The sequence below is a fragment of the Equus quagga genome, chromosome 8 (genome assembly GCF_021613505.1).
Source record: "Equus quagga isolate Etosha38 chromosome 8, UCLA_HA_Equagga_1.0, whole genome shotgun sequence".
Taxonomy (NCBI): domain Eukaryota; kingdom Metazoa; phylum Chordata; class Mammalia; order Perissodactyla; family Equidae; genus Equus; species Equus quagga.
The window spans coordinates 82,097,702-82,236,385 of NC_060274.1; the positions used below are offsets into that span (position 1 = coordinate 82,097,702).

The window sequence follows — 138,684 nt, forward strand, 5'->3', positions numbered from 1 at the left end:
CAGTGTCACCCCAGGGTCCCTGCTCTCACCCTCTGCCCTGTACCACCTCCTACAAGGACAAATGCTCCATCTTCTTTCCCCCTCTCCAACGCACAGGTCCGTCCAAGATTACCTGGTTTGTACACTCTTCAGAAAGAATGCTCTGGGACAACCACATTAGACACTTTTTTAAGTACAATTGGTATCCAAGACTGTATCTCAGCATTGAGGTTCTAAGGAACAGTACTTTTAACATTGTGGGCATTTAAAACAAAACACAACAGAACAGAACTGTAATTGAGGGTAGTGGTTTTTGTCTGTTTTGTTCACAGCTAAACCCCAAGAACCTAGAATAGTGCCTGACACATGGTGGGCATTCAAAACCATGTGTTGATCTTGTGGTTGAACCAATATGAGATCTACAGAGTCCCCTACACAGATACCATATAAACCTGTGGCAAATTAAGAGGCAACCTGTGGGCCATGGTTTCTTGGAAGAACCCAAATCCCTAAGCCTCACTTCTTATTTCCGTTATATTTTATTTTTTTATTTTTTAATTAATTTATTTTTTTGGTGAGGAAAATTAGCCCTGAGCTAACATCTGTGCCAATCTTCCTCTGTTTTGTATGTGGGATGCCACCACAGCATGGCTTGACGAGCGGCCCGTAGATCCACGCCCAGGATCCGAATCTGCAAGCTGCCAAAGCACAGCATGCAAACCTAACCACTAGGCCACCGAGCCAGCCCCTCCCTTGTATTTCATCTGAGAATCATTCTGTGAGATAATGAAGGCAGTTTTATAATGGTTAAGGCATGTCCCCAAAGTCACACAAGTTGCTCAAGGAAGAAATAAGTAGGACTAGAACAGAGGTCTTCTCAACTGGCATAGCAATGATGCAGGTGTGGTAGATGGTTTCTTAGCCCCATGAGCCCAAGTTCAAGAGTTGCTTTGTTAATCACTCGATGACTTTTTATTGGTATATTGAGGCAGGATTATCTCATGGTTAAAAAGCATAGGCTGAATGACCAGACTTAGGTATGTTTCTTAACGCCTCTGAGCCTTACTTTCCTCATGTGAAGAATGTGGGTGCTATAGCATTTACATCTATCAGTCAGGTTCCAGGCAGGAGAGAAGAACCGCTCTAAACATTTCAAAGTGAGTTCATTTAATATGGAGAATTAGTTACTTGGGCGATGGAAGGGCTGAGAAGCCAAATCGTATGGCAAGGCAACCCAGAGCTTAGCCGCCTCAGGAAGCCACTACCATCCCTAGTTGATGTCAGAGCAGGTAATGATACCAGCCCAGAAGCCAAGACCAGTGGGAGCTGGATCCATGGAGGACACCCAGCTGCTCCTGGAGCCACCACTTGCATCAGAGCAAGAAAGGAGAAGTACCCTCGCTTCTTCCCCCTTTCTGCCCACCAGCCTCTACCATTGCCTCTTATTGGCTGAACCTAACTCAAAAGCAGGGAGCCTGGGAAATGTGATACAGAGCAGAGCAGGAAAAGGGCAGAGAATGGATCTGGGAGCAAATAGGTAAGCAACCAGCTCAGGACCTCATGGAGCTGCTGTGAGAGCTAAATGAGATATATGTAAAGTGCTTAGCCCCATGCCTGGTATGTAATAGCGCTTAATGAAAGTTATCATTGTTATTAGATACAGCAGGCCCTGGGCCAGGCATGAGTAATAAAAGAGACAGACTCTGCCACCAAAAGCAAGCAGTCTAGTCACCATAGCCCATTTTTTAGCTGTGACACATTCTGTGAGCCTCTGGAGCGAAATCTCCTAGTGGGCATTATCCCGCCATATTGGTTCAGGTGACCAACTTCAGAGCATGAATATCATCCCATCAGACATCAGTGATTACAGAGAAAAACAGGCCAATATTGGCCTATAAATGTTTTACTCTCTTAGAACAGAAAGGGTCATTAGCAACGCAAAATACCCTTATGTGAGACATAAAATCATCTGTCAATGAAATAGGCATCAGCTCAATCATCTTCTCTGATAAAAGAGTGACTCAGTGACAGTATTGTTTATACAACTGACTGCACATCTGATTTAAAAGTATTTGATGCTTTCCTAAAAAGGCAATGGCTTCACCATTGGAAGTTTATTTTAAGAAAGAGTATCCTCAAATAAAACATGGTCCCCGCACTGCTGACATGAAACTTTGGATGAGGGAGTTCATGACCCTGGTAATGAGCAGAGCCTAAGGATGCTGCTAACCAGAGGCCAAGAAATTTTGTCTCTCCATCTCTTCCTCTTTATCTCAGGCCTTAGAGTCACAGAATAGTAGTGCTGGAACTCAGAAAACACACTGGCGTGTTTCACTAAGATGTAGAAACCACTCCCAAAACACCAATGCTGAGTACTGCTAACATTCACCATTAGCAGAAAGATAGATAGAGATTCAGACAGTGACTCAACCATGGCAGTGGAGCCCAAATACACCAGGGAAGCATCTAATGCTCCCCTCTCCACCTTCTCGTCCTGTCTCCATCTACTCAGGGACATGTAGAAAATTGGCCATGGGGGAGATTTATGCCCTCTGCTTTTGAAATAATAATGCCATCCTAAATATCAGGCATCCTGGAGCATTTTAATTAGGGATAAGGCACCAGAAGGTATAATATGTATCTTCCACAGTATGACTAAATGAAATCGCTGAGAGCTTTAAACTCATCTTTAAAGAACACGAATGAAACTAATATTTTATACTGAGAAATAAAGGGGAAAGATAGAATGAGGTTTCAAAAATTACTGGTAAAATTGAGCTGGGTTAATAATCTCTTTCCTATACAAAGTGAATCAGTTTGACAACTCAATGACTCAGAGTCGCCATAGCTTTAAGACAATGGAATGGCTTGGCCATTCTCAATGCTGATCAACAACCTTTCGAAAAGAAAAGTCCCTGGATGCAACAAATTTCATTCTGATATTGTTTCCCAGTTCTGTCTTTTTGGTCCCCAGTACAAATGATATCACCATTCCCATTAGTTAGGCATGAGATACTGCCAACCTATAAATACAAATGTCCCCTGACCCAGCATTCTGTTACATGGAGCTGTCAGTGAGTTTGATCTTCAGATTATAATGGCAGTATTTGCTTTATTTAGGCTTAGGTGATACAGGATGGATGCCCTTCTAGAAAAGCAGGTGCATTTAAGATGGCAGAGCAAGAGTGATTTATATGGGGAATAACTCCTTAGTCTGTCAAAGACCTGGCAGAATCTTTCTGGGAAAACTAATTGCAGCCAGTTCCTTCCACAGCTCGGAGATGAACTATCGGCATCTCTGCCAGCTCTCATAAGATGCAATCTGCCAACCACAAGAAGAGAGGAAACCAGATTCCTCATTCCCAACATTTGTACATGCCTGATAATGCTAAGTTGCTCATAAGCCAATTAGTGAGATTTGAGCATCCCCTTTACAAACGTTCACCATTTTCTTTTGATTGCTCTAAAATCACATGACCTTTCTGAACCATTTAAGATGCATAAAAAATAATTTTTATCCTACAGCCATGCTGACATAGCTGCTGTGAATGTCAAGGCTGTGTTACCCTCATGTCCTCATAAAGGGTAGAGATGCAGGCTGCTAAGTCGATGGGAAAAGGCAAGGAAAGGGCCAGTCCCCAACATGAACATCATTTTGCCTGAGTTCAGAGAGTTGTCCTAGTCACTGAGTGTTCTCCCTACTCTCATCAGGGTTCTTCCTCCCCTGCCTCCTCCCCCTGGCCACCATTCAATTAGTCTGAGAACCACATTGGACTCGCTTCTCATCCACTAAAGTTGGCAGCACCGATGTTACAAAAAAGGGCACAGTGTGGAGCACATCTCCCTGCAAGACCCAGAGCCATCAGGACATCCCTGGTCCTCCCTGGGAGAGATCCAGATTCAATCTTGTCTGATCATGCAGACCAGTAGTTATCAACGGAGGTGATTTTTCCCCCAGTGGACATCTGGCTGGAGACATTTTTGATTGTCACAACTTGGGGCAGGGGGTACTACTGGCATCTAGTGCATAGAAACCAGGGATGCTGCTAAACATCCTACTACGCATAGGACAGGACCTCACAACAAAGACTCGACTGACCCAAAATGTCAATAGTGCCAAGGATGATTGGCACGAACTCCACATGGAAGCTGCGCCTCCTGCAAGAGCTCTGTTTGGGCCCTGCATTTGCCTGATTCAGCAGATCACACTTTCATAATGTAATTCAATTCTTCCTCATTTTTTTAATGTTATTTGGGCCCTTTAATATAATTTGGCAGGCTATTATAGTTGTTACAGCTGCTAGTTTTGCCCTCAATACTGATTTCACTTATGACCTCAGCCGGAATAAGATTTAAAGTTTGAGATGATGTAAGTGAATAAGGATTATTAGATTTATTCGTATGGCAATTTAAATAAGAAACTGCCTGGCTTAGAATAAGTGGTAAATGAAAAATGCTAGTGATTTATAGACCTGTCCATTTTAAAGATTTATATGATGTGTGGGATGATTAAGTAAGAGACAGGCCTGATTATATGAAATATGTAATTTTTGTAAATGCAATATTGGAAGCAGGCTGCTAAACAGTGCTGCACGGCAACTCTTGCCTAAGCAATTTTTATTTCACGATTGCTGTAAACGGGTGTGCAGAGTCATGTGTGAATTACACATGGAGTCCTTGCTCAAACTCTTTATAGCTGGATGGGAGTGTGTTCAGAGGAAAGGCATCTAACTTCAGCCTTGAAACATCCGTCACAGGGATACCCCAAAAGGCAGGGCAGGCTGGTGACTGCAGATCTGACTCAGGGCCTGCTGGGCCTGAGCAATTCTCTCTTTTGTAAAGGACTCGGCTGCTCTTTTTGGGTCGCAGCACTCCAACTTATGAAATGGAGATTATCTACTTGTCATATTTTAGTAACACACTTTGGGGAAAATACTCATGACTCCAAAGTACTGCAATCAGAAAGAGAAATGCAAGAAACTGCAATATAGTTTCCTTTCCCCCTTATGAATCCTACTCTTATCAAGACAGCACCCAGAGCCTGAAAACGTGGAGGGCTCACAGGTGATTTGCAAGTATCTCAGGCTGCATCCCCTTTCGGGAGCCTCTGGATCCCACAGAGAGAGTTGAGACTCAGTGCCTCCCTGAGGTTTTGTACACAGATCCAAAGTCAGCCACAGGATTGCTGGGGAGGAATGAGCGATGGTTCCATTCTTATCTCTCAGGAATGAAGAATATGTAAGAAATATTATTAACATGTAAATTATTTTGACAGCTGCTTGGTACAAACAAAAAACAAAACAAAACAAAACACCTATCCTAGAAGAATAGAGAGACCTGAGTAGCAGTCATATTTCTTCCACACATTGAGTGTAAGACCTCGGGTAAATTGTCCATCTCTGTAAACTCGGGGTTCGTATGAGATGCTAAAGGGATAATTGAAAGGAAAGCCCTGTATAAAGCAAAGGGCAACCTACAAACGCAAATAGAGAAAGAGGCTCAGAAGATGAAATGGAAGCCAAAGTGGAAACAGGAAACATCTTGGTTCAATAAACATCCATGAAGGCCCTTAGGGTAACCAAGAGGAGCGACACAGGAGACCTTGGGGGAGCTCAGGGCTGGGTTTGGGGATTTTCTAAACTCTGCAGTGTATATACAACAGATTAAGTGCTGAGGATGAGCATAATTCAGTTGGGGAGGTGAGGAGTATGTGGTAGCGAGATAGGAAACTTCACAGAAGAAATAACATTTAAACTGGCTCTTGCAGAATGTAGAGGAATTATACAAACAGAGAGGGGAACTCCCGGTCCATCCAGAGGTATGAACGAGCTGGCCCTGAGACCACTGTGAGGAGACGAAGGAAATTACCAACATGTATTCCGTTTGATATCAGGAACCAGGAACACACATACAGTCAAGCTTTGTGGAGGAGAGTGATACAATGTTCTTCGGATCTAGAAACTTTCAAAGTTGGCAAGGATCAGAAACTCTTAAATTCGAACCTCGTATTGAAATTTAAAATCCTCCATAAAATACGTGGAATTTTTAATGAATTATAACAATTATACTCATACCATTCTTTCTCTGACATAATGTTTATACCTTTTTCTGATCAAATATAATTCTTTTCAACTTTTAATGTGGCCATGGATTTTTAATAACTAATCAGAATTCCCCAATATATTGATTTTAATAACATAAGTATTTTTTTTTCACTTAAACAGTAAACATCTTGGTGCAGAGTCTTGATAAACTGATTATTATACTTCTGAAAGATTCATGTTGCTCATCTTGATTAAATGTGATGGCATAAAGACAGAATCTTATTTATGCCAAATGAATTGATTTTTAAAAATTTCAAAAAATATATCTAATCTTTTAGCTCTGGATTTCCTTTAATAACCTCAAAATCTTATGCCCAGTTTCTCCAAGGTGAAGAAGATAATGACAAAAGCAACCCAGGTGTCAAATTAAGGATAGCCTCGCTCAGAAAAGAGAAATACTTTTAGTCATTAACTGGAAACATTGCCATGGAGCAAGACGTATACGCCAAGAGAGAAAAGAACAAATTAAATAATAGGATGCACTTATTTGTAGGAATTTCATCACCACTCCTTTTTAAAAGCCTACTTATCCAACAAAGGTAGGTTTTAGATTTATTCCCTAATTACTATGTTAACAGATCCCCTAACATTTTCCTGATCAGTTTTATGAATTGATTAATAAGGCAATCATGGTTTGGGAAAGCTTTTATATGCCACTTGATATTGATGTCACCTATAAAAAGACAGCAACTGAGCACCTGATATCCAGTAAAAGCAGGTTCAAAAATTGCAGTCTTAGAAAGATAATGGAATGACCATGACCTCAAGTACTTTGAGCCAAATAGCAACTGTCAACTCCTGATAGCAGTATTTGACCTCAGAGGCAGGTGACAGAAACCAACCTGAAACAGCCATTTTCTCAAATTCTGTTAAAGATAATAAACCATGTTGGTGGAAATCACCCACCTGAGTGAGGAAGCCTCTTGTAATCAATGGCCTAGCCCCAGGCATCATGATTTGGCTGGACAGTATCAGGTGCTGAGGGATTCTGGGAGTTTGTTGGTTTAGATCGAGTGCCCACTGGATTTTGGCAGAGGTTTTGGTCTGGGTGGTTGTTTTGCTTTCTTTTGATTCATTTTTAGTTCTTCTCAAGGAAAATATCAACGGACATAAAAGTACAGTATAATATATGCCCATCTACCCATCACGGGGCTTCAATAATTACAACTCAGGGCCACTCTTGTTTCATCTGTACTCGAACATCAAATCACTTCACCCATAAAGTTCAAATAAATATTTAAGTGCATATTTCTAAAATATTTGAAGTACACATTTCTAAAAATAAACCTCAAAAAAATCACAAATCCAAAACATCATCACCACTAAACAATTAACAATGATTCCTTAATTACAAATGTCCATTCAGTGTTCACTTTTCCCAATTGTCTTCTAAACGCTTTTTACAGTTTGTTCAAATCACCCAAATAAGGTCTACATGTTACAACTGGCTGCCATGAGTCTTTTTTAGTCTATACGTCCCCTTTCCCCCACTTTAATTTTCCTGCCCATCCACTTATTGAAGACATAGAGTCGTTTGTCCTAGAGTTTCTCACATTCTGGGTTTTGCCCTCTGTGCCCTATTATTTTCCGAGACATGGTGGTTAGATTGAGGCCTGATTCGATTCAGGTTTGCTTTTGTTGACAAGACCACTTTATTAGAGGTGTCATGTACTTCCATGAGAAGTCTCACAGTGTCTGCTTCTCTCTGTGATGTTAGTGGCTACTGATGATTGATGGTCTCTGTTAACACAGCCTGTTTAGTGAAAAGCATTGAACCAAAACGTTCAGATTTTGTTTAAAAAAAAAGAATAAAAATAATTTTCCTCTGTGCCAGGCACTGTATTTTGCAGCCCACAGTGCCTCATTTACACGCTAGAACACCCCTGGGAAGTGGTGCGGCGGGAGGATTTGAACCCAGTCAGTCTTGCTCCAAAGCCCATTCTCTTAGCTACCATAGAAACAAACCTCCTTGAGAGTTGCAGGGGCTACTAAAGGAGAAGTCTTTGCAACTTCAGTAGTGTGAATAATTGAAAGAGGAGGAGGTGAAACTGTAGCCAAACAATGGATGAATCTTGGAAAACACAGGATAAAATTAAAGATAGATCAAAGCACCAAGTAACTGTTTATTAACTGGCAAACACAATCACTGAAGGGGCATATCATCTGACAGTGGATGTGAGTTCGACTATGGCCACACAGTTACCTCGGTGCAGGCATGGAAACGGGCAGGGGTGGCTCAGGACCGCCTGCATTGAGTGGGGCTGAAATAGTGCTACCAGTGTCACCAAAGTGACTAGAAGCTATGAGGCACCGTTTAAAGTCGGCTCCACCCTTTGCTCAAATCAACTTACGGTTGTGTTACCCACTCTCAGTGTGCAAGGGTTGCCAAAATTAGAGTCATTTCATTAATCTCCCATGCCAGGGAGAAGCAGCTATATATCACTCCAGGTTACATTGACAGCAAGACAATAACATTACATTTCCATGGTGCATCAAATAGCATTTCTCTCAGTTCATTTGCTATCAGAGTCTCTATAAAAATGCCTTATAACTAAAATATGCCTCTCTGTCTTTCAGACTTCAACAAGACCTGCTTCAAGATAAACATTTTATTGTTTAGTACAAAGGAAAGTACAGAAGCTTCACTTCAAATGACATCTCTAAACAAATATAAAGATTCATATATTTTTTTAAATGCTTGTGTCATTCCCAGGGAATGGTGTCCTGTGATTAGAAGGAGAAGGAAGAAGAGGAGAGAGAGGGAGGAGAAAGAAAGAGGGAAGGAAGGAAGGCAGGGCTTAAACTTAACAGTATTTAGGATGCTAGCTTTTATCATAGTATTTAGGAAATTTGTGTCAAAAAGACAAAACTAGGTAACCATATAGAAAATGATGCTTATCATTTAAATGTATTTTTGAAAACAAAATGACCAAGCAAATTCAAAATTCCTTCTTCTTCCTATATCTAAATCACTCACAGCTCACTTTAAACCCTGGTGCATTTGTTTAGGATTCTAATTTGAGACCCTGGATAATCGATAAGCTCAAGCGGAGTTACCCCAACTTCCCTAACAGCGTTTATTAACAAGAACTGTCATGGTAGCGATTTCTGTAAACTATCCTCTGAAATAGTATTCCTTCCCAGTTACTTTTTTTAAGCTTTAAAATCAGTGCTGTGTGATAGAAAAAGAAAGATCGCTTTTTAATAGAGTAAAGCTTTATTAAAAATAGGAACAGGATCTCAGAGAATGCACTGTAAAAGAAAAATCAGAGGCAGGAGAGAGTCAAGAGGCTTGTGCTATCATCGTTTTACTGTAGTTAGCACAGTCAAGAAGTCTTTACATCGCCCAGATCCACGTGCATATTTGGTTGTTTCATCCCACATAACTCATTATGTTACGAGGTGTTTCTTAACAATTTATTAAATGTTACTCCTTGCAAACAGTTCAGCTGCTCCGTTATCCAGCTTTTTTATTTGAGCCCCATGAACCATTTCGTGTCACAAAACTGTGAACATAAATTTCGGTAACACTCAGTCTCTCTTAACTGTGCGCTGAAGAAACCATTCTGGGAGTAAAGACTCACAAACAATACAACAGAGGAGAAAACAAAGCCGGTCTGCTTCAGACCAGGACGCGCGGACCACTGGCTGCAGACAAAGGACAACAGACAGCTCCAAGGCGCCGGGCGAGCCGCGCGCATGCGCTGTGCTAGCGGGACCAGGTGGCTCAAGGGTAATGATGTTGAAAGAGCGCGGACAGGCTGCAGTCAGGGTAAAATGGGTAAAAATGCTGTCCTACTACTCACTAGCTGTGTGATTTGGGGCGAGTAGTGTAATCTTTCTCAGCTTCAGTTTCCTCATCTGCAAAATGAAAATACACCTTGTAGAGTTATTGTGAGGACTATAAGAGAGAACTCATGTATAGCTTCTAAGTATGTGGTAGGTGCTTAAAAAGCAGTATTCCTTATGAACCTCAGAGATACTTCATTTCGGCTCCAGACCAGTGCAATAAAGCGAATATCACAATAAAGCGAGTCGTATGAATTTTTTGGTTTCCCAGTGCATATAAAAGTTATGTTTACACTATAATCTACAAAGCATGAATAGCATTATGTCTAAAAAAACAATGTACACACCCTAATTAAAAAATACTTTATTGCTAGAAAATGCTAACCATCATCTGAGCCTTCAGCAAATTGTAATCTTCTGGCTGGTGGAGGGTCTTGTGGAAAACAGATCTGCCAAGCGCAATAAAGCGAAGTGCAAGAAAACGAGGTCTGCGGGTACCATCACAGCTCTGATCATCATCCCAAATATGAAAGGGACATCACCATAGCAACACTGCTGTCCTTAGACTGATTATGTAGAAAAGTAAATTGAAACACAAATCTAAAGAATTCCATCCTTCGTTTAGAATTCGGGCTGTCTGAAAGCGAAATAGTGAAAGTGAGTTGCCCACTCATGTGTTTTATCTGGCCTGTGTATGCAGCGATCCCTTCCTCTGTTCAGACAAGAACAGAAATTCAAATCTGTGGGTGTCATAAAGGAGCACAAGTCTCTAAAAATGCAACATGGAGTGAATGGAGCCACCAAACTGTTCGGCAGCAAAATGTCTACATACAGAGCTCCAAACTCAGAACCCAAACTTTCATTATTAGCCCTAACGTTCTGAATTAATCAACCTGTCCTAGACGCACACCTCTGAGGCGGACACAGAAGCCAAATGTAATAGTCCCCGCACACCGTCCACTTCAGAGCGTTGTTCAAACGTTGATGAGTTTCAAACACCGTGTGTCAATATAAAAATATTGCAGGCCACATCCGAAAGCCAAACTTGACCCCGCAGGGATGAAGGGTCAAAGGCCTTTATTAGACACATTTCCTTTCTGAAGCTATATGGAAATACCAAATAATATCACAGGTTAACTCTTCATTTTGTTTTCTCCCTCCCCATAAAGGGAAATTTCTGGGATTATAAAAATCTATCTAGAAATTGACATAATTTGAGGACAACAAAAAAAATCTAAGAAAATAATAATACGACAGTGCATTCCACTGTTTCTCCACGTCCAAACACACACACACATATACACACCTGCACACATACACACTCAGCTGGCAAAAAAATTAGCCTATTGACAAAGAAAGGGGTTTCTCTGGAAAAATTCTACCTCTGTGAAGATGACAGTCAGGCATTTCTTTCTGTCTTCTATTCCTTAAACATGAGCCTGCCCGATATTTTCCTTCCCCGGTTGCAGTTACCACGGGAATAGCACAGAAATTCGAGACAGCCGTGGAGTTGTAGCCGGATCCATGATAGAAAGAATGAGATATTCTCCCACCTTCCCAGGAAGGCTTATGACAACGACCTATATTTATTCCTGTGAGGTTGACATGGGCTAAAGAGAAAACTACATGCAGATGAATCTGGTAGGCTCAGAAATATTTGTAATTAACAAAAGATAAAGTGTCGGTAACTTGTATGGGGGGAGGGGGGCTGCAGTGAGAACAATCACAAGACACAGGAAAGGTCAGGAAACACAAAACAGCCCAAGACGCATGCTCCCCTTTGAGAAGATTGGTGTTCGGCTCCTCTGCTGTGTCCAGGGTTTCAGCCAGCCTCCACCACATACGGCACTTAAGAACCACCAGATGCGACTGAAAGGACCACAGAGCCCATGTAGCATCTTCCCATGGGCTGTATGGCCACAGAAGTGAATGCCTGGAGTGGTTTTTACCAAAGGAGAAATCTGACTAAGTAGGCCAAGGAAATAAGTCAGCGCCTGCTGCACCCAGCCCTCAGCTCATCCGTCACTGTTAGTTCTGAACGAGTTCAGCCTCTTCAACCTGTCTGGTAAGCAGCCCCTGAGGGTTCTCCCAATGTGTCCCCAATAACCCATCTCTTCCCCACATCCAAGCTTAGTCCAGGGTCCTCGGGGAGCCCTAGGGTTCTCTGGCCAGGGTCAGCCTCCCCTATGGCTCTGTCCAGGTGTGATTTTAAGGGTTATATGAATCTCTCTCTTGAAACGGTCCCTCCCCCACTCCCAATGTTGCTCACACATTTTCCCAGGCTAACTGCTTCAGAGAGGCTTTTCAGTGAAATGCCACATCCAGAAGCTTCCTTCAAAATGCAAACATGTTAAGGCAGATTTTTAAAAAGCACTTTAGCTCATGCCAGTTCTCTGAGGAAATGGGAGGCTGGGGGGACAGGGAGGAAGGAAAACTGCCTAGGGAGGGGTGATCGAAGTGGGGGACCCAGGAGAGGCTCTGAGCAACCCAGGAGAGCAGGGGGCTCTGGGTGCTGAGAGGCGAGAAGCGATGAAAAGGAACTGCAAGCATGAGCATTAGGCAGACAGGAGAGGCCACATTCCTCCCCATCTCTTCCTTTTAGGCCCTGGCTAAAGTCCAGAAGGATCTAGAATAGGTTGGGCAAGCCTCTTATGGAAATTTTCCATTCTCCCACAACTGGTCCTGTTTTGAATGATCTAAAACAGAGGTTAGTTAACTATGGCCCATGGGCCAGATGTGGTCCCCCACCTATTTTGTACCTTTGAGGTAAGAATGGCTTTTACACTTTTTAAAAGTGGGGGATAAAATCAAAAGAAGAATAATACTTCATGACATGTGAAAATTATATGAAATCAAATTTCACTATTCATAACTAAAGTTTTATTGGAATACAACCACACTCTGTGTCCATATTGTCTATGACTGCTTTCCACTCCCAAAGTCTAAAATATTTATTCTCTGGTCCCTTACAGAAGAGGTTTTCGGATGCCTGATCTAGACAGTGGTTAAGAGCATGCACTTAGTGGCCAGGGTCTGGGTGGGTTCACTGGCACTTATTAACTTTTCAGGTAAGTCACTTAATTTCCTTGTCTGTAAAAGGGGGACAAGTCCTTGTAGAGTGAGGGGAAGAACTAATTAAGTGCTTAGCACAGGTTCTGGTCCATAGTAAGCATTCAGTAAATGTTGGATATTACCATGTTTTAATATCATTAAACACTGGTACATATTATTCTTCCACAGCTCCCTGTCCTCCATGCCAAGTCAGAATACATCTTGTACTTAAATAAGACTCGGGAAAGTAATCCGCTTTGGTATGGCCACCACTGCCAAAGATTTCAGGAAAAACAACTGCCTTACAGGAGTTGACAATTGTTTTGCACCAACGCCTAATCCCTTGAAATTCAACCTTCTATTTATTTCCCGTAGCTTGAGTAAAAGCAAGTAAATCATCTTATAACCACTTTCACAGAAAAAGTTAATTAAGGCAGAGAGGTGACATGACTCACAAATAATTCTGACAAAGTGACACCAACTCGGGCAACATGAGCTGACATGAACCACAGCCTAAAGAGCTCTCTCTTCGTGACAAAAGCATCCAGCTGGAAGTTAGAGACCTTGGGGTAGAAACTGTTGTGTTTTAATTCAAGAATTTCCAGTTTTTTAAGATGCTCATTTGTGTCATCTGAGGCGTATATGAGGGATTAAGTTAGAGCGCGAACATTAGAAGGAACAAAGCTCAGAGTTCCTTGAGGGTAAAAAGGAAATGGGAGAATTATTGAGGGCGTGAAATGAAGAGAGGGTCGGCTAATGCCGACAGCTGGCTCACACTGCCCTCAACCAGACGCCAACCTCCTTGGAGCCACCAACCGCTGCAACAGAGGTGGGAATGCTGGTTGATGGCCGTTACTTTTCATGCTTCTAGGCTTTGGGTGAAAATAAGAGGGCAAGGGACCGAATTCTAAGTGCCTGGGTCAGGTAACAAAATAATAATAGCTGCCATTTTGTGAATTCTTACAGTAAATGTGCCAAGCAGTCTGCTGAGTATTTTGTATGCATGATCGTATTTAACCCACCCGATCCAGTGAGAGAGGCTTTTTTGGCTCCCTTTTACAGATGAGGAAACTGAGGATCAGAAAAATCAAATGACTTTCTAAAAGTCACACTGCTAGTAAGCAGCAGAAATGAATTTTTAAAATATTTGTGTGTGTGTGTGTGTGCGTGTGTGTGTGAGAGAAGATTGGTCCTGAGCTACCATCTGTGCCAATCTTCCTCTATTTTATGTGGGAAACCGCCACAGCGTGGCTTGACGAGCGGTGCTAGGTCGGTGCCCGGGATCCGAACCTGCAAGCCCTAGGCCACCATAGTGGAGTGCATGAACTTAACCACTACGCCTCCAGGCTGGCCCCGAATTTTTTTAATTTTAACTTTTGACTTGGCAATACATGCACGTGTAAATTCAAAAGGTGTATAGTGAAAAATAAGCAAGTAAATCTTTCTTCTCTCCCTCCACAGAGGAACTTGCTACTGCTGGTTTCTTTTGGATTCATCCAAAGAAATTCCATGCATTAACAAACACGTGTGCACATGTTCTTCCCCTCACAAGTGGTAGCAGAGTAAACACCCTGCTCTATAGCTTGTTTTTCCCCCTCAATCCTTAATGTTGTTTAGAGAACTTTTTGGGTCAGTTTATGTAATGCTAAGCCTTGAACCAGGCTACTCAGCACCCAAATCTGTGCTGATGACCATCTTGCCACATGGCCTCTGGGCACCAGTGAGGAGGTAAGCAGAAGGCACGGGTGCCAGCCTCAGAGTCTGGGATTGTATGGGGAGATGCTCACTGAGCATTTGCTGTTTCTAGGGCATGGTGGTCCATCCAAAGAAGAGCAAGACCTAGTCTTCCCTCCATTCATTTGAAGTCAAGACGCATATACCTACTATCAATCACACAGGCAGGGAGTTACCCAGCACAGACAGAATATGTCAGTGGCATTCAGGGGGCTGAATCTTGCAAGGTGAGAACCATTCAAGTAGAAAAGGGGAGAAGCCCAGGCAGGAAAGGGAGTGGCATGAAGAAAGGGGAGACCAATGACTGGGAAGGGGGTTGGGAACACCCTGGGGGAAGGTAGAGCCAGGTCAAGTGGAACCAGCTTGTCAGCTGTGGTATGACCACACACTATTGGTTGTGGGATGTATTGCAAGTACTTTGCTATTAATAGTGGAAAGATTCTCAGCTTGTGTCCACTTTGAAAATACCAAGGTGGCTCCCCACTGCAGTGATTTTCAGAGAGTTTATGCCCTGTCCGCATCCCCAGGACAGGTGGAGAGGGTAGAAATCATTTGAGAAGCTTTTCGACTACTCTTCTCAGGGCTGAGAACCCCCACCTTGCCCCAGATATTCTGAAGGTACACTGGGGGGAAGTGGCATACTTCAAAAATAATTCCACATCTAACTCTGAGAAGCCCATCCCAGCGTCACCCTGCTTCACCAGCAGAGTGTCGTGCTTCCTAGAGCGCAAGTAAGAAACCACATCATCTGGGTTCTGTGGGTGGTTTAGAGAGATCGTAGACTCTGAAATCATTTGAAAATGATGAAGGGCAGAACTGCAGCGTCCATCAGATTCTTGACAGAGATGCTGGACCTGCCTAGATTTTGCACTTAAAGACTATCTTTTTGATAAAAGAGAATGGAAAGTATCACAAGGCAAAGATATGATAGAAATATTTGTTCACTGTGCATATTTATATGTGTGTGTGTTTGCATGGACCCTGAGTCTCAGCATAAAGTGGGTTTCTTACACTGAGTCATAGTCCAAAATGTTTGAACTCTAGAATCTGCTCTAGAATATGCTACTTCCCAGAACACAGAAAACTATTCCTGAGAAATCCAAGCCACTGGACCACGCCCAGGTGTGCAGATCTCATATCCAAAGGAAGCTCAACCTCATTAGGGAAGCCACACATTATGGAGGCTGAGAACAAAAGGGAAAGACACCATTAGTGACTAAGACTCCGGAGGGAGCGCGTGGGAACACCATGCTTCAGGACTGGGGGACAGGGAGTTGGCATCTAATAAGTCAGCACTGGTAATTCAGGCCATCCAACAAGCCAGAATGGAGTGGCATCTGCTGCCCCTTTCAGTGAAGCTGTGGTTCTGAACCAACAGTGAGTGGAACCTCGTCTGGGCCACGTGCAGCTGTAGTTGATTTGAATTTGCCGCAGGTGGGCCAGCCTCTATGGGCCTTCAACTGTAGTGTGCAGAGGAATCACCTGGATGCTTGTCAAACATCCAGATTTCTGAGCCCTCTCTCCGGAAATGCTGACTCAGATGGGGAAGGGAGAGGGGGAGATGGTAGAGTTCACAGCCCACTCACACCTGGAAACCACTGGAAAAGCAAAACATTCCATTTCCATGATGGCGGCTAGGGCAATTTCCATCATCAGCAAGCATGTATTAAGCAAGTATAAGGACTGAGAGGGTGCTAGGCGCCAATAGTTTTTTAAAAATATATCTTAGAGCCTTGTGGTAAGGAGCATATAAATGAACTGTGTGTGTGTGTACGTGTGTGTGTGTGCGTGCATGTGTGTAATTTAATTAAGGAAGGATAGGAAAATAGGGAGATGACAAACGGATAAAGGCATGCACATCTCTTCCTCTCCTACAACATTTGAGGAGCGAGATCAAATCTCCTCTGAAACAAAAAAGGGTAGAGATTTGAATGAGGTCAGGGAGTTCCTCAGAGGCTCTTTCTGAAATAGTAGCAGGTGGAGTATCTGACAGTCACAGAACAAGCTAATGGAGTGTCAGATCAGGACACGGAGATCACATATCCAGGTCCGACGTGAACAAGAGCGGAGAGAGAGCCAATACCTGCTTAATATGCAACTTAAACCATAGTGGGTTCTTTTGGCAGATCATAAAATAGAGAAACAGACTCTAGAACTCATTTTACAGTAGAGGAACTACAGGTCCAATATGGTAAATTATTTGCTCAAGGCCATATGGATGGAGCCAAGACTTGAACTCAAAGCCTCTCTGACGAATATATTTGACCCATACTGTTTATTCCGGATGTGAATGGCTGACTGGCCACATATATAAAAGTATACAAAGCTAAGATCGGCACCTACAGTACAGTATGTACCTGGAACATGGTAAGCACTCATTTGCCAAATGAATTAATGTCTTGTTTAAAAGATACACAGTGTTGAGGCAGATGGCTGTGAAAGACCCAGGTCTGCCTGATGGCTTCTCTATGAAACGTGCCCAATGATCAAACAAGCTGTATTGATCCCTTGATGTGCCCGGAACAATCATAACAGCTAACATTTATCAAAAACGTTCTAGGGGCTAGGCACTTGCTTTACATATGTTAACTTACTTCATCTTTACAACCATCTTATGAAGCAGGAACTGTCATTATCACCATTGTACAGAAGAGGAAACTGAGGCACAGAGAGGTGAATTAACACAGGCCCTTACTTCACAGAACTTATAAGAAAAATCTGAGAACAAGTAAATTCTAACTAATGGTTGCTGGATGGCATTTACTAGCACAATAAGAATTTAGAATTGTTAGGGCAATGGGAATTAGCCCTATAGAAAAAATTGTTATAGACTGTAGAACGGGAGAAAAGCTCAGGATGGAGGTGGAATTTGAGCTGCATCTTAAAATACAGGCAAGACTGGGAGTGGGAGAGAGAGGCATAAGGGATAAGGGAAACAGCATAAATGAAGGCACAGGGGCCAGAATAAAGAGCTTATGCTGAGGGGGCCTTCCTGCCTGGAACAGAGACTGTGCTTCGGGGATTAGTAAGGAGGAAGTTTGGATAATAGCAGACAGACTCAGGTTAGAAAGGATTTATACGCAGGTGAGGGATTTTGGCTGACTATTTAAGAAGCTGTTTCTTGACTAGGAAATAGCCCCACAAAAACTACACATAAAGAACATTAGCTTAGCAACAGCCTGTAAGAAGAAGGGGAGAGGGCGGCAGCTTGGAGACCCAGAGACCAACGTGACGGTGGCTACATTAATCCAGGCCTGGAGGCAGTGGAAATGCAGGAAAGAAGATACACCTGTGAGACTGTATTATAAAAGAGTAAGTAAGCATGCTGAGTCCTCCTGTAGGCCGGGCCCTGTGCTAAGAGTCCATGGGCTCATCTTGTTGCTTCGTCACAGCAACCCTGGGCGGAGGTGACGTTGGCCCCATTCTAAAGAAGAGAAAACCAAGGCCCTGACTCCAGAGCCTGTGTTTGTAGTGATATGAACAGGCTCTGGCAACAAATAGGATGCCTCAACTTCTTATCAAGAATAGCTCCTCTGAATGGCTTCAAAGCCATTTGAGGCAGGGAGGCAGTTGGAGGTGGCAAGTTCTGTTTGGGGTTAGTAGAGTCTGAGCCAACAGTGCATTTGTGCAGGGAGTTGAAAATGCTGGATGAAGAACAGAGCTCATCTCTAAGCTTGGAGGCTCCTGCCCAGTTTAAAGATGGTGACTGTGGCTTGGAGGGCCCTGGGGGGCCTTTCTCAACCAGGCCTGACATTTGCATCCAAAAATCTCATTTAATGCATATAACAGTCCTAGAAATGGGCATTGCTTAGTCCCTGTGAAAGATAACACACTGAGAGCTAAGAAAGCTAGTCGGTAGAGAAGGTGGGTTAGAGCCCAGTCAAATACTTCTTATTCCAGAGGCTGCACTTACCAGCATGTCTCCTGGCTGGACTAGAAATGAGCAACCCCTTCTCTTCGAACTGCTCCCTTCGGAGCTGTTCACTGCAGGCTTTGGATTAAAAGGAGTCAGAAAACAGAGCAGACAACAAATTTGTCTTTTCTGAAAGAATGCTGACTTTCCCATCCAGGTGGAATCGAGAGAAAATCTTACCAAAAGCAACGTAGCTCAGTAAACTGTATGTGTGTGCTTTCTTTCCTTTTACTGCAAATTCTTACTCCGTGATTACACAACAGCTCTCTAAAAAAGGAGACAGCATAAACTGTGACAGATGTGTCCCTGTCTTGCAAAGATTACCCCTTCAAAAGCCTTTGGAGCATCTGGAAAAGTCAGTCTGCCAATCGGCCAGCAGATGTCTCTGTTTTTCCTAAGTGAATGGCGCTCCCTCTATTCTCAGCCGCTACATTTCAGATCCAATTAAAGAGACCCTTTCTCAACTTATCGCCGGAGATTCCAACATACTTTTGTCTAAAAGCAAAGAATTTCCTTCCACAATTTTTAAATGGAGAAATATAATGAGATAGTTTCTATACCTCCTTAAAAACCAGCATTCAAGACTCACTCACCCAATTCCAGTGAATCTCATAAAAGCAAGCTTATAATAAAGAATACACTGTTCTCAACTTTAGTGCTTACCGTAAACCCTACGCTTTGGCAAATTTTGCTACAATTGGCAGAAGTAGCTTAAGGAAAATAGATTCACCCCAAGGATAAAAATTTAAATTCTGGGTGCTCAAAGTTTTGAAATGGACCACCTTTTGTTAATAATGAAATAAGCCCATCCTGATTATAGACGGAACACCCTCTTTTGGAAATCGCTGTGATAGAAGAGATGCTGAAAAAGAATTTCACCTTATGATGGAAGTAATTTTTCATTTAAAATATTCCCAAAGTGTGATCCAGAGGGTCAATTAGTTCCTTTCTGCTATACCTTTTCCCTTTGAGAAAAGTGAATTTAAAAATTAAATTAAAAATAATTAATATTTGCTGAGTTTTTTCTCCCTCAACAAATTGGGGTCCCAGTTTCAATACATCCATGTGGGCCTTGAGAAATGGCTTACCCAGTGTCAAAGCAGGCCAGTGCTGCTGGAACTCTTCAGGAAGCATGACCCTCATGAGACCAGGAAACCTTCTCATCCAGAACCTCCGAAGGTCAAGTGCCAGAAACTCAAAACCTGCCCCAGGCAAACTGTTCGTGTTAAGATTCAGGTTTCTATGGTGACAGTTTTTTACATCCTGACCACTAAGCCAAACTCATCAATTCCTATTTCATCATTTCAAAACACACATACACATTAAAAGGAGTACTTTAGGAATCGACTGACCCTAATGGAAATAATGCCTCAAGAACTTCCACTAATTATTCAGAAGATCTCAAAATTCCACTTAAAATTCTAATTTGGTTCAATGAGTCAACTTATGTTGAAAAACGCATTTTAAAATGAAAAGCACACCAGGAGTCTCAGCCCAAACATAGCTCTGTCTTTTTCCAGCAGAATCTTGGCCGGAGCCTCTCATTACTCACCTCTCCTGTGAGTGGAAGAGTCCTCCTTGGCTGCAGCATCGATCCAAGTTTCCTATGCTAAGCATGTCTCGATTTCACTTTTTCGCTGTGTATCATTTTCCTTTGTATTCAAGGGAGACACTGCGTACCCTCTGTTCTGGCTCAAACTGTACTAATGAGTGACCGGAATTTACTGCCATTTTGGGTGATGGGACCAGCTGGTATTTCCCTCCACTGGAAATAGCAATGAGAAGGGGTCAATCAGCTGGTATTATGCTACCAATGGCATCTCACTATCACCTCCCCTTTTTTATTTTTAGCTGTTAAGTGACAGGTGAATATCATCCATCTATTTCGAATGCTGCTCCCCTTATTGAAGCTTTTACGGGAATTTAGAGCTGTCAAAAGGTGCTGGCGATAGAGAGGGCTGCAGCCCACATGGTACAGCTGGTCACAACACTAGGATGGGCCTAAGAGACTTGGCACTGCCGATCCTCCTATACTCTTGGGGGGAGCGGGGTGAGAGGGCTTCTAGCTCTGTAGCTGTTGTATGAAAAGAACAAGTTTCTCCATAGAAAACTCCTCTTGCGGCCAAAGGGAGAAGGGATTGGAGACCCGGCAGGGAGGAGCCCAGGGGAAGAAATATGAAGTCATGGTCCTGGTGGCCAGGCAGGCCTTCAGAAGGCCTGGCTCTGTCACCTGTAGCAGTTTGGCCATCAACAAGTCACTTGAATGCTTAGACCTCGGTTTCTTCACTTGTAAAATGGAAATCACAAAACCCATCTTGCAGATATATGGATATATGGGGGTACTTCTCTTCAAGAGTAAACAGATCCTTTTTAGTAAACTTTAGTAAACTTTAGTAAAATGAAGTATAACATGTTTATAGAAAACTTTAACAAATTAGAAACACGGTGAGTTTTCACAAGGCAAACACACCCAAATCAAGAAACAACACGGCCAGCACCTCCCTCCCTCCCAAGAACAGCCACTATTTTGACATCTACCACCATCGACTAGCTTTGCCTGATTTTGAACTTTACATAAATGGAATCATACAGGAGGTACTCCTTGTGTCTGGCTTTGTTCACTCGGTGCCATATTTCTCTGAGAAATATCTGTGTTGTTGTGACAAGCAGTAGATCGTTCCTCCTCACTGTTGTATAATACTCCATTGTGTGAGTAGAGCATGGGTTTTTAAATCCATTTAAATCACATTCTCTTGCGGTCTGCTTCCTCCAAGGCCAAGCCATGCGGCTTCTTTTTCTTTAAATAACAGCTTTATGAAGATGTAATTTACATATCATACAATTCATCCATTTAAAGTGTACAGTTCAATGGCTTTGAGTACATTTACAGAGTTCTGCCACAATTACCATGATTTTAGAACATTTTCATCAGCTCATAAAGAAAGCCATACCCTTCAGCAGTCTCTGCTCTGCCTCCAGCCACCCACCCCCAACCCTCAGCAACCACCAGTCTACCTTCCATCTCTATAGATTTGCCTTTTCTGGACATTTCATCATGGATTTATACTGCAGAAAACATGGCAGGAACTACCTAGAACACACAGACCAGTAAGCAACTTTGAATTTAAAATCTGTATTATTTTTATGTTTGTGAAATAAGACAACGTTCATCAAAACCGGATATGGTTGAGAGACAAAAATTTCTAAACTCTTTTAGCTCACATTTCATATAGCAAGGATTAGAGGGAGCAAAATGTGACAGAGGAGGAAGACAGGCAGGCAGTTCTGTGTACCAACCGCCCCCATCTCTGGGCTCAAGTTCCAAAGGGACTTTGTGAAAGGGACATTGAAGGGCAAGCAAGGGTAACTTGGTAGCCTCCTGTCTCCGTTAATGGAAGCTCCCCTCAGACTGCCCTCCCAATGCATGTGTGCGCATATCACCACAAACTCACGGTGCAGCAGGGCGAGCCTGACGCTTGCTTCCCCAACTGCCCTGTTAACCTGTAGCATAGACGGTATCCAGAAGCTCTCAAATATCCCCAAGGGGAGGATGCAAGTTGGAACTGAGAGTTTGGCTAAGGAGCTTGGCTTATGTGGTCACCACGACAGAGTAAGGAGCTCTGCAGCTGAGGGTCAGAGGACAGACTCGAGAGTTGTCCCAAACAGAAGTCAGAGCCAAACAGTAGGGGGATCCATATTGCTCTCAAAAAGAGGCAAAGTCTGCCCAGCAGAGAGCAACCAGGCCCCAGATGAGGTGAGATTTAAGGAATGGGTACCAGCAGAACGGGGAATGGGACTGATCAACCCAACCTCACTGGACACCAATCAGTGCACACCCAAGGGTCAACACCAGGGCAGGGCCCTTCTCCCCCTCCCATGGCATAAGGTTTCATAAGCCAGATATCGCCCCTGGAGACGGCATTTTGGAGAGTTGTTGGTGTGAAGTGGAACTCAGCAAGTCTGATCGTTTTATCCAACAGATATTGAGATTTATCAAAAAAAAGATGGCTTCACTTACTGAATTGGACTGAGGACGGACTTAATATGGACGTTTTTGTATACTTGGTGGCATGGGGATAAGGAAGATCAGATTGGTTATAAACAAGTAAAGATACTACATTTTCTTGCTTATATGAGTGTATTCACGTGAATGGTTTTGCAACCTTGATATAAAAGATGTTTTAGGAATTAAAGTGTAGAAAACACCTGACACCTAGGTACTCCATCAAAAGTAGATATTACTATTAATATTATTATTTCGCCATCCTCATCACTGTTACCACTACAGCAACTCAACCCAAAACAATTCTGTTCTCTAGGGCATGTTAGACAAGCACCTCCCAACATATTTTTTGAGGGTCTGTGCTTGCTCCCCTTCAAGGTGCAATTGATGACAGCAGTGCTAATGCTACAGTCTCCCCCAGGCCCCCCTTCACCCATCGCCCCTTCTTCATCTACCTCCTTCACCCCTTCATCTAACTCCTCAGCCCAAAGCATCCTGGCTACTTTCTTCTGGGAAATGTGGTCATCTACAGCTAGACCACTTCACTCAGATAAAGAAAGAAACCAGAGGGTCTCCGAGAAGGGGGAGCTAGGTGGACACATTCTTTTCAAGAGAGTGTGTGTGTGTGTGTGTGTCTGTATGTGTGTGTGTGTGTGTGTGTGTGTGATTACCAAGGCTTCCCAAACATCAGCAAATGAAGAAAAAATTATGGATAAGTTATTTTGAGCATTTATGATAGTTGAAACCCAGAAAATCTTTAATCATCCACAGCTAAATTGAGCTTAATATGCATATTTGCTTAAATAAATCATTGCATACATAACCTGGATTATCACAACCTCCTTCCCACTTCTGTCATTATGTATCATGAATTTATGATCAAATTCCTTCTCTTTTGCCTGAACTCTGAAGGCCACCACATTTCTATTCCCCACCCCACCTCACAACTAACTTGTTCTGGGATGCAATATTATCCACCTTGGCAAACTCAAAATCTTATCTACTGCTTATAACCCTCTTCAAGACACTTACACCTTCTGTGCTTAGGGTTGCCATATGCTCAGGATTTCTGGTACAACTCCACTGTTGAACGTCTCTCTCATGGTTCCTGTAAATTCACTCATATTTTTCACACTATTAACCCCAATTTCTAGTTCTGACAATATGGTCCATATTTCTTTCTGTTCCCATTCCAAAAGAGGCCAGAGCAATTTTCCCATATCTTGCATACAGAGAAGAGGAATGTATAGGGATGGATTTCCAGAACCTCGTCACTGTCCCCTGCTATTCCCTAGGGTGGATGTTAAAAAGCCCACTTGGCGAATCCAGCTGGTCAGAAAATCAAACCAAGAAACCAGAGTGTTTAATTACTGAGCTGTCACACTGGAGCAGAAGGAGTTACTCAGTGCTTTTCAGTGACCCACAGACAGAGCCGGACTCAGCAGGCGAGGGATCATCCTCATGGTGGCTCCTCTGTAAGCAATGGAATCTTGCTCCACCTCACTTTTCTTCTCCATCAAATGGGGCTAACAAGGGTGTTATGAGACATAATTGCTGTTTATAGAGAACCTCAGTATCTTAGATGAAAGGTGTCAGAGCTGGTAAAGCTTGCCCAAGACGAGCTAACACTTTGATTAGTGGATCCCAAGGAAGAAAAATACACCCCATGTCATCTGAGAATTATCCCGCCTGCCAGGAGAGGAATGGTTTCACTTTACCGAGAACTCGTGGGCATTTTTGCTCTCACCTGAATAGTGTTTACAATCCTTGAATTTTACTCCAGGTCTAAAGTTAGAGGACGTCGTCAAACACAAAGGGAAATCCAGCTCATGAAAACCATAGGGCACTCAAATCATTCTTCTACATAGCCACGCACGGATTAAGTGCTCAGTAAACACTTACTCCCTGGCCCAATCAAGTACTTCATTTGCTCAAATCTGTCCTCATATCCATGAAACAGGTCCCAAGAACTAGGTTGGCATAACAATTTCAAATCACAGAAAGGAAGAATCCCATGAAATTGCATGACATGATCATTTTGAGTCATAGAAAGCGCTTGTGCTCCCTTAAGAACAATTTAGAGAGCCACACACAGATTCCCTCAGGCTGAAGGGTGAGCATGCAAGCAACAGCAAACCGACACATGGTTCAAATTAATTGTATCATTTGAGTCTAGAGAGAGAGAGAGGGATCTAAAGTAATGGGAGGGATTTTTAAACAAATGCATCAAAACTTACACATCCTAGTGAGTGCAGACCTGAGGAGGCCACTCTCTTATTCCAACAATGATTCCATTGCTCAAAGCATTTCAAAATCCCTCTTAGGAAACTTTACACAAAGCCCGAGGCCTATTCTTTTCACTATCAGTTACAGGGACAAATCTTCATATTTGAGAGTAAATTTGATTCTTTTAGACAGTTGAAAGGCATAGGGACAGATGGGTGATTGGATATTCCAGGATATAAACCAAGAGGGAAATGTGATTATGACGTGATAAGAATTGACTTTCTGGGGGCTGGCCTGGTGGTGCAGTGAGCGGTTAAGTGCACACATTCCGCTTCAGTGACCTAGGGTTCGCCGGTTCGGATCCTGGGTGCAGACATGGCATCGCTTGGCAAGCCATGCTGTGGTAGGTGTCCCACATATAAGGTAGAGGAAGATGGGCACGGATGTTAGCTCAGGGCCAGTCTTCCTCAGCAAAAAGAGGACGATTGGCAGCAGATGTTAGCTCAGGGCTAATCTTCCTCAAAAAAAAAAAAAAAAAGAATTAATTTTCTCACGTGGCTGATAAACTGGCCCTAAAAGCAAATCCAAAGAAGCAGTTCCAGAAATGGTTTCTGAGGGTTGATTTGGTAAATCTACTCACTCCCAGAGAGGGGACAAAACCAGCAGGAAGAACACATCATGAGCGCCATTATACTGCACACCTGTGTGTTAGGATTTACCATTTACAATGTGCTTCAGCATTATAGACCCCCCTTTGCCCTTCACAACAGCCCCTGTCCCAGGTCTGATTATAGACCCATGATGTGTATAGCCTCGAAAAGCATCTACAAAATGTAGTCTTGAGACCGTTTTTTTGTAGTGTTCTACAATTAATAAAATATATTTTTAAATACTCAATAATGAAAATATATCAATAGTCCTCAATTTTGGTAAGTCTCTCTAGCACTTAAGAGAGTCTCCCCAAATCCACAAGGGCCTCAAGATAAAAGATGCGATTTAGAGGTACAGGTGCCAACTCAGTCCCAGGAACAGGGAAGCGGTTTTTCAGTTAGGTGGACCTCCTCATCCCGTACAAAGGCTTAATCAACAGAACAAAGGGGGAAAACAGGAAGTTAAAAGACCACGAGAAATGTAAAGTCCTAATTCCAAATTAAGTATCTTTGTTATTATCCTTAGAGTCATCATTTCTTAACATTTCTTATCTCCAATCCTTTTCACCCAGACGTCATCATTGCATCAGAATATCTACAACCTATAAGACATCTATAAGCAAGCAGAAGACCTTCTAGGCCACCAATTCTCCTGTAGGCCCACTCTGGAAAATGTCAGAGGTGAGGATTTAAGTAGTGTTTTCTGGTAGCACAAGGTGGAGGGGTGCACCTGGGAAAGTCTGTGTCGTTGGGTTAGTATTGTCTTGCAGAGTCAAGTAGTTGTCACAACACATAACAAAGATCAAATAGTAGCTCTTTTTGTGCCTATAGCTATTTGTACATGGAGTTTAGATGGCACCCATCTGTTTTCTGTGAGTGGTAAGATATAAACATCTCCTGGGATGACTGTCCCAGTTTGCCTGGAACTGTCCTGGTTTCAGCACTGGAAGTCCTACATCCTCAGAACCCCTCAGTTCCAGACAAACTAGAACAAATCATTGAGCACAGGGAAAAGGTGCCCATCTGAGGCCATAAGATCCATTACAGCTGCCCACAGGGAATGGAAGTCAGCTCTCCAGACACTGTCCATTAGGTCATCTTGTCTATTTGGCTGGTGCTCACCTCCAAGAACTATTTCCTAAGCTCGTGACCTAGCAGGTTAGGACAAGAAAATGAAGGTGAGCTCGGGGCCCCAACTTCAGTGTGATGCCTGGGCCATGCCACATCACCTCCCTGGGCCTCAGAGCCACCGTGTGTAAGTGAGGGGCTTACACATCAGTGTTTTCAAACTGCAGACAATAGTTTGATTTTCATGGGCCAAAAAATAAATTTATTGAATTATGAACAGCATTTGTGATTAATGAGATAAAAAGACAAAAAAAGTAGAAAATATTAGAGGACGTTGCACATAGTAAGGAAGTATCGTTCATAAAGCATGTTCAATTACATATATACGTCCGTGTGTGCTGGCTCTCAGCGTCAAATTTATTGCTTAGTGTGGGTTGCAGTCAAACATTTAAAGTCGACAGATAACCTCCAAGTTTCCTGCTGGCTCTAGAATTTTGCAGTCCTACAGAAGTCATTTTTTTGTAAATGGTTTTTCTTTTTTATTATTGTAAAAGATTCTAGAATAAAAGTTATTTTTGCCCTATTTACAGCACCTGGCACAGGGCCTTACAAACAGTACATTCTCAATAAATGTTTCTTATATTCCAAAGCACCACATGAACACACTTCAACGTGATCATGGGTGCCACCTTTCAGCTCCAGCAAAAGCACAAGTCTCAGGGCTGGGTGGCTGTCCCAGCCAGCGTAAAAACAGCCTCTTGAATATTGCTGCCTTTCAGCTTGAGAGAACAGAGAGCCCAGTAAATACCACAACCACACAGGCAGCAGCCTCTGCAGACACAAACTTTGATACTGAGGTGAGATGCTGGTTTCAGGAACAATCTGCTTCCATCGCTGGAGAGATGAGTACTCTAGCAAAGGAAAAGCAGAGGAGAGGAAAAGGGAACAGATACATCCTAGAATTAGAAACAGATACACACTAAGTACTTGTCGGCAATGACTTCTAGGAGCATGAAACGTGATGGGTACTGCCTGCAAACTGCTGAGGAAAAGAATAAGAAGTATATAATTTTATGGATTGTCCCTTTACAATAGACAAATATAGAAAGCTGAAGGTCAGCACTTTTTCCATCAGGAATCACAATTAGGGAACACTTTTGTTTTCTACCCACCCTCCCCCCCCAAATATAATCAGGTCTTCAAGTGAAAATTTCAGCATCCTGAAAGAAAAATGTCATTTCCTTCTAAATCACACTTCTTTCATCAGGTAATTCTGATGTTAGTTAAAAAGATGGAAATGGAGAAGGCCCAGTCTTTAAAGAATTTGTTGTTGTTAGTACCATCCAATCAATTCCAACTCCTAGTGACCCTGTGCACAACTTACAGGAAAAGGAGAGCAGTCACTGACTGTGGGGCGCCCAGTGAGGGGACGACTGGAGACACGTTGAACCATTACCTCTCTAGCAGAGACCCAGCCATAGAGGCCTGCATATGGTAGCAAATCAATAAAGAATATCTGGCTGTTTAATAAAGTAACTCAGCCCCTTAGTTAGCTAAACCAGGTCTGCTTGCCTTCAAGGAAAACTTGGATCCATGTGTAAGTCAGGGCAGAAGCCCTCTGGCATCAGAATCACGTGGGGAGCTTGTTTAAAATGCAGATACCACGCTCCAAAAGAACCAAAAGGAATCCTGAGCGCCCCGGGGTTGGGCTCCAGAATCTATACAGCACTGTGGGCTACACCCTGCAAATGCGGGCCGTCTTGTTCCACTCAGGGAACTGTTGCCTACTAGATTATTCATCCTGAACTTCAGGTTAAAATGAATTTTCCTCCAGTTGAACAAAATGGAGGCAATGGGAGAAGTATTGGTGTAAATATACCTGGTGTGATTTGTCGCACTGTTCAGTGAGCTGTGGTCCATGGGTGGAGGTTATCTCGCTCCCGGGCTGCACCCTGGACCGGTTTTCCCAGACTCTGTTTTGCACACGGGCCCAGCTGCAGGGCCCAGCAGTCCCAGTTTCTGCTGCAATCCGACGGCAGGCTCGCAGCCCCACCCTCCGCCCACTGTGGCTGATAAGTAGGTCATTCTTTCCAGACCTGACATCTTGGGCCTAACCAGCCCAGCTCCTAATTGCTTCCTGAAAGTGCCAGAGCCAGAGTGCCAGAGGTGAGCGCTGTGGGTCTGCAAATCTCTGTGTCCCAGCATCTCACCTGCCCTCACTACCTCCCCACCCCAGACCACAGGAATGGCTATTGCCGCATTTCCCTTACTAGCTTCTTTTCCTCATTCAGACACAAATATTTATTGAGCACCAACTGTATACCTGGCACTGAGAAACCGAAGTGAGAGAGTCCAGGGGTCTTCAGTTCTCCAAGAGTATGGGTGGTGGTGGTTGTTTTCAATTTTCTGTTTTCATTTTGATGATAATCATTTTTTAAAAAATTGGTATTCTGCCATATAACTTAGAGTTTATATTTATATTGGTAAATATATTCTCACCAAGTGAAGGCCAAATGATACCATGCTATGATGAACAATGAAGGGTCCAAAATAATTTGAATAATCTAAGTCGTTAGAATGCCAAATGTTTTGGTATCCAAACTCAAAGAAACTTTGTAGTAATCAGAACCCCATTCTCATTCTGTTCATAGACCCTATTTTGTACCTGCCAACTTGTAAAACCTCATTTAGCGTGAATGTAGCAGTAAATGAACAGTGAGGCACTTTTCTTTCTCCTTCTAGCAATAATGCAATTAGACACTCGCTTAATGCAGATTTCCAGGATGTGGCGATGCTCACCTTACTTTTGAATGAATAAGACGGTTCCACAGAGTTATCAAGTGGCGTTTCATTAAAATCGGCATTTCAGGAATGCTCAAGGGCAGAGTTTTAATTAACTATGAGGTCTGATTAGTCTGAACTAGCAAATAAGGCCAGGCTAACAGGCATTCTCGGCATAAGCATTGAACCCAAAGGCCAAAGTAAACATAGAACCGAACTTGAGACCACATCTTCCTACCGTCAGACCCAGCGTGACCAATCAGTTTCAGAACAACAGCATCATCTGTCATATTAAATGATGTGGCTTACTTGAACAATATTGGTTTTGCTGATGTGTTTGTGCTTCATTCGTCCATTGGCCTTGTTTCTATGATAATAGCTAGTACTTATTGAAAGCTGACTAGATGCCAGCTCTTTACATGGATTAGCTCATTTAATCCTCACAACAGCCCTGCAAGATAGGTACTGTTACCTGCATTTTACCAGTAAGTAAACTGAGGCACAGAGGTTAGCTCGCCTGAGGTTACACACCAGCTAAGTGGTGGCTCTAGGATTTGAACCCAAGTAGATGTGGCTCCAGAATCTGTGTTCTTCACCACAACACTATACCACTTTATAATTATATCATTATAGATATATAACAGGACTGGTATAGCATGGAATATATATATTCCATACATATAAGTGGAAATATGGAATTATGTAAATACTATGTGTAAAAGTTTACAGAGCTTTGTATTGTTACATACTTAAGTAGCGACAATAAAACCCATTAATCCAATATTCAGCTTGTGAGAATTTTATTTTTTTATTATTGAGGTATAATTGACATGTAACATTATATTGGTTTCAGGTATACAACATAATGATTCAATATTTGTATACATTGCGAAATGATCACCACAAAAAGTCTAGTTAACATAGAATTTCCTTCTGATTAAACAAACGAAAAAGGCCTGGAGTCTATTCCAGTGAAAGAAATGCTGGTTTAGTGGTTTCTGCTCAGGGTAACTGGTATCCAGCCTCAATCCCAGTGGTGACTTACAGGAAGAAGGGGCTCTGAGACCCAGCTTAGCTCTGCAAGTCCTCCTGCTCCTCACATGTCCCTCTCCTCACACTCTAGCACCCCCTCCTCACTAGGGAGGTCCTGCTGTGTGCGGACCCCTGAACTCTCTGCTCACTGAGCTCCTGAACATTCCCAGTGCCTAGATTCTGGTGATGGGTTCTGCTATTAGGTCAGATCTCCTGGTATGAATGGAAGCCTGAGTCACAGCTCATTTTTCAGTCTGTGAGCCCAACACATTGCTCAGCTCACCCCACCCACACCCACACACCCCCTTCTGCAGGGCAGGTGAGTTCCCCCACTCTCTCCCACAGCGGACACCTGACTGTGGGATCTCTATCAGGATTAGCTTCCTCATCCTCCTTCTCTCCTCCCGGTCAGACTCATGTTGCTGCAGTCCAGATGCCTCTCCTTTGGCTCCGTCGAAGTCTCAACAGCATATGTGATTGCACTGCCCAAGTCACCAGGCCACTATTACAAAAGTGAATTACGGTATTAAAACTACATTTCAAGGGAGTTAGGAAGATGCAAGTAATAAATGCTTCTGTTCTGCTGGAGGGCCCATGAATGACTATCCTCTCCCTCTTTGCCAACGCAGAAGATAGGAAGCATAATTACAAGTTAATTAAACTGATTTTTGCACGTGACTTGGGAATTATGAAATTATAGAGCTGACAGGGTCCTCAGATTTAGATCCTTCGGTTACAAGTTGCATCGCTTGCTTATGAATATTAGCACTTTTACTAGCAGCCAACGTTTCACCCTTAAAAATTGAACCTTGGTGATCTTGATGCTCTTGGATAGAGTACCATCCACTGTCCAGTCCTCAGCTTCTTGAGTGATGAGAGGTGGTCACAGGAGCAGCCAAGTGCCTTCCTGCTCCCTGGGTCACAGCTGTGGCACTGTGTTCTTGAAGTCCCTGTGATGGTCCACTTTTCTGATGGTGGCAGAAGAGACAGCGCCCCTGGCAGGCCAGTTTGGAAGTGTGTTCCAGAAGCCAGTCCTGCAGCCTGGAGCCTGCTTCTCCAGCCTTTCACTGATTTTTATGTTCCTAATCCATGCATCAAATTCCTTTTCTGCTTCAAATACTCAGAGTGGTTCCTGTGTCCTCACAAGTGTTCCTCCTGAGACCCATGCACTGATTTATGCGATGCGAACAACAACCCTATGAGAGAAGTACTATTATCCCCTTTCACAATCTGAGGAAACCGAGGCATGAGGTTAACTAGCTTCCTCCAGGTCTCATATAGAAAGTGTGTTTCTAACCCAAACAATCTGGCCCCACAGCCCATACACCAAAGGCTACACCTTCTCAGTATGCTACTCCAAGAAGCAGGAATTAGCGGTGCCTCACTGGGCGTGCATTTTTTCTCTGACCTGATGTTAATTCCACTCGTGATTCAGATCCCCAGAAGAATCTGATTGGCTAAGTTTGGGTCTCAGATCTCGCCCCCTCCCTGATTGACAGTTTCATCAAGACTGTGTGCCATGGAATAGGGTCGTTCCCCCGAAGGAGAGTCTGGCAGCTGTTGGCAAAGGGCAGGGAGAGGGAGGCTGGTCAGACCAAAACAATGTCCAATGTAAGAACCAAAACTGATCTGAATCTGGTCACTGCTCCAAAGTATCATGATTGAAATAGACAAATGAAAAACGCCCAGGGGTTAAGTGGAAACTTGCCTTTGTTCAGTGATTAAATAGTCCCATATGGACCTTGAAGACCACTCCTGAAGTGTGAAGACTTTTGTAAAACATCATAGGTATCCCCTCGGAGCTGCCATGGAAGGAAGCCAGGCACTGTGGAAGGGAAGGTGGAAGAGACACGACACTGAGGATGCGATGCCTAGGTGCCGCAGCCGGCCAGCCTCACAACCCCCCACCCAAATCAGAGTGGAACTTCTGGGAGGCTCTGGTTGAAGTCCCTGCAGGGCTTGGTGGTGGCACTTCACAAGCTGTCACGGCAACTAGCTAGAGAATGTCCTGCACCAGAATTGTACAGGCCTTAGCAGTGGCCTGAAACAGACAAACGAGAAACCTGATGCCCACACCCCCACAAATCAGAATTAATCTCTGGGCACCTGGTGGATCCTTCTGTTTCTGGACATTTTTAATTTGATTTCAGGAATATAGTTCATGGTGCACTCGAGTGGTTCCAACATCTATCTCTTATTTAATACTTTTGAGTTTTTGTTTAAAGATTTTTCCAGAACTTAAAAAATAAAAACCCTTCTTTCTCTCTCTACCTGCTCCCCTCCTATCCTCCTCACTCATGATACAATTTGTCTCTAACTGTTTTATTTTATAATCCCTTTCTCCCAAGACAAAAAGGAAAACTCAGGTTTGTAAAACCCCGTACAGGCACTCTTTGTTGCTTTTATTGAGATTTTCCCTTGCCCATCATCCCCTGGGATTTTTCCATTGATTCCTTTCTATTGTTCTTCTCTGCTTTCTGCCGAAGGTTGATTATGCAACTAAGAGGTGGTTGCAAAAACATGTCCCTGAATATCACATTCTTGCAAAGCTCTGCTCTTTTCCCAGTTCAGATTTCAAGTTTTCACTTTTCCTACAATATAAGTAATCTCCCAGCTATAAATTCATCAAACCTCAGTGGTGGAGACTTCCCTCCCCATTCTGTTCATTCCCTGACGTAGCCAAAGTAGGATGGTCTCAAGCATCATTTTATGAAGTCCCCCTTTCCCCATGATCCAGACCAAGGGACATAGGGTAGAAAGGGGAGGAGAATTTACTATAGTTGAGGGCAGCCTCTCGCAGCAGCAAAGCAATTTATCACTAACCAAAAGGACACTAGTGCTTTATCTACCTGTGTAGATAAACTCGTACCCAGGAAAGAGGCAGAAATCTATGAACCCTGGGAATTCTTTCTTCTTTTAGAATAGGAAGAAAGACTTTCAGGAAGGTTGGGTCTTGCCTGATATGCCCAGTCATTCATGAGTAGAGATCAGTGCTGTTTACCATACTAGCTGAGAAAGAAAATGTGCAGGGGGATGAAAGGAGGCAAATATTGTCGTTGACAGTGGTGACCAATCAGATTTCCAAGGGTCAAAGCTCTCTGGACATTCAGCGAGAATTTTCTAAAGCTTCTCCTAAGTTGCTAAACAATCATCTCCTATAGCAAATAATTTATATCAACTGAGAGAACAGTAGGGCGTTGCATCAATGTAACAGCTGGATCTTAAGTTAACACGAGGCAAGCCATCTTAGGGAAAGGAAGCAATATTGTAACTATGACCCTGACTCACCAGTCTCTGTGAATACATTCTAGCCTGCATGTAGCTGGGTGATTAAGCACCTCTCGCTTTTACAAAATACATGATCTGCTAGTTCTACGACTCTTGCTTACGGCTATCTCCCAGCTGTGATAAGACAACTTTGTTCTCTGAGCTCCCCAGGAACACGAGGACCTCCAGAGAGAAAAATTCTGCGTTGGTACCCATCACGAACGACAGAAGAAAAAGACAATGTGGGCCTTGAAGTTTGTCACACCGGATGGTCGACGCCCCTAACTCCCCTCCTTCCCTGCCTCTTTCCCCAATATAACCGCCTCAAGATTCTGTATGATTTTAAGATGGTTCTTCAGGACACTAGTCTGCCATCTTTTGATTATGCTAGCTAATCATATAAATTTTCCTTTCTCAACCACCGGCTTGTTTGCATTTGATTGGCACCAGATTGCGGCGAGCAGAACAAGACCCTTTTTGCTTGGTTAGGTCAAGGCGCGGTGAGACAGATCACTTGAAACGGTGAATGAGCAGCAGGACCAGTCACACGGATAGAAACCATAACCATGGTGGCAGCCATTCATTGGGGCGCCAAAGTGGAATCCCTCCGTAATGGAGTGTCACACTCAGAGCTGTGCCCAGCCTTGCCATGGCAGAAGCTCAATTCGTTCACTTCAAAGTGCCAATAAGAAGTCCTCCCTGAATGGTGGTGCTGTCTCGAATTTCTTACCTCTGTGACCTTGAGCCAGGGCACGTCCCTTCTCCACATAGGACATTAAAAGGAGACAAGAAAGTATATTTCCTCTTTTCATATCAGGATCTCAAAAACAATTTATTTCACCATCTCTTTTTTATTTTTTAATAAAATACACTGATGTAATGCCAAATGTTAAGAAGATATTTGGGGAAAATCTACCACTTCACCAAATCACTCCACCAAAGCTACCGTATCAATTTATCCTCCCTTTTATTTTTGCAAAGTTAAAATCATAGTGTAGGTGCCAGCCTAGTGGTGCAGCAGTCAAGTTCACATGTTCCACTTCGGTGGCCTGGGGTTCACCAGTTTAGATCCCAAGGGTGGACCTAGCACCGCTTGGCAAGCCATGCTGTGGCAGGTATCCTATATATAAAGTAGAGGAAGATGGGCATGGATGTTAGCTCAGGGCCAGTCTTCCTCAGCAAAAAAAGAGGAGGATTGGCAGCAGATGTTAGGGCTAATCTTCCTCAAAAAAAAAAAAATTATAGTGTATATGTAATCCATTTGTCGGCTCTTTTCATTTATCATCATGGCAGGCATTTCCCCATTTCAAGTTTCATAATCATAATTTTTAACAAAAAGATATGTCATGGGGCTGGCCCCGTGGCCGAGTGGTTAAGTTCGCACGCTCCGCTGCAGGTGGCCCAGTGTTTCGTTGGTTCGAATCCTGGGCGCGGACATGGCACTGCTCATCAAACCACGCTGAGGCAGCGTCCCACATGCCACAACTAGAAGGACCCACAACGAAGAATATACAACTATGTACTGAGGGTCTTTGGGGAGAAAAAGGAAAAAAATAAAATCTTTAAAAAAAAAAAGATATGTCATATTGTTGGCCTAATTTAGTAAATCCTTTCCCTATTGTTCATCCAGGTTGAAAGAAATCCCTATCAGCACAAGGTCAGAGAGGCTTGCATTTGCTATTAATAATAGAGTTGGGAACTCTATTTGGAGAATATTTACTATAAAAGCTCTACATGACTCCCCCAGATGCAAGAGTGAGGCCAACTCAGCTGGAATAAGCTCCCACTGCAGAGGGCTTCAGAGCTTGTGGAAAATTCCAGAAGCTGCAGCTCCCTCATAGAACCGGGACTAGGGTGAGAGAAGTGAGGTACACACCTCAGGTGCAAAAACCAACCAACCAACGAAAATGTCTACATGACAAATTTGACCCATTGTTAGTTACATTTAATATGGCTTATTTTTCACCTTTAGTTACTAGGACTTAAACCATTAACATGAAAAAAAATTTCTTTTAAAATAACTTGAATCATAACTTTTTTATTCTTTTTTCACTGAAAAAGGAATAAATGCATACGGTTTAAAAAAAAATCCAAACACAGAGCAGAATATCTCAGATCCCCAGACATCTATCCTTCATCAAGAAGCAAGCATTTCAAATAGTTTTTTCCATGTCCTTCCAGAATTTTTCTTTGTATATACGTATATATTTATATGTGCATGTCCCTTTTTATTGTTTAAACAAATGAGGACACACACTATATTGCACTTGCTATTTTTGCTTGACCTCAGCTCTCTGATTGATTCATCTTGGCAAATATAATCTACTTCATTATTTTTTAAAGAGCTGAATAGTTTTCCACTATATGAAAGTGTTATAATTTATTTAACCATTTCCCTATTGAGAAACATTTTCACGGTTTCCAGGTTTTGGTTTTTGTTTTGTATTACAAATACTGTTGTAACCATAACATTTTTTGATAGATTCAGGACAACCAGAAGTCTTAGATTTCCTGAGCAGTCTTTTTTTTTTTTTTTGAGGAAGATTAGCCCTGAGCTAACATCTGCTGCCAATCCTCCTCTTTTTTTGCTGACGAAGACTGGCCCTGAGCTAACATCCATGCCCATCTTCCTCCACTTTATATGTAGGACGCCTACCACAGCATGGCCCGCCAAGCCGTGCCACGTCCACACACGGGATCCAAACCGGCGAACCCTGGGCTGCCGAAGTGGAACATGCACACTTAATGGCTGTGCCACTGGGACAGCCCCCTGAGCAGTCTTAATTTAATATAGATCCCAGAAAGGTATTTGATAAAACTTAACATTCATTTCTGATTTTTTAAAATTCTCAGTAAAGAGAAAAAGTTTTTTTAATTTTCCTATTTAATAAGGAAATAATGGAAACTTTCCCATTAGAGTCAGGAAAAAGACAAAGATGCCCACTCTTACTGCTATTGCTTAGCATTGCTCTAGAATTACTAGCCAATGCAAAAGAAAGACAGGTATTAAAATTGGAAATAAGGAGGTAAGATATCCCTATCTGTGATGATGTATCATATAACTGGAAAAACACACAAACAGCAAATCAACAGAAAAACTATTAGAAACAAGAGCATTCGGTAAGATGACTCTCAAACTCTTCGTGACTGGTAAAGTGGCGCAAACCCTGCGGGGACATTTTGGACCGTCTGTCAGAACTAAGTGTTCATATATCCGTTGAGCCCATTAATTCCACTTCCAGAAATGCATCTTTCAAACACACTACCCCATGGGTTCAGAGGCTCATAGGACAGGTATGTATATATGTGCGTGGATATGTTCACCAGAGCATTTTTTATAATACTAAAAAGGCTGGAAACAACTTGGTTAAGAGGCTGCCTATACGTGTAAGAGGTGGTATATGATATAAGCATATAATATTTTTCAAAGCATAGCCAAGAAATTGATCTCAGTGAGTGTCTCTAAAGAACAAAACCTAGAAAGGATGAGAAGGAGCTTTATTTTTCATCTTAGGCCTTTTGTACAGTTGGAATTTGCCATGTGCCCCTCAAACGCATGCCTTTCAATGTGATTTACTTTTTGTACCACATGTAAGCCTTTTCTAATAGATACGTTTATTTGCATGAAATCCTTGATCAAACCCGGAGACTAAGTTTTAGTTCAAATAGATGGATGGCCTTTGTTCAGTAAAGTCTATTCATTGACATGAGGGGGAGACAGCCTATTCATTGACATAAGCTAAAAACTTTAGTTTTTTTAGTGTTTTTGTTGTCATTACTGTGATTGTTCTTGTCGTGTTTTAATTGAGATATAATTGAGTGTTTTAGTCTTGATAGCTTTGAAATGGTGTATAACTGTGTCTCTACTCATCAAGTAACTTTACAGATCAGTATTTTTCAAGCCCTGTGTCTAGGTACCAATTCACATCACTGAACATGGTGAATTCTGCTGGCACGTAACCCAGGACCAACCTAGCTTTCCTGAGGGCCTTCAGGGACCCAGTCAAATGGAGCGATGCTGACCCAAAGAGCTTAGTCTAGACCAGACCGGCAGGAGAGAGAGAGACCTCATCAGGTGGCTGGTCTGCTTGCTCCAGCTGGCTCCTCCATCCACAGTGACTACTGGCAGTGACAACACAGCTGCACTCGGAACCACCTTCACCTCGTATGGCTTGTCCTCCTCCTCTGAAATTCACTTCTCATATAAGAAGGGGTGCTTGGGTAATTCTCGTGGACAGAAGGATGCAAAGAAATAAGGACATGTGGTGTTAGCAACAGAAAATTCTACACTTAATGACAATAACATGTTAACCTTAAAATTACGCAGGACTAAACTATGTTGATCAGTTCCCAAAACCCGAGTCCACTAAGAGGGGCCTGGCTGCTGCACCTGCATCACTGGGGAGCATCTGTAAACGGAAGAATTCCCAGGCCGTACCTTCAGCAATTCTGCTTCACTGAGTCTGGGGTGACACCCTGGAATCTGTACTTTTTAGACACTCCCCACATAATTCTGATGGGCAGCCAGGCTTGGCAAACACAGGCATAAATTATTCACTTACACCCAAATTATTGTGAACCATATAACAGTCTTAATAAATTTGGATGCGACCCTTTGGGGAAAAAAAAGTCCCAGGAAAAAACTACTAACATAAAAGAATTAAATTAATCCTCGAGAGTGAGTAAATTAATCCCCGTAAACACATTATGGTCACCGCATTAAGTAAAAATTTTGTCTGCCCAATCAATAATGAAATAAGCAGAGAGAGGACATTTTAAGGCCTGCAGGAGATATTCTAATTCAAACACTAGCCTAGATCTGATAAATATTTTATAGACAATCAATTTCATTTCATTCTACTTGAGAAATGAGTAAAGGCCTATGTTTCTATTTGACAACATCAGGTTTTTTGAATTGAATTGGAAGCACATAGGGTTGGTTAAACTAATGTGAATTTCTCTCTCAAGGTGAGTAGTAGCAACCTCATAACTAAAAAACACCAGGTCATTTTCTCTCCTCGAGACAGGCGACTTCACGTGGTCTTTGGCTCTGGCTCTGAAGTGCAGTGCTGTGAGCCACGTTTTGCAGAGAAATGGTCCTGGGAAATGCCCCTGTTCTCCAGCAAAGGCCAGGTCTGGAGATCTCCGGTCCTCCTCAATTTCCTCCTCCTGAGAACTTTGCAAAGCCTCAGGTTCTTTTCACTCATCCACCAGAGGACCACAACAAAAAGTTGTGCTGCCAGTGGATGAGTTTATGAGGACATATCCACGGAGGGTGAAAGATTGTCATGGCTTTTTTTTTCCCCATTGAGTAAGATGTTTTCTAAAGGATAAAATCAAGCCAGCCTAGAAATCAAGCCAGCTTCAGGGTTTGACAAACTATGGAGAGATTCTCTCAATACAAACAAGGAATCCAGACTGTGAAAATTAGGTGGTTTGGGTCTCAGAAAGTTGCATGACAGGGCAGTCCAACTTCACCTGAAGGTGTACTAGAGAAACTGGTTGTTGGAGTTAAAGCCAAGAATTTTCTTCTGAGAGAAACAGTAACTTTCAAACAAGGTTCACCCCTTTCCCTGACCCACTTCACCACAGGCTGCCTACATTGGGTATTTTATTTGGGGTCAAGAAGTAATGAGGAACTGGCCTGGTGGCGCAGCAGTTAAGTGCACACGTTCCACTTCGGCAGCCCAGGGTTCGCCGCTTCAGATCCCAGGTGTGGACCTATGCACTGCTTGGCAAGCCATGCTGTGGCAGGCGTCCCACATATAAAGTAGAGGAAGATGGGCACAGACGTTAGCTCAGGGCCAATCCTCCTCAGCAAAAAAGAGGAGGATTGGCAGCAGATGTTAGCTCAGGGCTAATCTTCCTTAAAAAAAAAAAATGTAATGAGAAATTTCACTGGATTTAACTGGGATGCCATAACCAGCCTCTAGAGGTCGCAGTGCCTGAAAGACTGTGCACTTCCCACGGGGAAAAGGGAAGGGAGTTGGAGAACAAAAATCTAGCCCCCAGATCCCAAGGTTAAGCGCCCTGAAAGCCGCCCTTTGGAGAGAGTGTCCCCAGAAGAGAAAAAACTAACGTACAGGAAATTTGAAAGCTGTGTGTTTTATTTCAAGACAAAAGAGGAAGGTAAAGACAAGTGCACAGGGGTGTGTCCCACCACAACCCTGAGCCCAGCCCAGCCCCTGGGAAGCTGTGAGCACATTCAGTGCAGACTGTCCACTGCTGGCTGAGAACACTGTTGCTCAGAGAGAGTGTTCCTCTGTTTGGGGTGGGAAGAGAAGAGTCTCTAAGCAAAATGTTTAAAGAACCGGGCGAGAAGCCTCCCTCTCAGAGTGGAGCCACAGGGGGGCAGTGACAAGGACAGCCGCAAGCAGCCTCCAGATCCATCCACCACCAACCAGGAAAGGGTTGCAAGTGAGGGTTACACCTCCCTGATCAGCACATTTGCACATCAGAGGAGAGAGGAAACCAGCCAGGGGTGAGAACTGCTGAGATTAACGGCCCAGTACCAATATCGTATTATAATCTTGGCCCTCAATTCCCCTCCTTTGTGTGTGTGTGTGTGTGTGTGTGTGTTTGGTGTGTACTGAGGAGAAAGAGGTAGATCTAGGTTGCTAATGAATTTCTCATACTTCTGTATTTATAATGTACAGGAATACATGACTGAATAAATTGGATACAAAGAATGCATGATTCTTTGAGAATTATATGAGAATTCATATGTGAGAATTATATGAAAATTCAAAGCCTTGGCTCTTTATGAAGCAAAAAAAAAAAAATTACTTTAAGTTGGTCAATGCTAACTTATATCGCCCTTTCACATATATAGGTTTTTCCCGCAGTTATTGGAAGCAAAATATTTACCCAGACCTCCAAGAGTTTGTTTTAGATGAAATGACAAAACACACCCATAAGGCAGAACGCAATCGGAACCTAACTGGTACAGATGAGGATGAAAATCGCGATAGTAAACTAGAGAAAGAAACATTAGTGGGAGCTGAAGTTATTGCCACAGCGAAAGGTTTCCCAGAAGTGGGACTTCAGTTGAGCTCTGAAAATAATTTGGTTAAATGTATACGGGTGTGGAGACAATGGAAGTTTATCGGAAGAGAAATAACTGCAAAAGTACAGAGGGCACAGTATGGCGGGTCCTCAAAAACTAAAAAGTAGAACTACCATATGATCCAGCAATTCCACTTCTGGGTACTTATCCAAAGAAAACAAAAACAGTAATTTGAAAAGATATCTGCACCCCCATGTTAATTGCAGCATTATTCACAACAGCCAAGAAGTGGAAGCAATGTAAGTGCCCATCGATGGATGAATGGACAAAGAAGATGTGCTGTATATATACAGAGGAATATTATTCAACCATAAAAAAGAAGGAAATCTGACCACTTTCTACAACATGGATGGACCTGGAGGGCACTATGCTGAGTGAAATAAGTCAGACAGAGAAAGACAAATACCATATGATCTCACTTATATGTGGAAGCTAAAAAAAACCTAGCTCATAGATTGGTAGTTGCCAGAGGTGGGGGTAGGGTTGGGTAGGGGGCAAATGGGTGAAGGTGCTCAAAAGGTACAAACTTCCAGTTATAAAATAAATAGATCATGGGGATGTAATGGACAGCATGGCCACTATAGTTAATAATACTGTATTGCATATCTGAAAGTTGTTAAGAGAGTAGATCTTAAAAGTTCTCATAACAAGAAAAAAAATTCTGTAACTATGTATGGTGACGGATGTTAACTAGATTTATTGTGGTGATCATTTTGCAATATATACAAATATTGAATCATTAGGTTATACACCTGAAACTAATATCATGTCATATGTTAATTATACCTCAATTAGACAAAAAAGTACAGAGGGCAGAATGAGAGGGGCTGTGTGCTGGACAATGAGATGGATGTCTGCCTGTTGCTCTCCACAGTCTGTGACAATGCACAGAAATATCCCTTCAATTTTACCTGTTCACTCTACTTAATCTCACTCACCTAAGTCCCCAAATGGCTAGCCCCTGTACCTGACATATTCATGTATTACCTTTTTACATCCTTGCAAAAGCCAGATGAGCCAAGCCCAGTCTTACAAATGAGAAGAGAAGGGCTTGAAGGGGTTCAGGAACTCGTCAGATTACCTGTTAGGAAGTGGTGGAGCTAGGACTCCAGCTGAAGTCGGCTGAGTCCAGAACCTGCACCATTATCTTCTACACAATTGTTTGAATGGGTGGTTGGGTGGCCAACAGGCAGCACTGAGATGCAAAAAGCTCTCAGGGATGTGTTCTTGGCTTGCACAATGTTTAGAAAAGCCGAGTGACTAGACAGATAGGCTGGCCGCCCAACCAGCTTAATTCCTATTCTCCTACCCTCCCAGTTTCGCACATTCATGAGACCTGCCCAGGCAATTGTGCTTGGGACCCCCAGCTGACAGTGAGGTCAGGGAAGGGGGAATGCAAAAGAAAGCCTGTTCAGCGACTCTTCTAAAAGAATTTGCAAACAAAGATAAAAGAAAGGAAAGAGTTAAAGATACTAAGTCTGCAAGGTTTTTCAAAGGGTGTCCTCCAGCAGCTAGTTAAAAATACAGAGCCCTAGGCCCAGGGAACACCTACTGAGTCTTGGGGATGGCCAGGGAGTCTAAATTTTTAACAGGCTTCCAGGGGGAATTCTGATATACACTACAATTTGAGAGCTACTGAATTGTACTTGTTCCAGAAAAACCCCTCACAATCATCTATTTTTCCCTTCTTGCAAATATAACGCTTTGCCACATCTACTCTAAATGGAAAACAGTACTCACCATCAGCTTGTAAAAATGCCTCACAGATGTCTCGGAAAAAGCTTTAACTTTATTTTCTCTGAGCACTTCTTTTTATCTTTGAGCTTTGGAATGCCCAACTGAAGCCGGTGCTAGATACTTTTTTGACCAGCATTAACGTCAAAAAGACTTCATTGTTATCCAACTCCCCTGAGCCATTTTCACTATTCATTTTCAGTCTGTTATTGCCAAGGAGCTGGTCAGTGGCGCTGAGAATAACTTTTCACAGTGACCAAAGATGGGAGTTCATTGAGCCGCAATATATGTTTAGGGGCCAGAGGTAATCACTCAACCTCCTTCTCCTGCCTGTCCTCTGGGAAAGGTGGGCAGGAAGTGAGGGGTGCCCAGGCCCTTGCCCTTGACCTGATGTAAAACTTCCACATCTCCATGCCCTCTCTTTTGAAGTTCTGTGTGCCCAGAATGACCTTGCCTGCCTGCCACGCCCATAAACCACTCATCATTCAAGTCCCAGCTCAGAAGTCGTGATAATAAAAATAATAATCATAAGTCAGGTTTCCCTCTTCTGTTCTGTCCTAGTTGGCCATAATTTCCCTTTATAGTACTCGTCAAAGTCTCTAATGATATATTTGTGTGATGATTTTATGAGCATCTATCTATCCCACTTGACTGAAAGCTACGTGAGGGTAGAGACCATTTGTTTTGCTCATACTTGCATTTATAGCCTTTTGCCATGTCTGGCAGACAGTGGGTGCTCAGTTAATATTATTGAATGAATTAATTAATAGGTTTACATTTATTGAGTACTTCCAATGTGTCAGGCACTCGGCTAAGTGCTCCTGATACACGGTCTGTTTTTATCTTCCCAACAACCTTCTGAGGGAGGTATTATTATTACCCTTGTTGAATAGATAAGGAAGCTGAGCCTCAGTGAGGTCTCAAGAATTTGTCAGGGTCACACATTCAAATATGAGTTTGTCTACCTCTAGAACTCGGCTCTCAACCATGATATCATATACTTCCTATTTGAAATGGTCAACCTCCCTGACTGTTACCCTCCTGGATGCCTTCATACTGGAATTAGTTGTTTCCTTGATCATTTCTTCTTATTAGCACTTCAGCCATTCCTCTATTACCACACTTCTCACCTTGCATCATCAGGATTGAAATACGTGTCTGAGAGCCCCATGACTGCACGGACCATACTTTAGTCAGCCAGCAGGCCAACTCTAACCCCACCTAGTCCATAACCAGGTGCAATTACAATACTGGACAATAAATGCCCAATTAACCCAGCATCAGTCTCAATACATCATTATCACCTCATGGTAAAGAAAACAGATGCCATTAACGTAGGTGGACAAATTAACCAAGTGAACGGATAGAGAGCTCATAGGCGGACCAAACATACATGGAAACTTTACAAATGAGATGAATGGCAATGGGAAAAAGATGGAACCCATATACTTGGTTATCCACGTAGAAAGGAATGAAATTAGGCCCCTATCATACATCATACACAAAAATTAATTCTTAATGGATTAAAGATGTCTATGTGAAAAACAAAGCTTTCAAACATATAAAATTATGAGTAATTGCAATGGTAATCAGGGAAATAAAAATTAAGACTATGGTAAGATAATCACCGAAAAACCACTAAATTGGCAAAAATGAAGAAACCCAATAAAACTCAGTGTTGGTAAAGATGTAGATTACTAGGAACTCTTCATACACTACTGGTAGGTAAATATATCAACAAATCACTTTAGAAAAAAGTTTGGCAATATCTGATAAATTACATTATAGTTATACTATAGAATATTACAGGCAGTACAAAAAAAAAATGAATGAATGAATGAACAGATGCAGCCACTGTGAAAAACAGTACATAGAATGATTCCTCAAAACAGAGTTACCATATGATCAGCAATTCCACTTCTGGGTACATACTCAAAAGAAGTGAAAGCAGAGACTTAACCAAATATTTTTACACTCACGTTCATAGCAGCATTATTCACAAGAGCCAAAGGCCGAAGCAATCCAAGCATTCATCAACAAATGGGTAAATAAAATGCGATATGTATATATAAACGACAGAATATTATTCAGCTTTAAAAAGGAAGAAAATCCTGATGCATGCAACAACATGGATGAACTTTGAAAACGTCAGACAAGTAAAATAAGCTAGTCACAAAAGGAAAAATATTGTATGATTCCACTTATATGAGGTACACAGAACAGGCAAATTAACAGAGACAGAAAGTGGAACAGCGGTTGCCAGGGGCTGGGTAGAGAAGGGACTGGAGAGTTAGTGTTTAATGGGCACAGAGTTTCAGTTGAAGAAGATGAAAAAGTTTTGGAGATGGATGGTGGTAACAGTTGCGCAACAATGTGAATAAACTTAATACCACAAAACTATACACTTAAAAATAGTTAAAATGGTAAATTTTTATGTTATGTATATTTTACCACAATAAAAAAATGCATGAGCAATTCATTTATTCATTCTCCTGTCAAGGGACATTTGGGATATTTCCAGTTGTTTTGTTCATTTGTTTGTTTTTGTTGTTATTGCAGACAATGCTACTATGAACATTCTTTTACATGTCTCCTGGTACACACATGCAAGAGATTCTGTAGAGAAGATACCTAAAAATGGAATTGCTGGGTGAACTTTACTATGCCAAGTTGTTTTCCAAAGTGGTGGTACTATTTTATGTAGTTTACATCTTGAAAATAATAATTTGTAAAAGATGTTCAGGAAATAAATTAAAGCCCAAAGAAGGTGGGTGAATCTCTCAACTTACTTAACGATCTAAAAGTATACTGCCCAGAAAAGCGAGCTCTGACCAGACTATACCGGCCGTATTGCATTCCTTTGCTAGGCATCCCTTTTAAGACCACTGGCTAACGGATGCCAGCTGGTGGTAGACCTCCAGGATGCCAAAAGGTCTTGAAACTGAAAGGGAGGAAAAGCAGGATGCGATCGGGTGCTGGTCTGGAAAAGTGCTCATGGGGTCTTTGGAGAGTCTAGTTCAGAAGCACATCTACTGCTCTTTGCTTGGCTAAAGCACTGTTCTCTTCTCTCTAGGAAGTTCATCCTCTTTGATTAAGTGAACAACTGCAGAAGGATCCAGATCCACAGAATCAGTCTGGGAAAGGAAAAGGGTGAGGTACGGACACATGAGACCTAACTTTAGCTATTAGAAAATCTGTCTTATAGAAGTGGATTTACTCTGGGAAGTTCCAGAGAACATGTACAGTGGTTAGAGGCTACAGGGGATCTGGGCAGGCACCCATGAGATAGGCTGCCTGTGAGGTCCTGGGCATGTTCAACCATCTAGATGGTCAAAGGTTCCCATCTGGAAGCTGGGGAAGGTAGAGAAGATGACAGCTAAGATCCTCTCCCACTCTGTGATGGTGGTTCAAATACATCCGCATGGTAGACACACCACCTGCCAGAGGGATGCTCAGTCTTAGAACCTCAGTCAACATTTATTTTGAGTTGGGTTTTCTGTCTAATTATTCCATAACCCATTCAGATCTTATCATGAACCATATTCGCCCTTTTAACATAAGTTATGGTCCCTGGAGAATCAAAACTGCTTCCAAGGCTTAGGTTTTACTATTTATAAAGTAAGTCATGCATTCCACTTATAAAAAGCTGCTTCAAGCAGATGCATACATTTTTTTTCTAAAGTCCAGACAGGTCACAGTTTGCCACCTCTCCTATAAATGGGTCTACCATCCTTTCAAGATTTTCTCCCACAAGCATTTTAAAGCACTTCCATATTCTGCAAACAAAAGTTCTTCAATTACCTTTTATAGAAGACCACAAGACACTGAGCTTCGAGATTCCTATAAACAGCCACAGGCAGATGTCTTTTGATACTGTCCAACACACAGTCATGAAGAAGGGACCACAAAATAAGTCAGCTAATTACATGTCACTTTAAAACCGCTGGAGGCAGACGAAAAGTTTTGATCAATACTGACTCTCGCTTGAACACCATGAGAAATGTGAGGCATGATGCTGATGTCTTTTCCTAGGCTCCTAAATCTGGTAATTTCCTTTCTAAGCAGTAATTAAATCAGTGAAATTGTATGTGAGTTGCTCAAACTTTCTTAGCAGCAATCATGAAACCAAAACCCCACTGACACACCTAAAACATCTTTAGCTGGCAAATTTTTAAATGTGGGTCCATGCCAATTTATTTAGCAAGCTACTCCAAGGAAGCCAGGCATCGGCCCAAGTCTTCCCTGCAAGTAGGAGAAAGGCTTCTGAAAGTCCTCCACAGCTGATGGCAGAGCCCAATGGGTTCTCTTCGTCCCTTCCCTGGCACCATTTGGGTGGTGTCACTGCAAATTTTCTGCTTCTGCTGCCATCACTGGCATCATGTCAAATCTTGGTTCAACATTACAGTGCGTGCTGATTCAGAACAGGTGCAAGAATTAGGTAACTGCCTTGTATCCACATTTGAATATTTCAGCTCATGAGCAAGTTGGCTCGGGTGTGCTTCCTTCTGCCGTTGGTGTTCTTGGCCCAGGATCTGTTGGCTGCTCGGCATGACCTGAACCAGGTGCTTTCTCACTGTCATTTGATGAATTATTGACAGTACGTTTGAAGTTGTCCTCTCATTCTTGAGGCAACTTCTTTCTATTGTGGAATCTCTTCTCCGCTCAGAACATACAGTTTGGGGCAGTACCTAGACTCGGCCCTGAGACCATGTCGGGAGACTGTCATAAGAAGGAGGCAGTCACGTGTTTGGCCTTAGTAGCATCTCACCACCTTTCTCCTCACAAAAACCAAAAGTATCTATCTGGCAGGCACCATCTTCTGCTTCCAATCTCAAAGGTGCAGATCACTCAGTCAGCACTCTGCACAGCTAGCTGACTCATAAGAGCTTTTTAAAAGCAAACTTATCAAGTTTCATGTGTCACTTATGTAAGTGAAACATATTCAAGTGGACGCTTCTTCCTAAAGGCCATATGAAAGGAGCACTGTCAGGTCCCTGACCTCGGAAAGTCAACCAAGGAATCCGCCAGATACTCTCTCCATTTTGACCTCCATGTTTAGCCTCATCTAACCACGCTGACTGTGCAGGTGGTGAGACAGAGTCCTCAGCAGTATGATCCGGGAAACATAAGGTGGAATAGCCACCCTAGATGTGGTTTGGAGGATGTGTGGAGTAAAGCAATGAAGAGCAGAGAGAGGAACTATAAGTACCACTGGCGTCCTTGGGTACACATCCATACGGCACTTCTCTAAGGTTTATCACAGATGTCCATCAAACACTATAAGATGGAGGTGACAAGTAAAACTGACATATTCTTTGTTGGCTCAAGCATTCATCCCCAGGGACATAATCTCAATTCAGAGTTTCTAAGTGAAGCTTTGCCAGACATATTGCCAATTCTGCTGCCCAGGGCTTTTATAAGAATACAGTCAGTTTATGGCCACTAAGTGAATATAAGCTTCAGGAGACCGTCAGGTTGGTGCCAGACAGCTAAGAAACACATGCATATGGTACTGCAGAAAAACAGACACATAGATCAATGGAACAGAACCGAGACCCCAGAAATAACCCACACCTTTATGGATAGCCAATTTTTGACAAAGGAGCCAAGAACATACAACGGAGAAAGGAAAGTCTCTTCAATAAACGGTGTTGGGAAAACTGGACAGCTACACACAAAAGAATGAAAGCAGATCACTATCTTACACCATACAGAAAAATTAACTCAAAAGGGATTAAATGTAAGATTGGAAACCAGAAAACTCCTAGAAGAAAACACAGCCAATGTACTCTGACATCAGTCTTGGCAGTACATTTTTTAATATGTCTCCTCAGACAAGGGAAACAAAAGAAAAAATAAACAAATGGGACTTCATCAAATTAAAAAGCTTCTGCGTGGCAAAGGAAACTATCAACAAGACGAAAAGACAACCATCAACTGGGAGAAAATATTTGCCAATCATGTATCCAATAAGGGGTTAATATCCAAAATATATAAAGAACTCATACAACTCAACAACAAAAAAACAAACAACCTGCTTAAAAAATGGGAGGATCTGAACAGACATTTTTACAAAGATATACAGATGGCCAACAGGCACATGAAAAGATGTCCAACATCAATAATTATTATGGAAATGCAAATCAAACCACAATGAGCTATCACCTCATGCCTATCAGAATCACTATTATTAAAAAGACAAGAAATAACAATTGTTGGAGGGAATATAGAGAAAAGGGAACCCTCATTAATGGCTGGTGGGATTATAAATTGGTGCAGCTACTATGGAAATCAGTACGAAGATTCCTCAAAAAAATTAAAAATAGAACTACCATATGATCTAGCTATTCCACTTCTGGATATTTAGCCAAAGAACATGAAAATACTAATTTGAAAAGATATATGCACCTCTAGGTTCATTGCAGCATTATTTACAACAGCCAAGACTTGGAAACAACCTAATAAAGTGTCCATTGATGGATGATGGATAAAGAATACTTGGTATCCATATATATGCAATGGACTACTACTCAGTCACAAGAAAAAGATGAAATCTTGACATTTGTGACAACATGGATGGACCTTGAGGGTATCATGCTAAGCAAAATAAGTCAGATGAAGAAAGTCAAATACCATATGATTTCATTCATATGTGGAAGACAAACAAACACACAGATACAGAGAATCGACTGCTGGTTACCACTCAGAAAGGGGGAGTGGGAAGAGGGAGAAAGAGGCAAAGGGGGACATTTGTACGGAGATGAATGGCAACTAGACTTTGGTAAGGAACACAATGCAGTCTATACAGAAGGTGAAATAGAATGACATACACCTGAAATTTATACAATGCTATAAACCAATGTTACCTCAATAAAAAAAAATTTTAAAAAGAAATACATGCATATATTAATAAGTAATGTTCTTTTAAGTAACCTAGACCCTAAAACAGTATTCTCCAAAGTATATTTGAATGGATAATAATTAGAATTATAAAGAAAAAAAGTTTGTAGTCAAATAAACTTGGGGAATACAGAGTTAAACGAAGCTAAACAGTCTTCTTTTCTGCAGAACTTCCCAGGGGCCTTAATATGTGAGTGGGCACTGGAATCTGCAGCAAGAGGGATCCATCGTATGCAGCTTCCCCCACACTTTTTGGTCACCAATCCCTCCCTCTCTCTTTTTCTTCTCCTCAGAAAATCGCATAAATGTGGTTGCCCAGTGGTGCTTTAATGTGAATTGAAAATAAAATGGTTAGACCACCTTGACCTCCATGAAAACCATGCTGTTGAAACCCTACTGGAATTGGCAGTGATCAGCAATGGTGCTAAAATCCATAGATGAAAGGCCCACAGGGAACATCATCATGTATGGATGAGACTGACGCCAAGGGAACCCACTGATAACATCACTGAAAGGGAGGTCCTCCTAGGTGTACACCCAAAAGAATACAAAACAGGTGTTCAAGCAAAAACTTGTACCTGAATGTTCATAGCATCACTAGTCACACTAGTCAGAAGACGGAAACAACCAAAATGTCCATCAACTGATGAATGGGTAAAATAAAATGTGGTATATGCCTGCAATGAAATACTATTCAGTCATAAAAAAGAACGAAGTACTGACACATGTTCCAACCTGGATGAACTTTGAAAACATTACACCAAGTGAAAGAAGCCAAACACAAAAGGCTACGTAGTACATGATTCCGTTTATAGGAAATATCCAAAATAGCAAAATCTATAAAGACAAAAAGCAGATTAGTGGCTGCTAGGGACTAGGAGGAGGGGAGACAGGGAGTGACTACTGAAGGGGTATAGGGTTTCTTTTCGGGGTGATGGAAAAGTTCTGGAATTAGAGAGTGGTGATGTTGCACAACATTGTGAATGTAGTAAACGTCACTGAATTGTACACTTTAATATGGCTAAAATGGTAAATTGGAGGAGAGAGAGCAGCTAGGCAGGACATGCCTCCTGATGGGGCGCAACAGGAAGCTCACAGCACCTCGTTTGAGGCAGTCTTGCCAAAAAATCCAACTTGATTATGTCTCTAGAACTAACCACCAGTTTATAGGAAAAACGAACACATGCAACAACTCCACAGGGAGGCACTCAGCAAAACCCAAAACAAGGGACATCTAAGGAACGAATGACCAGCTTTCTCCAACAAAGAAAAGAAAAGGAAAAAAAAAAGGGAAGGTGAACAGGTTTTAAAAGATTTACAAGACCTATTAACCAAATGGAAAGTATGACCATGTTTGGATTCTGATTGAAACAAATTAACTATTTTTAAAAAGCATTAATGAGACAACCAGGGAAATCTAATTACTGACTTGATTTTTGATGATATTATCATTAAATCTGTAAGCATGATAATGGTATTATGGTAAAGAAAGAGTGTAGAGATACATACTGAAGCATCCATGGATAAAAAGCTATGTCTGGGATTTACCGTAAAGTAATTCATTGTAAGGAAGGGGTGGAAAATAGATGGCAGTATAGAGGAAACACGATTAGCCATGAATAGATACTTGCCTGAGGCTGGGTGTCCCATCTACTTCCGTACTAAATTTGAAAATGTCCATAACAAGAAGTTTTTTAAAAAAACATACTGCTGAGCAGCAGAATGGAAAAGAAGGACCTAAAATCTTGAACATGGGGTAACTTTCTCATAATCAAACCTGTGGAGATGTAGAATGCTAAAATTGGACCTAAAGATTGTAAGACCAGGAATTTTTCATTTGCTTTCCAGCCTTTCTGCCACATTTAGAAAAGAAAATACTATTCTTCTAAAGCAGAATGGAGATTACCTTTAGAGTCAAGGAAAGTAAAATAAAAGTGAGCATTTTTTGAGTACTTACAGTATGCAGTGTGTTAAGTGTTTTGCATGTGTTAATTTCTTTTCAAAATCCTCTAGCAGTTCCCCATCCTACTCAGAGTAAAATACAAATTCTCACCATGGTCCGTGATATCCAGCATGACTTGGCACCTGATGCTGCTCTCCCTTCCTGCTGCACTGGCCTCCCCACTATTCTTTGAACACAGCTGGTACTCTCCTGCCTCAGGGCCTTTGAACTTACTATTCTCGCTACTTGGAATACTCTCTCCCTGAGTTAACTTTGTGGTTCTCTCCCTCATCTGCTTCAGGTCAGACTTTCCCTATCTACCTTCTTCTGTAACACAGATGTGTGCACCCACACACATACCACCTCTCTCTTCCTCTTTATCCCTTTTCCCCTGCTTTATTTTTTTTTAAGCATTTATCACTCCCTGACAAATTATTTGTTTATTGTCTGTCTGCCCCAAGTGGACTGCAACCGCCATTAGCTGGACAATACACAGACGGATTAGAAGTTCTGAGTGGCAAACACTCCACTGAGCAATACTCTGTAGGAGGAGAAATGGAGCCTGAAACCTGCCAAATGAATTTCAAAGAATTTCACTGCTACCCAAGACGATCTCTTGAATTACTCTGTGGGTTGCCGTTCAAAGGAATCTGGGTATTCTCCAAAGGAGAAACCAGGCAGCCAAGACCATCCTTTGGAACTCAGGTCAGGCAACTGACCATACTTCAGAAGCTGGGCCTTGTGCGTTATGCCTCCGCCCTAAAACTGCAACCAAACTGAGTTTCCATAAGCGATAGAGGAAAGTGATGAGCTTAACTGCTTAAGAAACAGTGTGGTTGAAATAATGGAACCATAAGAGGGGAATTATGTCTCATCTTATCAGCTGCTCATTTCTTAAAAGGCTGTGCAACAAAATGACTTGTTAATGATCGGAATATTTAAATCAACCAGGTGATCCTGCTGATTAAAATGTTCCTGTGGGAAATACTTTGGTAAAGTAAACAATCCCTAGTTTATAGATTCTAAAACGAAACACATTTCTATACTTCCAGTTTTCACATAGCAAAGTATGTCTTTACATCAGCCAGTTTCTGATCTGTAAGCCACCTTGTTGATTTTCAGTATCAGTTATGCCAAATAATCATCTCTTGGCTGTGAAAAGATCTTCCAGCACGCTCTCAAAGACAAGGACAGATGGCATTCCATTGGGGGTACTCCCTGCTCTTTGTTTTGGCAAATATTGACACTTTTATAGGAAACAGATCCAGATCCTGTTTCTTCCTAACTCATCTTGGCAATCCTGAAGGTTTGGAAAGACACAGTTCGATAGAATTGAGAAAATGCACTTGCCACTGAATTGAAAAAGACATACGTCAGGGAGAGTCATGTTTGTGGTTAGCTGAAGCTTGCAAAAGTCACAAAGTAGTAAATAATACACTGTGATCACCAAGTACTTTCAAACAAAGTGAAGAAGGCTCTGCAAAAAAATTCAAATTACTGTACGAAACTTTTTGTAAAGATCCTTTCTAATCTAGATGTTAGGAACAGCAAGGTTACATTAGTAATCAAGGACTCCTTACTGAAATTCAGAACTAGGACATGCTGTTAAAAAACACTGAAAGTCACCACATATAGTCCTTTCTGGAGAGCAATCAGCAGAATATATTCAACCCTCCCCTAAAATTTATATTCTTTGACTCAGAAATTTGGGGGAATTTATGCTATGTAAATAATAAGATCTGTGCCCAAAAATATGTATAAGAGGTCATCACAGAATTGTTTATAATAGTGAAAATTTGTCAACCTAAACATTTATCAGTAGGAAATTAACTAAATCAAGGTACATCCATATTATGGGATATTTTGCAGTTTATGAAGATGACAACGTGAAGCTATGTTTGTTTATATGGAAGATGTCAACAATATAAGTGGGTTGTTTTTTTTTAAAGATTTTATTTTTTTCCTTTTTCTCCCCAAAGCCCCCCAGTACATAGTTGTATATTCTTCGTTGTGGGTCCCTCTAGTTGTGGCATGTGGGACACCGCCTCAGCGTGGTTTGATGAGCAGTGCCACATCCGCGCCCAGGATTCGAACCAACGAAACACTGGGCCGCCTGCAGCGGAGCACGTGAACTTAACCACTCGGCCAAGGGGCCAGCCCCTATAAGTGCTTTTTAAAAAGCAGTTACAAATTATGTAATAAAATTATATAATTTGTTTGTGTTATTGTATAAATCATGAATTATTTTTATAAAAATAATATATATACATGTATATTACACTTTAAAATGTAGTTATCTTCACGTGGTGAATTCCAGATGATTGTAAGTTCTTGTTTTCTTTCTGTATGATCTGTTGGTGTTGCTTTACAATGAGCATACATAACTTCTATCTAAAACTAAACGGAAAACTAAAAGTTATTTCCAGTTTGTAAAAAAGAGGTCACGAGAACCTTTAATCAACTTCTCCTACAGAAGCTTGAGGCAGCATTTTGATGGGGGCTTGCTGTGCGTGAAGAGGAGAGGGCCAACATGAGAGTTGGTGCAGATGGAGCCTTGAAGGTAAGACACAGGGACCAGGTAAAGGGTTCAGGTGGCCTCCAAGACAAGCCGCCTGCCCTTCTGCATCCCTCATCTGAACCAACTTCGTAACTCTCTGTTTCAGCAACATTCCATCCTATATCCTGGCGCTGAGTTTGCCACAAACTCGGCAGCACCCAGAGTACCCCAGGCTTTACTCAGGGAAGAAATAGTTCTCATATAATAACAAGAACAAAACAAAAATGGAAGGAAATTGAAAAAACATATTCGTATTAGTTTCCTAGGAATGTCAGAACAAATTACCACACCAAAAACTTCGTGGCTTAAAACAAGAGAAATGTGTCTCTCGCATGTGGTTCAGGAGGCCAGAAGTCTGAAATCAACGTGCTGGCGCAGCTGTGCTCCCTCTGAAGGTTCTAGGGGAGAATCCCTCCTCGCCTCTTCCAGCTTCTGGTGGCTCCTAGTGACCTTGGCTTGTGGCAGCATCACTTCAATCTCTGCCTCTGTCTTCACACGTCTCCTTCTCTGTATGTCTGTGTGTCCTTGTCTCTTATGAGGACCCTCTCATTGGATTTAGGGCCCACCCTAATCCAGTATAATCTCCTCTCAATCCTTACCTTAGTTACATCTGCAAAGACCCTATTTCCAATTAAGGTCACATTCTGGGGTTTGGGGTGGATGTGAATTTTGAGGGTACACTCTTCAACCCACTGCAATATCACAGACAACCTTTGTTCAGCATGCCAAAACACTGACTAGTATTTACCTTTTTAAAAGGCGGGTAGAGGGCTGGCAGGGCCGGCAGGGGGCTCAGCAGCAGATCTGGATGGCCCAGGAAGGCCTGCCTTCCGTCTTGTAGTTTGGCAACCAGAAAGCTGCCGCTAAGTTAAGATCAGAGATTCTGGAGTGCAGGAAGATAAAACTAGGAATTAGAGAAAACCAGCAAGGACAAAGAAACAGTTAAGCAGGAACTGGTTAATGATGTGAATTAGTAAAGAGAACATTATAGCTGCTATCAAAAATACAAATACGCTCGAGGGAGACGATTAAGCAAATGAGAGAATTCAGGTGCTAAACTAATCGTCGTTCAGATAATAAAAAAGCCACCAACTTTATTAAATAATGATCAGGGTCGTTGGCCTCAAAACTAGTTTCTTATAGCAAAGGAGCCATAAATTGGGCCTCTGCAAACTGCACTTGGATTAATTCCCAATTATGGGTGCTTGGGTTTTCTACTTTGTAGATGATGGGTGACTTTCCCCACGACCCCACTATGTGCTTCGTCCCCCTCAACAAACAGTGTGAAGTCTGAGAGTGAAGATCTCTGTGAGTGTGTGACCCTCAAAATGTCATCAAGCAAGTACATGCACTAATGAAAAAAGGAAGATGCATCTCAAGGTCAGAGAGAGATGTCTTTCAGACTCTTCTTCCAGTTGGAGATTTAATCATGAGTAAAGGGTATTATCTTTTGCTTTCTTTTCCAAAGCTGTGAGGTGGTGCTTTTAGGACTGAAAGTCTCACAGTTCAGTGAAAACACTGGGGTTTGGTAGTAATCTAACATAATTCCTCAACTGTTGCCAAGACTTTCAGAGACACTCAAAGCAAGAAGAGAACTTAAACACCTGTCCAGTTCAAGTTCTCACTGTGCAGGTGAGAGGCCCGAGGTCCGGAAATGTAGGCACCCTTTCCAAAATGACTTGCTTGGCCCAAGCTAGGATCAGACCCAGGAATCCCAAGCGCTTTCACGAGATGCACCGCCTGCTTTGACCATTCTCACCTGGCACCATCTTAAACACCTAGACCTGTCAAGCTTGAAGAAGCCGCTCTGGGTTTGCCTTAGTGTGTTAGTTCATGGTGAGGGGCTAAAATAATATTTTTAGTCAAAAGAGCTACATACCCAGTAGGTGCTGAATAAGTTGTTTCTGAATGAATGGAATGCAGACTAAGACCAAGGGACACTGGCTCACCAGATATGCCAAAGACAGATATCCATGCTCCCTTCTTGGTCTTGGGAACACTGCTAGGCCCCATCTTCCAGCCTCCCTTTCAGCTAGGTGTGGCCATGTGGCTGAGTTCTGGCCAACAGAATGTGAGCGGAAGTCATGGGGGTCACTTCCAGGCCTGGTCCATAAAATCCTCCCATGCTTGGTCTTCACTCTCTTTCTTCATCACCAGCTGAATGGAGAAGACACAGAGGACCTAGAGGAGAACAGAGCCAAAATAGGGAAAGGGCCTGTGTCCTCAAATGACCCCAAAGAGCAGACTCCCCTTATCCCAAACCCCTTTTTTGAACTATGAAATGAAGAAGTGAACTTTCGCTGGGTTAAGTCATTGAGAGTTGGGGGTTGTTTATCATAGTGGTTAGCCAACCTGACTAGGTTTGTGTGGGTGGTTAAACAGAACCAGGCCCAGAATAGTCTAGGGGTCCAGCATTTTGGATGTGATGGACAGGACAAAGGTTGGCCATGGTAGCTCCCCTTTGCTCCCAAATGTGCATGCTGCAAACTTGCTGTAGACTTCTCACTTCCTGCTGGTCAGTCTCACTCCAGTGTTACCTAGACCTCCCTACCCCTCTTCTTAATTCCCTCTCTGTCCCCTGCAATCCCCTTACACACACACAGAGCAACTGCAAGCTCTGGAACCTTCACCTGAATGTAAGAATTCCAATTCACACTATAGAGACTAGGTAGGAGGCAGCAAAGCCACTGAGCTTGTGAGCTCCCTGGCACAGGCCTGCCTTAAACAAACATATTTCTCATGTGAGGGGTCTCAGGCTCCCAAGTCAGCGGCATGCGGTTCACGCTGTGCACATCCTGCTTCCCTAATAAGACCGCAAGCTCTTCTCTTGAACATCTTTGTATTCCAATGACTGTCACCAAATGGGTGCTTAATATGTGTCATTGATGTTAAATGAGGCTGGCATAGATCAACAGGAATCAAAACTGTGCAAGAATCACCAAAGAGCCAACGTGATAGGTGCCCTAAAAACAGGGTGGTCATTTTTGTGTAAAAGATCAAGAAGGAGGAGCATGATCCGGAGGGACAAAACCAATACTTCACTTCCCCTGGAACTTTGCAGAGAAGATAAGATTTTAACAGATTTTACACTTTCAAAAGCCATGGGAAGAATGCATTTATTGAAGGGGCACGTTCCCGCCTGCAGGAGGAGGAGGATGAGTAATGAATGAACGAGGAGGAGGCGTGGACTGCAGTAGAAAGTGGAGAGATTGGGGTTTGGATTCTGACTCTGTCATTTACCAAGGGCATGTCCTTGGGCACAGGTGTCATGTCCCTGAGCCTCAGCGGCCTTACCTAGACAATATAAAATGGAGGTCATACCTCCTTCATAAAGTTGCTGAGGAGTAAATGAGATTATGCGTGAAAAGGGCCCAGCACAGAGTAGGGTTCAGTACATTGTAGCCTCTATTGTGAATGCTATGCATGAGCATACAGATGGTGATAATCATCATGATAATGTCCAAAACAACTTTATACTCAAACTTACAGAAGACTATAGACTAACAAGAGAAAAAGGATAAACTCTTCCTCTTCATTAAGTATCAACTGATTCACCAAGACTGGGACTAGATAGCAAATTAGGCCACTCGTTAATCAATGTGCAGAAGCCTTTGGTAAAACATCTCAGTAACTGGAGTCATTTAAATTCTACTGACTATGGCTGTTTCGAAACCTGTTGTGTGCCCTCGAGCCAGCTCCAACTCCTGGTGACCCTATGAATGAGTGATGTCCACAACCTCCTGTCCTCAACGGCCCTGCTCAGGTTCTATAGACTCATACCTATGGCTTCCTTTATGGAGTCAATGCCTCTCACCTTTGACCTTCCTCTTTTCCTGCTGCCTTCTATTTCTCCTAGCATTGTTGTCTTTTCCAAAGAATCCTGCTTCTCATGAAGTGTCCAAAGTGGGACAGCCTCAGTTTTATCATTTTTGCCTCTAGCAATAGTTTAGGCTTAATTTGCTCTAGGACCCACTTGTCTGCCTTTCTGGCAGTCCAGGGTATCCAGAGAGCGCTCCTCCAACATCGTATTTGAAACGAATCAACTTTTTCCTGTCAGCCTTCTTCACTGTCCAGCTTTCGCCTTGTACATAGTAATTGGGAACATGAGGGTGTGGATAATCTTGGCCTTGGTCTCTAATGATGTTTCCTTACACTTGATGATCTTTCCTAATGCTTTTATTATTGTCCTTCCAAATCACAGTCTTGATTTCTTGGTTGCAGTCTCCATTAAATTGATGACTGAAGCAAAGTAAACAAAATCTTTAACAATTTCAGTGTCTTCATTGTTCTTCTGTAGTCATGATGGTTTTTTTTTGTTTCTTTTAAAGATTGGCCCTGAGTTAACATCTGTTGCCAATCTTTTTTTTTCTTCTCCCCAAAGCCCCCAGTACATAGTTGTATATTCTAGTTGCAGCCCCTTTTATTACTTCTGCTGTTTGAGATGCCACCTCAGCATGGCTTGATGAGTGGTGCCATGTCCGCGCCCAGGATCCGAACTGGCAAAACCCTGGGCCACCAAAGCAGAGCACGTGAACTTAACCACTAGGCCATGGGGCCAGCCCCAGTCACAATGTTTTGAAACTAGGTATGATTAATTCTTCCTCTTAAATAATATGTCTTATATCCTAATTTATGTCTTGGACTTTTAATAGGCTATTTTACTTAACCCTGGAATTTCTACCACAAATTTAAATTTCCCATAGCTAATATTAGCAGAAACTTTCTAAAAAAGGGATGTCAAGGTTGTGATCTGTTTTCTTTCTTGCTGATTTTGGATAGATACTTACAAGAAACTGTCATGGAAGAAAGCACTTGTGCTCATCTCACATCAGCTGGCAGTAGCTATGTTTCAGTGGTAACTATCTTTCACACCAAGTTACAAGTTACAAGTTACATTTAAAGGGGTAAACCAGGGGCCAGCCCAGTGGCATAGTGGTTAAGTTTGTGCACTCAGCTTTGGTGTTCTGAGGTTCACAGCTCAGAGTCCAGCCACGGACCTACACACAGCTCATCAAGCCATGCTGTGGTGGTGTTCCACGCACAAATAGAGGAATAGTGCCATGGATGTTAGCACAATGACAATTTTCTTCAAGCAAAAAGAGGAAGACTGGCAACAGGTGTTAGCTCAGGGCCAATCTTCCTCACCAAAACAATAAAAATAAAGGGGTAAAACAGATTATTGCATCTTGGGACCAGAATGTACTGCTGCAATGTTACTTCATAGCTATAAATTATTCATTGAATATATCACTAACCAGACAGCACAATTGCAATTGCATTTTTACTTTTTCCTTCCACTTGTCTAATGTCCACTCTGGCACAGTATGTGTTTAGTTATCTAGGCTGCATAAAAAATCCCCCCAAAACTTAGTAGCCCAAAACAACATTTATTATCTGAGAGTCATTTCTCGTTTGGGACTTCATGTGTGACTTGGACACATCCTCTGGCTTGGGGGTCTTTCCCCGGGTGCAATCAGGGAGTTGGCCAGGGCTACAGTCATCTCTAACCTCGATGGGGAAGGACCTGCTTCTAAGCTCATTCAAGTGGCTGTTGGCAAACCTCGGGTTCTTACTTGTCATCGGCCTGCCACCTGAGCTTCTACAGAGGGCTGCTCACAACATGGCAGCTTTCTGCATGAGAGGGAGAGCGAGGGAGGGAGGGAGCAGGTAAGTGCTATGGTCTGAATGTTTGTGTCTCTCCCAAAATTCATGTGTTGAAACCTAACCCCCGAGGTGATGGTATTAGGAGGTGGGGCCTATGGGAGGTGATTAGGTCAGGAGCACAGAGCCCTAGTGAATGGGATTTATGCCCTTATAAAAGCCCTAGAGAAAGCTCCCTTGCCCCTCCCACTATGCGAGGACACAACAAGGAGTCAGCAGTCTGCAAGCTGGAAGAGGGGCTTCACTGGAACCCAACCATACTGGCACCCCAATCTTGGACCTCTAGCCTCCAGAACTGTGAGCAAAAAATTTCTGCTGTTTACAAGCCACCAGCTCTATGGTATTTTGTTATAGTATCCCGGAGAGACTAAGACAGTAAGCAAGATAGAAGCCACTCAGAGTCCTTTTGTAACCTAATCTTGGAAATGACATCCCATTACTTTTGCCATATATTGTTTGTTAGAAGCAAGTCACTAGGCTCAGTCCACACTCGAGGAAAGGGCAGCGCTGGAAATCATCACAACCTGCCTACCTCACAGGAATGCCATTCAAGGAAGCGCTTCTCAAACTAACCCTGGTGAAGGGCCAGTTCGTTTGTTTTTTTAAAATTTCCAATCTGTTGTAGGTCAGTACTTTGGTGAAATAAATACAAAATTAATTTCTAGAAAAAGAAAAGAACAAAGGCATTGGAAAAAACCAAACCCAATGATCACATGTTGGATGTTGCAACAATGTCAAATTGCTATAAAAATTCCTAAACACTTTCAGTTTTATTGCTTACCTCATCAGGACCAGAGACAAATGTTTGTGGATTGGTATCCGTTTTGGACTGTCCTTTAAGTGGTACTGATTGAAGGACTTTACTAAAAGCAGATGACTTTGCAAGGCTTTTACATGACAATGGTTTGTACTATTCACTTGGCTATTCCTGGATGGAGGAATTCTAGAAATTAAAAAAAAAAAACACCTAAGTAGAAGTCATTCTTTCTAATCTCATTCCACTCTTTCTGAATTCCAAAAAATGAGCACTTTTGTTTCAACTAAGGTCAAGGGTGTGTGGGATTGATTATGAGCCTCCTGATTAATATTTTACCCCAAGGTCCTTTATGTGTCCTCCTTTTCACCAGTCTGTAAGCTAGAATTAAGCCACACTTTTGAATTGAACAGTCAACAGATACTATGATTATCAATTCACATTTTTGTTTTCAGTGAGGAAGATTGGCCCCGAGCTAACATCTGTTGCCAATCCTTCCCTTTTTCCTTGAGGAAGATTGTCACTGAGCTAATGCCCATGCCAATCTCCCTCTATTTTGTATGTAGGACGCCTCCTCAACATGGTTGATGAACAGTATGTAGGTCTGCGCCCCGGATTCAAACTGGTGAACCCTGGGCCTCTGAAGCAGAGTGCGTGAACCCAACCACTACGCCACTGGGCTGGCTCCCTCAATTCACATTTTAAAAGGTGAAGAGTCAGCCCCCTCACCAACTAATGTTAGAAAGAAAGTCTGAATGCTCTTCCTGCTCCTAGTCCATTCAGATCCATCCAAATGCATCTTAAGCGTAAACTCCTCAATTCAACCGAAAAAATATTTTTGAGCACCAACTGTGTGCAAGATTCTGGAAGATACCCATCCTGAAGAAGGTACCATCTCTGTTCTCACCTGGTTTGCAGCCCTTCCTTTATAGTCATTTATATCTCCTCAACTTTTGGCATTTGAGAACATTCTTTGTCTTGTTTCTAGATGTTTCACACACCTATATTTAATCTCCCTAATGAAACCATAAACTTACCAAGAAAAAGTATTCCATTTCATATCCATCACAGCCCCCAGCATAGCATCGTGCAGTTTAGTAGGTCCTCAGTAAGAACCTAAACTCAGCCAATATTTACCAAGCCCAGAATCCAAATCCCCTGTCCAGGGACTAAGTGCTACCAACAGGGATTCTGTCCCAAACCTTGCTATCCTGGGGAGCATGTCTCTTTGTCCCTCTTCCAGCCTCTTCATTACCCCCTAACCTATCCAGCATGGCTTAAAGCAGAAGCAGACTCTGGTCCCCTGCCTTGCAATAGGCAAGCTGAAATATAGTGTGAAGTTACCACACTAGCCCCAAGAGAGAGGAGAAAACTAGGTGGAGGAACGGTCCTTTAAAAACAAATCTTGTTCAGCTGCTTACACAACTGCCAACCCTCAGTCGGACATCCCCTCCTTCTCCCATACCTCCTAAGGAACGGAGCGAGAGTGAGTAAACCTACATTTGCAAGGTCCAGTCCTGGGTACCATGCAGCCACAGAAGTGTGCCAAACAGGTTTTTTGCCCTCAAGAAGTCACAGTGGGCAAATCAGATCTATCTCAACTACAATACAAAGTGGAATGTGCCAAATGTTGCAATGTTGGCATATGGAGAAAGTAGTGTGGGAGAGCAGATGGGGGAAGAGATTAATTCCAGTGGGGAAAACTCAGAGGATGGGTCTTTGGCGGTAAGCCTTGGAGGAAGGGCAACACAGGTTATTTCCTACCTACCAAGTGCTGTGGTTGGTGATTTACATGCATCTCATTTAGGGCTCACAACATGTCTGCTGGGGAAGTGCTATTACTAGTCCCATTTTACAGTGAGGAAACTGAGACACACAGAGAATGAGCAATTTGTCCAAGGTCCAGGCTAATAAGCGGTGGAGGGGGTTTTTGAACTCATACAAGGTAACTCTAGAGGTAATGCTCTTAAGCCTCACTTAAAGGAGCAGAGGAGACCACGAGGGAAGGTGTAGCGTTATTCAGGGCATGCCCAGGAAACAGTGAGGTGTCTGTGAGGCTGGAGCACGTGGCCTGGGGGGGCGGCAGGGAAACGGCATTAGGGACAGGGGTTTGGGGGGAGTGCTGTTTGATCTGAATGGCAGCTGTGGAATCTGTATGTCAAACTCTGGGCTTTACATATATTTCACCTGACCTCACCACATCCCTATTGGACAGATACTATTATCCCCATCTTATAGATAAGAGAACTGGGGCACAGGGAAGTTAAGTAACTTTTCAAGGTCACACGACTGACAAATAGCAGGGCTGGGATCTGAAGCCAGTGATCACACTCCTGAACCCCCTGCGCCTGCCCGATATTCTCGGGAGGGTGGAAGCCCTTCGCCTGCCGCCCATGCCTCAACACTTCCCCAGTCTACATGTCCAGGCCCTTCCCAGCCACCTTTACCCGAGCCCCCATTACCACCCCACGTATTCAGCTACCACCGCCCAGCCCACCACCACACGACTGGGGAGCACTTCGCGCCCAGAACAACGTCTTCTCCCAGAAAGCTTTGCGTTCCCCCCAATAAAGAGCCTTTGAGCCGGGGAGCCCCGCCCCGCGCGGGCCCCTCCCACGGGCGCGGGCCCGGGGCGGCCGTGGGCGTGTCCCTGGCGGCGGTGCCCGCGGCCCGGGGCGGAGCCTGGCAGCGGCGCGGGGCTGCGGGGCGACAGGGCGGCCGGGCTCGGCGCGCAGGTGACTCCTCCTCTGCTCGTCCTGAGCCCCAGGCACCGTGCCGGCTGCCCAGGGAGCGCCTTTGTGCCCGGCTCCGGGAGCCCGCGACGGCCGCTGCGCGCCCGGGTCCATTGTTTCGCTTCTCTGTCGCTTCCGGGCAGGTGCCGGTGGCGCGCGGGGCTCGCACGTGCCCAAGCGGCGGCCAGAGCTCCGGGACCCGCGGGCGCCGGCAGGGGCGTCCCCAGGCGCGCGGCGGGAGATGAAGTACCTGAAGCCGTGGAGGTCGGACGGCGGCGGCCTCCTGCATCTCACCATCCTGCTGAGCTTGGCGGGGCTCCGCCTGGACCTGGACCTGGACCTCTGCCTGCTGCTCCCGCCGCCCACTCTGCTCCGGGATGAGCTGCTGCTCGGGTGCGACCCGACGAGCCCCGCCTATGCTCTTAGCCCCTACCCCGCGCCGGGAGGGTGGGGGCGCGCGGACCAACTGCACCCCAAGGGCCGGGAGGCCGACCCCGCAGCGCCGCCCGAGGGCCAGCTGCTCCGGGAGGTGCGCGCCCTGGGGGTCCCCTTCATCCCCCGCACCCGAGTGGATGCGTGGCTGGTGCACCGCGTGGCGGCCGGGGACACGGACGGGGCTCATGGGCTGCTCGGCGCCCCCGCCGCCTCGTCGGCCGGAGGTGTTGGCGCCGGCGTGGACGGCGGCAGCCAGGCTGCGCCAGGGGGCGGCGGGGACCCCCGAGCGTCTCCGAGTAGCCCCTTGGCCGCAAGGGAGGAGGAGAAGGCACCGGCGGAACAGACGGCTCGAGTGCCGGACGCCGACGGACGCGCGAGCGAGGTAACAGGAGATCGGGGACGCGAGCGAGGCGCGGGCGGAGCTGGCCCGGAGCCCGAGAAGGTTGTGGGGGACCCAGGGAGGGGCCACACCCGCGCTCCTTCCACCCTCAGCCCCTGGGTGGTTGTAGGTTTGCGGACGGCTCTGCGCCTCTCCTCTTTTGTGAATCCGAGCGGAGGCTATTAGTGCCGTCGCTGTGGCTTTTAGATTTTTGAGCAAGAAGTGGGTGGAATCATCCGTTCGGTTGTAGAGGCCGCGTCTCCCGTGTTCGACGGCTATCAGAGGTCGTTCGGAGGTGGCGAGGGGAGAAGGGGTGCTGGTAATTTTCTTGCCCACGATCTGTTCAGTACCTCGCGTACACTGAGATGTCTTTTTCTGGAACCCCTGCCCGACCTGGAGGATCCGAAAGAGGCGATGCACGTTTCTCTTAACAGCCCCCCTCCCGGCCTAACGCGACGGCTGGCCCCCGCCCGGACTTGAACCCAGTTGCTGTTCGCTTTTGCTGCTTCCCTGGATTAAAGAGCCGTGGTCCGTATCCAGTCAGAGGCCAGTTGGCAGACGGTCCACCCGTGACCTAACCATCCTCCTCCCTCCTGGAACTTTTGTAACCCCTTATTAGCATAAAGAAAACAGGTTACCCTGACAGTCACCTAGTGACTAACAAGTTCCCTTTCTTTGGTTTATGGGTGCAAACCCTTCGGCTTAACTTCCTCTTGAAAAAAGTTGACCATGATCTGTTGATTGAGCGTTCTGAGGCCCCCAATGGGCTGCTCGAATCTTAAGGACACTTAATCCAATTTCCACAAGACCACCTTATCCTTCAGAGGGACTTTTTTAATTCTCTCTTGGCCCAAACCTTAGTGTTAACAGTTGGTGTCGATCAACAAGTGTTCCACGGACGTTGCTCTTGTGGATTGCAATCTTATGCAAAATGGGCATTGGGGCTGGACAGGTTTGTTCGCTGCTCCTCCGAGTTGCCCTATTTGTGTAGGCAGTTGCCAGACGAGCTTCCCCACCCTCTCCTGGAGGGGTCATTGTGCCAAAGTGCTTGGTGATTCACTGTTATGCAGATGCGATCCCTTCCTCTTCCTGGGGCCGGAACTAATGGGGTGGGGGTTAGTGAGAGTCTGGGGGGCTCCTGTCTGTGCAGAACAAACCATGGGAGGTTCTTCCCCTCACTCATCCAGTCTGGACCCTGTGGGTTCCTCTACCCTGAATCCTCTGGCCCCTACAGAGTGCTGCGTGCTGCACTGCTGCTGTTCCTGATTCTGTAACATGCGGGGGCGAAACCCGATGATGGATGCTCTACCAGATGGCACCCTGCCCCCCTCACAGCTGAATGCCAACCAGCTTGCAAAGTATACAGGACCTGGGGGGGGGGGGGGTGAGGCTGTTGTTCACTCTTCAGGGACTTCCCTCTGCCTCCCAGCATCACCTGGTTGATACTTATTTACAGAGGCGAGCCTGCCTTCGCGGAAGCTCTGGGTCCCTAGGACCAACCCCACCTCCTTGGATGCCTTGAGCCCAGCTTTCCTAGACTCAAGGGGAGAGGGTGAAGTTCACCTGGGACCGTGTTTCTGGCACTGCCTTCCCGGCTGGCGTGTGTGAACCTGCTGGACCACGGTAGCTGCTGGGATGACCTGATTGTGTTCTTGCTGGCAACGATCAGCTGTTGAGTACATTACAGTTTTCACAGCCAATTCAGTTTTATTGATAATGCCTTTTACATCAACCCCATGAGGTAGGCAGACCAGGCATCCTTATATGCAATTTGTACTGAAGGAAATAGATGCCCAGTGAGGTTAGGGGACTTGGCTAAACCACACAATTAATTAGTGCCAGAAGTGGGACTAGAACCTGAGCTTCCTGACTCCCAGACTGGGACATTAATTAAGCACCCACACTGTACTGAGGTTCGCTGGACAGGCAGACAGCTAGATTGGGCAGATGCCCGCTCCTCCTGACCCCAGGACCAGTGCTCTCCAAGTGCTGAACTGACTTTTAAAAGCAGATTCTACCATCCATAATGCTGAAGTTACACTTTGCACCCATGGCTGTGGCAGAAAATGGGCTGAGAAAACAGTTTTGGCAGTCAGCAAACCTGGGTTTGGGGACATCACTTACTAATGTTCCCTCTTACAGGGTTATGTTGATCACTCCAAGCCTCAGTGTCTCATCTCTCAAGTGGGAGATTAATTCTTACCTCAGAGGTGTTGTGCCAATTAAACGGGAAAAGCATGAGTAGAGTGCCAGCCCAGTGCCTCGAATGTGATCGCCCTTTTATTTCGCCTTCTGCCTCCACCCACCCTCCTTAACCTGTCCCTGCTCCCTTTATTCCCTTTCGTCTTGTTTGTCTCTATGTCTGGCTTGGTTGTTTGTTTGTTAAGGAGGTGGGTGGTGTTGGAGCCAGGCAGCCTGGTTTTGAATCCCAGCTCTACCACTTAGAGCTCTGTGACCCTGGGCCATTTCTTAACCTGTCTGTGCTTCATTCTCCTCACCTCACAATGGGAATAATAAAGGTGCCTACCACATAGGGTTGTTGTGAGAATTAAACAATTCACTTCACGGAACAGGCTGAGAACTGTACCTGTCACGTCTTCAGTGCTCCATAAACGTCAGCTACTGTTAACTTCAAAGAGAGGGAGCGCTTTGCCCCATAGGAACATCGTAGGTTCGTTTGGTTTTTAAAAAGATAATTCCGGTGGCTTCCATTGGAGTTGTAGATTGTGGTTTTATGGTATAATTTTCCATAATTTTTGTACATGTGCACAAATATTTTGGAGTAGGGGATTTTCCAAGTATGAAAAGAAGTACTGCTCTGGTTTCACTTCTTAGTGGGGCTAATCAGTATCTGCAAACAGAATCTGGAATTCCCCAGGGCAGACATGCTTCCCTTCGTAACCACAGCCGTTCCCTTACAGCCGTGAAGCCCTTGTTCTTCAGAGTACTGCACGGGTTAAACAAAGAAATGAACAGTTTTTGCAGAATTGAATGTGTGAGCACATTTGAATCTGGTGTGACTGCTTACAGCCAGCATCGGTGTTTCAGAGAGCTGCCACGTTGAAGCTGAGAGGGCTTGTGGTCATCTTGATGTGGTTGCATGCCCTAGGACGAGGACCCTGTGCCGAGTGAGGGGTCCAGCAGGACCTCTTGATTTACTGCCCATGGGGCCGGGTTTCTTCAGGTCACAGGAAGAATCTGACATAGTCAATACTTGCTTCTAAGAGTAAAGGGAAGAGAAAGAAGGTCCTTGATTGCTAAAGTCAAAATTGTTTTTTGTTTCAAAATAAAAGATAGTCCTCGATGCTTGGGCAATTGGGGATAGATGAAATTTCAAACACTTGCGTGTTTTTAACTTACAGCTATGATACAGAAGTGGTCTTATAATTACATAATTGCAGTACCGCCAAGTTTCACAGTAGGCTCTTCATTTTGTTTACTAAAGGATGCAGTCAAGATGCACCTATGGTCGTCTTATGGGAAGGATGGCATAGGTCACTGTATTAGGTTCCTAGGCCTGCCGTAACAAAGGACCACAAACTAGGCACTTAAACAACGGAAATTTATTATCTCACAGTTCTGGAAGTGACAAGTTGGAGATCAAGCTGGAGGCAGGGTTGGTCCCTTCTGAGGGCTGTGAGGGAGAATCTGTTCCAGGACTCTCTCCTAGCTTCTGGCAGTTTACTGGCAATCGTTGGCGACCCTTGATTTCTACTGCATCACCCCAGTCTCTGCCTTCACCCTCACATGGCGTTCTCCCTGGATGCGTGTCTGCATCCAAATTTCCCTTTTCATAAGGACACCAATCATAATTGGATTAGGGGCTCATCCTACTCATCTTAATTCATTACATTTGCAATGACCCAATTTTCAAATAAAGTCACATTCTGAGGTACTGAGGGTTATGACTTCAACTTACGAATTTTGAGGGACACAATTCAGTCCATTACAGTCACCATCTCCATTTTCTTGGCAAACGGGTGTTCAGCTTCCTTAGCAAGTAGACTCCAACCTTTGAAAGCTAAGGCAACTCTTTCTGGAAGCAGCTGGTCTCTGTGTAGGATTGTTTCCAGCAGGACTTGGTGTGTGCTTATGAGGAAATCTGGGTTTTTTGCTGGCTTGATGTGCTACAACTCTGAGGGACTGTATTTCACCCTTTTTCCAGTCAGTCCTTCCACGTAATTGGTGGGTTACAGAGATATTTCTGCAGTATCCTTCGTATCTTTCTCCTCCTCTCTATCCCCCCTATTTCTCAGCTCAACTCAGAATCAGAGTGCAAGGCTGGTTTAGTGAGCGAGAGTGCTGGCACTGGAGTCGGACCCGCTGGATAATCATAGATTTCGGCTTCACTGCTGACTGGTTCTGTGAGCTGGGGCACAGCGCTTAACCTCTCTGCGCCTTAGTTCCCTTATCTGTAAAATGGGATGGTAAGAGTACCTTAGGGAGTTGTCAGCTGGGCCTCTCCAATGTCCCTTCTCCAATTTATCCCTGTCCGTTCTGTTGCCAGGTGTGGGTTTCCCAAACATGCTTGGCTTCTCCCCATTTTCATTTGGGGAGCCTCCACCAGCTCCTCATTACCTACCAATGCCATGTTGTCATTCAGGCTCCCCATTTGGCCCGTGTGACTCATCTCCCACTCATCCTCTACTTTCCTACTAAAACTGTCTCCTTCCTTTTCCCAAAACAGCCCCATGCCTTCCTGCCTGTTACTCTGTTACCTTTGCCCAGAGTGCCTCCTTTCATTCCTCCCAAGTCTTTTAATGTTAAATTCTCAGTTTTGTCTCAGCCATCACCTCATCTCTGAGGATTTCCTGCTCTTCCCTTTGAGCCCTGTTGTACTGTAACATTTCTTTTATGGGACTTGGGATCCTCTACTTTGAACCTTCAGTGTCTTGAGCGTGGGAACTGGGTCTTCGCTTTAAGACCTGCAAGGAGCACCCAGGGACAGGGTTAGGAGCAGAGGCCAGTTCAGTCAGCGTCTGTTGAGCACTCCTCATCCATCCCTCCACGTTGGCTTTGCAGAACTTCCACAATACCGTGAGCTTGAATGTGTCTTGGGCCCTTCAAGGCCAGAGTCCCAACTAGAAAATAGGTCAGATCTGAAATCCTGATGGGCACCTGACCAGTTAATGCCAATTTGAGTGGATGAGGGCAGTGGAAAGCAGACTTTCAGGTCGGCATTATAATTAATCAGCTGGTGAAACTTAGGATTGCCTAAAGTTATGTGGCAAGTTAGTGACCTTGCCAGAATAGAACAAGTCACTGTTCTTAAGCACTGAGTAAACCATCCCTCCCACCCACTATAAAACTTCAAATATGAAATCAAACTTCTCCCATTTGTGGCAGCCTTCCAATGTGAATAGTTTACTCTCAAAATCTACTTAAGGATCTACGTAAATGGTCAAATACATATCTGGGCAGCTGAAGCTGGCCGAGCCTCGGGTGCCCACCTGGGTTGTTTTTGGTTGAGTTGCAGGTGGTGGTTGGCGGAGTATGGGCAGTGGCATAGAGGCAAGGCATGACCTTTTGAAGATGGATAGAACTGGATTTCCACTGGTATCAGTTGGGGTTCTCCAGAGAACAGAACCAGTATAAAATAAATAAATACATATATATTTTAAAGGTTTATTTTAGAGAATTGGCTGACGCAAATATGGAGGCTGGCAAGCCCAAACTGTATAGTGTGGCTGGAAACTCTCAGCAGGAGCTGATGCTGCAGGCTTGAGGCAGAATTTCTTCTTCCTCAGGGAAACCTCAGTTTTGCTCTTAAGGCCCTTCAGCTGAGGCCCACTCAGATTATCAAAAATAATCTCTTTTACTTAAAGTCACCTGGTTGATGGTAGCTGTTAACCACATCTACAGAATGTCTTCACAGCAACACCTGGGTTAGAGTTCGCTGACTAACTGGGTACTTGGCTTGGCTATGTTGACCCATAAAACTAATCCTCACACCATCCCAGCTCCACCTGTTCCTGGGCAACCTCTGTGAGCCTTGATTTCTAAATTGTCAGAGGAGGGCATTCTCTCTTTTTTGGAGAGTTCTTGTGAGGGTTAAATAACACCGCGTGTTAAAGGGCTCCTACTCTTCCTGGCATGTTAAGAGATGTTCAGCAGATGATCCGCTCTTATTGCCCCTGAGCTGGGGGTCGAATCTCCTGGACACCCCTGTCCTCAAGAGGAAATTACTGAAGACTGCCAGGTCATGCTGGGACCTGCTTTGGTGTGGAAGGAACCCTTTCCCACCAAGTCGGGGAGTCATGCTGGAAATGATCTAACAGACTGGGGACGTTCCATGCTGAGAAGATCAGACTGAGGAAGGAACATGGTGGCCAACTCAAATATTTGCAGAGTTATGTGAAGGAGGCCTCGGACTTGTTGAGGAGGCACAACCCCTGAAGGCTCATCCAAAGGAAAAACTTCCAGACTTTCTTTAGAGCCAAGTTTCTCCAAGGGTAATCCAGTGACTGCATCAGTTACTGGGTTGCTGTTAAAATGCAGATTTCGGAGCCCACCCCAGACTGGCTGAATCAGAGCCTCTCAGGTGGGGCCTGGGAATCTGCAGTTGACCAGGCCTCCTGGGATTCCTTTGCGGGCCCAAGCCTGACCTCAGCCGTCGTGCTCCTCCTCCAGGGCCTCCCGACATCCAGCAGCCTCTGAAAGCAGGGGCTGCCTGGCTGAGAGCCTGTCCTCCTGTGAATTTAGGCCCAGAATAGCAGAGGACTGGGCCACATTACCTGCTGTGGCAGCAGTGCCAGGGCTAGTGTTTTAAAACAACCCAGATCTCTCCAGTTCCTTGCTGGGGGATGGGGAACTAGCTTGCTAGAAAAAACCTAGTAATGAATGCAGAACTAGCTTGCAAATAAATGCAGTTTAAAACTCTGTGCTTCAGTTCTAGAACAAGCAAAGCTGAAGTAAAAATATCAGAACAGGAGAGAACTTTCTGAGGAGATAGAAATGTTCTGTAACGTGGTAGGGGTGTGAGTTAAATGGGTGTCTCCATTTGTCAATATTGTACAGCTAAGGTGTATGCATTTCTGTATGCGTAAATCCTGCCTAAAACCTGAAAGAATAATTGAGTGGGGAGGGGCGGAGGTATCGATGATACAAGAATGGCAGAATGTTGGTAATTGTTGAAACTGGGTGATGGGTACATGGAGGGTTTACTATATTATTCTGTTTTCTGCTTATTTTATAGGGATGAAATTTTTCATAATAAGGAAAATACAAAAACATCATGCATTTTGAGGGCCAATTGGCCTATCCTTCCTGCTGGGGTAATCTAGCATTAAATAAATCAATCCTAAGTGAATCTCTAAACCTCCGGCCCAGTCCCTCAGCCTGCCTGGAGGGGTTATGGTGTGAGAAGCACCTCTTAAAAATCAAAGCCTGTGGGTTGGAGTTCATGCCCTTGTGTCCTACATGTTGAGGCTCCTATTTGGAGACACTGGTTGTTTTTATACCCGACTTCTCACGGTGGGCAGTCACGTCGAATAACAGTTTCAGCCATGTGGAGGATGCCTGCCAATTTTTTTAGCTGCCTCTCTTCCTCCTCCATGGGCCTTCAGAAGTGAGTTTGGCTTAGATCATGTTATTATGGAAAATTTCAAGCATATATTACAAGTGGAGAGAATGGAGACTGGGATAGTGGAACCCCCTGTCACCATCATCCGGCCTTAACAGTTACCAGTTCATGGCCGGTCTTGTTTCGTCTACAACTCCCCTTTCCCCTCCCCCTGTTATTTCGAAACAAATCCCAGCCATCATTTCTTGTGATTCCTGTGCCAGCTCTTTGCAGGGACTTAGCAAAGAGAAGAGAAAATCCCAGTTTTGTCCCTTTATTACTCTTCCCACTACCTTCATTGACTCAGAAAACCTATAATGTTTCAGCATATATCCCTAAAATATAAGAACTCTTCTAATCATAACCAGTGTCATTAGCCCACCTAAAAAAGTCAACACTAATTCTTTAATATCACCAAATATCCGCTCAGTATTCAAATTCCCCCAATTAGCTGATGAACAGTTTTTCCACGGTTAGTTTATTGGACTCAATCGGAACAAGACCCATGCCTTGTGTCGCAGCCAGCTGTTTTGCATGATAAAGTGATATACAGACAGACTAGAACTTCGTTTATTCACAGAGTCAAGCTCTTCACACCACGGCTGTTCTAATCTGGGTGACACAGTGCGAAGCAAGTGGGAGCCAGTGTGGGTAGTGGTGCAGTTGGGGTTCCCACAGGAAGCAGAATTCACCCTAGATGGCTGACATGAAGAGGCATAAGTGAATAACTTTGTAGAGGAGCAGACGAGCGTGCTCGGACACACAAAGACTACCAGCGGGAAGGGGTGGAAAGAGTGTCAGCAGAGCCAAGTGAAAGGCGTGGCCCTGGGGTTGGGGCTGTCACCGCAGACCCAGGGGGAGAAATGCCCTGGCCTGCCCTCTGCCCACCCGCCAGTCTCCTGCTCCAGCCTCCTGCTGGCAAATGCTGCTGGAAGCCAGGCGGCACGGGAGCCCCAGAGTTTGCAGAGCTCAGCTTCTAGGGGAATACATGTGGATCTGCAGGGGCAAACAGGAGCCAGTACAGTGTCTAAGAGCTGGCTATGAAGTCAGAATGCCTGCAGTTAAATCCTGGTTCTGTCACTCACTAGCTTTGTGACTTAGGGCAAGTTATTCAACTTCTCTGTGCCTCAGTTTCCTCCCCTGTAAGAAGAGAGAGCAACAGTACGTACCTACCTTACAGGGATGCTGAGCGACTTCAGTGAGATCACGTATGTGGTGTCTGGCCCACAGCGAGTGCTCAATAAATGTGTTATACTTATTACAAACTGCTTTTAAAAACCACCCCAGCCAGACAGGACACAGCCTCTCTTTATCTGGCTCCTCGTTTCTCTCCGACCTGATGACTCCGGCTGCCTCCAGCCTAAAGGCAGCCCTCAGAATCCTTTGGCCTTCACCCTTCTCCCTCTGATGTCATCCTTCTCATAGGCACCACGCTGCTCTTTGTCTTTGAAGGTTCGTCCAACCCTAAAGGTCAAAGTAGGTCTCAGTCCTTCCTCCCCCAGATGAATAAATGAAAGGCCCAGCTAAGCCAGCTGGGATTGTTCACAAAGAGTTTTTTCAGGGTCAGACTCTCCATCACACTATTCAGGCCCCAGCACAGCAGAATAAGTACAGACTCAGAAATCGTCTTGCCAGTTATCAGGAACTTCAGAGACTTAGCAAGGAGGAGAGAAAAGTCCAGATTTGCTCCTATCTTCCCCTTCCCACCACTTTATTGACTTAGAAAACCTTCATGCAGGCCTCAGCTCTGCTCCTTACGTGGTGACAAAGGTGAATTACAGCTGGAGGACAGATGTCACAAGTTTACAGCCAAGTAGGAATGAGACGACTCAAATAATTGTAATTTTAGATAGAACAGAATAACGGTCATCAAAGAGAACCTAGAAGCCATGGGATTTTAGAGACAGAAGAACCCAGTTTTAGCTAAGGGGCCCAAACCGAGAAGGTTCTGGATCCATGCAGAGGATGAGATGGGTCCGTTACCAGCAGAGAGGGCTATGGTGGGGAGGACGTTTCCAGCAAGTACCAGTTCAGTATAAGTCGCTGGATATTTAGTTATGATTAAGGGCCCCAACTCACAAGTTTACAATGGCAAGCAAGGAAACTTTCTTTTTTTTAATTGAGTGCCAGCCCCACGGGAGTAAAAATCACACACACACCAATGAAAAGTAACTTAATGATGGGTTTACCTTACCCATGCTTTAAATTAAGAGCATGGACTATAATCTCCAGTATATACAACAGTTCTTGTAAAACACATACTCCCTATCTCAGCTCCATGTCATTGAGTTGAGAAAAACAGGAAAAGAAGGGAAACAAAGAGATAGTAGTAATTACTGGCTACCTGGGACTGGTATCAATTTCTAATTGAGTTATCAGCAGTTAGTCATTAATTGCAACTCTTCAGGCTCAAAAAGCAGTAGAAAGGAGTAGTAACTAATGTCTATCTGTATAGCATCTTAAAATGTATAAAAGTGCTTTTTCTCAATTGATTCCTTAAAATGTGAATTAGAAATATTATCCTTTCATTTCACAGAGGAGGAAACTGAGGGTCAAAGTGGCCCCGGGTCACACAGCAGGTAGGAGGAGGATGGGCCTTTTTATTCAGCTGTTTTTTTTGGACCTGAGCCCTCCTGGCTACGAGGCTTTTGTGGGGCCTTGTGGACTGTGCAAATTATATTACAAGTGAGATAGGCCTTTTTCACTTTCTAAATAGAAATATTATAATATTGAATCCTCCACCTGTCCCTGCCGTGAGATCCTGGTCTCTCCATGCCCCCCCACCCCAAGATAGAATTGCCAACTGCTGTTGCAAGTTGGGTTCTCTGGGAAGGGGACTCTGAGACTGAGTTTAGTGTGCAGGATGTTTATAAGGGAGTACCTCTGGGATCAACAGCTATGCAAGGAAGAACAAGAGAGCAGGAGTGGACAGGAGCAGAAGTCCAGCTGGGATGCAGGCTAACAAGACCAGGAGCTCTGGGGCCGAAGTGGTGTATCACAGTTATCCCACATTGGGCCCAGGAAGCCAGGCCTTTACATGCTCCCTGCTCTTCTCGGGATGTGGGTGCCCTTGGAAGGCGGTGACCTGAGGTGAGGCGGCTCTCGGCCGTTGAGGCATTCCATAGAGGCACAGCTGGAGGCTGTCTGCCCACAGGTCCCCAGCAGGTGCCACAAGTCCTTTCTTGAGGGGGATCTGGGTTGCACAGCTCCATGGACATGGGCATTACACTAACCTGGGAAAAATTGTCATTCGTCACTTCTTATGACGTGTGTTTCTGTTAGCTTTATAATAGGCTCTCAGTAAATGATAGTTAAATGATAGTAGCTGAGAAGGTATTTATTGAATACCTGAGGCTGTGCAGGTTAAAGTGCCTCTCTTCCCCAGGTCTCTGGAATTCAGCCAGCACTTTTCAGTTTGAATCAAGATTCTTGATGGTTGTGCAATCTCCTCTTTCCCCTGTGGCCTCATAGACAGGGTGACCAGATGGGACAGTCTTGGTTTATGCCTGTTGTCCACTTTAATTGTTCATAGCACCCTCTTACCCTCTCAAAAATGGACTCATTTGGATGATAAATTATATAGCCACTTACTCATAGACCCTTGGATTGTCAGAGCTGGAAAGATCCCTCTCGGGAAATCACGTATTCAACCCTGAAGTGACTTGCCCCAGGTCTCACTTTCTGCCTTTCTCTATGTGGCTGAAGAGGAAAAAGAAATACCCACAGGCAGCAGAGAAAGCTTAGATTGCTCCTCTGACCATGACTTTCCTCCCTTGGCTCCTGTCGCTCCTCATGTCTCCGTCTTAAGAGTACTCAGATTTTCTTATGTTTAGAATCTGTCCCCGACCCCAGTCTAGGGCCCTGCCCTTACTGTCTTCACAATCACCACTTGTTTCATAGGTACATTGATGTCTCCAAGATTATAGCCACTAAGGAGCTGCATTTTTAGCCTTTTAGTTAATAAAATATTAAGAAATAAACCCAGAGTAGGTGGGATGTGAGGAAATGAATATGCTCAAATACCACTGATGACAATGTAAGTTAGAACAGCCTTTCTGGAAGGCGGTTTGGCACACCCCACAAAAGAAGTTGGAAACATTGTCAGAACAGTTTCTTTAAAAATCAAAACAAAAACTTCTTGGTGGTGCAGGCAGAATTCAAGGGCAGTTCTTTCAAACTTTCCAGTAAGGAGTTCTGATGTTACATAAAGCTTCCCAATTCTTTTTTCAAAACCAGCATGACGATGGCACCAAGACCTAAAAAAATATGTCAAAGAAATCCAGGAATCACTTCCTTTTTTTCTTTCTTTCTTTTTTTTTTTTTTTTTTGCGAATGAGGCAATTTATTAACCTAGCATCATTTGTTCTAATGCTGCTTGTTGGCAGCTGCCACCTGTCCAGCAATTGTGTCCAGATCTCTCGGGCCCTGAGGTCTCAGTTTGCAGCCTCCATCTTGGTCCTTTTCCACCATTTTCAGCCCCTCCAGGGCTTAGAGGATCCAGCAGGCCACGCTTGGAGCCTCTGCTGAAGTGGCTGGTCATGACACTGTTTCTCTGATGTCCCCCATAGATCTTGGTCACGGAGCCAACCCCAGTGCCAGCCTGGAGGTACAGGTGCCACTCTGTGGAAGCAACTCATGTGTACAACCAGTTCTCATCGTAGGGAGCAGGCTCTTTATGCTTGGCCAGCTTGACAGTGTCCATGCATTCAGGGATTTCAGCTTCCCAGACTTTTTAAGGAAGGCTGCCAGAGCTCTGATGAACTGCTGGTTCACGTCTTTTACAGTAACTCCGGGCATCATGCAGCCTCCACACTGCCAGCCAGGAGAAGAAGCCAAGAATCACTCTTAGGTGTATTCCTACAAAGTATTAAATAAGATATTAGTAAGGTATACAAAAAATATAGATACAAAAAGTATTTTTTTAATGTTTGTATTAGTTATTCATTACTACATAACAAACTGTCCCAAAACTTAATGGCTTAATACAACAAACATTTGTTATCCCACAGTATCTGTGCATCACAAATTCTGGAGTGGCTTAGCTGGGTGGTTCTTATTCAGGGTCTCATGAGGTTGCAATCAAGATGTTGGTTGGGTTGCATTCATCTGAAGGCTTGACTGGGGCTGGAGGATCCACTTCCAAGATAGATCACTCACATGGCTGTTGGCAGGAGGCCTCAGTTCTTTGCCAAGTAGGCCTCACCATACAGAGCTTGAATGTCCTTAAAACATGAGCACTGGCTTTCACCAGAGCAAGTGATCAAAGAGAGAGCAAGGAGGAAGCCACAGTGCTATACCATTACTTCCATCTTATTCTGTTAGGAGCAGTTCACTAAGTCCAGCTCCTCCGCAAGGGGAGGAGAATTAAGCTTTACCTCTTGAAGAAAAGTGTCAAATAAGCTATGGACATACTAAATAACCTTAATGTTCAATATCCATTTCTACTTTTTGAAAATACCCTTCAAGAAAAACAGATCGATCTTCCTACTACCAAATCCTCAAATATATTCTTGTTCCACTTTCTACTCCTTATCTTGAAATGAATACTTTATTTTTCCTTCTTTCAGACTTCATCCTGCCACTTGTACTTTGGAGTCTGTTACCTTCTGAAGGACGTTGCTTTGCATTTATCCCATCTCCTAAATCATTGCCTTACAAACATACTCTAGTATCTCATCTTCAAAACAGAACACTACTCTGACGCATTTCTCCACTCACTTGATAGCCAGATTCTTGAAAGAATCGTCTATACGTTCTTTCCAATTTGTTGTCCCCCATTTACTCTTCAACATGGTATTGTTTGGCTTCTACCCTAATTGATTTTTCGAAGGTCACCAACAGCTTTTTTCATTGCCAAATCCAATGGATACTTTTTTGTCCTTACCTCATACAGCCTCTAAACAGCATTCTACACAATCAACCACTCCATTCTTCTTGAAATACTTTTCGATTCTAAGACATTGCGCTCTCCTGGCTTCCCCCATACCTCACTTCCTGTCCTCCTCAGTCTCTTTGCTGGCCTCTCTGCTTGACCTGCATGCTGCACTCCCTCAAGACAAGGTGCTGAGTCCCTTCTTGCTTTGTACTCTCTTGCTGGAATCTTATTAGTTCCTGTAGATTTCTTCTTATGTTGATGTGTTCCCAATTTATACCTTCAGTTCAAAGGCTCTAAATTTCAGATTCTCGTCACCAGTGTAATGCATATTTCTACTTGAGTTTTCATATCTCAAATTTAACATATCCAAAATGGAAGAACTCTGTTTCCCCTTTAGACTGTTCTCTCCAGAACTATGCACAGGTTATTCAAACCAGAAATCTAGGAGTCGTTCTTACTTCTTCCCTTTCCTCTACCTCCCATTTGCAGTCCATCAAGAAGCCCTGTCTGTTCTTCTTCCACAGTTATCATGGATTCTTCCACTTCTCTATCTGCTACCACCACCTTTTCCAGACTGTCATCTACTCTCACTTAAATTATGCCAATGGTTTCCTAACTGGTCTCGCCACTTCCACTGTTGCATTTCTGCAGACTGGTGGGGAGGAGGTGAGTAAAAAAAATGATCTTATGCTGCTACCGATCAATAAGAAGAAGACTAACCAATAGAAAAATGGACAAAGGAGACACAGAATTCACAGAAAAGGAAATACAAATGCTTTTAAACTTGTGAAAAATGTTCAATCTCACTCATAATAAGAGAAATGTAACTTAAAATTACATTGAGATAACCAGTTTTCATCTATCAAATTGGCACTTTTATCCATTGTTAGGAATTTAAATTACCACATTCTGTTGGGTAGAATCCATCAAATAAAAAATGTACATATCTATTGACCCAGCATAAAGTCTAGGAATTTATTCTACTTGCACATGTGTGTAAAGAAGTATGTATGAGGACGTTTTAATATTGCAGGTTATAAGAAAAGATTAGAAACAACTAAATATCCATCAAGAAGCTAATTAAATATGTTATGGTAACAGGCAAATGAGTACACTGTTTGGATATTCTCTGTGCCTTGCACACAACCCTTTCTATTTCTTTAGATCTCAGCTAAAATATCACCTCCCCTGAGAGGCCTTCCCTAACCACTCTTTCTAAATTAGCTCCCCTCTTTCTTCTCTCTTTCACTTGCCGTAACTTGCAGTTTTGTTAGTTCACTTGTATTTTTGGCTCCTGCTCCCTTTGGGATAGAAGCTCTGAAGGGGCAGTCAGAATGTATTTTTCACTATTGTATCCACAGCATCTAGTGTAGTTTTTGGCACTCAGTATGTATTGATTGAATGAATGACTAAAAAAATGATTGACTTGAATCTCAAGTAAAAGTCCACGTCATCCTCATTGGTGAAACATTAAAAGCATTCCTATTAAATTCATGAGCAAGATAAGAATGTCAGGTGTGATGATGTGATTTAAATATATGTTTGGTCTACCTCTCCCATTCTGACCTAGGGCTGCCAAAACTCTTGGAATTTCCTAAGCATTAAGAGGAATGGGAGCATCTTTTGTTAGAATATTTGTCCTTTGTCTTCAGTTCCGGAAATAGCTCCAGAGCCAGAAAGGTAAAAGGAGTGTCTTGTTATTCATAACGATCCCCTTTCAACCACACCTGATCTGTGTTAATGAGATGACTTTTCAAAAGCCCTTAAGGATGGAGGTTGGTTGCCAAGGAAACCAACCTTGTAATTAGAAGGTTACAACTGTCAGCCCCAGCTCCCAGACCTCTGAGGAAGCCAAGCCACTGGAGATTGAGTTGAGCCATTAATGGCTGGTGAGTTAATCAGTCATGCCAATGTATGAAGCTTCCATAAAAACCCAGGACTGGGTTCGGAGAGCTTCCAGGTTGGTGAACACATGGAGGTACTAGAAGAGGTGCTGGAAGAGTGCCATGCCTACAGAGGGCATGGAAGCCCCATTCCCCTTCCCACATACCTTGCTCTGTGCATCCGGTTGTTCCTGAATTGTAGCTTTTTATAATAAAATGGTAATCTAGTACGTAAAATGTTTTCCTGAGATCTGTGAGCCGCTCTAGCAAATTATTCAAGGAGGGGGTTGTGGGAACCTTCGATTTATAGCCAGTTGGCGGAAGCATGGGTGACATACTGGACTTGCCATTGGCATCTGAAGGGGGGCGGTCTTTTGAGGCTGAACCCTTAACCTGTGGGACATGATGCTATCTCCAAGTAGATAGTGTCAGAATTGAGTTAAATTACAGGACACCAAACTGGTGTCGCAGAATTGCTTGGTGTATGGGAGACCCACACATCTGGTGTCAGAAGTGAAGTAGTGCTGTAGTAGCATATTGAGAGTAGAGGAGACACATAGACAGTGTTTTCCTTTATACCAGGTATCACCATTATTATTGAACATTTTTCTGGAAATACAACCAAAGCAATTAGACAAGAAAATGAAATATGAAATTTAAATGTTGGGAGGGCAGTTGTTAGTGCCTTCAAGTGGATTCCAACTCCTAGTGATCCTGTGTACAGCAGGGTAGAACCTGTAACCATGGGCCCATTTAGCCAGTGCAAACAGGCCCCATCTCTTATCAACAGAGTGATTTACAAATTGTCTTTCAGAAAATTTGCAAGGTCACGTAGCCAGAGCATGCACAGAAGAAGAAATCTTGACCTGAAATGACCACAGAACCAAAGATAATCCTCCCTATAGAACCAAAGGACCGGGATGACCAGAGCTTAAAAGTCAGACTCTTATCAAAAGCAAGGGGTCTGTCATTCAGGAAGATCTGGTATTAAAATTCCTTCCCCACCTTACCATAAATGCTTGAAGCCCACCAATCAAAACCTGTCCTGCCAGCATTTCCACGTGCCAGCCTGTTCTCCCTAACCTCTTAAGTTTGCCCCAAATCCCGAATTGGGGGGACAGGTCTGAGGGCACACACCTGCTGTCTCCCTGCAGATTGATCTCACAGAATAAAGCTGATTTCTCTTCCTGAAAGCTGATGCCGTAATTAACTGGCTTGTTTATGCACATCTGGTAGGAGAACCCCATTTTTGTCTTTTTGCGCCATCCTCTCACCTTGGTGATATATCAGACAATGCTCTGCTGCCATTCACAGGGTTTTTATGGCCAGTTTTTTCAGAAGTTGGTGGGTGACCAGGTCCTTCTTCCTAGTCTGTCTTGGTCTGGAAGCTCCGCTAAAACCTGTCCACCATGTGTGACCCTCCTGGTATTTGAAATACCGGTAGCATAGCTTTCAGCATCACAGCAACTCAGCCACCATAGTATGGCAGCCACCATACTATGACAACCGACAGACAGTGGTGTGGTTCCCTGACTGGGAAATGAACCTGGGCCACAGTGGTGAGAGTTCCAAGTCTTAACCACTAGACCACCGGGGCCGGCTGGAAAGGAAGAGGTGAAAATAATTATTAAAGCAATTGATACAACTATACATAGTTGTATACACTTTGGGGGAAAAGTACAGATTGACAGAAAATTTAATGGAAGAATAGTTCTGAGTAAACCCATTGCTGCTGCTTTGGCCAAAGTGATTTTGCTATGTAGAGATTTTTAGGGTAACTTTTTAGATATAATTCCAAATTAAAAAAAGAAAGTTGCAAGAATAGTATATTTTCTTTACTCAGATTTACCTATTTACATTTTATCCCATTTGACTTATCTATATTTATAATCATATTTATCTCTAAATATGTATAATTCTTTTTGTTCTGAAACATTTGAGTGAATTGAAGCCATTGTGTCCTTTGATACCCAAATACCTGAGTGTATATTTCCTAACAACAATGATTTTTTTTCTATAACCAATTATCAAAATCAGGATATTTAACATGAATCTGAGACTATTATCTACGCTACTATCCATATTCAAATTTTATCTGTTGCCCCAGTGATGTTCTATATAACTCCTTTTTCCTCTGGGTCAGCATCTAACCTGAGATCACACATTGTATTTAGTTATCAAACGTCTTAGTCACCTTTAATCTGGAAAAGTTCCTCTGTCTTGGTATTTCTTGACCTTTAGATTTTGGAAGAGTATCAATCAGTTATTTTGTAAAATGATCCCCAATTTTTATTTGTCTGATCTTTCCTCATGATGACATTGAGATTATGAATTTTTGGCAAGAATACCACAGAAGTGGTAATGTGTCCTTCTCCATTTCATATCAGGAGGCACCTGACAATGGTTTATCTCCACATTGTGATGACAGATCAGACCACATGGTTTAGATGGTGTTTGCCAGGTTTCTCCTGTAGTGTTGTTATTTTTCTTTTTGTAATTAAAAAGTAATCTGTGGGATGATACTTTGAGACTATTTAAATATCTTGTTTCTCATCAAGCTTTTACTCCCTAGTTCTAGCACACATGGATGATTTTCTAACTCCACCATTCTCCTTCTATATTTATTAGTTGCATTCTACTGTAAGGAAGAGATTTCCTTTTTCCTTCGTTTACTTGTTTGTATTCAAAATGGACTGACTGATTCTTTCATTTTAACTCATTTTACTTAATTAGTTATGATCCATTATTATATGATAGGATTTTTAACCTAATTTCTGCTGCTTGCAATGTGAGTTGTGGTCATATACAATCTCTGCCTTCATTTCTTTCTTCTTGAGTTTTTAGGCAGGCCATCTTACATACTTTTGTTACAAATTCTTATACATTCTAAAAGTTTTCCCCACAAAAAGCCTTCCCAGACTAAAGTTTACTTGATTGGTTTCCTTATGGGCTTGATCTAGTCTTGTATTAGCCAGCTGTTCGCTCTGTTATTGTTTATTTATGTAAACATTATAGATAACATACTCTTGTGTTTGCAAGTTCATGTGTGTGTCCATGTGTGTGAGTTGTGTTAACTCACATATTACAGATTGAGGGGACCTTGCTTCATGGTTCTAAAGTAGATCGTGTGATTTAGAAATTAGAAGCAACTATGCTCACCAACAGCAAATTTGTAAACAAAATTAGCTGTCTCAGGAATCCAGAATTTTAAAATCTGACTTCAGGTTTAACAAAAGAAATATTGCCTTGGCAAAGAATAGAGCTGAAAGAGTAATGACCAGTCACCTTTTTCTTCTTTCCCCAAATTTAGATAGGAATGAATCAGCATTGTAGCCGGAATCCTACCTATAGGAAAGAGCAAGACTATGGCATCTCACCCGTTAGAAGTCAGATCCCTATCAAAGTCTTAGGATGTTGTGTCCAGGAGTTCATCTATTCAACAAATATCTATTAAGGATCTACTTACTATGTGTCAAGCTCTGGGGTGAGCAGTGGGCATATAGCAGGAACCAAGCAGACAGAGTCCCTGCCCTCAAGAAACTAGCATTCCAGTGGGATAGATAGACAACAAATATATCAGCTGGTGCTAAGTGCTGTGGAAAAGAATAAAGGAAGATAAGGGAGTTAGATATTGATCTGAGAGGTGCTTTTTTTCCTTTCTTTTTTTTTAATAGGTAGTGAGCTTAAGAAAGAAAAGTGAGACGGTAATATTTAAATAGGGACCTGAAGGAAGCCACAGGGTAGGGGTGGGAGGGAGGTGAGCAGAGGGAGAACCTTACAAGCAGAAAGAATAGCAAATACTGGTCAGAAGGTGGGAGAGTGTTTGTTGTGTCTGAGGCTGAGCCTTGGGGCATTGCCATGTTTAGAGATGATAAAGATGAAGAATCAGCAAACGAGAAGTAGTCAGTGAGGTAGGAGAATAGAGAAAAGGTCCGTGGATGCCAGGTGAAGAACCTGTTTCCAGGAGGAGGGAGTAACTAAATGAACTGTTGCCGATAGGTCGAGTCAGATGAGGATGGAGAATTGTCCAACTTGGGGGATCCTGATGAGCTGTGTCAGTGGAGTGGTAGGGACAAAGTCTTCATTGGAATAGGTTCAAGAGAGAATACATTGAGTCTAGATGACTCTTGGAGGATTATGTTCTAAAAGAGAGCAGAAAAATGGGCTGGGACCTAAAGACTAATATGGGACCAAGGGAGGGATTTTCAAAGACAGGTGGTGATATTGTATGTCAGTAGGCTGAAGGAATTATCCAATATACAGGGAACAACTGTTGATGCAGAAAAGAGAGGAGAGTAGCAGGAGCAGTATCCTTGAGCACACAGCAGTAGTGTGCAGGGACTGATTGAGGTAGGACCAAGACTGACCTCCACAGCGTCGGGAGGGAGCCTGCATATATCCTACAGTCAGGTACAGTGAACAGAGAAGCAGGTAAAACCAAGCAGGCCACCAGCACATCAGCTTCCTTTTTCTGCTCTTGCTTTGATTTCTCTCCTTGCTTCTGGCATCTGTAGATTTCTATTTCTTTGACCTTCATTTTTTTTTTTTAAGGTTAACATTTCTGTGGTTTAGAGTGGTGGGAAGTGGTGCTGTCCTTGAGTTAGTCCAATGTGCTTTGTTGCTGGAAGAGAGAAATTAAAAATAGATCCTTTGAGAGAGTTTCAGAAGCCTTGATGTTACCTTAGAGGGGAAAAAAATCATACAGAGAGCTTTTAATATCATAATTGAAAGTATCAGTATTACAGTGTATGCTAAATTGTAACTATTTGAATGTTTAGATGAATTCTCTAGCCTTTTAATTATTTAAGTCTCCTCAGTTAAAGGAAATTAAAAAGTAGAAGGACTCATCTAGGTAAATAAGCAGAGTTGAAAATATCTGGAGATGTTAGTTTAAGCTTTGTTGTTAACTTTATTTTTTCAAAATAAAAATATATTCACCTTTTTCCTGATTGTAAAAGAAATAAGTTTGTTGTAAAATATTCAAACACTACAGAAATGTATGAAGGGAAGTCAGCTCTTTTTACCCACCCTCCCCCAACCCATCCCACCTTTCAGAGACAACCACAATTAATACTTTGTAATAATACTCTCCAGATTTTTCTATGTATATTTGATTAGTATTTGCTTCCAACTTAGCTGTTTGATCAAATTTGCAAATATTTTAAACTTAGGGGCTTTATAAAGGCATCTAATTTGAATTATGCCGATTAGAACAGCTTGCCTCAGAGTGAGGTCTTAAGAAGGACGGGACACAAAACTGACCTTTGTTTCAGAATTAAATGTTTCTTTGATATTGAAATAATGAAACACCAGTCTTAACTTTTGACTTACGGGTTGTCATGATCACTGAGCAGTAAGTACAAGGCAGTTTTAAAAACTGTTTGACTTATTTGATGAAACATGGATTTCAACTTAGCATATTTTGGGGTATTTTTATAGGAAAATGAGGTACTAAGAGAGAGGCATGAAGCTGTGGATCACAGTTCTCAGCATGAGGAAAATGAGCAAAGAGTGTCAGCCCAGGAGGATAAATCACTACAGCAGAAGAATGAAGATGAAAATAAAACAGCAGATAAACCTGACTGGGAGGCAGAAAAGACCACTGAATCTAGAAATGAGGTGAGCATGTCAGAATATCCCAGCCTTACTAACATTTTGGCTTTAAGGTAGATTTTATGACCTTGACAGTTTGTGTTGCGAATGAATTTTGCATATAAGTGTACTCTACTATAAGCAAATCTGACATATGAAAATACATATTTTTTTACATTGCAGGAGTGGTTATTTGATTTACAAAGGAGTCAGCCCGTAGAATTAGTGTTTTTCTGGTTAAACTCACCTCCAGGAAGTTGCTAGCAGGTTTTGTTAGTTGTGTTTGCCATGGCAAGGGACAAAGAGATGGCTGGCACCCTGAACTCAGGAATCCTCAACCAGCCACCTGCAGAGGCAGCCAGGCTGGCTAAGTCTGGGAGAGCGAGCCAGAGGACTCTACAGGCAAATCACCCTCTATACCAGCTGGGGCTTGGGCTCAAATCCTTGCTTAGTCTCCTGGTGGGCCTTGCTGAATGGGCATCCAGGAGCCCATTTTGTACCTCTGGCCGGGCTCAGTGGGACAGCCTCCTTGGCTCTTCTATGTCTAACCACACTCTTATCAGTGAGAGAGGTATCAAAAGATGAACTCCAAGAGCCAGGCTGAAGGGATGGATTCTTCTTGCAGCCTGTGCTTCCCCGTTTCTTTTATTTAGGCCATACTCTGGTTTCTACTCAGCCCTGCTGAGGTCCCAGCCCACAAGCCTGGCAAACGGATGCTCCGAAGACAAGCTGGAGGCTCCACAGACCTTTAACCAGGAGGAGTTTGGGGCTGTGCCTTGAATACCCTTGGAGGATGGAGAGTACCATGGCTTGGCCCTTCTCAGACAACCCATCATCACTGTACCCTTGACATGTAATATTACATCGAACAATATGTGATCGATGGAGTGAAATCAGAAAACTGCTCTACTCTCTTTGCCCACCCACCATTTCTCACCCCTTCTAGCCTGTTCTGACCTGTTGTAGGGGAACTCGTTCTTCCCTACATCTTGGGTGAGATCTCGGGCAGGCCTTGTAACTTCTAGGTAATCATATTAAAATCTCCCTGGTCATCTCAGTACAGCAATTGGTCAATATAATCTAGTGTAATTCTCAAAAACTCTGAACTGAAATTCACCTTCTCCCCTCCTCCTGTCTCACCTGCTGCAGCAGCCTCGAAGCTTAGCTTAAGTGGAAAAGGGGGTGTGTGTGTCTTATTTCTCTATTTCCCCAAGTCTTCATCCCTTGCTTAGTAGGCTATCTTCTCTGGGGCTGAGGGTGTGGTGGGTGGTAAGGGTTCAGGAAAGGTGTTACTTGACTGGCACCAATCACACTGGTTTCCCTTGACTGTAGGATGTATTTAAAACTACTTTTGTCAGATGGGCACTTTGATTTCATAGGTTCTGTGGACACCCCTGTCCCCACAGCTGGGAGTCCTTCATCGGCCCTTCTCTTGACAGGGATAAATAAATGGCACCTCTACCTCCAGCTGGCCTTTAGGAGTCCTTCTTGCATTTTCCGTGGCATATACCTCCCCTCTCTAGGTCGCCCTCTCAACCACATGCTGGTTCCCCAGCAGCTGGTCCTGGAAACCTGCCCTTCTCCCCCTTTGTCAGTCTAGTCACTTCCCTCACTGCAGCCCTTGTCTGGCCTCTCGGCCTGTTATATTCCTCAGGCAAGCTCTGCCTCATCTACTGTGTTCCCCAAACTGCAGAGAACACACACCATGTTTCTAAGTGGTCTCTTTGAGTCCCTTTTTGCTAGTCTTCAGGTAAGAGGGGTGGGGAGCTCACTCCAAGAAAACCTCCTATTTCCACTCCCTAGCCTCTGAGGCTTCAACCCTTTTATAACCTTCAGTTGAATGAGGGTCCCATTGCAGCCTCTCATTCCCCTTTGATATGCAGAAGTGTCTGCACCTGCCATGCTTTCGCCCACTGGTATTCTCCCTAGGCCTTGGCTTTCCTCATAATTCATGGATCCTTGGTGTGGCTTTACCCCTGCCCTCCTCTCCCACCTCCCACACACACATTATTGCTTCAGTGCCAGTGGACTTTTATATTAACAAAATACTGGAAGAACCATATTTATTTTGAAGGAGACGTTTCAGCCCACTTTCCTGAGTACCTCACAGTCATCTTTTTTGAGGGAGAGTTTTTATCACAGTCTGCCACTTCAGTGTATACAGATTTATGCTATTGGTTCATTTTTCTCCTGGGTGTGTCTTTGCCTTTACTCCCTCACTGGGCTTCCCAAAAAAGCAGGAACTGTGTTTTCTACTTCTTTGAATTACTTGGTAATTCAAATTAGTTGGTAACTGACTGACTGTTAGACACATAGTAGGCACTCATTAAATACTAATGAAGAGATAAAGTAGGGAGCTTCCTTGGAGAATTTAAAATATAATTTGAATTAGGACAAACATCAGTTTGGACAAAACTTTCCGGAAACACATTAATCACTCAAAGCAAGGCATTTGTGCCTTAATTCTTAATGATAAGGCTCGGCTCCTCATTTGTACCTCCACATTCCTGGCCTGTGTCAGTCTTGTTTAGTTAGCATTTACACCACATCTTGGTGTACTGCAAATTACACATTTCTTATAGGAGCTTCTGACACTATCTGTCTACTCTTTCATGGAGCTGTAGTGCTCTTACAGGTTGCTGAAATAAAGCAGAAATGGGTTGTTTGTGATTAATCACTGGCATTTATTTCCATTCTTTGGGTGATTACCATGGAAGAATACCTAGGACGAATGGCATAATTTGCTCCTTAACAGTGACTTCTCTCTAGCCCCATTGGAGTCCTAGACACAGACTGCCAGCTATTAATGAAGAACAAATACACAGTATATGTAGGTTAACTGGTCTGAAGACATTTTGTTCTCACTAAAGACAAGTTGAGTTTATATTAATGTTTGATCTTATTAAAAGTATGTCTTATAAAGTTAAATGTGTGCCCACCATCCTAGTGATCTCTGCTCAAAATGCAATGAATTCTCGACCCAAAATAGAAAACTATGTTCATATTTTATGTGAAGACTTAGGAAGGGGAGAATTATGAGAGTCTGACTTAAGAAAAAAGAAGAGGACTGACTATTTCCTGGCAATTTACATTGAACTTGAAGTATGGAATATGTTTCATGGATTAACTGTAAGAATGGCTTAATTGTCCATTTTTGTGCAGGATCTGTTCCTAGCTGAGCAGAAAAAATTAAGCAATTAGATTTAGAAATGGATTAACCAAGTTCTTTGAAACCAAATGTCTCAAAATTGTTCTGAATAATTAAGTGTGGTAGACAGAAGAACTCTGTTGGCACAATGACTTCAAACAGAATGCTGTCCACAGTTAAGGCCCTCAAATAGAAGGCACATGCTGATGATTTTCTGAAGATACATGAATGAGGGGATTCTTTTTTTCAGCAGAGGTGAGGGCAGGTTTAAGGGAAACACCAAGGAATAGGAAGCTCTCAGCAACTAGCAACAACATGAAACCATTACCACCATCAGGGCATAAGGCGACTTGGGGAGAAATAGAGCTCAGAGAAAGATGGCATTGATGAGACACTCAGCAGAAGCTGTTGTCTCTAAGGCACTCTGTCGTTCCTCCTACCCTCCTATCAACCCAACCAGAGGACTGGATTGGTAGGGGTGAGCGCCTCCACCTGCCATCTCCTGGGGCACTGAAGAGGAAAGAGGCAGAAGGTTTAATGAAACACATCTCTGACTAGCCCGAAGAATCAGTCCATAATTCATTTTAAGCAGAATGATCCTCATACCCTTAACTTCTGTGGTTTAAATACTGAGGCTTTCTTTTCTGCAAATAATGTTATTTACTCACCATTATGGATTGTTTTTGCAGGGATACAGATTTGTGCAGATAGTATCCATTCTCATACACTTGTGACCATCAGCAAATTTTGGTGAATGGTTGGCCAGGACTGAGTCAAATTTGAGGTTATTAATAGAATAGAACATTTCTGAAATTTCTTAACAAATTAGCAATCATTTTAAATAAGTCAATTGAAGAAGTCTGCTATCCACTAAGAATGCATAATTTGCCAGTTAAATGCAAGAAATCTTATCCATCAATTTAGCTTAAATAGCCCTGTAGCATCCATAGACACAGAAAGCCTTGTAGCTTTGTATTATGGGCCTTGAAAACATGGCTTTATAGAACCCAAGGTATTTGGCAGAAAAGGAAACCAAATATGTGTATACACCTACTCCTCAATCCAATTGGTCTGAATCTTCAAAAAAGAAAACCCTAAAATAAAAAGTTCGGGGTGGGAGTGATGTACAGCACAAGTGAGGAATGTGAACCTGCTGGCATGTAAAGATACCCCCTATGACACGCCAAAAGTAGAAATCTTAGCTAAAACATAATGGATAGTATTTTAAGTGTATGGCAGAACTCAAAAGCAAGAAAGGGACCCTATGGATAAAAGAAACAAAGAGGGAACTCAAATCCAGAACTTAAGATAATCAGGCGCCAGAGCTGAAGAGCCCCAAGGAGGAACTGGATCCGGATATCATGACCGAGAGTGGGGTTGAATGGATGGGAAGAGAGGTCTCCAGTCCATAACCTAGGGGTACTTGAGTTCCCTGCTTACAGCCCAGAATGTTGAAAGGCTCTTCTGTTCAGGAAATAGGGACTAGGACAGTTCCAGCCATCAGCGAAGAGACATAGCAAGGAAGCTGTCTATCCAGCCCTTAGAAGCCAGAACCCCAAGTGGGCCCCAAAGCCAGATACAGAGTCTGAATCCACACCACCATCACCATCAGGAATCCTGAGACAAGAAAGCAAAGTGTAGAAAATGATATCAAAACTGGTACTTGCAGAGAAAAACAGAGAACTGCCTTATAGTTAGTTGGTAACTCTTGGTATGTGGGATTCCTACAGAAATAACTCCCCAAAAAAGATGAGCTTACCTTTAAATATAAAAAGAAAATTGAGATAGTGACAGAATGAGAAAATCTAAATTATTTCTAATAGGAGTCCCAGGAGAGACTAGGAAGTATGAAGAAGTATTCAAAGAGCTTATGGCAAAATATTTCCAAAATTAAAATGATCTTCTTATGACTCATATTAAAGAAATGCAGAGTCCCAAGCAGAGTAAATAAAATCAAGTCCCAGACATATCAAAGTGAAATGGTGGGACAAAAAAGACTAAGAAAAAAATTGTTTTAACACCGGAGGAAAAAAAGATTGGCTATAAAATGACTGATAGCAAACGTATGAATAGTAATAAATGCCATGAGACAAAGTACTGAGGGAAAACATTAAACCAGATCATCTCACCAGATAAACTATCACTTAAGCATGAAGGCAAAATAAGTACGTTACAAAAAACTAAGAGTTGGCTACTCCTGGAGCTTCTCTAAAAAGAATTATCAAAGGAGTTACTTCAACAAGAAGGAAACTAAACCCTGAAGGCAGATGAAGCACTGATAAGTTGGTAAAACATTTTGGTAAATCTCACTATGTATTTGACTATAAAAATTACATAATTTTGTAACCAATTTTGAGGGTTGGCTGTGGAGGGGCAAAGTAAGGTGGAACTAAGAATATTAACCAAAAGTTATATGGAAGATAGGGCAGGAATTGGGGAGTTGTTAAAGGTTTTTGTTTAAAATATTGAGTACTAAAAAGAACTGAATGTAAAAATTCCAAAATAAAGATTAGAGTCCAGCATGAAGATATGACCTGGTTATCTTTTCAAGATTAAGCCTAAAGCCCCTGGCAGCCAATTCAGTCTTTCACTTTAAATGAATGATGCTCCTTTTGCGTTTTTCTAGAGACATCTAAATGGGACAGATACATCTTTTTCTATGGAAGACTTATTTCAGTTGCTTTCATCATCACAGCCTGAAAATTCAGTGGAGGTAACTGGACCTTTGGCTTTTATCCTTGCAGGAAAATATCTGCATTGACCTCTCTGTGAATAAATATAACCTTTTTGCCTGGGTGACATAATTTGAATACTTATATAATAGCATCTAGTGTGTTATTTAAACAGAGACTTAGGATTGCTTTTTATAGAAAACACTTCAACTTTGGAGAATTTATCAAATATGTATACTGTTCGTCCTTCCAGATTATAACAAAGATATAATCAAATAATTCATGTTGAATCAAAATGGCAGTAAGCATTTGACAAACTAAACCATGGCTTTATTTTTCTGGCAGCCCTTGTGTCTTGATTGTATTTTATGATGCTGGTCTAATTGCTTAAAAAAAAAACCACCCCTCCCAGACTACTTTACTATAGCTGTTATTAACCATGACCTTCCACAATGTTGCCAATAGCTAGGATGAGAATTGCATTTTATAAAGCAGTAAATTACAAGACTATATTATACTTAATAACAAGACCTTTTAACTTAATCAAGTTTTAAAAATTTCCATGATATTCAAAGAATAACTCTTTCGAGTATAGCATATTCTAATTTGGGCTTACATCACCTATTATGTTGCCTGTATTATTGAACTAGGTAAAATTATTCATAGCCAACAGCATATCTCTGTTGGTGTAAAGGAACTGACAAACGTGAGGAAAGAAATGTTGTGTTAGATACTGGAACTGCTGTTATGTGTATTTAAAGTGTTCTCCCTTCCTTTTGCAGGGCATCTCACTGGGAGATATTCCTGCCCTTCCAGGAAGTAGCAACGATGGCATGAATTCCTCAGCACATTACAATGTAAACTTTAGCCAGGCTATAAGTCATGACGTGAATCTCCATGAGGCCATGTTGCTGTGTCCTGACAATACATTTAGAAGAGATCCAGTAGTAAGAACTTCACAGCCACAAGAACCATTGCTGCAGTTAAATTCTCATACCACCAACGCTGAACAGAGCCTTCCTGTAGCTAATTTGACAGCATTCCTCCCATTTGTTGACAATCAGATGAGGAACCTAACAAGTGAAGACTTTCTACATGACCTCAATATAAACATATTTGATGAGATAAATTTAATGTCTTTGGCCACAGAAGGAGATTTTGATGCAATGGAAGTTTCTCAGCTTTTTCAAGAACCAGATTCTGATTCTGGGCTTTCGTTAAATTCAAGCCACAACAGCACCTCTATCACCAAGTCTAATACCTCTCACTCTATCTGTGAAGAAGGCGCCACAGGATATAGTAGTGACCCTGAATCTCTTCCCCACCATAACTTAGAAGGGGCTGTGGGAGGTAACTACCCAGCGCCCATGGGTCACAGGAGTGACTCTGGTTTTTGTGGGGACCTTGCATTTCAACATGTATTTCATAACCACACTTACCACTTAGAGCCACGTGCCCTAGAATCCAATTCTGAATCTTTTTCATGGCCTGAAAAGCCAGAGAAAATGAGTAGGTACCTCAGTGACACAGAAAGAAACTTAAGCCGTGATGAACGGCGTGCCAAAGCTCTACGTATCCCCTTTTCTGTAGATGAAATTGTCCGCATGCCTGTTGATTCTTTCAACAGCATGCTAAGCAGGCACTATCTGACAGACTTACAAGTGTCGCTCATCCGTGATATTAGACGAAGAGGGAAGAATAAGGTTGCTGCTCAGAATTGTCGTAGGCGCAAAATGGACATAATTTTGAATCTAGAAGAGGATGTATGTAACTTGCAAGCAAAGAAGGAAACCCTTAAGAGAGAGCGAGCCCAGTGTAACAAAGCTATTAACATAATGAAACAGAAACTGCACCACCTTTATCATGATGTTTTTAGTAGGTTAAGAGATGATGAAGGTAGGCCAGTCAATCCAAACCAATATGCTCTTCAGTACAGCCATGATGGAAGTGTTTTGATTGTACCCAAGGAACTGGTGACTTCAGGCCACAAAAAGGAAAACCGAAAGAGAAAAAGAGAAGAAATTGAAGATGGATTCCATTAATATGCATAAAGCAGTAATGTTCAGAAACTGAAGTTCAGCTCAGGTGTTATATCTTAAGTACTCCTACTTGAATCACTGAGTTAAGGCTACATTTTGAAGTTTATTATGGACAAAAATTTAGGACTTCAAGATCAGACTTGTGGGACATTTGGGGGAAACCACTTTCCGTGAAATCCTCCTACGGCATTATATGCATGATTCATAAGTAGTATGTACAAAGAATAAGGTGACACAAAACCCTGATATGACTATCCACTTTGGTAGCCATTTTTTAAATAAGATGGTCACTTGAAAGAGAGCAAACACTGGATTTAATTATTCAGTTTTTATATGACTTGAAATGCTAAGTAGCCTTAACATTTTCATTTAGCTTGTTAGCACTGAAGTACAGTGAGTGAGCTTTTCCAAAAGTATTTTAGTTTGGTTTTTATGAATACTTAAATTATAACTTTTTCTTTTTGTGGAAATAAATTTTATATTTCAATTTATAAAAAAAGTTAACTTTTACCTTTTATACAGAAATCCTAAGCAAATTTACTTGGGGTATTTTTCCTCCGAAATACCCACATTCAGGAAATACAGGTGAATATGTAGCAAATAGGGCAGCAAAATACTGATTTTTAAGATTTGAACACATCCATCAGACTCAAGCCATGCTGAAGTCAACATACATTAAACTGGTAAGGGAAATCCCCCCTTGGATTTAACACATAGAATATTATGTAAAATAAAAGCAAGGTGCCAAAAAACAAAACTGGGGTTTAATTACTAAGGGTGCATTCGGTTTTAATGCCTGCTGGGAAATACCTCTACAGTCAGAGAAGGGTTTAGGCCTCCCTCCAACTCATGTAGCTTAACGTGAAAACATTACAAGCCATACAAGAACACAAACCAACAGTACGGGAGGTGTGAATAGATGAGCATAGACTATAACCCGAGAGAACTGGAAATACTGAAACCATATGGACGATTTTTAAACACAAACAGGGCAAAAAAGATTAACTATTTGAACAAGAGGGTTTTGACGATGAGTTACAAAGTCATTAATCCTAGAAATAAGGGCATTTGAAATGAAAACTCACTGAGACAATTTCTTGAAGACTGTTACCCCAGATTGTCCAGGTTTGAGAACATCAAGATCAACATGAATAGTACTCGTTTAAGGTTTAATTTCAAAATTGAGAATCAAAGTTGTCAGATATTATTTCTGCCATAAGAATCATTGCCTACATAGAATAGCACAAGTCAAGGGATTATGTTGTTACAGAAATTGTTGATACAGTCTGGATTTTTAATTTTTTTCCATGTTATATTGGGCCTAGGCATTTCAAGTCCTAGATTTCACCAGTAAAATGCTTCTAGATACAATCACACTTCTAATCAGTTTTGTACAATGACGACTTTCAAAATCTGTCAGGTTGTCTTTTTGAAGAGAACACACCTCAATTTTTTTTGAGGAACATAAGCCCGAAGCTAACATCCATGCCCATCTTGCTCTACTTTGTATGTGGGATGCCTGCCACACAGCATGGCATGACAAGCAGTGTGTAGGTCCGCAACCAAGATCCGAACTGGCCAATGAACCCCGGGCTGCCAGAGCATAATGTACAAACTTAACGGCTGTGCCACCAGGCGAGCCCTCCTAGCTTTTGATATTTAGATTCATTACACGTTCAGGGCATATCACCCACGGACATTATTTCAAGGCTACAATATGAAAATCTACAGTACCAATTTACTTGCAGTTTTCAAAACAAAGTAACCTTAGTCGATTATCAAGGACCTACTTGGCATTCTCTCGAAATCCCTGAAACTATCAATACCACAATGAAATAGAGTAGATCATCACATGGGCAAGAATAAAAGGCTTGGAGTGAGCTGGGACTCAAAAATATTCTAACTGAAGCTGAGTCTATAAACAGTTTGAATTAGGAAGGTATTTGGTGCATTGTAACCAAGACAAATTTTCAACAGCTAGTTTCATGTCTAGTTTGCCACGGGCTGGTTTACTGACAATGATCACCTCACATGAGAAAATCACAATAGATTCAAGGAATGTAAACTTAAGCTGTTTATTAATCCATCCGTACTCTGGGTCTAACAGTAAAAACCTCACACCGAGATTTTATTCTGAACTCCCTATTTGCTGATTAAGAAACTGATACCCAGTTCGACTAAACTGTTCTGCTAATCCAGTAGTCTTAACGTGCAGTTTATCGTAGTGTGTTACAAAATCTCATTGAGGCCAGCCCCCATGGCTGAGTGGTTAAGTTCGCATGCTCCGCTGCAGCGGCCCAGGGTTCCGCTGGCTTGAACCCTTGGTGTGGAAAGGTCACCACTTACCCAGGCCATGCTGAGGTGGCATCCCACATGCCACAACTGGAAGGACCCACAACTAAGACTGTACAGCTACATACAAAGAGCTTTGGGGAGAAAAAGGAAAAAAATAAAATCTTTAAAAAAGAGAATCTCCTCTATTTAGCTTCAGATTTTAGGAACTGGTAACTCTGAAAAGGTCAAACTCTCATTTAAGTTGTATGCATTGTACTGAGTAAAACCACTGAAACAATCTGTCCACTTCGGTCTCTTACACATTTCTTAAATAGTGGAATCAGTCTTCAGTTAATCTGACCAAAACATGGATACAGTCCAAGACTTACTTGAGAAACAATTCCATCAAAACCAAGTTTAAGGGGTAAGTGGTGATATACACCAAATGTGTTCCAAAGCAGGTTGTGGCATTTAAAAACTCAAAAACCTCAAAAGAACCAATTAAGAACTAGATAATTGAGATCAGTAATGTTTACTCATTCATTTAGTAGTTTGTGTTATTAGCTCTTGACCTCTTTGCAGTACATTTTCCTGTAGGCACTCTTGAATTTAGGGGATTGGCCCCAACCTACTTTCCATTTTGAATTGATCCCAACATACAGGTAATCTTACCTTCCTTACCTACAGCAAGTAAAATTCCTGGAATCATTCCTCCAGTATAGAATTTCTTGAGTTAAAAGCGAAATGAGGTCAGCCAACCAGATGTTCAGTCGTTTGTCCTTTCCCCTATTAAAACCTTTACATTTCCTTTGGAAGCCAGCAACAGGTCATGTTGAACACCGTCACAGGTAAGATTAGAGTATCCGTCAATGTATATTAACCCCAAGGAGTGCGTGCTTAACAAGATCTGCCTATTTGGGTTCCCTCGAGGCTGTTTAGCACCGACCTTTAGAATATAGCAGTCAGACGTCAACTAAATGGCTACAGATCTAAGCCCCAGAACAAAAAATGTCAGCCTACAGTGCCTCTATTAGGACTGAATCACAAATACTTTTTAAAGAGTACTTTTATTTAAATAGAAGGATCAGTCTCTTCTTCTCCCCCTGACCCGCCATCATCTTCAAAGAAATGAATTTGCTCCTTTCTTGGGTAATCCACTCACCTCACTGGTTTGCCTCGTTATCAGAAAAAAACACCCAGTTAACACAGCTAACAAAATCATTAGTTGGCATTAAAATTTTATGGGCTGTATCAACCATCTGGACACATTAGTTCCAAATCTTGACCGACCGATTTAAATAAAATTAACAAGACTGTACATGTACTTTAGGTATACTGAGATTAGTGATGTTTTCCACCTTCTGCAAAGGTACACACCCACTTTTGAACTAGCAATTATCATTACTAAGTAACCGAGACATGATTCTTTTAAAGTTCCCCTAAATTAGCTCTCAATACTTTAGCCCAAGTTAGCAGAATCACTTTTGGACCAATTTACCTCATATTTACACACCAAATTGGGCTACTGAAATCCTTACAAGGGAGACAGAGTGATGAAGTTTCAAAAACTTTCACAAGAGAAGCACTCCAGTGTGGGAGCCAGCACCCAAGATGGCTCCCAATAACACTTGCCTCTTGGTAGACATGGAAGTAAAACATACCCACATTATGCAACTATCAGGATACAAAATAGTGTGAATTCTAAATACTGGTCATATTTTGAGGCTTCCTGTTCTTTTTGGGTAGCTAAGGGGGAAACAGCAGCAACTTCCAACCCTGTCAGTGGGCCATTGTGAATGCAAATTTTCTAGTCCCAGTCATGTTTTCCTTGCCTGCAACCTTGGGCTTCAGCCAGAATCCCACAACTAAGTTGCTCCCAAATCGTTGACCCAAAAATACTGTGTGAGGTAACAGGTTTATCATTGCTCTAAAACTGCTCTAAGTACTGAGGTAATGTGTTATACAGCAGTAAGGGTCAAGCCTGAGAAGAAAACATAAGACACCATCCTATACTAACAGAAGTTATTTCGTCCTTTTAGAAGACCCTAGGGTTATAGATAAGCTACCTTAAATCTCAATTTCTAAAAAAAAAAAAAAAAAATTAAACAGCTCAATACACAAAACACACACGAGAAAAACGTCTTTGTTGAATATTCAACAGTATGGTGTTTCAGTAAGCCAGTTCATTTCAGATTATATATTATTGAATTTTATCCCTATTATTTGTGCTGGTTAAGGGTTGGGTATTTTAAGGTTGTGTTACAGCAACTTATTTTCTCCAAAGTTCAACTTCTCTGGAGCTAGACATTTTTTAAATGTTCAAAATTATTTTTCTAATAAATTTGAAGCGAAGTATTCGAACAAGTTTCTGATGCAGCTATTTTACACAAAACAGATCACCTCTGCCATTAGTTTGACTTACCTGTGAGACATCTCATATTATCAAAACTAAAAGAAACTAGTTAAAATAAGTCAACCTTTTTTCCTATTTTTCTTCTTTCATTATTTACATAAATGTCCAATAAGGAAAATCACTGCTTGTTATTAAATTTCATCCACCATGTTTAACCCCTTTAAAAAGGTAACCACTGACACTAAGTGTAAAATATAAAAGAACACTTGAGAAACTAGTGTGACAGATTTTGTCTCAGTGCTTTGCAGAGCCACTTAATTTGAATCATTCTAGCTGGTTAAATCTGTGATGATTTTAAAACCACCACCAGCAATGTTAAACATACAAGATAAAGCCGGAAAACTACAGCAGCATTCAAACGCTGAGTATACAGTGTATAAAGAATGGCATTTTATTAGGACAGCCAGTATGTCCACAATGCATTTCTCATTTGTCTATCAATATTCTAAGAAAAATGGCAATGTGTTGCTTTGTGAAACTGCTTTAAGTCTAGGGGATGGCAATCCTTTAGACAACTGAATGTTTATAGAACAAGATTCACACATTTTATGTGTAAACATTACACCAAGTATTTGGATACAAAAGTATTTATTTTATAAACTTTATATTTAAAATAAAATTTTAATCTGTCTACTCACAAAACCTAATTTAAAACATGATACATTTCTCTCTCTAGCCAATTTGATGTTACTCTTTTACAAACAATACTCAATTTGTAAATGTTTTATATTAAGAACCTGTACTAAATGAAGTTTGTATTTTATCAGAAAACATTTCCCTTTAATCTTAAAGAGTGCTTTTTAAAATGAAGGCACCAACAAGAACTACTTTCAGATGGTACAGAATTTCTTATTTCTTGAAGACTCTGTGGTTGACCACTTCTTCATTAGTTACCTGCAGCAAGACACCTTCCTGCCAAAGGAAAAAAAAAGTATCTGAAGAAGTTTATCATGTTTGTCCAAAGAACCTAAATAACTTCAGTGGTGGTCTTAGGATCAAAGAAGACTCACTGGTGCATACAGTAGAATATGCCCTGATTTAATATGCCACATTCCTGAAAAGGCAATAAAGCCAGGCAACCAAACTCTGATGACATTTAAGAAATGAATTTCAGCAGCCAACCTACATCTCTCCTATAACGCAGGGGATTGGGAGAGAATTACCACATTTAAACCTGAGTATTTAGGACTGGATACATAGAGGATTTATAATGTAGAGACACACTTTATTCATTAAAGTATAAACTATTATCTGAAAATATAGATTGAACTTTCTCCTTAGCCTGATCCTGATAAGCATGTAAAGCTAGAACAACCGTATCAACAGAACATGTAACAGAAAAACACGTCTTTATTTTTAATAAAAACTCCTAGTTCACTCAAAATGCTTGATCCAAGAAATGTGAATACACAAGGGTGTAACGATGGGAAATTTCATGATTCATTGAATGTGCAGCCTAACTTTTACCTACCATTTTACTACCAACACCACTGAAGGAACCAAGAAAAGCTTTATTAATGATCACTTGGCTTGCCTCAGCTGTTGAAATGAAGCACTTTACAGTCTTTGTGGCAGCAGAATATACTTGTCCATGGTTCATATCATTGCTAAAATTCCAGCAGGGAAAAAAATGATATGTTAAGCACCTGAATCTTCATAGAGGGGGAGGGGGGGTGGGGGAAAGAAGGAAAAAAAGGGAAAAAACCAAAATAATTTAAGTAAATGACAGATTGGAAAACAGGGTTTATAAAATTATTCTCTTGAGTTTATAAATTGTTAAACTCAATTTATAGCTATGTTAAACTACATAAGAACCACTATACTGAAAGACCATTGAAGAGTATTAGTTTATCTTTTGGGGAGGAAAATTAAGAAAGGAAAAGTAAATAAGATCTTACCTAAAGAAGTTTAACTGAAGCTTAGAACTATTTTGCTCTACACCCTCAGCTTTCGTTGGCATCCTTATAAACTACTGTAGTTAAAGCTTTGTAGAAACAGCACAGTTTTTTAAGACTGGCTGAACTTAGTAGCCGTCAAGAGTTCTCTTGTACTAGACCTGTATCCCTGAAGAGTACCTCGCTGGGGTTATTTCCTTTCCTTGCATTGAAGAAGCAGCATCTAAAAGATCTAAAAAGGTGTTTCTCCTTGCAGAGATATCCCTTAAGTTATCTAGATAATTTAATCCTGATGAATTGCAGACAACACACTTTTATCTGACCAGCATTTATCTTACACAAATATAACAACAGCTTTGCAATGGACCTTAATTATACTACCCACTCCTTAACTTATTTAAAATAAAAAGTCTATAATTACACAATTTCCTTTAGAATTATTTTATTAAATCATAAATGTACAACAGCTTCTTAACTCTACACACGCACTTAAATTTTTTTAAAGGAAAAACGTTATGTCTTATTACACCATGATCCTGGCTAATAGCTTTTCAAAACTTTGAGAAAAATCTTAAAAAAGGTTTCACATGTCACCTGAAACTTACAAATTTAACATTATCAAAGAAGGAATGCTTCTACACTCTTACAAAGACCACTAGAAAGAAACAACAATTAAAAAGCTAAGAAACTGTCTCAAAGGCATTTTTTTTACAATCCTTCCTCCACAGTAAGGTAATGTTATTAAATAATCCAATCCATTCACAAAATGGCTCTCTGCATCTGCTCTGGTGTCTTCTGCCATATCACTGCATATTTATGCATGACTGAGATAAGTTTCCTTAACATTGTTATTTCGATAACCTGAAGCTGTTCTGTTACCTCTGGGCTCTCATCCTCTCCTATTTATACAGTGAAGCCTGTTTCAACAGAAGTAAAGAGTAAAAAAAAAATAGGTTATGAAATTATCCATCTACCCAGATTTTAAGGAAAGATAACATGATCCTAAAAAGCTTTTACTCCTGGCAGCTAGGTCTCCCAAAACAATAATACATAAAACTCAAAAGCTACTTACCCATGGCAAATAGGAAGAAGCTCAATATCGGCTTCTCCCTCCATAACCCCCACTTCCTCCACTGCCTCCTGGACCATAGTTTCCTAGAATTGTTAGAACAGCAAGAGAAAGCAAACTTACTACAATTTCCATAATTATCTTAACACTATAGTTGACTATTTTATAGCCACACACTCTTCAAAACAGAGAGATCATAACCCATCATTTCCAATTAACCTAATTACTTAGGAGACAAATTATCCAGATTCATAGATATTCTAAGTTCGTGCTTTAGAATTAAAAACACTTTACTGATGCTATTCTTTTAGAGGGTTCTCTACCACAATCATTTGGAGTTAGTAACGGATTTTTTAAAAAAATATGCCAACCACAAGAGGCAAAAGAAATTTGGTCCTACTAAAAATTTTCTCAAGAGTAACTGAAACAATGGTTTGAATAAAAGCTTGGGATTATTTACTATATTCACTTTCTAAGAAACAACTCATACACATTTATACCACTTGTAATGTGCTCAGCAATTGTGTCCTTCTCTTAAATGAGCCAAGGAAAAGGAAAAAAAGAACACCCACCCGAAATACCTAATCTCCTTTCCCAACTCCTGAATGTTTCACACTACTGAACATCTCATGTCAACCACTCGGATCCCCCCTACTGACGTTACCATTTTTTGCTTCCACAAAGTTCCTATTTCAGTAACAATATATATGAAGGAAGTTACCCAAAGATAAATAAACTAACAATTAGCAAGTCATGAAAGACTAATCCTTTAACCACACAAAATAATTTAAATAATCTAATCAATTACCTCCACCATATGGTCCCCCCATGTTCCTGCTACCACCAAAGTTTCCACTCTTCATTGGACCATAATTAGAAGGTTGCTGGTTATAATTTCCAAAATCATTATAATTTCCACTTCCATAATTTCCTGTAAAAGAAACAAAAGGGGACTACTAGGTTTTGCATAATGAACATCAGAACAATATAATCAAACATTAAACCAATGATACAGCTAAGTATTTAGGACAAATCTCCCACAAAAAATAAATGATCAGAATAAACGTGAACACCTATCTACAATTTGTAAAGGCAACTAATGACAATATCAAAATGAAAAATCTCACGTGTTAAAAGTCATTAATTTCAATCCAAAATCCCACATAAAGGTTGCAGGTGAATTTTTTACCTCCTCCATAGTTGTCATAACCACCTCCGTAGCCCCCACCCTGGTTGCCATATCCAGGTCCTCCACCACCATATCCTCCTCTTCCTCCTCCATAACCAGGGCTACCTCCAAAATTGCCACCTATTATAAAATAAGCCTTTAAGTAATTACTTAATATTTTCAATGCCATTTGAACTGTCTTATCACACCCATTTCTAGCTTTCCAAAACACTTATTTTTTATAAGTAAAATATTAATTCTATAAAATCTTTTCTAGAATAGCCTCAAGGGCAGAACAGAGCATCTTTGGTAAACATTTGAAGGCAGAGAGTGCCTAGCCACAACCAACAAAATAAAACCTTTATAGAGAAATACCCGTAATGCCAAAGCTCTCCTCTAAATCTAAAGATATTAAGGATTCTGAAGGCATCTCCAACACTTATTGGTATTTTGTGTAAGGGTTGTGGGGGCAGACAAGAGGCAAAGCCTAGTGGGAGGAAGAAGAGCCACATCCTCCTACTGGTCCAATAGATCCCAACTCATACTTCCCTAGAAATCACCATGTCTCTTCAACCATATGCCCACCATCCTATTTGTGAGTAGAAATGGGGGGGAGGACCAGAAATTAGCAAACTTGCATGTAATTCAAAACCTTTAACTGGTACAGTTAGTCTCAAATTACTTGTAGTTTAAATACTAGAATTCATCATTCTCATTAACACCAAATTATTATTTGGATTTCAAAGCAAAGTTGGAAATGATGAGACGTAGGAGTAACTCAGTCATGCCCAATGAGTGGCAAAACCAGAAATAAGGTTTCTATTACTAGCTCACAGTTTTAAATGTCCCTTTCTTACTGGGACATTTGTCAGCAAGTATCAACCTTTTCTGTACTCCAACAAAACACATATTTTAATATATCACTTTATATAACAACACCTACAACCTCAACTGGACCCAGGAGCACGCTTGGGTGTTTTAGAAAACTTCCTTTGGGATCTTTTGGATGTTATTATCATGGGGGATTCATTATCTTAAGAGCCAAGGAAGACACAATTGCTCTCACACTCCCTTTACATTTTGATCTTGGTTATATCCAATAGTCTATGTTTTTCCAGGAAAACAGAGTACATAGAGTATCACATCTATGTCCAATTCTTTTGCTTGAGAAACAACGGGATATCATGATGCCATCTTTAAATTCTCATTTAAAAGCCACCCAAATGATTCTGCAACTTATACTAACAACTACAAATATACTCTAAGCTACACAACTAAGATGTAAAGTAATTATAAAGGAAAAGTCATACAATTGAACCACTATCACAAAAGCCCTTTATAAAAGAAGTAAAACTAAGGAAAATTTCATGTATACACTAAACCAGACAAACATACAGTGTGATTAAACCTTTAAGTCACATAAACTGAAACACAGAAGAAACTGACCTCCAGGCCCTCCTCCATACCCATTATAGCCATCCCCAAATCCACGACCGCTTCCATATCCATCTGTTGGGGGCAGAAAAAAGATAATCATTATTATACCTTGATCACAACTCACTTCCTTACCCTGCTTTCCTCCACATTCTCATTAGTGATCTCTGGATGAGAATTACTACTACGACCCATCTCCCTTATGGTGGAAAACTGGTGTTACGTGTTTCTTCTTAAAAATAAACACACAAAAGGGTGTAATTAAATCTCATTATCAGGATAACTGTCTCATTTTGGGGCTCGAAACTCGGCAAGCCTCAATTTAAGAGATTCCACTTACACACAAGAGTGACACTGGATAGGGACTTTCTGTTGACATCTCTTTACCTTAGATAGATACAAACCTTTTTAAGCCCACAAGCAAGACTCTACAGGTATTGACACTCACTATTCAGGAGTACCTTGTGATTTCTAAAGTAGTTACGACCTCATTTTACCTTTTTTAAAAATTGGAGACCATAAAATGATCTCTACGACTGACTGAATAGTTGTAAGATTATGTTTTTTAACTTCTACCTACTGCTTGGCCAAATCAGAACTTTCCACCAGGATACAACCTATGTTAAAGACTTAAGCATAACTTCTTAAAATCAGACAGGATTTCCTGATTCTAATGAAAACTAAATCACTTTCAATCAAGCACACTGACCCTTCTAACACTTAGAACTTGAACTTACCAGATCCTCCTCTGAAGTTACTTCCAGGTCCTGGTCCAAAATTTCCACCACCACCACGAGAATCTCCAAAACCAAAGTTGCCTACAACAAATGTCTTGGTTACTAAAATTCACTTACACAAATAAATTAAAAAAAAAACAAAACAAAAAAAAAACAAAAACAGAACTTAAGTTACCTCCTCTTCCACTTCTAGAACTTTGGACTTCTTGCATTTCTTGTCTAGACAAAGCCTTTCTTACTTCTGCATTATGACCGTTGATGGTATGGTATTTTTGCACTGGAATAAAAAGTTCAGACTCCTTTAAATCAGCATGCTATAATACTAACCAACTTATGAAGTTCACCTCTTATTAAAAGCTGTAGGCATTAACATACGCAAAATTTAATGAATGAAGCAGTCACACATCTAATGCTTACAGACACTTACACACAATCTTATCCACAGGATCATGGTCATCGAAAGTAACAAATCCAAAGCCTCTTTTCTTTCCAGACTGTCTATCAGTAATTATCTCAATAGTATCAATTTTCCCATATTCCTCAAAGTAATCTCTAAGATGATGTTCCTCAGTATCTTCTTTAATTCCACCAACAAACAACTTCTTTACAGTTACATGAGCCCCTGGTTTTCCAGATTCCTGAAATGGAGAAAAAAAGTCATCCTAATAAAATAAACCACAAATATGATTGAAAGCACACTATCCACATACCAAAGATGGCTTCTACCCTATGATAAATTACCAGGTAAAGCAACAGCTTATGAATAAGACCCTAGTCTTTTGAAATCAAAGTACAGAAATCCAACACAGCTTTAATAGGGCAAAAAACTTTGACCTGGATACAAAGAACTTACCTGTTTCAAACACGACATTCTAATCTTCCGTGGGACAGAATTTTCTTGACATTTATTGCACAAAGAAGTTATATTTTGCTCACCTCTCTTGCAACAGCACGTTTTGGCTCAACCACTCTCCCATCAATTGAATGAGGTCTTGCAGCCATGGCAGCATCAACCTCAGCCATGGATGAAAAAGTTACGAAACCAAATCCTCTTGATCTTTTGCTTGCAGGATCTCTCATTACCTATAAAACCAAAGGGGAAACTTTATCATTTGATCTCATTACTTGTGCTATGAACAGTATATAACTCGGTGACATTTATGAAGAAAACAGATTTAAGTGATTTTTTCCATGATTTACTACACATTTTAAACACAGAAGTGCAACAGAGGAAGAACTACTATCAGGTACTTTTGTCTTTAACGTACCACACAGTCTGTAAGTTTTCCCCATTGCTCGTAGTAGTTCCTCAAACTTTCTTCTGTGGTTTCAAAGCTCAAGCCACCAATAAAGAGTTTACGGAACTGTTCCTTTTCTCTCTGCAAAGGAAAACACCATTTCAATTTTTATTTACATTTTCTCTTTGTATGCAGGAAATTAAATTCTTAAATATGAGGTGACCTGCTGGCAGAGTACCTTTTTCCTCTCCAAAGGAACAGTTTCTAAAGTTTTCTGGGGGGGAAAAAAAAAACTTACATCAAATTTAAACCATATGTTAAACTGCATATTAGTTGTGTTACACCAAAAAATTGCCTCAGCTGAACTACACAAGTTTCAAAGTCATTACTCCTTGATCTAAATTTACTTCACATTAAATTATTTCAAACCAATTTAATATCATTAAAAACACTTTCTGAAGAGAAAAGAGCAAATCTATTCCCTGGTCATCGAAGGGTTAAGGATTCTTATCAAATCTTACCAAAATTTGCATTCAATTCTATATTCCACAACAGAAAAGTTAAAGTTAACTTTTAAACACTCAGTTTAAATACTTTTTCTTTTCAACATAAAACCTACTGGTTCCTTACTTATAACTCAATAGTTTACCATTTATTTCACAACTCAGTATCCGAACACTGACATTTATTTTCCTTTCACTGCTCCCCCTGGTGGCGAAAATAAGGCATCTCATTAAAAATGGTTAAAAAAATCATTCTTTCCCTCACACTAAACTCTATCGGGAGAAAAAAACGTTCAGTGTTATGTTCCAAAACATCCTTAAAATTTACCTCTCTTCTGAGCAAGGCAGGTATTTTCTTTACGACCATTGGTCTCTAAAGCTGTAAAGTTCTAACATAATTGACTTTTATGGGCACTCCCTTATTTGGTATTTAAATAAGTACAGAAACAAACTGATTATTGAGCTCATAAACAGTAACAAATAAGTTCACTGTAATCATCTTTTCAAAAACCATCAAAATATTTAAATGACCACTACAACTACCCAGTAGTTACACCTTATAAGGCTAACATTTAGGCCTCACAATTTTTTTTTAAAACCTAAAAGCTCAAATGTATTTAATTTAGTGGCCATCTGGCAAACTACACAGCACAAGTTATCTCTAATTCTACAAGTGGGGGGAAAAAAAAGCAGCCTAGGCTGAAAGCTTTTAATCCCTATAAACCACAAAGCAATTACACTGCATGAATAGCCCTGTATCTTGGGCTGTCAGTTAAAGAATGGGTCATTACATTTGGTTTTCAGTTGACTAGCTTGAAAAAACAAAAAATATTCAGAAACCAGAATAGATCATAATGTCCAGGACAAACTGCTACAAGTGTGTAATTCAACTAAAACAGTAAAACGTTAACTTTCAATACAACAGTACATTTCTTATTTCCAGCAAATAGCATTACAGTTCTCAACGCACAGTTCTATGGAGATTTCTCCCTCTAAGCAGGATATTCTTCCAACAGTTCAGAAAATACAGCGCTAAGATAGCAACTCAGATTTTTTTCCTGGATAGTTAACTGTTTTCAGGATTCTGAAAATTCTTTACAGACTAAATTACTAAACTAGCTTCTGAGATATTTAACAATCTGTCAAAATGGTTAGTTATACAGCATATTGATATTTGGACTCATTAGCTTTATTTACACCAAATAGTAAACAATTCTTTTAAAACCCAAATAAACTACGGAGATTAAAAAAAAGCACATCTACAACAATGTTTACAAATCACTTACAAAAGGCAAAAACTCATTACTTACCTCTGTTTTTTCCAAACTTACCCGATGTCCACTATCGATTACAAACAAAGTTATTTTATAAGCGTGCTTAGGGTCAAAAATACTCAGGGAGACCCCCTTCGCTTGAGACCTTATGCTTATCAATGTAATGATCAACCACGATTGCAAACATAAATGAGAAAAGTGACAAAGTTCAAACAGAGCGGCCTAGCCTCGAACAGTTCTGTATCCGGCAACACACGCATGGAAGGACCGAGCCATGTTTTAACCAAAGCACAACTGATAAAGTCATTTTTCAGTCGACTTTCCTCAAAATTTCTGGCTTATCACTTACAAGGATCCGTGGTCTTATCTACTAAGGAGTAAATTTCCCAATAAAAATATTACTCAAAACACGAACAAGCCCTTTAATTCAAAGGGAAGCCGACAAGAGAAAAATCCCCCCCATAACCTCCTTCCCCGCTGCCACCCACGTAGCCAATACTAATCTGATGGCTCCAGATTTTGAGTATTTCTAGATTTTCCTGCAATTCAACCACCTCTTTTTAATCACTGCAGACGAAGGCAGGACCGTTACGCAGAGAAAGCGGACGGGAAAAGCCGCCGTGGTCCCCGCGGGCCGGCTCGCCTGGCCCGGCCCGGCCCCGGCGGCGCTCCCGCTCCCGCCGCCGCCCGGCCCCCGCCCGCTCCGCGCGGCCGCAATGGCGCCATTTCATCGAGAGGAAGGGAGGGCGCCTCGACCGAGGTGCGCAGGACGCTAACGATTTGAGCGCCCAAAACACCCGCAATCCACCTCAAAACGCCGTGAAAACAGCCCGAGAAGGAAAAAAAATCGTTAACCACGTCTCCTCTTCGGTCAGGGAGGCAAACTAACAGGATTCGGAGGTTTAAAAAGAAAAACGCTGCGAGGAAGGAGAGAAATGAAAATGGCGGCCGCCAAATCCGGTTCCCGGGAGAGAGGGGGAGGGGAAGCGCCGCAGCCTCACACACGAGGCCCCGAAACCCGCCGAAACGCTCATGCGGTGTCGCCGGGGCCCCCAATCGGCGAGCTGTAAGAAGGGAACGCGAATTCCCGCCCGGGCGCCCGCCTTTCCCCGGAGCGGGCCGCGTCCGCCATGTGCCAGTTCCCCATCCCCCACCCCCAGCAAAGGGAAATGGCGCCGGCAGGCCGAGGGTGGGGAAGGTGGGGTCCGAGCAGGCCTCCGCTAACGACTCCTCTTCAAAAACATTCTGAGCCCAGCGGCTTCTGAAGGGGCCAGACTTCACCGCCGCTCTCCCTCGGAGGCGGGCGGCCGACTTCCACCGAGGCGCCAACGGCCTCGCCATGCCCTTTCCAAGAACTCATTGATTTCAAACCCGTTACCTCCATCGCGGACTCAGTCGCTTCAGCCCGATTTCCCGCAGCCGAGCGAGATGAGAGAGATCTCCGCGGACGAACACGGACCGGACTCGTCCTGGCGCTGTAGTGAGAACTGCCGCTGCTTGAGAAACAACACCGCTAAGAGCACCTCCGCACGGGACCCGGCGCCGCTGCTACTGCCGCTAGAGCCGCTGCCGCCGCTTTTCTAGAACCTTCCCCCCGACTAACGCGTCTTCCCCTACGTCAGGCCGTTGCGGAAACGCCCTAACCGCCGCCACTGGCGGGAACGCTCTACGTCCTCCTTACGCCAAGTACGTACTCCTCCCCCCTTGCGGCGAGCAGTGGTGCTTGACGTCACTTGCGCAAATTGGCTCAGTGAATCGCGGAAGGCTCGAGTTCTGCGTATGTCTCTCTCCGAATTGGGTCCAGCCCCCGCCTTAGCGCAGGGCAGGTAAGAAACGGTCGCGCAGTTTGAAATTAACGCTGTCGGGAGGAGCTTAATCCGCAGCTCTGAGGTCCAGCCCCCTCAGCCCGGGAGGTGGTCCCAGCAGCAACGCCTTTGATGGTCCCCCCACGCCCCCGCCCCCGTTCTCCCGCCAGAAGAATCTGCAGCCTCCTCCTGCGTTTTCCCTCCCCCACGCCCTCCCCTGCGCAGAGGACAGACTCGGCCCCTTCCGGAAACACCCGAAGCGACTCTAGTCAACAAATTACACTTCACGCTCCACCAATCTAACCCCGGCCGACGTCTTTGGAATTGACCCCTCGGGTTCAGGAGAGGTCTTTGGAGAGGGTGGTCCGAAAGGGGCCCTCGTTCTTCGTCCCCGATTCCTCCCACCCAAGTTTGTCTTCACCTCCTCACCCCCAGCGTTTGGAGGCACCCACCCCCAGGGGCGAGGAAGTGGGCGGGGACCGGCTTTGGCGCCACCGGCTGCTGCTGCGAAGCAAAAACGCCTCCGCCGAGAAGACTCTCGTCCCAGTCCTCGCTCCTCCTTCCCTCCCCCTACCCTCCCCTGCCCTCCGGGGACCAGCCGGCGCCACGCTGCGCACGGTAAGTGCTGCGGTCCCCGCCGCTCTCCTCCCTCCCCCTGGGCCCGGGCTCCCGGCGGGCGCGGCCCCTCCCCCCCGCCGGGCGCGCGCCCCCCCCGCCCCGCCCCTGGCGGCGGCCCGGCGTGGGCGGTGCCATCCCCCTCCCCCCCGCGGCGGCCCCGCGCGCAGCTCCCCGGCCCCCTCCCCCTCGGATGTGGCTGGAGCTGGAGGCGTGCAGGGCCGGAGACGCCGCAGACCCGGGACCCGGAGCAGCTCGGAGGCGGTGAAGTCGGTGTTTTTCTTTCTCTCTAGCTCTTCCTCGGTGGTGCTGCTTTAGGTCGCACATGCGGCCCAGGCCCCCCAGACCCCGCTTCTCGCCCCACCCCGAGTCGGGAGGTGGCGGGAAGGAGCAGAGACCCGGCGGCGGGCCTGGCGCTGCGCCGGCGCCTGTAGCTAGTTGGGGGCACGAGACTATCCCCGAGAGCGTAGAGAGCTGTGGCGTCCGCCACCTTATTTCTAGACAAAGCGTATTTCCCTGTCCCCTCCCCCATCCCGAATCGAGATGAGGGGCCCTCCTCCCCCTCCCGGGCTTGGTCGGCGACCGGGGCCTCCGGGGAGGGCGGCGCATTCTCCCGCATCCGCGCGGCCCGCTTCCCGGAGTCGGCGGCGGGCGCTCCGTTATGTGGCCGCGGCCGGGGGAGGCGCGAGCCGCGTGGCGCAGTGCCCTTGAGCCCCCGCGCGCGGCCTTTGTTTCTCCCCGCGGCTGCGCTGACCACGCGGCCCGCGCTCCCGGGTGGGGGGCGGGCGCCCGGCGTGTAGGCCGCAGAAGCCGGGTGGGGTCTGAGGCTTAGCGGGAGCAGATGGACGGACAGAGGAGGTGATACGTTTTCAAAAGTGGCACGAAATGGGACTGGAGCATCTCGCTGTGTTTTTCCTTTAGTTTTTTAACTAGTGATTGGGAAGAGGGAGGGGTTCTAAGAAGAAACCAAGTTGGGATTACGCAGGCGACTCTTCGGCCTGTTAAGAGATCTAGAGGAAAAATTCACGGTAGTTTACCGTTGTGATTGGGTAGTTGTCCGATTTTGAACCAAAATATTTGGCCATTTTTTAAAAAAATAGTACGGTGTAAGTGGGGTTTGAATACGGTGTAAATGGGGTTTGAATTGAAAAAACGTTTATCTGCTGTTTTCAACCAGTGAAGCTGTCTCAAGTACCAATGTCCCCAGTAAGGTTTCCTAGACCCGTATGTTAGAACACTGATGTACTCTCAGGCATATTATGTCTAATTAACACAGGAGCTCAAAACTGCTTCTCAGTGGATTTGTATACATGTTTGATAATATTCGCTGCATACCTGGGGTTGCAATCCAAACAAAACTTGTGTTTACCTACTTTTTTTGTGTCATGCAAACTTCCTTTTAACTGTCATGCGTTTTTCTAGTAATAGCTCTTCAAGTCTGCAATAAAAAATGGCCTCCAATAAAACTACATTGGTAAGTTAACGAAAACCTAAAATATGTAAGGATCTAACTCAATTTTTTTCCCCCAAAAATTATAACTTTGCATGTCTGTGGTTGAGAAACTTACATCTATATATATTCCCCAGTCCCTACTCTCCCCAGTGTTGTTATGGAGAGAATTAGGGGCCAAAACGAAATCGTTATGTTGAGATACTTAGTGACTTGGCTTAATAGTATCTTAATTCATTTAAAGAAACCTAATGTTGGGAGGATAGCACAATACAAATTTTACTATTTTTATTTTGTAATAAAAATGCACAAATTTATGTAAATGGAAGAATATGTTACAAAGCATAGACAAAGCAGTGAAGCCTTTTTGATTGGCATAATATCCCCTGAATCGCTCTGTACTGAATTCTAGAGAAAGCAAGTATTTTCAGTATTGCCCTGTTTAAAGAACTTTTAAAAGACTTTTGGGGCAAAAAGTCAGTGAATCTTCCAAATTACTTTCGTCATGTCATATTTCAGACTTGTTTATTCTAAAATACAGATGGGCTTTAAATTTAAATCACTGCAGTGTTATTAATACACAAGACCAACAAAATCACCTGTGTCCAGGAACGAGAAAGGATTTGATCTTTTGAGCAATTTTTTCTCTCTAGCAGTTTCTTAAATCCAAAGTTTGCATTCTCAGACTTCATTAAAAGTTCTGCAAATGTGTAAAGCCATGTCTAGTTATCAGCTTTTTAAAAACACTGGAATAGTCATATAAAAATCACGAAATTCAAAGTTATGGTTCCCATAGTATTTAATTCTAACATATTGTGTTAATAGTAATCGCAAGCATATAAAGGTGAGTGTTAATATCTAAATAAAGCAAAACACTTGGTTTTGGTTTGTATATTCTCTTCTTGGGTTTCACACTAAAAGGGGCAAGTTGGTGATTTTAATTTGTGCCATCATTAGTTTGCACATTTAAGTCAAATGTCCTAGGAAACAAAAAATGAACTATGAAGTTTATCTGGTGAGTCTGTGTGGCACAGATGATTCCCATCAAAGCCATCAATGGAAAAAGCACACATAGCATCTTCTATCACCCCTCAGGATTGAACTGTTCCTAAAATTCCATAAGCAGTAAACCAAAGTAGAGATAATGAATTGGCTTTATGGTGACTTGTGTTCTTCAAGTATTGGATGGGAAAGGAACTAGCTGTCCATGAGGCTTTGAGGATGAATATAGATACAGAAAGTAAGCAAATAGATAATTCTATTAAAATTAAATTGCTTTTGCACACAGTTTGATAGTCTTCAGTGTCTGTAACTTACTGATATTTAAATATTTTATCCTTTTTAAAGGATCACAAGTTGACAACTTTAAAAGTTTTTATTGACTTTTCATTTTAAAATAGTGCTGTGAGATGTGTACTATGATTTAAATGGTAAAGTGAGTGAATTTTCTTTTAAAAGAAACAGATGAGCACTTGAAACTAGCTTATGAGTGCCATAGTAGTACTTGATTTTTTATGCCAAATTTTTTTCTTAGTGTTTTTATGTTTTTCATTTTCTGTGTTTATTTTTGTCTTCCTCTTTATTCTGTTAACCTCTTACCTTCATGGACATAGCTATTTTGTTTTTATTTAGGATCAGTATATAATAAGCTTTTGTCTACAACCAAGTTTTCTCCACTCCTCCCACTATCATTCTTAAGCTTCCTTTTGCTATACAGAAGCAGAAAGTTATCTGGCTGGGTACAATACCCAAGTATCTTGACTAATGGAAATTGTAAAGCCTGACTTGGAGATGGTATCCAACAAAATCAGATGTTTGCTGCACTTTTTTTAAATTCTGGAGGATTTTTATTTCTTTGTGTGTAGACTTCTGAATGACTAGATGGTTTTAATGTCTTTTTGCAATCTTGAGGCATTGCTGTTAACTTGTATGCTATATTGAGAGATGACTTTAGTGACGAGGCAATTAAGATTTGTTAATAGCACCTGTTTTGAGATGAAATAATTTTAAAATGAACATAACGTTTGGGATTTTACCCTCTCACTCATCTTCTGTTAACCATTTCTGTTTTTTAAAAATATCCATTTTCAATCCTCGTAACAAATCTGAGTTATTGGAAAATGGCAGATTGAGCTTGGTCTGCTGCTCACAAATAGTGTTACACAAGGAAAAAACCTAGAAACTCATTTAAAGTGAATTTCGTTGGCTATCAGTTTAGACTCCTTGTCTTGAGAAACCAAGAAAGGAGGATTTTTTCACAGAGAATAAAAACAGTACAGCATGTTAGTCTCTTGAAGTGACAGCATTATACCTTTGTTCCAAGTAGTCAGTAATATTATCTACAGAGATTGTGGAAAAATAATCCATCCTTTTAAATCTATTCATGGTCTCCTTGGTTGCCCCTGCAATTAATAGCAGGATTCTGAAACGTGCTTTCATTCTGCACATATCTCTTTTCTATATTGTTGGCATTTTTAACATTGGTGTTTGAATTGGGAAAGGGGATCTTAGTGTTTGGGGGCCGTAGTTTTAATGGGTCTGTGGTTCACTTAATAAAACCTGTCACTGCTACTTAATTTTCCTCTGTATCGTTCTCTAATACTTTCTAGTTGTTTTTTCCTGTGTTGCAGTTAAAATGAGTGAAAACTCTAGTAAACTTGGTCTTCGAGACTAGACAAAAATAAGACCTGGAAAAGATACCAGTATTTTCCAGAAAATATTTTTGATTGAATTATTTCAGTGAAGGGTGGTGGGTGATAGGCTTGAGCTAAACCATCAGGATTAAGCATGCCTTTATTTTATTGATTATCCGTTGACTTTTATCTTTTCAGAAGATGTCTGCCTTGGGGTATAGAAGTAAGAATTTAGGTGTCAGATGCAATGATTAAGCAATTTAGTCTTGAAAGTGTACTCAAAAATCAAAAGAGATGTTTCTTAAATTTCTCTTTTGTTTTATTCTAGCAGAAAATGGGAAAGAAACAAAATGGAAAGAGTAAAAAAGTTGAAGAGGCAGAGCCTGAAGAATTTGTGGTGGAAAAAGTACTAGATCGACGTGTAGTGAATGGGAAAGTGGAGTATTTCCTCAAGTGGAAGGGATTTACAGAGTAAGAAACATCCTTTTTATTATATATTTGCACCTAAGTGGTGTTTAAGATTTTTTTTGCCTGAGATCTTTTGCCAGTTTTCCCACAGGTTTCTTCAAATTTAAAGGACACCTTTAGTCTGGGTTATCTTGTTTGAGATCTGTTTAAAAAGAGTCAATTCTTTAGCTCAAAGTTGTAACCAAGCAGATTTGAAGTTAATTACCTTGGAGAGTCAAATTTATAGAATTATAGAGTGCAGTTAACTATGTAGGTGATGTGTTTTAATGTAGATTTTGTACTAATTAGAATACCTAATTTACATTGTTTTCCCCACGTGCAGAGGGCGTTTAAAAACATTGAAGCTATATGACATAGATTAGTGAGTCTTAAACAGAAGTGCTCGTCGTAATCCAGGTCCTATGCTGGGTTTATTGTATCCTAATCTCTAAGAAGTAGAGTCTGGGCATTTTTTAAGCTCCCTAGTTCCTCATGTTGCTTGTTACTAATTCCTCTCATAATCACTCTTTATAATGTTAGATGTCTTGTAAGTAACTTACATGCAGAAATTATACTCTTAACTTAGGTTTATCATGTACTAATCTGTTTTGATTCTTCTGCTCTACACCACAAAAACAGCAAGGCTCCATGGGCAGGGACTGTTGAAAATGGATAGGTGGAGATTGACAGCAATTTTCTGAGCATGGTGGAGATGCGGGATATGATGGTCAAATTACGAGGCTTCAGATGTCTGTTCTCTACTTCCCCCAACGTTTACATGTAAAGTCGCCTCCGTAGCAATTTGGGTATTATGAGTTGAATGTAAGATTTAGGTTTCCCTATTTTATCCTTCTGGTACCCTTAGTACCCTTAGTTGAGCTTAAGTATTTATCATAAGTTCATAATTTACCACTAGAAGAATTTCCTGCAGCTGGCAGAACCAAGCAAAAGTAAGTCTCAACTATTTTAAAAGTAGGTTTAACCAGTGCCAAAGAATTGATTACCTTGGTAGGCGGTTTTGGTGTTTTTTTTTTTTAAGAATCCCATGAGACACTAGAGTCTGTCTACATCCTACCCACCAAAATGTTAGCAAATTAACTCCCTCTTTCTCTCCAAACTTAAGGCTGCTACTCTGATTGAGAACCTGCTATGGACAATGTAATGCGTTAATTAATAATAGAAGGCTGTAATGAAAATAACACTACAGAACGGAGGCTCCACTTCAGCTCTTTTGTCCTCCTCTACCCTCTAATTTAGATTTGCCAATTGTAGAGTCTTAGGATGTCAACAGACCAACTTGTAACCAGGACTTAATGGCACCTTTCCCAGCATCTCTAAAATGAGTAGTTTCATCCTATTCGTTCTGTAAAGGCTTTTTGGATGAGAGCACACAGAATTAGTAAGCCTGTCACTAGTGTAGGATGATCTTACTTTCACGTTTGGCAATTGATACTCATTTTTGTTCCAGCTCTTCTGAAAAACATGCAGAAATGGTCGTCTCAGCCTTGTATCAGGGGTCGCAAACTTTTTCCCTAAAAAATTACATGATAAATACTTCAGGTTTTGTATGCCATAGGTATCTTGTCAAAACATTCAACTCTGCGAATATAGTTCAAAAGCAATGATAGACACTACATTAAATAAGTGAGCATGGCTGTCTGCTAATAACACTTTGTTAATGGGCCCTGAAATTCAAATTTCGTGTAATTTTCATTTTGAAATTTTTTCCCAACCTATTAAAAATGTGAAAAACATTCTTAGTTTATCCACCATACAAAAGGCTAGATTTGACTTTTGGGTTACCAACCCTTGCTGTATGTCATTTCTGAGCACCCCAGCAGAAATTGAAAATACTGTCTTACATTTGAAAATGCCTCAGAATTGTTATGTTTTCACACAAAGTATTGGAGGCCCTAACCCTAGGCAGATATGATTAATCTGATAAAGTAATTTGGGGGAGGAATCAGGAATCCGCATTTCTAAAAATTTCCAGAGAAATTCTGAAGTGGGTTGTCTATGTAACTTGGAAAGCTAGTAGCTCCAGCTATTCTGTTAAAATCAGATTCCGTTAACTTGCACGTATTGTAGCAGATTGCCCACTTGGTAGAGGCTGTGAAAGTAAGCACAAAAGCAAGTGTAAGCAAGATTCCCTCAGAAGAATGGAGGATAGGAGGAAGTGGTTAGCATCTGCAGTACCGAGGACAGCTTTTCAGATACATATTTAGTGGATCTGGATGATGGTGATGAACCATGTTTAATTGAATGAATTTTTTTTTAACTGAACACAGTGCTGACAATACTTGGGAACCTGAAGAAAATTTAGATTGTCCAGAGTTAATTGAAGCATTTCTTAATTCTCAAAAAGCTGGTAAAGAAAAAGATGGTACAAAAAGGAAATCTTTATCTGACAGTGAGTCTGATGATAGCAAATCAAAGAAGAAAAGAGATACTGTAAGTATAAAATATTGCCCACCAGACTGGCTTTTTGTAAAAGGTTGATGGCTTGATTTTAAATACTTTTAAGATACTTCTAAAAACTCAGATACTTTTAAAATATCATTAAAAAGCTTTTCCTAAATTCTTAATATTTAGGACAAAAGGGATAGGCATGATTTAGCCTACATTGTATAAATGTGCAGTAAGTTCTTATACCATTTAAATTGTTGTGCTAGTGTTATTTTGCGTATATTCAAGGATTTGATCCCTGATCAGACAATTTCCAGTGATCCAAGACAGGCAGTTGTAAATATAAAGACCACTAAGATTAGGTCATTGAAGTACCTTACAATATACATAGTACATCCTGATTGTAAGCCATTAGTGGCATTGACCACCAGAAAGTACTTCACTTCGGCATGTATTGCCAATCTTTGTATTGCCAAAGTATTCCCAAATAGTGCTTTGATTTTGAAGTATATAATCTTTGATAATAAAAAACTTTGTATGCTTTATTGGCCTGAATAATTGGTTCATTCACCACATGTGTATTTTGACCCAGTCTTTGCTTTACTAATGTCTCTGTGGCTTTGGGTAAATCACGTAACTCCTTGCTTCTACCCTCAACTTAAAAACATTATACTTGTCCTCCCTACTGGCCTAGCACGCCAATTTGGAAAAAGGTCTTGGTTCTGAATTAGTGTTTAGGCTTAAGGACTAAATGTACGATACAGACTTATTGGTAAGGTCTTTAGATTTAAAATTTGATCATTTGAACTGGATGCCAAGTACTTTCTAGATAGTCTTTTAAATCTTCATGACAACTCTATTAAGACTATAGGTGTTATCCCCATTTTACAGATGAGAAACAGGGTTGGCTATAAATTTGGTTCTGAATGCTTTAGCAGGCCGAGCAAAAAGGTAACTCTTAATTGGTATAGGTAAATTGAAAGTCAGCCACATACTCAACAGAAGCACTGTTTAATAACAATAGTTATCCTATGTTGAGCCCTTAACAATATGCCAGTGTTCTAAGTAACTTAATTTGTGTTTCATATACTATGAAACATCTGTGAGACAGCATAATTATTCCTACGTTATAGATAATGAACCTGAACCACAGAGGTTAGCTTGCCCAGAGCCACACAGCTAGTGAATGTTACAACCCTCATTCTAATGAACCCAAGCGATCCTACTCCAAAGATGGGATATTAATATAAAAGTCTGGTAGGGAGAAAAGTTTCGTTGGTCTCTGCAGTTGTCACCCTTTTTTGCTTTCAGGCCACCTTTACACTCCAGAAAATTACTGAGGATCCCAAAGGACTTTTTATATGAGTTTTAACTATCATTGCTTAAACCGTATTAGAAATTAAAATATAAGTTTCTGAAATAGTTTTGTCTTTTATTAAGAATTGCAAAACTTACTGCATGTTATAACTTCATGAAAAGTAACTTTAAATGAGAAGAGTGGCATTTTACATTTTTGCAAATTTTCACTGTCTGGCTTAATAGAGGACAGTTCTACTTCTGCATTTGATTTGCTGTTAGGTTGTTTGGTGGAGGTATAAAGTCACAGATGGAAGAGGGGACCTTGATGATAAATAGACATTCCCAAAAGGTCTCAAGGATTCTCAGCCCACACTTTGAGAACCACTGGTTACACTAAGTGTTTTATAAGGTTTCCTGTAATTCAGATTGATTACAATACTGACTAGTCTTGAGTTTTAAAGTTTTTACTGTTTTGTGTGTGCTTTAAAAATATGTGAGTACTTTAGACTAATTCCTGAAAGTCATTTGAAACACTTTGAAGAATTTATGATTACTAATTGATAAGAGTTACCAGAAATAAAGGGATTAGTTTTTTTCTGTGTGCTCACACACTTCTGCCTTTGATGTCTTTAGATGAAGAAAGTTGTCTGTTTTCTTGACTGCAATCCAGAATACTTTAGACATCCAGATTTGTTTTTTTCTGCTTGTAAGGTTAATGGGAATTACTGTGTGTTTTAGTACTAAATATGGGCTTTTGCCCTAGCCACTTCTGTTTCACTATTGGAAAGTTATTTAGAAGCTACGTATTAGGGCTGGCCCAGTGATGTAATGGTTGAGTTTGCACGCTCTGCTCCAGTGGCCCAGGGTGTGTGGGTTCAGATCTCACCTGCAGACCTATACACCACGCTGCTCATCAAGACATGCTATGGTGGCTTCCCGCATACAAAATAGAGGAAGATGGCACAGATGTTAGCTCAGGGACAATCTTCCTCACCAAAAAAAAGCTACATATCATGAAAACTTTGGAAGTTAATATTATTAGTTTGCTATGTGGAAAAAGGTGTGGCAGCATTTATATAAATAAATCTTTAACCTCTTTTAAGCAGGCTGATAAACCAAGAGGCTTTGCCAGAGGTCTTGATCCTGAACGAATAATTGGTGCCACAGACAGCAGTGGAGAATTAATGTTTCTCATGAAATGGTAAGTGTGCAGGTGATTGCTTTTATATTTTAAAGTAGAGCTTGTTTTTTAAAAACTTGTGAAGCCTTATCTAGGAAAGGAAAGGTTTATAAATAGTTTTCATCATTAAGTAGAGAGTAATTATCTGTGGAAAGGATGATTCCAGTTACTTTTGCTAATGCTGTTTTAAAGCAAAGATTGGCAAACTGGCCTGTTTTGGAAAATGAAGTTTTATTGGAACATAGCCGCAATTACCACATAACCTTCCTGAAGAACTTACCTTTTGTGATTGAATTATGATTTCTTAAATGAATGGTTCTCAGTTGACCAAAATAATTTAGACTTTTAACTGCATGTTTTTTTTCCTCACAACAGGAAAGATTCAGATGAGGCAGACTTGGTGCTGGCAAAAGAGGCAAATATGAAATGTCCTCAAATTGTAATTGCTTTTTATGAAGAGAGACTAACTTGGCATTCTTGTCCAGAAGATGAAGCTCAATAATTGTTTGCATTGCTTTTTATATATATTTATATATATATATAAAATCTCAGTCTTGGTTTTTTGGTTTATTAGTGTGAAGAAATAACTACATTCTAATGAAAATCAAGTTTGATATGTTCGTTTTGAAGTAATATTGAGGGAGTTGTTGGGGGTTTTTTTTGCATCTATAGCACTGGTTACTTTGAACAAATAAAAGCTTTCTGTAGTTGCTTCCTTTATCAGAGAAGAACATTTGATACCATGGTATATTACTTCCTCTGCATTAGAGAACAGCTTTTCTAAATGTTGGGGAAAATCTCCATAGGCATAACTCAATCAGAATTTGTTTAACTCGTATGCCTAAGGACCATACTGGGGATTTTGTTTGTTTAGGGGTTTTTTGATGTGTGTATACATAAAATACATGTGTCAATGGTTTTCTTTTTTTTTTTAATCATTCACCAAAACAAAACAGCATTTCAAAACCATAGATTAGCCTATGTTTTTGGGATGCCATCATTTTGAGCAACCTAAGAAAGAAATCACTTGAAGTTTAATTGAAATTTTTCCTGAAGCCTTAACCTTTCAAATTAAAGAGGTAATTTTGTAATTAGTTCGAAAATTTAGACATATCAGAATTCATACCTACAGTCATATAAATGGCAAGTTTATTTGCAAAACCCTGAAAGGAAAATTTTATCATTACCAACAACCTCCCCACCCAAATGAGAAAACTAGACAAATCCTGGTGTGTTTTAATTAGGTAAGCAACACTTAATTAAGTGGACATTTAAAGGTTCCTTCTAGTGAATTGTTCTTTTACAAGAAGTTGAAATCCCTGGAGTATAGTGACTAAGAGGACATGATTCGTGGAATGTGTAAGATTTTGTTCATGGAAACCGAATCAGATGGTTGAAGATTGGCGATTTAGGACCTGCTGGAATAAATGGGTGAACGAACTTGTAATCTAAACTCTTTGACCTGCATGTTTTTTCTTTATCCCAACTTATTCTTTACATGTAGGCTCAGACTTCTCAGTCTTTGGGTTACTGGTTCACCAGAAGCCAGGAAAAACAGTAACTTTGTAGTAATCAGAATGTTATCCAACTGTATATTGTTTACTTTATTGTAAATACTGGTAAACAGTGGTCAATAAATAGTTTTATATTCCTTTATGTGATTAGACTCTTTTTTTTGTTTATCTGATTGCCTTTATAGTGGGAGTAGAAACACCCACACGCGTTTGTTGAATTATCTTTATCTTTATAAATTGTATACCACTAAGGCATTTGAGTACATGTCTTAGATGTTCTGAGCTTAGGAATTTCAAACTTACCTAGACTATGCATTTCCACAAAATGTTTTCTTGTAGGGAGATAAAAATTAGTTTCATGTGATGTCTAAGTAAGGGGAATTTGTTTCGTTACAGTGAAATTTTCATACTTAGAACCTAGTGTTCTGAAACTGCCATCTAAACCATCGGATATTCTGATAGGGCTGATCTCTTGTAATAGATTTCTAATTTCCAAAATTCATAAAGAAAAAAGGAAATCACCTTGCAATATATGGAAATATTGAATCATTACATTGTACACCTGAAACTAATATGTTGAATGTCAACTATACCTCAATTTAAAAAGTAAAATTTAAAAAAAAGGAAATCATATCTATACTAAGTTATTACTTATTTCCTTATAGACCTAGCACTGCTGTCGTCAATGGGCTCATAAATACAGAACCTTCTGTTGATAGCAAATTGGCCCTACATGAAACGTCAGTAAGGGCATTTCTGGAAACAGTATGTTGTCCTTGTATTGCTTTTATTATCCCTTATGATACATTAGTTTCTTATTGATGCTGTAAAAAATTGCCACAAACTTAATGACTTTAAAAAACAAATTTATTAACAGTTCCGGAGGTCAGAAGTCCGAAATTAGTCTCACTGGGGTAAAGTTGAGGTATCAGCAGGGCTGGTTCCTTCCAGAGGCTCTGATGGCAAAAATCTGTTCCCTTGTCTTTTTCTGTTTCCAGAGGCTGTCTTCATTCCTTGGATTCTGGCTCTTAGCATCTTCAAAACTAGCAGTGTAGCATAGTTTCTCAACAAGTTACCTAAGCTTTCTGTGCCTCGGTTTCCTCATCTATGAAACAGATAAGTCATGGGTTTCTATAAAGATGAAATGCATACATTTGAGGCACTTGGAACAATGTCTTGTATTTAGTAATCAAAGTGTGTTTTGTCGCTTATCTTTAATAGGGACGTAAGTAGGCTGTTGTATGGAGCTTCCTCAAATTAACCAATTGATGTGGGTGTATTTAGTTTGTAGTCTTTTGCTATATTAGAATAATGTAATGAACATTCTTAGACATAATGTATAGTGACACTTAAGTAGTTAGAGGTGGATTCCCAGAAGTTAGTCCAGCTTGCATTGATTTACGCTTTGATCAGTACCCATTACCCTATTTCCTCACTTCTAGTCTGCAAATCTGTGATATTTTTGTTGAGCGTTCTTTTCATGTTTAATGACTATTTGCATTTCTTCTTCAAAAAGTTAATTGCCAATTTTATGATTTTTTGAATTCGTAGGAGTTCCTTTTGTAGTAAGAATATTAACACGAGTTTTTTATGTTGCAAATAGTTTCTCAGTATTTGTGTTTTGACGTGATTTATGTCTTTATACCAAATCTTTTAATTTTCATCTGGTCAGCTCTTGTCTGTCTTTATATCTTCTGGCTTTCCTGTCTTGTTTAAACATATCTCTCCCATCCTAAAGTTGAAGTTATATGGATATTCACTTAAATTGTCTTCTATTTTCATTGTCATATTTATTAGGTGTTTAATCTGAGATTTTGTTGGATATTGTGCTGAAGGTTTCTTATTTTTGTTTTCTGAGATGGACACCAATACCTCTGAAGATGTCAGATATGTAGGTAGCAAAGTTTCCCTAATCCAATGGATCAAAGAAAGGAACCATATGCCTCTACCAAAAAAATTGGTCAACAGATAAGACTGAAGTTTCTCATAAGGGGCCTGGAATCTGTTTTCCTGGAGAAGTATTGGTTTGGCAGGATCTCGGAGTTTAACACCATCAAGAACAGAAGGGGACACTGATCTGGAGTTGATTACCAATAAGCTATTTTTAAAATCTCTGAAGCTTTAATATTGTGATCACTCACTACTTTCCTCCCTTCCCTGTGCTTGCTTTTGTAATTGAAAACAAGTGAATATCCATTGTTTGCAAACCAAGGAGCTGGTTCTTTGTAATTCTGACAGGACCTGATACTGCCAAGGGTGTCTTTAGTACGTACCATGGACGATAGCGGAAAGGCAGGGAAATCAGTCCTTCAAGGTAACTCTTCAGACAGTTACAAGTGTTGTCTCCCTCTCCTTCCAAGTTCTTGAACCTTAACTAGGCAATGAAGATACTTGACAAAGAAAATGTGAGGGGCCGGCTCTGTGGCCGAGTGGTTAAGTTCACGCGCTCTGCTGCAGCGGCCCAGGGTTCGGATCCTGGGCACGGACATGGCACCACTCGTCAGGCCACATTGAGGCGGCGTCCCACATCCCACACCTAGAAGGACCTGCAGCTAAGATATGCTACTATGTACCAGGGAGGTTTGGGAAATAAAGCGGAAAAAAAAAAAAAGATTGTCAACAGTTGTTAGCCCAGGTGCCAATCCTTAAAAAAAAAAAGGAAGATTGGCAACAGTTGTCAGCCTAGGTGCCAATCTTTAAAAAAAAAAAATTGTGAGGAAATCATGAGCTTGAGCGTGATGATCATTATGTCTTCCTTTTCTATTTCTGTCACAAAAAGAACACCTTTCTAGGGCACTTACCATGAATGGAGCTTGCAGGACTAGAAGTTGGTCTGGGTGCGTTAGTGAGTGGTAAGTGGATGTGAAGGCCTAGGGCATTACTGGACACTGCCATAGACTTTATAGACACTGTACACTTAGGCTGCACTAAATTTATTTAAAAACTTTTTTTAATAATTAACCTTAGCTTACTGTAACTTTGTTTATAAACTTTTTAAAAATTTTTTTGACCCTTTAGTAATAACACTTAGCTTAAAACAACACGTACAGCTGTAGAAAAATATTTTTTTATATCCTTATTCTGTAAGCTTTTTTCTATTTTTAAATTTTATTTGTCTTTACTTTTTTGTTAAAAACTAAGGCACAAACACATAGCCTAGGCCTACACAGGGTCAAAATGATCAATATTGCTGTCTTCCATCTCCACATCTTGTCCCCCTGGAAGATCTTCAAGGGCAATAACACATGGAGCTGTCGTCTCCTATGATAATGCCTTCCGGAATACCTCCTGAAGGACCTGCCTGAGGTTCCTGAGGGGGTATCTCTTTTTGGAAATATGTCCATGGTGCTTTGCTTGGTTTATTTTATTCATCATAGATTTGCTTGTAAGCAGATAATGTACCATGACCATTCCTCTCTATTAATGAAAACCTTTTGGTGTTGGGGTCCGTCTTCTCAAACTTTTGAAGGAGCTCGTTGAGGTCTGCAAAAGCTCTGTTAAACCCTTCACTGTGAATTTTCTTAAAGGTTCTTTTTCCTTCTGCAGTTTCTTCTTCTCTTGCCTCTTTCAGCTATGTATTCCTGTTCTGGTTCCAACAACTGCTCATTAGTCAATTCCTCAGGAACCACCTGTAAAAGCTCCTCAACAACGTCCTCATCCACACTCAGGTTAAAGTTGTTTGCCATCTCAACCAAAGCCTTGTTGATTTTTTCAACCTCTGCATCCTTAGCAAATCCTTTGAAGTCGTGGACAAATCTCTTGAGTGTCTTCTTCCAGATGCCATCCATACACTCCTTGGTGACATCACCCCAAGCCCAAGCACGGTTCTTGATACAGTCATAGATGTTGTAATGCTTCCAGAATTTTATCAGTGTCTTCTCAGTGTCTTCCTCAGTTACAGCAATAGCGTGGGTAAAGGTCCTCCTCAGGTAGTAGGCCTCAAGAGCTGCTATAACTCCTTGACCCACTGGTTAGATCAGAGGTAATGTCTGGAGGGAGAAACACCACTTTGATAGTGAGATGAAGATCACCAAAAAAAGGAGGATGTTTGGAAGCATTATCAACAATAAGCAAAACACTGAAAGATATGTTATTCTCCAAATAGTGTGTCTCCATTTCACTGGCATAGCAATTAAGGAGGACCTCTTGGAAGAGGAGCTGGGTTGTCCATGACTTCTTATTGCTGCTGTAATATACTGGTAGTGTGTGTTTATTGATATGCTTGAAGGCCCTGGGGTTCTCACTGTGTCAGATCACAAAGAGTTTCAATTTGTAGCCTGCAATATTGCCCCAAAGCAAGACTTAGCCTGTCTTTCAAAGCCTTGAAACCTAGCATTGGCTTGGCCTCTTTGGATCAAAGTCCTTTCAGATATCCATGTCTAGAATAGGGAGCTTTCATCCACATCGAATATTTACACAGGCAAGTAATTTTCCTCCACAATCAGCTTATCTAGAATTTCCAAAAAGTTTTCAGCTGCCTTCACATCAGCAGTCACAGACTCACCACTCACTTCCTCATTATGTAATGAATAACAATTCTTGAATCCTTTAAACCACCTAGAGCTAGCAGTAAATTCAACATGGTAGTTAGGTCCAGCCTTTTTCAACACTGCAAACAAATTTTTTGCTTTGGCTGTGATTGTCACAGTGCTGAGAGGGATACGCTTCTGGTCTTCAATCCAGGTCCTTGTAAGTTTCTCCATGTCTGATATAGGCCCTCCTCGAATTTTTGTTAGTCTCACTGCCTTCACTGAAGCAGACCCTTTAACAGATTCTGTCACTTTGTTCTTGTTCTTCAAGATCATAGCTATGGTGGGATGGGACATGCCTGGCAATAGCCATCGCTGATTTTCCACCTTTGTTGTCCTTGGTCACTTTTAATTTTGGGTCCAGGTGAATCACTCAACATGGCCTCTTACTGGCAACATTAGCAGTGGATTCTGTATGCCTAGGGGCCATCATAAACAAAACAGCATGAGATTAAGAGCTGGCCCCGTGGCCGAATGGTTAAGTTCGTGTGCTCTGCTTCAGCAGCCCGGAGATTCACTGGTTCAGATCCTGGGCACAGACCTAGCACTGCTCATCAAGCTATGCTGAGGCAGCGTCCCACATAGCAGAACTAGAAGGACCTACAAGTAGGATATACAACTATGTACTGGGGGGCTTTGGGGAGAAGAAGAAGGAGGAAAAAAAAAGATTGGATACAGATGTTAGCTCAGGGCCAATCTTAGAAAAAAAAGATTATTAAAAAAAAGCATGAGATTAAATCAAGCACAAGGGAAATGGATGCAATAAAGAGACACAGTAAACACAAGATATATGAGGCTGCTGCCAGTGTAACATGGCATAGTTTTACAGTAAACTTTTTAATAAATAGAGGACACTCTAAAAAAAGGTTAATAGTATAGTAAATACATAAACCAGTAACACAGTGACATAGTCGTTGATTATCATGATCAAGTATTATGTACTGTACATAATTGTATGTGCTGTACTTTTATACAACTGGCAGCACAGTAGGTTTACACCAGCATCACTGCAGCCACATGAGTAATGTGTTGTGCTGTGTTACAAGGACTACAACACCAGGCGATACGAATTTTTCAGCTCCATTATAATCTTAAGGGACCATTGTCATATATGCAATTCATTCTTGACCAAAACGCCGTTATGCAGTGCATGACTGGTTGATTTGGTGTAATCAAGGAAGTTGTAGTAGGTGCCAATCTATCTTGTTAATACTTCATAGCTTGATCCCGCTTTGAATGTAGTATCTCCTATGAATATGCTGACCTTTTCAGATACATGACAATCATTTGACATATCTGCTAATGGAGAATAGTTAGGGAGGGGGGAAAGAGTTGTTGGGTTTTTGGGTGGGGATTTTTTGTGTATTCTAAGAATTTATATTATGTTGAAAGATTTCTGCAGGCATCATATAAGTCACTCAGAGAAGCACAAAAATATGAAAGTGTATTCATTTCGAGTCTATTTTCCCATTACAGATCATGTTTTTGCTGTGAAAGCAAACGTAATGAAAATCTCCATGAGCACATGAAAGAATTTAGTTCTTAGAAGAAATACCTAACAGTTGTTGAATATTGTCATAAGTATTTTTTATACTTTATCTCATCTAATCCTCAAAATAGCCCCCTGGAGTAGGTATGATTGACCCCATCTTACACATGAGGAAACTAGGGCAGAAAAAGGTTAAAGAAAGTCAACGCCATTTGTATGAACTAGAGCATTTGCTGTGGGAATAAGAAGAGGCTTGGTTTTGAAACCAGGCACTCACCAGACTGATGTGGGAAACAAAGTAACCGAAGTTTCTGAGCTTGTTTTGCAGAACAACAGGAAGACCGCTGATAAGAGAGCAGCTCCCTGACAGCCCCCTTGCTTGACTAAATATTGCACAGGCGCACTGAGAAGCTAAAGTGACTGACTGTAAACTTTAGACATCATAGGCTAAAAATCCACCACATGCAACACATAGAACCCCCACCCCCGAATTCACATATGTGACCCATGAAGAAATATGAAAGACAGTCACATCTGCACAGAGGACTCAAAACTTCAGCCCCTAACCCCCTCCTACTGTCTCCTCTCCGCGGAACCCAAGATCAAAACCCCTAACTTTTTTCCTTTGGGGAGATGGATTTGAGTTTTACTTCCAGCTCCACGCCTGGCTGCCTTTTGGTAATAAACCTCTTTCTCTGCTACAATCCTGACGTTTTGATGACTGGCTTTGCTGTATGACGGGTAAATGAATGTGAGTTTATGTTCAATTTCAGTTTGAAGATAGGGTTTCGTCCAACACATAACTGCCCAATATGTATTTGTAGAATAAAGTGATTTGGTATATAAAATGAAGTGATGTGGAGGTTAGGAAGAAAGAGATCCAGAATGACTCCAAGATTTCATGTCATCTTGGAGGGATGAAAATGTCATTTAGTGAGAAAGGGAAGAGAAACAAGTTTGAGGTGGAAGACATTAAAGTATCTTTGGGACATAGTTAGATTGAAGTATTCCTTTGATTCCTTTCACTAGTGTATTACTTAGTAAACCTACAATACGTATTACATAATTTGGCTAAGAGTGGGAGATACTCAACTCAAACTTCCTTTGATAAGGAAAATTACTCACTGACCTAGAGACAGAATAATAAAGTGGTTCAGAGCACTGACTCTGGAGTTTGACCCCATGGGTTTGAATCTTAGCTCAGCTATTTATTGCAGTTACTTAACCTCCCTATGCCTCAATATTCTTATCTATAAAACTGGGAGGATGATAATGATGGTATTTATCTCATGGGACTTTCAGAGTCAATGAGAAACATGGAAACACCTGGAGCTGAGTGTCTGGTACTTAATAAGGACCAGATAAATATTATTACCAGTCTCCACTGTAAGCCTCAGGATGACTGGAACCTTGGACTGGCACAACCCCAAGACTCACCATCTCTGGTTATTGGCTGTCTTCTTTGGAACTGGTTTCCACAAATCAAAACCAAAAGTGCTGGCAGCTCCCAAATCCCCAAGTGTGCCTCTAAAGAGACATTGAGTTTTTTTCTCTCTCTGCTGTCCAATTCAAAAATCCTGTAAGAGATCTCTCATTGTTCTGGCTTGGGTCAAATGCCTTCCCTGGAACTATCGACTGTATACAGATGTGTGGAGCAATATGGTTGGATCAATCACCAGAAGAGAGCTTTTCCAGAAAGAGATGGATGTTTTATATAAATAAAATATATAATGAAGGCAAAGAATTTCAGCCAATTTCAAGATACCTTCTTTTTTTTTTCCGAGGAAGATTAGCCCTGAGCTAACATCTGCCAATCTTCCTCTTTTTGCTGAGGAAGACTGGTCCTGAGATAACATCCATGCCCATCTTCCTCTACTTTATATGTGGGATGCCTGCCGCAGCATGGCTTGCCAAGTGGTGCCATGTCCGCACCCGGGATCCGGACTGACAAACTCCGGGCCACCCAAGTGGAACCTGCGCACTTAACCGCTGCACCACCAGGCCAGCCCCTGAAGACACTTTCTTAAAATACCCTTTGTCCTTGCTTTTTAGAAAAAACTTCTAATGTGAATATTTTGAACGTCCTGGAACATTGTAGAACTTCCTACCAATTCCTTACTTCTTTTCAAATGAAGATTGAAATCTGCCCTTTTCCTTAAATTTAAGTATTGGGGAAAAAATGACTTGGGAGAGCAGGACAAGAACACTGATATTTAAAGCTACTCTTGGAGCTCTGTGTATACATATGGAGAATTTTCGCTTTTTAAAAATAAAATCACAGACTCAACCTTTTATCCTTATTCAGAAGTTCTGCATTTTAGCCTCTTAAAGGAGAAAATAATGACACTGAAACTAATATTAAGCGACCTCTCATAGCAACATTCTTCCTTATCGTGATATTACAGTGTCTACAATAAGGATCAAGCTCAATGGCATCCACCAACTCTTAGTTATTCCCCCGATGCATTTATTGCATACTAGTAACACCCAATTTAATCTCCTGAATTGGTTGTCCTGCTACAGTAAGTTAATATTTTTAGACCCCCAAAGCCACTTTTAGTGTCTCAAAGGTCTAAGCCATTTTGACGAGGAACATTAGGAGAGAAGCAAGTGGGAAGAGAAATGAGAGGCAGATATTCGGGGGAAAAGCCTAGATGAGAGTTGGCATTGGGAAGTTCGAGAATGAGATTAGTAAACCAAAGCAAATACATATGACACTCAAGATCCATGCCACCACTTCACAATGCCTTTTGGTATTTCAGTATCTGAATACCTTTGGATAGATCTCAAGATGGACTCACTCTAAAGTGAATTAATCTTTCTAGCAAATATTGTCACAATGAGATTCCTGTTATACCTTCCCACTTCTCTCTTCTTTTCGTTCGGCTTTCATGGATATCTGATTCCTCTGCACCAGGAAAAATTCCTGAGTAGTAGAAACTTCTCTCTGATGTGCTGAAAGGGATAGAAGTTTGGACATGTTGCAGAGGAAATGCTATAGCTTTCTTACAGCTTGTTATACAGAGTGGCAACACAATGAAAACCTCAGCTTTACTCTGGTATCCCAGTTGTTCTCCACAGAAAGCCATGCTCAGCAAACTTCCCCGCACCAGAGCATTACATCTGATAGGAGAGGATTCTTAAGTTACACTTTGCTCTTATATTATCATATGTAAATAGGATACTGATCTCTCTACAGGTGGTAGTCATGCAAACGAGGGCAGAGAATGACTCTGAACCTTTTGCTTTCTCCTTCTAGAACATAAGCTTCATGGGAGCAAGTATTTGTTTTTTTCACTGCTGTATCCCTGGCACCTAGAAGATGCCTGGGATCAATTTGAGAAAAGCAGTGATGGAGGGAGGGAGGGCCGTGCATTTAACTTTGGGCTTGAAATATAGTGTTTCTACCACTCAAAAACGATCTGCCAAAAGGAGAGTGAACCCCTAAAATAAAGCAAGCTCAGTGTATGGATCACATATTAAGACTAGAAAGGGCATAACTACGTATTTAAAAATTTTTTTTTTTTTTTTAAAGATTGGCACCTGGGCTAACAACTGTTGCCAATCTTCCTTTTTTTTTTTTTCTGCTTTATTTCCCAAACCTCCTCGCCCCGTACATAGTTGTATATCTTAGTTGCAGGTCCCTCCAGTTGTGAGACGTGGGACGCCGCCTCAACGTGGCCTGACAAGCGGTGCCATGTCCGCGCCCAGGATCCGAACCCTGGGCCGCCGCAGCGGAGCGCGTGAACTTAACCACTCGGCCACGGAGCCGGCCGCCCCTATTTTTGAATTTAAAGTGCTGTAGTTTGGGTGAGTCAAGTGCCTGAATTAATAAAATAGATCTAGGAATGCACACTCTTTTTTTTTTTTTTCAAAATCATCATGCCTACTTTAATTTACCCCACATAATTTGCAATGGCCTCCCTGTCTTTATTATTGTTTTTGAAACTTTGATAATTCCTCCTTCTATTACTTCTCATATCTAACTAAAAGCATAACTATTTGTCTTCAGTAGCAAATATGTATTCCTCATCCAGCATAAATATTCCAAGAAAAGTGGATTAGAATGGTCCTGTTTTGCTATTTTGACCTGAAAGAAGTGGGAGGAAGGAGGGGAGGTGAGAAAAACTCAGAGATTGTGAGCGCATGTTCATTTTCAGGGACGAGTTCAATCCAGGATGGAAATTACTATCATTCCTTCTAACAAACAGGCTCGTGTTAAAAATGGTACAATTGTTGTGAAATAAGTATTGACCATTTGCTCGGTCCTTGCTTGGTACAGCCCTAGGTATTGGACCCAGGTCTATTTTAGATAGACATATTTCTCTTCCTGGTGCCATTAATATTTTAAGATGGACGCTAGTGAGAACACTCAATCAAGTTGGCCTGAAAATAAAAGTCTGAATAAAACAGACATGCAATTATGACACATTGTTCAGTCAGCCAAAGAAAGAATATGCCACATTTAAGAGCCATACCTCTGGTTGCACAACCTGTGACTATAGTCAAAGCCATTGAACTGTACAGTTTAAATGGCTGAGTTGCATTGTATGTAAATTATATCCCAATAAAGCTGTTTTTTTTTAATAAAAGAAAAACCGGGGGCATGAGAAGGCTCTTACCTGAAAAAATGCTTTTAAAAAGAAGTCATGCCATCATTTTCTGTTACCTCCTTGAAACTTTCTCTCCTCCTCCTGCCTCCATGTCTTCCCTTCCTCGCGCTTGTATGGTGTCACATCTGTAAAACAGTCACAATATTATACATCTCACAGAATTAACAGGATGATTAAGAAAGTGTTCAGCACACAGTGGCCTACGTTGGGTAAACGCCTAGATCTTGGAAAACCCTGCACTCCACAAAGCTGAGCTGGGGCGGAGAGACATTCTCATCGGCGGATTTCCCAGTCAGCCATTGGGGAAATGCAATTCATGCTCTCTGGCGGCTCATCCCACAGAGAAGCCAGATGCAATGTGTGAGTGCTGGCAAGAGGACTCTGAATTTTGTTGCACATTCTCAGCCACATCCTTGGCTACTGATTCTGGAATTCATTTCTACAAACTCAAGGTTAAGTCTTTGGGGGTCCCCTTTAGACTATTCTGACTCTTCTGGGGTTGTAGTAATTTCCTACAGACTGGAAACCTGAGTGTCCGTCAAGATAAATAAATCAGGATGAAGTGCACCTTCCAAACAATTTCTGAACTTTGGCAGACTTTCCAAGTTTCCAACAGAAAGTTAAAAAATAAACCACTTTTTACTATTTCTTTACTGGTTGATTTTTATCATTTTCTCCTTGCTCCTAGAAAACAAATCCCAAAATCAAAATGCAAAGCAATCTCTAAGGTAATTCCCCCCTCCAAAAAGATCCTAAAACAAATTACTAAAACAAGCTGGTGAAATTTTAGAATAATTTTTCCTAACATGTCAAGTGAACTATTATTACCAACTCATTCCTATACAGCAACAAGCCAGCAGTTTAATTCCCAAACAGAAGAAAAAAAATTCTTTTTTTTCCCCTTCTTCTTCTCCCCAAAGTCTCCCAGTACATAGTTGTATACTCTAGTTGTACAGCCTTCTGACTGTGTGAAAAAAATATCTTTAGGATAAAGACTAGGTAGAAGAGTGCAAATCATAAAAGGGTCCTTAGATTTTGATAGAAATTTTCCTGAGAGCCCTCACATTTCGTGCTCATTGAAAGAACTCTTGTGCTAAATTGGCCAACTAAATTTTAGAAGAAAAAAACACTGTGATCATCACAGTGCTCTGATTTGTAGCAGAGCAGGTGCTATGGAGCTAAAATAAATACCACCACACTGAAGTCTGGCAGAATGGCCATACATACCGACCAGTGAACTGACAATTCCAGTAAGGGGGTGGCAGGTGGACTGGGTCAACTCTAGAATTATGTCTCAATTTTCATACCACTGTTCTTCTATTTTAAATAAGGAATTATCCTAGATTAATAGTTCATATGTAAATTTATTGCATATTTTAAATTGTCTTAGCTTTAGTGATATGTTCTCTGAGGATTAACCAAATGTGAGTACATGAGATCTTTTTAAAAATCTATCTCTTGTCCAACTGGTGTATAATAAATTAAATGATCTGTTCTTACAAGAATAACTATTTCATTAATATTGGTCCCAAATAACTCACATTATCACTTAGGTCTTTTGATGCCTACTAGCTTTATTCTAAAACAGAGGTTGGCAAATTGCCTGTAAAGGACCACACAGTACATATTTCAGGCTTTTGTGGGCCATGTGATTTCTGTTGTAACTATCAACTCTGCTTCTGTAGCATGAAAGCAGCCATAGGTGAATGAGTGTAGCTGGGTCCCAATAAAACCATTTATTGTAAAATTTGAATTTCATACACTTTTCACAAGTCATAAAATATTCTTTTGTTGATATTTTTTCAACCATTTAAGAATGTAAAAACCATTCTTTGCATTTGGGTCAGAGAAAAACAGGCAGCTGGTCATATAAAAGCAGGCAGGGGGCCAGCCCTGTGGCGCAGCAGTTAAGTTCGCACTTTCTGCTTTGACAGCCTGGGATTCACCGGTTCAGATGCCAGGTGAGGACCTATGCACTGCTTGTCAAGCCATGCTGTGGCAGGCGTCCCACATATAAAGTAGAGGAAGATGGGGATGGATGTTAGCTCAGGGCCAATCTTCCTCAGCAAAAAGAGGAGGATTGGCGGCAGATGTTAGCTCAGGCAGTTAATAAAAAAAAACCCAGGCAGATTTGGCCCCAAAGCTGTAGTCTGCCAATCCCTGTTCTATAAGGTTAAGTGTGTAGATAAACCTTCTCTCTAAAAGAACGGTTAAGAATCTTTACTTTACATTATCAACGTGACATAGCTTCTTTTCATCATACACATTACCTTCCAAGGGGAACGTTTGGAAAATAGCAAGATTTCTGTTGGAGTCCCTCCTCCTCACTTCCAGAGATTTCCCTTCCCCTTCACTTGTTCCTCTACAGCTGCCCATGAAACGTCGCCGGGGACTACCCATGCATGCACTGTAAACCAGCAGTTGTTAACCTGAAGCCAGAAGCCATGAATTTTTTTTTTTTTAAAAGATTTTATTTTTTCCTTTTTCTCCCCAAAGCCCCCCGGTACATAGTTGTGCATTCTTCGTTGTGGGTTCTTCTAGTTGTGGCATGTGGGACGCTGCCTCAGCGTGGTTTGATGAGCAGTGTCATGTCCGCGCCCAGGATTCGAACCAATGAAACACTGGGCCGCCTGCAGCGGAGCGCGCGAACTTAACCACTCAGCCACGGGGCCAGCCCCCAGAGGCCATGAATGTAAGGCACAGCTCTGTGGGGTGTGTGTGTGTTTCTGGGGAAATGGTCCATAATGGCAACATATTCTCAAATAGTTCATTCTAATACCGAAAGATGGTTTAAAACTACTGTTTTAGTTCTTTTCTGTAGCGTTCTTCAAACCCGCATGTCCTCTTTCCTACCTTCCAGAAGCACACCTGAGTAGTATTTGCAGGCATGTTAAAGCAGACATAGCCCTCTCCATAGAGTGAAAAAAAATGGCTTGTGTGGCTGAGTGTGGAATAGCTGTGGACTCCGCTGGAGCGTGGGCATTGCAGCTACATCAGCAAGCGCCCACAGGGGGCTTCCTGGAAATCTGTAAAAGGAAGAAAGGCAAAAAGAATCCTTGCAAAAGAATGTATTTTTATTCATTCGTATTTATTGAATGGAGAAAAAGAAAGAATCTCATAGTGTCCTTATTCTCTGGTGGAATTTAATTACTATGTTAAAAACAAAGTTATGCATTCCTGACCCACCCCGCAAAATACTATTTTTCCGAGGTAAAATAGATAAACTAAGGAACTACTCTGCCCTCCCTCCCCATTCTTTTAATGTATGTGCACTTACCAGTGTCCTAAAAACGGTACTCAAACACAAAGTTTCACTGTTGGAATTACAAGTTTCCTGGAAGGCTGGAGGTCTTAGAATGCATGTGTACAGTCTTAGATATGCCCTGCCATCTGGTATCTCTCCCTTCTTTTGCTCACCTTCCACACTTCTTACCCACTTCTTTCTGCCTTCAATTACCTTTTACCTACTAATTTACATTTTTCCCCCAAAAAGAAATTTATGAGTTAGACTTCCTGCCATGAGCTTTCTGTCTCTACCCCATCATACCTCCAACCTCTCATGGTATTATGATTACTAGTTCGTTTGCCTGTCTTCTATGAGAAGCTCCTTGGAGGCAGGAACTGTGTCTTTTTCACTGCTTGAGCGTTTCTGCCTAGCACACACACAACTGGTTCTGATTAACCATTCAACAAAGATACGGATAAAAATCTCAACCAGTTACCTGTTCAAGCATCACACACATCCACATGCTCCCAGAGCCAAAAGACCATATCTACCTCAGTTTCTAGATACATTCTTTGCAATGTCCTAACCTGCCATTGGCCAAAAATTCAAGTCGCTTCACAAACCAGACACTTACAGCTCTAGACAGTTGCGGTTCATATATGTATATGACATCTTGTAAAATTCCAAATGATTTCTCTAATATAACAATACGTCTGTATCACACAGTGTTACTGTATCATAGCAACAAAGAAAGCACTAGTCTGATTATTTATTGACTCCGTATCAATAATTCATAGCCCAATTGCTCCAACAAACAGAATCCATTGTTCAGGAAGAGTCATCATCTATAAACATGAGATGGACACCCCAAAAGCTATAAAGAAATCCACTCTTCAAAAAACAAATTGAGAGGAAGGACAAATTGCTTAAATTTATATTTTTAACTAGAGGGCTAAAAGCTCTGTGACTTACTCTCATCTCCTGATGGCAGTTCTGAAGCATCTTAACAGTATTTTAAAAGCTCTAATAAATTGTAAGGTTTAGGGATTATATTATCCCGTTTCTCACTTATCCCCAGACCTCCTCTTTCTTTAATTTTTCCTGTTTCTAAATTCTACATGTGCTGAGGTTGATCACTGCACTGAACCTGAAGGGAGATATGAATTAGAACCATTAGAAACCAGGCTACAGCCTGTGAATGGCACGGCTGACTGGAATGCTGGGGGAGGAGGGTGCTCACGAAGATGGCAGCTCTGAAAGTGACTGCAGTCTCTAATAGGTGGGTCATTTCTACTCTTTGTCCACCTACCTGACTGTTGCCTGCTTCCCCTTACCAGAAAGTAAGCTCCAGCAGCTTAATTGTTCTGTTCTCTGCTAGACCTTTACCACGCAGATAGATTTAGTAGAGCAGATGTTTAGTAAATATTTGATGACTGAAGGATTACTGCGTGGTAGTGTTCCCAATACATACTTAACCCAATTTCACTTTTTCCTTCTTGTCCCCCATGGGTTGGATCAAGCTGGCTTCAGGATGCAGAAAATCGTATTTCTTCAGGCTGAGGGTTTCTTAATGAATTACACCCACTACTTAGCAACTATATAGAGCAAGTTTCTCAAACATTTTGATGGCAAATCTTAATAAATAAATTTTACATGAGGATATAGTATACATACTCACCCACACACATATCCACAAAACAATACAGCTACATGTTTTCTAATCTTTTTTGTCTTTTATTATTATGATGATTATTATTATCTGCTGGTCCTAAACCACCACTAATTTCACGTACAAACTTTAATAGATGGGAAACTGGAGTTTGAACAACACCGGCAGAGAGCCCGCTCCATCCCGGCCCAGCTGTTCCTGATGGGCCGTCAGCAGAGACCTGCTCCAGGCAGGAGGTGGTAGAAAAAAGGATCATAGCCTTTCTCAGCTGAGGGACTGGAGTGAATACTCTTGTCCCACCACCGAGTGGAATGAGGACAAATAACTTTTCTCAGGAAATGTTTCCTTTTCCAGGAAACTGAGGCGAAGAAAAGCCTCCTTCTCTGGAAAAGGAGGATAATAATACCTTGGTGGGGCTTTTGTGAGGACTAAATGAGACAGTTTATCAGGGCTTCCCAGCCTTGGCACTACTGACATCTGGGGCCAGATAATTCTTTGTGGCGGAGGCTGTTCCATGCAGTGTAGTGTGTTAAACAGCATCCCTTGCCTCTACCTTCTGGATGCCAGTGGCACCCCCTCCAGTTTTGACAACCAAAAATGTCTCCAGATATTGCCATTTCTCCCCTGAAACCACCCTGGTTGAGGATCACTAGTGTACATCTATAAAGTGTCTGGCAAAGTCCCTGGCCACTATTAGTCTCCTAAAGCTTCTTGCTTTGAAGATACTATGGTTTAGTCTATAGGAGAAGTCATAGAGCAAACGAAACCCCAAGCTATGTGTCCTTCATCGTAAGTGAGGACATGAGCACTGTGGTCGCAGGAGGACAGGCATGAACTCTGTCCGCGGTGCCACCATGAGGGCCCAGACTGAATCTGGAGTTGGAGGAACATTCCATGGTGAGAACACTGTATTGCAGGTAGCTGCATTACAGTGCAGGCTGTGGGAAGAGGGAATGAAGATCAGAGCTGGACTCAGACGAGTGGGTCAGGATCTGTGGAGCCTGCTGATGGCTGGATGTGGAGGACGAAGGAGACTAAAGCAGAAGACCCGCAGGTGTCCCCAACCTGGAGGATTTGGTGGAGCAGAGGGGTGATGAAGTTATCAATGTTAACGGGGAAAGTAGGAATGGGAGAGTGGAAGAAAAGCCAGAGTAGATGACGAGTATGGATGTTTCAGATTTCAGAGGAGTGGATTGTTTTACTAGACATTCCAGTGCAGAAACCGGCACACTCTTGGCTATGCGACAGACCTCCAGAATGAGGCAGCTCATTGTTTGAAAAGAAATCAGAAGTCATTTCTTCATTTGCATAAAGGCCCTGGAAGGAAACCCTTGAGTCCTGCACTAGGGGGTGTATTTCCTTGGATAGTGTGCAGTAACACTTGAATTGTACAAAAACCCTAGTAAGCAGAAGAAGAGAAAACTAAGCTTTTATGCAAACAAAATGTTGGTTTCTATTTATATTTCCTCTTTAACTGTAAAGAGCAATTATTCAAGATTGCGTTGTTACCATCACAGTTAATCCTTTATTGGGCGTTTGTATCCTTTATGAGAAACAGAATGCCTACGACCATATGATATAAGGTGAAAACAAAAGCGTATTTTTTCCACGATCTTTCCTCACTTTTTGTAGAATATTAGTTGTAAATGCTTTTCATCTACAGATTTTTTTTAAGTTAAATTGTAGGTTAACTAATAGCTATTATTTAGGCATAGGCAAATTCAAGAGCAAATTATATAGCTGCATTCTGATAGTCATTCAAATGCCCACAATCATATGTGTGTTTCTTTTCTAATACATGCTGGAGTATGTGAACTTGAGCCCACAGTAAAAAAAAGACTCTATGAAAAGATGTCATATTTATTAAAATAAAGTGGGAAACATTTGGGGGGGGGAAGCATTTCATGTAAAAAAACACCAGTAATCTTATAAATAGAGAGCTGGCAGAATTTTGTCTAAAGCTCAGTTGTTTCAATAGGGAACTAGAGACCTATAATGAAGTAGCTAATGGCTACAGTGCATTGTATACAACATCCAGATGTCGCATAAGCACAACAGAAAATGTGGCAAAATGCCAATTAATGCCACCAAGAGAGCAAGGAAACTTCCATTCCCTGAAACATAGGCCTCTACAAACCACATAGGACCTGGCAGACCATGGGTAAGTTTACAGTTCCCAGAGTGACTGAGTGGGAAGCTCATTGTTTAAAAATGAAATTGTGTTCCCGTGTTTCTACTGATCTTCAAGAAGCGTGAGCCAGTTGCGGAGGCTGGAAACATTGGTTAGATGCTGGTAGCCAGCCTGCAAGATGGCCCCCAATGACTCAGCCTCATGGCATTCATGCCTTCAGGTAGTTTTCTCCCACACTGTACCAGCCTTGGTCTGTGTGACCAAAAGCTTACAGCAGAAGAGATGAGATGGTATGTCACTTCCCAGATTAGGTTATACAAGATTGCAGCTTCTATCTGGGTGTTCTCCACCACCCCACCCCAACCTCAGATCATTTGCTCTGGGGGAAGCAAGCTGCCATGTGGTGAGCAGTCCTATGGAGAGGCCGACCTGGTGAGGAATTGAAGCTTCCAGCCAAGAGCCAGTGAGGAACTGAGGGCTGCCAACAGCCTCGAGAGTGAGCTTGGAAGCGAGTTCCTGCCAACAGCTTGACTGCAACCTGGTGAGAGACTCACAGAACCACTGTTAAGCCAGTCCTGGATCCTTGACTCTCAGAAACTGTGAGATAATAAATGTTTGTTGTTTTAAGCTGCTAAATTTGGAGTAATTTATTATGCAGCAATAGATAACTAATACAGATGTCTTCCTTTGTCTTTTACAGAAAGAACTCTTAGAAAACTGGATGAAACTAGTTTTGCTAATCTGCCAGACCACCAGCATGGGAAAAAAATAAGTAAACCTAGGAGAGAAAATCAAGCAAGTGAATAATCCTTTAAGGAGCAATGGTACCTCATTAGATGGCTCCTATAGTGTTTATCCCTTCAGTCATGAAGTATTAACATCCATATCATCTTCAAAAGATTTTCATTATACCCATGAAGCTATGCCAGGCTGAGGATGTCTGCTGAGACAGGAGGGAGAAAACACTTAAGCAATAACCCTCATCTGTCTTCAGGGGGCTGATGACTCACTCAATAATTGCCTATTGAACTCCTACTTCTATAAAACTATTAAACGATGTATAAAAATGAAATTCAAATGGATGTGCTAAGCAAAATGTCAAACACAAGAGGAATGGTAAATTATGGCACACATATATTATGGATT

At 41.9% G+C, this 138,684-nt stretch overlaps 3 protein-coding genes and 2 long non-coding RNA genes across 17 annotated transcripts; 2 read left to right on the forward strand and 3 right to left on the reverse strand.

Moving 5' to 3' along the window:
- Positions 1–54,247: 54,247 nt before the first annotated feature.
- LOC124244154 (uncharacterized) lies at positions 54,248–63,275 on the reverse strand. Its single transcript, XR_006889898.1, has 3 exons — positions 63,194–63,275; positions 60,239–60,400; positions 54,248–55,977 (listed from the first exon to the last, which is right to left on the reverse strand). It is a non-coding gene; the product is annotated as an uncharacterized LOC124244154 (long non-coding RNA).
- On the forward strand, positions 62,923–93,284 carry NFE2L3 (NFE2 like bZIP transcription factor 3). The gene is made up of 4 exons (XM_046670541.1): positions 62,923–63,760; positions 84,516–84,695; positions 90,443–90,529; positions 91,271–93,284. The coding sequence occupies exons 1-4, from the start codon at positions 63,185–63,187 to the stop codon at positions 92,528–92,530; spliced, it is 2,103 nt and encodes a 700-aa protein (XP_046526497.1). The 5' UTR covers positions 62,923–63,184; the 3' UTR covers positions 92,531–93,284.
- On the reverse strand, positions 80,429–84,505 carry LOC124244153 (uncharacterized). Its single transcript, XR_006889897.1, has 3 exons — positions 83,444–84,505; positions 82,543–82,669; positions 80,429–80,676 (listed from the first exon to the last, which is right to left on the reverse strand). It is a non-coding gene; the product is annotated as an uncharacterized LOC124244153 (long non-coding RNA).
- Positions 93,285–97,785: 4,501 nt separating the features above from the next.
- HNRNPA2B1 (heterogeneous nuclear ribonucleoprotein A2/B1) lies at positions 97,786–108,132 on the reverse strand. Of its 7 annotated transcripts, XR_006889895.1 has the most exons (14): positions 107,911–108,132; positions 104,994–105,029; positions 104,786–104,896; positions 104,454–104,600; positions 103,945–104,155; positions 103,693–103,794; positions 103,518–103,598; positions 102,793–102,855; positions 101,368–101,487; positions 100,987–101,109; positions 100,182–100,264; positions 99,113–99,341; positions 98,686–98,821; positions 97,786–98,126 (listed from the first exon to the last, which is right to left on the reverse strand). XR_006889895.1 is itself a non-coding variant. In XM_046670543.1 (12 exons), the coding sequence occupies exons 1-11, from the start codon at positions 107,914–107,916 to the stop codon at positions 100,203–100,205; spliced, it is 1,062 nt and encodes a 353-aa protein (XP_046526499.1). In that variant the 5' UTR covers positions 107,917–108,132; the 3' UTR covers positions 97,786–98,126; positions 100,182–100,202. The 7 variants fall into 7 exon arrangements, 4 of the variants coding, with proteins under 4 accessions (XP_046526499.1, XP_046526498.1, XP_046526501.1 ...); XR_006889896.1 differs by lacking the exon at positions 99,113–99,341 and having other exon boundaries at positions 98,749–98,821; XR_006889894.1 differs by lacking the exon at positions 99,113–99,341.
- A 447-nt stretch (positions 108,133–108,579) lies between these two features.
- Positions 108,580–120,023, forward strand: CBX3 (chromobox 3). Of its 7 annotated transcripts, none has more exons than XM_046670551.1 (6): positions 108,580–108,955; positions 110,375–110,426; positions 113,367–113,506; positions 115,771–115,933; positions 118,291–118,388; positions 118,743–120,023. In XM_046670551.1, exons 2-6 carry the CDS (start codon positions 110,403–110,405, stop codon positions 118,867–118,869), a joined length of 552 nt encoding a protein of 183 aa, XP_046526507.1. In that variant the 5' UTR covers positions 108,580–108,955; positions 110,375–110,402; the 3' UTR covers positions 118,870–120,023. The 7 variants fall into 7 exon arrangements, with proteins under 7 accessions (XP_046526507.1, XP_046526508.1, XP_046526509.1 ...); XM_046670547.1 differs by having other exon boundaries at positions 108,582–108,955; positions 113,364–113,506; XM_046670549.1 differs by lacking the exon at positions 108,580–108,955 and adding an exon at positions 109,074–109,221.
- The last annotated feature ends 18,661 nt before the right edge of the window (positions 120,024–138,684 follow it).

Excerpts from the sequence above, each read along its gene's own strand:
- NFE2L3 (XM_046670541.1), top strand. The coding sequence starts at position 63,185 with ATGAAGTACCTGAAGCCGTGGAGGTCGGACGGCGGCGGCCTCCTGCAT. Across the intron at positions 63,761-84,515 it reads CCGACGGACGCGCGAGCGAG|GAAAATGAGGTACTAAGAGA; the intron begins GTAACAGGAGAT and ends GTATTTTTATAG. Across the intron at positions 84,696-90,442 it reads CCACTGAATCTAGAAATGAG|AGACATCTAAATGGGACAGA; the intron begins GTGAGCATGTCA and ends GCGTTTTTCTAG.
- HNRNPA2B1 (XM_046670543.1), bottom strand. Across the intron at positions 104,897-104,993 it reads TTCCTTTGGAGAGGAAAAAG|AGAGAAAAGGAACAGTTCCG; the intron begins GTACTCTGCCAG and ends TTTCCTTTGCAG. Across the intron at positions 100,265-100,986 it reads GGGGGGACCATATGGTGGAG|GAAACTATGGTCCAGGAGGC; the intron begins GTAATTGATTAG and ends TAACAATTCTAG.
- CBX3 (XM_046670547.1), top strand. The coding sequence starts at position 110,403 with ATGGCCTCCAATAAAACTACATTG. Across the intron at positions 110,427-113,363 it reads CCTCCAATAAAACTACATTG|CAGAAAATGGGAAAGAAACA; the intron begins GTAAGTTAACGA and ends GTTTTATTCTAG. Across the intron at positions 113,507-115,770 it reads AAGTGGAAGGGATTTACAGA|TGCTGACAATACTTGGGAAC; the intron begins GTAAGAAACATC and ends AACTGAACACAG.